Source organism: Orbicella franksi, chromosome 4 (genome assembly GCF_964199315.1).
Source record: "Orbicella franksi chromosome 4, jaOrbFran1.1, whole genome shotgun sequence".
Classification (NCBI taxonomy): domain Eukaryota; kingdom Metazoa; phylum Cnidaria; class Anthozoa; order Scleractinia; family Merulinidae; genus Orbicella; species Orbicella franksi.
In genome coordinates this window covers 20,296,645-20,439,717 of record NC_138148.1, presented here as the reverse complement: position 1 = coordinate 20,439,717, position 143,073 = coordinate 20,296,645, and the positions used below count along the sequence as shown (strand labels likewise).

Below are 143,073 nucleotides of genomic sequence, written 5' to 3'. Positions count from 1 at the left end.
AATAGAGGTGGCTAGTTGGGGTCGTTATATAGCTGGAGTTTAATTGAATCTAATGGGTGTTCTTATTTATGCGTTCTTATCATTGTTTTTTTCTTTCTAAAATCTCGGAAAAACAAAACTAAGGCCTAGGGCAAACGTCGACTTAATTCTAAAGAGTCGACTTAATTCCAGCGTGGTAGCAAACGTCGAACCTGCGTCATCCTACTTCACAAGTTGCACTTCATTAAAACACGGGAATAAGCACGTCTCCCCGTGCTATTCACTCTATGCGCGACTAGTTACTGCTAGGACTTGCTAGCGAAATGCCGATACTCTTCTCTTCAGACAACGGTAGACCCGGCACGGCTCTCTTTAGGTCCCTGTCACAAGCCTCGCAGTATGCAATGTAACGATAAGTCTTACGGCTCGCTGGTCGTGTATTTGCCTGCACTTGGGAATTTGGCAAATATCTAGATTAACAGCTAAAACACTTGACGGGTGAACGGATAAATGGTTTGGCAAATAGTGATCTTCGCTGAGAAACGTTGCGGAGCGGGGAATAACTCCGCTGAGCCACTGGCTTGACAGCCGGCACTCGTTACGTGATGCCAGAGGCACAGGGAACTTGTTTCTATGCTCTACTCCAGCGACGACACAGTAGAAAACCAGGAAACTTCTTTGGAACTCAACAAATCTTTATTCTTGACAGTACTTCACACTACCTCATAGTATAAGCTGATTTTGGTAATCGGTTTACAACAGTTTTCGCGTTACTTATGTACTAACTTAGGTAAATACAGTTGTCTTTCGCTATTGGTTTCTACTACAAAAGATATGTATTGTGCATGAGGACAAAATTAGTTTTTCATGCGAAAGATTGATGTATCTATTATTTCCATTGGTTTAAGTTATAATTAAAAAAATCCAGATTAACTAGATCGATCAATTAGTCTATGTGCTACATCTGGACAGATGTTCCTTTCAAAACTTTCCCCAATGTAAATTCTGTACTGTACCTATCGTACCTTAAAACATCAATAATTAGATTGAATTATATTGATAACCATATTTGGAAGAAAGGTCAAGGTTTCGGAAAGAAAGACCGTTTTCATCTAGCTCTTAGTCCGTACATCCTCATCCTCGTAAAACTACTTCGATGGATTCCTATTGGCTGACTAGATGCAACCCAGAAAGAATATCTGAATTTGTCTATGAATACCCGTTCGATGGTAAGTGAACTAAATATCTTATGGGTCTCAACGAAATCCTTTGTTTGGCGATCGTGTCGGTAACTCTAAGGCCAAATAACCATGTCGATACTAAAATAGTTTTGCGAGTTCCATTATGAATATAGACTTGTATTATCATTTATTGACTTGCAGTTGGGGGAGCGGCCTTTTCTTCTCGTGAGAGTAACGTTTTAGTGGCTGTCTATCCCTCAACGTTCTCGTTTTCTTCGAACACTGAGCATTTATTGCATGTAAGCAATTCGCATCTCAAGCATTTATATTTAGTGTTAATGAAACAGGAGCAACACATTTCCATCACGCTGTGCGATGTCAGCAATGACTTTCGACATTCTCTTCTGGCATTCTCGTCCCCAGAGGCCGCGCTCGTTTTGGTCAGCACCATGCGCATGCTCGTCAGGGGGAGGGGGTGGGAGATAGCGTTTGGCAGATGGAGGAGTATGTATTTTTGTGACGTTTGAATTGAGTTCAGCTCGTGGTTAGAGCGGCGTTTGCTGAAACGCCGAACCACTGTTGCATTATCCGACTTGGCAAGTCGAACCTATGCTAGAGTTAAACCAATTAATTTGAGTCGAATTTAATTGCAGCAAACGTCGCACCATTCATGTGCGTATTTCAAAATTAATATGTTCGAGGAATTAAATTCGACTAAGATTCGACGTCTGCCCAAGGCCTAACGGTTTCTCTCAGGACCAATATTTAAGGCCATAGTATATACCTAGACAGTAAGATAAAATCTCCCCAAAAATTCTCTGACTCTGAAGTCTGCATAAAGTCTTCGACTTAACAGATTGACGTCAGTGTTTTATGCGTCTGTCCTCTTATTGATGATAAATTGCATCATAACATTGTCAAAGTGGCTGTGGAACCACGAGCCCCATTCTCATTGGTTAAAAAGTTGACAGTTTGACAGCTGAAAGTTGAACTCGAAAGCTTGCATAAATTAAAATTTTATCGGTCTGTATTCTTATTGATGATAAAAATGAGCCAATCAGCGCGCGAGAAATTAGACAGTTATTGTAAAAAAGTAAATTTGCGCGTAGGATGTGCATTAGTCCAAGAAAGCCGCGTGATGTATCTGGTGATCAACAAAAGAGCTCAAAGTTTAGTGAAACTCTAAGACGAACTGTGAACTGTTGTGGACAACTTTTTGTGGTAAAAGTTCCCGATAAAAATTTTGAAGGCGTTTGTTGTTATTTGCTGCGATGACATCTCCTAGTCTTCTCGTATTCTAAAACACTCTGTTCGACATTTTATACATTTCATTGTTTTTAATTTTGCTAACCTCAAAACAATAACGTTTGTCAAGGGTTTTTTTTCTTTAGCTCTTAACAAACATTCTTACGGTAGGTTTGTTTCGGCATCCTTATTGACCTTGGCTGAAAACTCCACGAAAGTTAATTAAGTTATGGCTATAGCTAGATTTCGTTCTTCAAAGAATTATCTCTTCCCATCGTTTTCACTGGTTCATCATCATTTATATATCTTCGATCTTCCCGTTGATGCGTTAAGTTTTTTCTAGTGGAGCAAAGACGACTTTTTAGTTCTCACGGTCAGTAAACCCAAATAAATCTCGGCATATTACTATCCCGCCACGAAAAAGATATTGGCTCTACTGTAGAAAAGTTTTATACGTTCATATAGAAATAACCTGTTATAAACAATCTAGAGATACTAAAGCGTACAACGTCAAACAAGCTATATCTCTCAATCCCTATGATCCCTGCCCCTTATTGTGTGGAAAAAGAAACTTATTATTTTTATGGTGTTTTTCTCCCTTTAGTTCAATACCTAGCGTCCTTGTATCAGTACATCAAGGAATGGCGCCAAAATCCGCAATGGTCCTTCACTTGCTGCCTGGCTTTGCTCCTCCCTCTCAATGACTTGCAAGGAGAAATTCGTGATATGGCTAGCAAAAACATACTGAAAACCGAACTGCAAACAGGTGAAATCGAGACGCCCTCCATTGCGTCTTCAGCGAAAGATAGTGGAGCAATCAAAGTTACTCTTAAAAGTGGTGAGGGTAAAACCGGTGATGGTGACACAATGCCGGAGTTAAAGAAACGAAACTGTAAAGCCACTAAGCCCAACAAAACAAAATGTGACCAAGGGACACAGACAGAGCTATCTACGCTTCCAGTCTCTGTGGCCATGACCTCTGTTACCATGGTACGACATGCAGTGAGGGGCACTCGACAGAATTCCCTGTAAGTATAAAGATCACGAGAACGAAACTAAACCAAATGTGGAAACGTGTGCAATGGGCATGTTATCAGCAGACTCAGCACAGGGCGTTCTGTCAGTTCTCAGGCTTTCACGGTCAAATATATGCATTTAAAAGTTTCCATCCAATCCACAACAAATGAGTCTAATTCACCAGAATAAAGACCGTAACTTTACCACTACTTTCTTGAATTATTTATCGTTCGAATAAGTAGATGTATTTAACGAAAGAACAATGAAACTGGATTCAGTGAACGTAGTACGTTAAGGCTGACGGAAGTACACATGAAGTGTATTGATGAGAGTAAAAGTTAAGAGTTATGTTTGAGTAAGAGAATGTTGAAAAGGACAAGCTTCCAAATCAAATGGTGACGAGGGTAGGAAGATTGAAGTCTTTTTTGTGGTGCAACTTCTTGTTTTTACAATATATCATGATATTTTCTTTTTAGAGCCCAGCACTCAGCATGTGAGACGCAATCTCTTAAAACCAAGACTACTGAATCACCAAAGAAGAATTAAGGAACTGCGAATGCCAATACAGACGTGACTATATTCACAATATGTAACCGCATTATAACTACCATTTATTTGATTAGTATTTAATTAAGTAAAACTCAGCGATACAATCTATAGCCAGACAATGTTATCCACATATACCAGTTTACCGATAAACCTTTACACAAAACTTAGTTGCAAAACTGTTAAATTATTCATTTCTTAAGATTAGGAACGCGAGTTAATGATCGATTTCTAAAATACGCTGAGGGCCTTCGTGCCTGTCCACTAGTGTCCTAGATTGTTCAAAGGTGTCTCAAAAACTTCTGAAATAATCCCGAAGCAGTACAGAGTTACTTATGTTTAGGCCAAGATTCATTCATTAATGGATCTTTTGACTTGATACCACATACTATCAACAATTTTTTGTGTTTTTCATATAAACAAAAGCCCATGTCCATAATTATATCAATGTATCATGACAAATGTAGTTAATAAGAATCCATTGTAAACTCATGAAAATGTGGGCCTCCAGACCTGCCAATTTTTACAAAGAAACGTATGGCAGGGGGCGAGCGTTAGACTCCTGGCATACATTTCTTTTAAAAATATGACAAGTTTGGGCTCCCATGTTTCCATGTGTTTGCAACGAATTCTTATGAAATTTTACATATTTACTAAATTCGACCTGATAAATCGAGAAAATGCGTCTGTTTAGGTAAACATTGTGACAAGGGCTGCGAATTCGCGATGTTAATTACACCTCACTTCTCAAAAGATGAATGACAACAATGACAAAATACCTAATTCTAGCCAGTGCCCACAGACTAAACCCTATTGCAGACCAAAATGGTCGAGGTGCATATAACCTCTTTCATACAAAAACGACTCGAAACCCATGCTCTTTGGTGCTGCACACGCTTGTAAGGCTTATCTGAAGTTGTACCCACCCAGGAAAAGAAGGGCATTAGAACCCACACTAAAAACTTACATCTTACATACTCCGTTGCAGTAAAAATACGCCTCAGAAATTTTTCAAAGTATGCGGTTCCGGATTTGAACAAAAATATCGGCGGATCGACGAATCTGACGAAAAAAGTAATGAAAAATGACACGGATGGTTAGATTCACTCCCCTCCCAATTATATCACTTGATTTAAGCAGAACTTTAAGTTATAACGGTACAAGAAATATATCCATGCATCTTGGAGATATCATCATTTTGCAAGCTAAAATTAGGTTACTATTTAGTGCCTTATAATAACTCTTCATTCATTTAATGAAATGATACTAAAACATATCAAACCTTTAAAGACTACAATTTCAGTTAACGGCTCCAGTCGCATCATAGAGATATTTATTGTCTCACATTTAAATAACTGGTATTGTATGCCATTACCAAATTGCTATAGCCTTCTGATTGGCTCATTGAATTGGAATTTCCGCTCGGTTTGGAAGAAAAAATAAACCTATTTATCACTTTAAGCTGAATAGAGCGATTTCAGCTTGAGTATCGAAAAATAAGTTGTTTTACATTACTATGCTAGCGATTGGCTTACAAAACTCGCTCCACTTCGTCATCCATCAGAATTTGATGAAACCAACACCAATCATGATTTGCTCGCAAGCGTTTTCCCGCGCTTCTCGTCAGTAACACGTATTTACCTCGAGTTTTGATTGCTCCATTGGATTGTCTGTATTATTTGTGATTGGCTAGAGTGATTACGTTGGTTTTGGTTTTACGACACTCATTGGAGAACTGCTCTTATTGATCAGTTTATAATAACTCCATGTTATAATAAGATATTTAGCACGTATCGATATACATCATATTTACCGATCACCTAAAGCTTAAACACAAAAAAAGAATGAAATAAGTGTGAAGGTATTTAGCCTTGATCGTCTTCAAGGAAGTATGATAACTATAGCACTCTTTATTATATGACTGAAAAGAAAAACTACCCAGTTCATTGTGAGTGGCGCGTTCGTAATTTTCTCAGTCATGGCGTTGAACTGTTACAGCGATTAGAAGTCGATTATTAGTTAGCTCTTATTTACCGAGTAGGAGGTCTGTATGGGAGAATCTTGACCGAGGTCGTGAGTACAGACCGAACGCAGTGAGGTCTATACACACGATCGAGGTCAAGATTCTCCCATACAGACCGACTAAGCTCAGTTAATAAGATGTTTATTATATGGCAAACAATAACAATTTAATTCGGTTAATGTAACTGGTTTGTACTAGCTGACATTTTGCTTGCGAACGGCGATGAGCCGAACTTAATTCTGCCAAAGTTTGCTCGGCCTCTTTTTTTTTTTCTCATCAGGCAATTTGGCACTTCCATAGATAAATATCGTTAGAAGAAAATAGTCAATATTTTTACATTTTAGTTAGCAACTTTTTCACCCCAAAATGTAACCGGTCCAGATGTCGGTCTAGATGGGAAAATCTAGACCGCTTTCAATATCGATTTCAGCCAATCAAATTCGTGAATTCGGTAGTTCCCAGTCCTTGTGAGACACAGCCATATAATAATTGCCTTTTTTAAACGCTGGGCGTGTCATTTCCGCTAGTTACGGATTTCAAATGTTCCCGCACGCAGCCGTGTTTCATTTTAACAGATTTTAGGAAAGCTTGTTGGGAAATTATGATGTCATTGCGGGGTTGGACGTTTTTAAAATACAGCATTGCGCGAGTCCAGAGATATTAAGGTGTTTCTAACTGTTTATAATTTTTATTCGGAATGAATTTTTTCAGTTCCAAACGAGAAATCTTCCTCTGTAGGCTCCAGACTGAGATATCGGACCGTGCGATGACGTCATAAATTAACATAGAGTAAACATGGCGAAGCTTAGTGTGATTTAAGGTGAAAACCAAACACATCGTGCCTAACAACTTACAGGCTTACTTGACTAATAGTCCTCTTTGCCCATGTGAGGCATAGGGCTTTCAGCATAGCTCTCCACCGGACCCTGTTCTTTGCAGTCTTCTCGGCCTCACTCCATGTCTTCTCTTTGTTATCCTGCTCCTTTGTCACCTTCCGTCTCCACGATTGTATTGGTCTTCCCTATTTCCTTTTACGTTGAGGGTTCCAACAAAAGAGATATCAATTAACTTAAAACCTCAGTTAACGTAAAACTTCGATTAACTTAAAACCTCTGAAGTGGTTTGAATCGTATCTTTCCAACCGTTCGCAACGCGTGTTTTTAGAGGGTCGGTAAAAGGTATTTTTGTGATTCGTGAATGGCCTAATTTTTTTCTCGTGAAATGTGACATGGTTTGTTTTTTTCTCGTGAATCGCGATTTCTTTAGTAGCCATGAACCGTGATTTTCCAAAATAATTCTCGGCGAAGTGGAAAAAAGTATCTAATTCATAGTGAACCGTGATTTTTGTTGTGTCTTCTATTATTTTCGACAGTAATTAACAATATTGCGTGACCGTGACAGGACAATCATCCTTTTGTTGCTTGACCTTTGTGTTCTTGGTCTTCGGTGACCTTTGTTCAGATTTGTTATTTGACCCATCATTTGCGCCCTTTATTGCAACGCACTGTCCGACAAGAAACAACTAAGTGCAAGGCTGGAACTCTTCCTCTCAACATGTATCAGACTGCTCTCCAACAGGTAGAACGGCTAGAGTTTGCACCAGAAAATGAAGATCAAAATGACTTTTCAAGGGGTAAAGGAGAGAAGGTGCGATTTCGTCAAGGGATTCTGGAGGCGATCAGCTTTCTGAATATGATGAAGACTCCTCCGACCACAGGGCGCCCATACAAGCGGCGTGTCTGTACTGTTTGTATGTTCGAAATATAAAGAAATGTAAGGGAACATTGAAGAGTCTTAATATCGTAAACTGATATCGAGTAATATCTATGTCAAAGCTCAAAATAAACGTAAACCTACCACAGTTGTTGTGTATTGTCGTTTCTGCGGCTCAAAATGGCGAATTTGAGCGATTTAGTGGATTTTGCGTTGACTGTTACTACGCGTTGTGAGGAGGAGACCAGCGTAGTTAATAACTGGACATGGCCGAGTGTGAGAAACACTTCTGTCGCTGTAAAGTGTACGAAATGGGCAATGAAATTTTCCTTTAAACTCACCTAAGTTTTCTTCTCGTCGTTTCTTGTGATTTTACAGCGTTAAAATCTTCTTAGCGGCGGATTAAGACCCTTTGTGTGCAGGTTGGTGGAAACCCAGGTAACTCAAGGAGGAAAAAAAGAATAAGAATAAGAAAAAAAAGAACTGCCTATACCAGGATTCGAACCGCTGACCCTTCCATCCGACTTCCAAATCTTATCGCTGCGCCACCGTGTGATAATGAATCGAACATAAGGGAATACAGCTATTACGTCATCACAGCACATTGGAAAGGCAAACGCAGTAAAGAAAAGCAAATAAGTAAAAGAAAAAAAAGAGAAAAATAAGTAAAAAAGAAAATAAAAAGTTCTGGTTTCAATAGGAGTTGAACTCTTAGCCTCCCGCTCACAAGGCAGATATCTTCTCCACTGGGTAAAACTAACAACTATACTATTTCTGGAGAGATATTGAATAAATCGATTTGTACGGAAGCGCTGGGCAGTTTAAAACAGCAGGCTCAAGCACGTTCCTGGCACGAACCTCATTTATTATTGTACTTTTATCTATCTAATACTTGCCTAATCGTAAGACTACAATGCCTCCTGGGGGGAGGGGGGAGTGTTCTGCCAAATATGGGCTATATAGGTATGTGCCGCTGTGAAGGGTATGGTTTTCAAGCAGTTTACTCTAGCATAGAGTATATAAATCAGAGCGTTTGGGTCTAGAAGGGTATCATTTTTCACGAAACTGACCAGTTGGTTGAAGATTTTATCTAAACTAAGAAAACCAGGAATTGCCACTCAAAAATATAAAAAGATGAAATCGGCAAGTTTAAATTTTTGCAACCTAACCTCAACAGCGTCCACAGATGACTATCATAAAACACTACTGGATATTACTAACTGTCAAAAATCGGAATTCAGACGGAAATCGGTGGTTTTAATACTGGTTATTCTAGTATAGGGTAGCAAAATTAAGCTGAACTAGCTCTGGTATAGGCTAAGGGTTCCAGGGTCCCAGCGGCACATCCCCACCCAGAAATTCCTAAAGTACCCCCCTCCCTCGGGGCAGTACCTACAATACTAAAACAAGCCATAGGCGCACAAGTACGCATTGCGGACCTATATGACTGCGTTAGAGCTGGCACTAGTTCTACCGCACGTGGCGCCTGGAGGAAAACGTGTTTAGCAAAATCCAGCAGAATATGTCACAAAGACGGTTATGGATCCAACTGAAATTCTTCATGCTTTAGAAACAGCGGTCCTGGAGAGGAATGAAGGCAAGATCTTTCCTATGATCGATACTTTGCGGCTTACTCATACGGATTTAGGTGAGAGAAATTTATGATCATTTAAAGACGATGGGTGAGAGTTGAGAATGAATCAGGTTGAAATTCTTACGAGACGATGAATGTAATTTTTGCAGACGAGCTGGACGAGCTTAGGGACATTGTAGTTTGTTTATGTAAGGGAGATTACTTGAGAGCATTGCAACAAAAAACTCCACAACATCTATTACATATTGCAGCAGTAACAACAGGTGAGAAAGACATGAACAGCTTTGGGTTTTCCTCGGTGTAAGAACCTGTGAAGATTTTCTTTGTTTTGTAGCTTTTGTTAGGATAAGGGTCTGTTCTGTCGAGTTTTTTGTTTTCTTTGTTTTACGTCACTCATAGTTGTTACGGGTTCTTACACTAAGGATGAGCCACAGCTTCATGCTTTAAGTCTTTAGGGCTTACTATTGCCCTCTTAGTCAGGCAAATAAAGGATAAAATAAGAAAAATAAGTGCGGAAGCCAAGCACTACACTAGTGTTGCTCATATTTTAGTTTTTCTTTTATGTTATCGTCACATACTTGAGAATCTTTCTATATTATTAACTTTTAATAGTTCATCTTTTATATGACAACCACTGGTTTTTCAGTTACTACTGTTCTATGTTAACTACCCTTGATAAATAAAGTTGTTTATTATTATTATTATTATTATTATTATTATTATTATTATTATTATTATTATTATTATTATTATTATTATTATTATTATTATTATTATTATAATTTGCTACCTTGGTGGGAAACTGGTTGGAAATTGAACCCATGATTTGTGAATTAGTTCTTGTTGGTTTCCTGACCTAACATCTTGGTCAATAAAAGTTTTGTTTGCCTGGTGTGATACCAAGTATATTTTCTTGGAACAACACCTAGAGAGAAATTCTTGGGTTATTTATTAGCACTTTATATATTTACTTCAGTGTTAATTTTGTAATTCTCATTTTATCCAGATGACCTAACTATCATAAACTGTCCTCTACACCTTTTGCCTTTGCCAGTAGGCTAATTGTGTTAAACCAGCATTCTTGGGCAAGACTCTTTAAACTCTCTCATTGCCTCTCTTCAGCCCCAGCCTCTCTCTGCTGAGGTTCAGATATTCATTACAGAAATCTGCTGAGCAAGATGAGAGCAGGCACAAAAGTTGAAAGATCCACCTGGTGGCAAGCCTGCTCCAGCTATATCCTCTCATGTTACATTATGCCTGCACTGACATCACTCAGTGGATACTTCCCATATGATAAAAACCACCTTTGAGCCTCTGTGGAAAACGAGAGCCACTGTAGTACAATTTATCTTTTTGCATTATAGATAATGATCAATTGATGAAAGAGATATTGTTGTTACAAGAGAATGAATGCTCACCTGTCAGGTCAGCCGAGGTTTTGAATAATTGAATAATTTCTTTGAAACTTCTTTTTTTAAACCTTTAATGACTTTCACTTTGCTAAAAGAACTTAGGGATGTGCAGTACTTGCATGAAGCTTGCCCAGCTGGCAGTTTGGGAAAATTTTTTGGTGGCCTTTCATGGTGCAGAATGAGCGGCGAAGGTGAGGCTCATTCTGCCCCATGAAACACTACCAAAAAATTAAACCCCATGGATCTAAATCGTCAGCTATGCAGGCAAGGATGTACACTATTTTAAGTTTGCAGCTTTGCTGAAAGTGCGTGCAGTTATTGATACGTCTGTAATTTTTTCTTGCAAATTTGGAAGGTACTGGAAGTTTGCTCAAATATGTTTATTTTAATAAATGTGTAGAAAATTAACAAATATTGACATGACTAGAGTACTGGTTCTCCAACACAGCCTTATCATATGCAACTTACAGAATTTTCATCTCTGGCCAGTTTTCTTAAAGAAACTATGGTACCATACATACAAATGGTAGTAATTGATTTTACCTAAAATTGCGCACGAAAAATTAAAAACAGTACGGCAAGAGGAAGCTTTCGCTTTTTGTTTCTGCGCTTCTCCCTATTTTTTCACTCATTGTTTTTTGCCCTGGGCTCCAAGTGTCTGAACGCTTGGAAGAGGCTAACTCTCCAATATCTCCTATAAACATTTATAATTTATGTTATAATTTTATAATTTTTTATGGGTGTTATGACAAATTATCAACTCTCTTCATTGTTTTAAAGCAAACATCTTTTTCTTGGCAGACATGCGTTGGTGTTTTTCACGGGTGTGGCTTGTCTTGACCTCTTTATTCAGTGTAACTGGACTGGCCCAATACCTTCACTTGCTTCAGTGCTGCCACAGTCTGGGCAAGAATGCTCTAATCAACAGATTATAGCAAGACTCAGTCAAGATGGAGAGGTACAACAATGTAAAATTATTATAAATATGTTTTAAAATGAAATATGACCAGGCTGGATGAGGGTCTTATGGTGCATGTATGCCTCTAAGTTATTATTTCACTTCATGTTAAGCTAAGCAAATGATGTCCAGCAGTTTTATTCTTTTGTTAAGTCTTAGTTATCTTTAAGGTAATCCTTTACATAAGCCTATTGGCTTTCCTGGGCTTCCTTACCTTATACTTTGTTATGTTGTAAATATATTTATAAATGGCAAAAATAACGTATGAACAAGAACAAGGACAGATTGGTGATGAGAATACATGTATATTTAAAATTGTCTACTCAGGGATTTTTTCCTTAAGCCAATCTTTTTTGTCTTGCTTAATTTTTGGTTGCTTCTTTGTCAGAGCTAAAAAAGGAGGCTCATTATTACTCGCCTATGTGTTGTTGTCATATTTAATTTTGAATTAAAGGCATGTAAGTGTGTGAGAGTGGTTTCCTTGCATTTATAGTGCCTTTGGATGCCAGTGGAGAGAAGCCACTGAAAATTCAGAAGTCAACGGGAAAAACGGATAATTTGAATTGGCCTTTGAAAATTTTAGAGTATTTTTGTCCTAAACAGGGTCAGGATTTCCTGACCCTTGGCAACACCTCTATACCCAGATTTGGGTCAAGTACCCTCTTCTCCTTGGGAACATAACTCTTTTATCTTCAAAGCTTGAATACAGCTAAGATTTTCCTCATTACAGGAATATACATGTTCAATATGGTGAGCTATTTATCACTGTAGATATAATCATTGCAAATAGATTGCAACATAGTCAAGTACTTTTTCTTTCAGTCCTTTACCAATCCTTTGATGGATGCCCCCCTGCTTTTCTTGACTGCCAAAGCAATCTTAGTTGAATGTGAAGAATCCTTGACTGTCTGCCAGGTAATGATTAAAATAACCTTATCAAGTTAAACACTTTTTGTCATAAAGTCAATAATAAGATAAAGCAGTTTATTTATTTTTTTATCTCGCGATAACGTTTGTCATTGTTGTCATACCCTTTGTCTACTGCAGATGTTCAACTAAATTTCATCTGCATGTCATCCAGTCATTTCTAATCATGCATTTTTGGCAAATTTTGAGCATCCTTAAAGCCATGTACCGGGTTCCTCCGGTTTTCCTTCCTCCACTTAAACCAACATCTCCAAATTCCAATTTGACCAGGATGGAGGACCTGCATGAAAACCAGCTAAGGCTGATGTGGCTTCCTCTCTAAATATTGTAATTTATTCTATGTTCTGTTGTTTTTAACTTGAAAAAGTGCACTAGGTATTTTGTAAGTCTGGGTAAAGTTTGCCTAAATCAGCTACAATGTTTACATTGCACCTGCCAGAATAACAATGTGCAAATCTGCTACAGTTGAAAGTATTACTAACAGACAGGGTGTGCTTACTTATTGAGTTCTTTGTTGCAGTCTACTTGTATCTGGGCCTTGAGGTGTCTAACAATACAGAGACAACTCTTAGATGAACAAAATGAGCTGATGAAGAATAAAATATTCCATTTAATGGACAAAGGTCTGTTGTGCATTGTGCATTATATATTCTGTTGTTAAGTAAACTGTGCAGAAATGTTTCATTTTGTTACATTAAAAACCTGTGCAGTCATGGTGTAATGGTTAGCTCACTGGGCTTTGGAGTGAGCAGACTGGCTTCAAGGAAGACACTTAAAAATACTCTCACAGTGCAGCTCTCCACCCAACTGTACTGAAATGGGTATCAGGGAATGTACAAGTGATGTAAATGAACGTCTGTGGTTGTTCATTGTGATGAAGTACATGCACAGTAATAATAAAATATCATACTATCATAATAATATTGTTATATATCATCTTACTATACAGCTTTAATCAGTTTATCAAAAGTATTATGCATGTACTGCATGTACTGCATGTACTGCTCAAAAGTAAGTTACCACCTTCTCGCGAGAAGAGATTCTCGTCTCACGAGACAAGAATCTCGTCTCGAGAGATGTGACTTTCATCTCGAGAGACAAGACTTTCGTCTCGCGAGAGCTTTAAAAAACTGTAAGTACGGTTGCCTGAACTTCTTGCAAGATTTTAATAGCCTATTGTGAAGTAAACAATGCAGCAACAACACAGCGAAACTTTGCGCGATCTGACGAAGCTTCGCTTGTGACTGCCGGCGCCGGATTTCCCATGTTTACCACGTTCATAAAAGATGTAACTCCAGAAATTTTCAACCCACGTGGTTTGAGAATGGTATCTGTGAATATATACGCCGCAAATTTTTCAGTTTTCAGTTGAAAACATATCGTTCATGACTTCCACGGTGTCCAGACCTGTACGCTGAAATTGCTTCTTTTGCTGGTCAATCCCAGTGGCTTCTTTCGCCAAACGAACGCCGCGATTTATGAAATCATTAACTTCACTTCAGTAGAAAGGTGCTGTATACATGAAAGAAAGGTTAACAGTGACATGTTTAAAAGCAAACACGGACCATTCAGGACCATTCTTGGCCTTTGAGCGGTACTGTACTCAACTAAGTAAAGTAGGCATGCTTGCTGTTTCCTTTACAACTAAATAACTGAGTTGGGAAAAGAAATATAATTTTGTACAAATTGTCATGTTTAATAAGTCAGTTGTCATGAGTACTGTCTCTCTCACTGGACAGTTAAGTGACTGTAGTGCACTGTATATTTTGTGCTTTTGACTATTTGCTTTTACTTACCCTGCAAGCACATTAATTACTTACAACACAAACGTTATGATATAATTATATTTTTTCCCACAGTTCAAGAGAGGACAACTTTTCTTTCTGTTGAAAGAAACAGGTACAATTTGAATGCATGTTAAAATAAAGTAGTATTGTTCAAAATAGAATTAACTATGGTAGTGTTTCAAATGCATTCATAAAGTTAACAAGCAATCTGTGTACTGAATTCAACTCACCATCGATCTTCAAAAAGTATACTGAATAGTTCACCGGATGCAGTAACTCCCTTACAATCACCTCACTAACACGAAACTGAATTAATTGCCGCTCTTCCCTGTCGCAAAGAAAAGCTCAGGCATCATATTGTATAAAGAACCCCTTTAAAAACAGCCATCATGTTAATGTTATATCCCAAGTGTTGTGCCCTCTTAGTGGTTAGGTTAACACTGTACTGCTGATGCAGTGTACAGTAGAAACATACCAAGTGCGAATTCATGTAGTTTTAATTAACTAAACACCTGACTTTAACTTGTCAGTAAGCAATATTCAAATGGAGGGTTGGTGTATTTGACATCAAAGTAGGCAATAAGCAAGTGAGCATTGAAAAAATGCATATAAATGGTGTAAGCATGGCAACCTCCCACAGGTCACCGCCCATGGCACCTGTCACACTATATGATTATTGACAAATCTCATTGAATAGAGTACTTAAAGTGGTATCTAATGGTGGATAATATAATGAAGGTTTGTATGTATACTAACTGCCACTTGTTGTTTAATGAGCTCATGCTCCCATAGGCTGTAGGCCTGCATGTATAAATTAGCAATTATTGATTAATTGATTGACCTAATAGTGGTTATAGTTATGTGCTTGCCATCACAAGGTTGTATATAGCTTCACCTTATACCTGGGAAAAGGAGGTCCATCTCAGTGAATTGATATTTGGAAAAATTTGGAAAAATAGCCAACAGTATTTATTTTATTTCAATTTTATGAGGTTCATTAATATTTATAATATATGACTGAGAAAATTACCTTAGTATGATTGGCTGAGAGTAGGCAAATGTAAATCCATATCCACGGGAACATTGACTCTGTCATTAATCAATGTAATGAGCAATTCAGGACTTGCACTGGCCATGATATTTGAAAATTCTTTCAAATTACATTCATGCATAACTTTCAAATATCACTTGTAGTGCCAATCCTTTATTGCACTTGCATTCACAGGATAACCTACTGAAACTAATTAATTAACACCATTTTGTAACTGTTTTCATTAGGAGTGTCGCAACCCAGATCCACCTTGAACTGGGATATTTATATCTTTACTGCTATGACACCACAAAAGCCAGGGTAAGTGAGTAGTTAATTACAATGCGCTTGCCATGAAATCCTGGGTGCCCAGCACTTAAGTTTCCATGAAAGAAGTAAGTTTTATTGAGTCGTCCAAAGGCAAACGTTAGTCATGTGTGGCACCTGGGCTTTTGTAGATCACATCCCTGCTATCACATTAAAAACATGTTTAATCTCCAGACAATCTCCTGGTGAAGATTGCTTCTCTTATTACATATTTTTTCAATTCTTTCATTGTTTATTGGTGAGGGTATTTGGGGTAGCAGCAGGTTGCATTGAACTCCCAATAAATCCTACATGCATACTTTCAGGAACATTTCACTGTGGCTCAGTCCAACTTAGGCTTACAAGTTGAAATCACAGGTAAAATATTACTAAAGAAAAAAATGACTTTATTTATTCTTGATAGATAGATAGATAGATAGATAGATAGATAGATAACCTTTATTTTAAAACGATGAGTATTAAAGCTACATGAGCTTGTGGGGTTGTTTGTAATTAACTAATCGCTAAGTAACTAAAAAACTAAAAACTAGGGGTATTTACAGAAAAAAAGTTTGAACCTAAGTCAGCGATATATACAATAAGAGATTGTTAGCATAAGTTTTTAAGTATATACAAAGTCATCTTTTCTAAAGCTACAAGTGGATGCAGACGTTATCTTAAAGCTGAATTCATTAAAATTAACTAGAGATGGTCAGTGTCTATACCACAAAGGCTACTGGGCCAGCAATTATTAATTTATAATAAATTATATATTTAATTGTCAAAAACAAATATTTGGTAATAGACATTAAAATTAACTGTGGCAAGGTTAAAAACCCCAACTGGCAGGAGGCACACTGGTTGGTTATTCACAACCATGGTCGAGTAGTTGAACTTGGATCTGCTGTAAAACAATTCCAGTTAGCCAGTCATCATCAGAGGGGACTTTGAACATGGAACATCCGTGTTTTAATACTGGCACCTTAACTACTTGGTCTTGGTCTCCAATAACTGCACTCTTAAGTTTCCAATATTTGTAATTATTACATGGATTGTGTTTGTAGCTGTTGTAACGTGCACTCTGATTGGCCAGTTGTAAGGCATTATTCTCCCGTAATGCCCATGGGCTGATTACGGGCCTGCAAAACCAAAGCAAAAAGTCATATGATAAACAACTTATTAACCTCGCTATTGTTCAGTCAATACAGTAAGGTCTCAGTTTGAGATTTTCCCATAAAGACCTCACTCTCGGTTAACAAATAGTTAATATCAAAAAAAGATATTTTTGAAGTAACTGCATGACTGTAATGTTTGATAACACACCTTCCTTGAACATTTGTATTGTTCATTTGTCAGGTGCTCTTGGAAAGAGAACAAAATTTCAAGAAAATGATTTTGCTCAGCCAGTATTATTGGTTCAAAGAGAAGGAACCATCAATGGAATTCCAACAGGTAGGGCAGTAACAAATTTGTTTCCATTGATCTGAAAGCAATTTATTGTTCATAGATCAGTGGGTAGCATTGTGCTTGACAGAGAACTTTTAAAAACCTGTTTCTTTGTCAGGTTCCAGATGTTAATATCTGTAGCTGTACTATTATTTCTAGCTTTAGACTTCTTGCTGAAGAGAGAGAGACAGCATAAACTTTTTTCACATTTATACAGACACTAGCTGCTGTTGAACCCAGAGCTTTAATTCAGAGTCATGGATTTTTGGCTCATGTAGATAACTATAGTTAAAAACTTCTACTCATCAGATAATTGACTTTGCCTCTTGCATGAAACTTTTGTATCAGAAGAGGTGGATAGTCCTCAGTATGATGCTGCTACATGCATTTAAACAAATAAAATGAATAAGTATAGTATGACTGTAATAAAGATACATCAAACTTCGGCATGAGCAACGTAATAAGTTTTTTAATAATTAAAAGAACAGTCAGTGATTGTACATACGTACACACTGCACTTTAGTATTAAATTGCTGATGTTTGTAGCTACATGTTTGTGCTTTCTTCTTAAAATTGATAACATTTTGGTTATCCTGCAGATGAATCTACTGAAATGATTAACCGACAGAATTTGCCTAGAGTAAGTTACTTTTTAGTCACTAGTAATGATAATAATAATCATGACTAAATTATGGTAGAAGGCTAGAAACTCACCAGTTAATCACTCACAGTCTGTCAGTCTGTCTGTCTGTCTGTCCACCTGTTTGTCTGTATTTCCATCTGTCAGTCAATTTGTTTATAGCCATGGTTAATGAGTATTGTCTTACACAAAAATAGAGAAGCTAAATGTGAATTATACTCTGATCAAGTACATGTATTACTGATGATATGTGTATACTTTGTAATGCTGTCATGCGTATCCAATGTTTTTATTTTATTTTAAAGGAGCTCAGTCACGTTATTTTGAGTTATTTTGGCCACGTATAAAATAACCTTTAAATGGTAGGAAACCTGAAAATAACAGTTTAATAAGATAGAAAAACACCAAAGAGATAATGATAAACCATAAAAGAACAAAGATGGCTAAGGATAGAGAAGATTGACATGGATTACAAACGACGAATTTGAAAAATTGAGGCTAATCTTTTCAATATGTGCAAACCGTGACTGAGCTCCTTTAAATAAAGTGTGATAAATACCTTTACAATATTTCAATTCTTGTGCATGTAGAAATGTTGTTGAGAACTAAGAATTAATTTTTCTGAAAGTAGTTTAACACAAAAACAAGCTGCCCTAAAATATTATTACATGTAATTTGATGGGTACCATACATGTAGAAGGAATGTGGTGGTTTGTTCTCTCTAGTAGAATAATCACAAAAATGCTTGTCCTGTTTACATTCATCACTTGCTGTTCTTTATTTTTCTTGCTTAGGATGTTGCACTTGATGATGATGTACTTCTGAATAAGATCCAGTTCAAAGATACAAATACTCAGCAAATTAGCCAGACTGTTCTCAGTGCCTTAGATCAGGCTGTCATCCTTGGACTGACGTAAGACTTGTTATTTTAATTAACAGTTGCTTGTGAGCCCAACTTTTCTGTATTTGATTGTAATTTAGTATTTAGAGCAGTTGAAATGGCTGGTGAACTTGTTCAACTAAATTTGTCTTTACCGTAAGAGTCAATCAGTTTAATATAACAAAAAAAAAACAACAAAAAACAAACAAATTATGTCATTCTGGTATTAATTTTACTGCTTGACCCTTATGTGTAGTTTTCCTGAAATGTGTATCCAAAGTTGGAGAATCTTACTGGATGTTTTTTTTTCTTACTTACCCCAGAACAGTTCTGGTTCTTTGATTCAAATTCTGAATTTACCATGGAATAAATATAATAATGCAAATCATTCAAACGTAGTATATTTCTCTAAAATTCAGTTACCGTAACAGTTTAAAATGTTGTTCAGTTGTGGTCTGCTTTTAGACCAAGTCAGCAGTCTCGGGACAGTTCTTTCCTGTGGTAGGCATATTGGGGCAGTCAGTCCCTGTAGTGGACTATACAGAGAGCCTACACCCAAGCCAAGCTATAGAAATAAGGAAAACATAAGGAAAGCTGGCATTTTGTTATTTAAAAGACCCTTTCAAAATACCTTGTTCAAGAGCACCTAATGGAGTCCTGGGCGTAGCTTGCATTTTTTCATGGAGTACACACCAAGAAAAACTTAATGATCAGGAGTAACTTAATATGTTCTTTAAATAATCTGCTGTAGAGCCGGCTAAAATTTAAAGCCGTCTTTGTTGCCAGAATGTTTCGTGATTTATTGCCAAGTGTCCTTAACTTTTTTTAGCGAATAAAAGTGAAAAACTTTCTTTTGCTTCTTAAATTGTGTATTAAAACCTGCTAACGTGCACTTAAGGACGTTCACGTTAATTGTTTCTGTGCATCCTTACTGCACATGCAAATTCACTTACCACGTCATGCATGAGAGTGTGCGCTAAGCAATAAAAATAATGAACAATGATGGGGCAGATGGCCATTGCTATAGCTTCGCCTAGCTTTAATGATCTTGGACGTTCGGTGACCCCTATTTTTCTTTTGATGGATCATTTTCTTTACTGATTTTCTATGTTTAGTGAAAAAATGAAGAAAATGTATCAACTAGAAGCTTGAATTGTTTACAAAATGCACCATCGAATTCTGTTCTTTTTGGATCTTTGTTTATCTGTGTGAATTAATTGGTTTCAAATGCCTCTTGAAGGGTTAAGTTTTGTGAAAATGTTGGTAAAATTTAGAATTATTTATGCAAGAGACCCACTTCTACAAAATAATTATGACTAAGATTGTTTGCCTGCGTTGACTCACCTTCCACTTTTTTAACTATAAACCCCTGTAGACCATGCTGATTTGTCAAAATCAAATTAACAAATTAACCTTACATTTTTTGTAGTTTTGAACACAAGAAGAGTCAGGCAGTTAGCAAACTTAACAAAGAAAAGCTGTTGGCATATTTGGAGGTAAGTTTTGTCATAAAGCCATATCATTTTCCTTAACATTGGCTGAAAAACAAACAGAAAGTGTTGCATTGACTTTTACATGATAGTAAGTGTTTTTCAGCTAACCAAGCATATTAAAAGGCGCATTTAAGAGAATTTCATTCTTATTGTTGATTTTCTTTAGAGATGACTGGAAGCAGAAAATGTGTACAAATATTAGGAAATTAATACCATTCCATTCCAGCATCATTTCTGCATCACTTCAATTCATCAATTGAATTGAGCTAAATGGTAAGAGTTGATTTTTTCTGCAGGTAATCACAAATAGGCCCAAGGCTTGGTGTATTCACATGATGGCACTATTGATGAGAAGCAGATTAGAAAAAGAATCAAGTAGACGAGTGGAGAGGTCAATGATGCAGTTAGAGGTTAATTATTCACATTATATTCTGTATTACTTCAATACGTTCTTGTTATATTGTTATGCACCACACATTTGCATTTCCTGTTGTGGTGAACATTGTGTATTTTTCATGACCTACATTTTTTTTTTCTCCTTTTGTTTTGGTAGGCTCTAGTGGATTCCATTGAACATTCCTCTCCTGAGGTCAGTTGTTTTTCTGCTGTTTGTTGTGAAATCGTCTGGGGTGTACATGAAGTCAATGCTTGTATGTGATAACTATTTGTAGTGTGTACATGTAACTTTGCAAGTTGTTCATAAATTAAAATCATGTTGATCTTAAACTGCTTGTTTGGAAACCTCCAGATATCAAGTTGGTTTATTGTTTTAGGGCATGCATGATATGAATTACTCTGTTGACTGGCTTGTAATGTATTCGTCTTTTTTGAGGGAACATTGAGGGGTTTCTAAACACTGTAATACCGCAAAAAAATCCGCAAATACCACAATATCAAAAAAAAAAAAAAAAAAAAAATGCCATATACCACAACTCTGTATGTCAAGTTTAGAGCAGATAGCATATAACAATTATTAGGAATTTTATAATGGTCGTTAAGTCAGGCAATGTTCAATTTAGACAAAATAAGTTACATCCATTGGCATGTTGGCTAATAATTAACAAAAGGTGACTTACTCTTTTCCGATTGGAAACTAGAAAAGGCTCAGAAAATGTTGGAGGACTTGGAGGATGATACTTATTACTGTCTAAATGCTAAAAAACTACATCCCACAGGTTCGGAGAATGCTGCAATTCTGCAATTCAAAATTAAAATTACCCGAGTTCTGCAAAAAAATTTTCCAATGCTGCAAACTCCAATGTTCCCCTCTTTCTCCCTTGTCACTGCTTTCCATGCAAAGACTACGCTTAGTTTGCACTTCTCTCTTTCTTTTTAAACTCACACTAGTGCAGCATTATTGCAACCAAAACCCCCAGGAGCATCAAAGGTTGCTTTTGAAATAGTGAAGAACAAACAGTACTATTACTGGTGCTAGTCATTAGGTTACATTTGCTAGCATGGTCACATACTGGTATATCTTATTCACGGTTTCATGAGGATTGTACAAAATTACTTTTCACTTAGTCATTTATGAAATAATTCAGGTTGCTGAAAGGCAGATGTTGTTTTACTGTGTACCTCTTCCACCAAAATGGACTTTCCAGGTAAATTCATTGTATCTCAAGGAAGTGATGATCATATTAAACAAATGAAACAATTGAGCAATTTGTTTTATATTTACTTGTCATTTTCTTATCTTTCCTTAGACATTCTAATAGATACATGCATGTCCTGTCTTAAATAACTCCTTACAACATAAATGGCATTAACCTTAGTTGCTATTGACTTTGCCTTTTTTTTGCTTCTGTGCAACATTTGGATATTTAGGAAGAATGAGAAGATGTTTTAATTAAAACCTTCCTTCTCCTAGATTGCTATGTAGAATGGTTCCATCATGTTGCTCCAAACTATATGGAACATCTAGAGACTTGAAAGCTGTACTGTGATTATTGCTATCTTTTTATTTTTGTTTGCTTTAGAGAGATTTAGCACAGTTGCTGCTTGGCTTGGGTGTGGTCAAAAGTGCTGTGGAGATTTTCCAAAAATTGCATTCCTGGGAGGATCTTGCAGTTTGTTACCAGAGCTTGGGGTGGTATGCCAAGGTGAGAGACATGGAAACACTGAAGAAAAATCACAATAGTCATAGCTCATAGTACTGCAGCTGGACTTGATATCAGATCAGCCCTTTTAGATATCAGATCTCTCATTGATAATTAATGAGAGATCTGATATCTAAAAGGGCGTATATAGCATTTTGGGCCGATTTTTATATTTTGCAGGATCGAGCTAATTTTCGGCAGACTGACTTGTTTTGACATGAAAGGCATCGTTGCGTAATTGTGTTTGTTGATTTGCGCTTCGTTTTCGAGTATGCAAAGAAACTCAGTTTTCCGAGCGGCATCTTTTGGAGCGAATCCTTCCAAGGTGGATTTTGACGTGGCGCAAACTTAAACCGTTACTTTTAGCAGCTTCGACAGCACGGTTTTTTTTTTTAAATAGATGTTTTGATTTTTGAGAAATGTGATAGTAGAGAAATAAACCGGACAAAAAAATCGACCGACCCCGTATCGAACCGGTGTCTCGACAAAACAAACTCGTATCCGGCCCGTTCGGCGCCTTATTCGCTTGCGCTAACGAAGCAACAGGAAGAGATTTGTGTAATTATATGAATAGTAAAACTAGCAGCAAATACCACGCTTCGGTGACTTCATCGTTCAGCAAAACAAAGGTTTCTTTTGTTTTTCGCTCAACAAAAGATCTTCCAAAGGTACCCTTGGAAAACTGATTTTTTTGCATACGTTATTTCTCGAAAACGAAGCGCAAATCAACAAAAACAATTACGATGCCTTTCGTGTCAAAACAAGTCAGTCTGCCAAAAATTAGCTCGATCCTGCAAAAAATAAAAATCGCCCCAAAATGCTATGTACGCCCTTTTTGCACGAAAGCCTTCAATTATTAAAATGCACCATCTTGGCAGTGTACCACCAATGATTTACTATTGTGTCCTTCCTCAAAATTCTGTGAGTAACATCGAGGATGAGAACAATAGGTTATTTTTAAATTTATGCATAGCACTGGCTAGAGATATTTAAATTAGTGTTGACGTTGCACTTAGGAACAAGCTGTTGGTTTCTTTGCAGCTGATAGCGTTGTAAACTAAAACTGATCTCGTAGTCTCGGTAGGTGGGTGGGTGGGTGAGAAAGTAAGGACAGTTATGGAAGACAGCAACGTGTAAGAGTTCAATTGGGTCTGGAACAGCGAATAAATGGCTACTCTGAGAAAGTGTCTCTGCTAATTCCCATTTATTAATTTTATTCCTTTATGCCATCAGCAAGCAGTTTGAATGCTAGTATTTTGAGTATTTATTTAATTTCTTTGTAGGCAGAAACACTTATTCGAGACCAACTGAAGATAAAAGAAACTGCCCTTTTATGGTGTCTTTTAGGCGATACATTAAAGGTAACAGTTCAGCATATTTAAATGAAATGTTAACTCCCCGGGGGGTACGCCTTATAATGGCTTATACGGGAAGGCTCCGCTCGAAAGGGTGTAACCCTATCTGTATTTCATTGCACTTGTCGTTTGGTTTACTCAACTTTTAACATGTGGTCAAGGTAGTCTAGTTGTACAAGGTATTTAGTTAATGGTTACATCTGTTCTTTAGGATGCTAGCTGTTACGAGAAGGCCTGGGAACTATCAGGCCATCGGAATTCAAGAGCCCAAAGATCTCTGGGATATTTGTATTTAAGGGCTAAAGAGGTAAGATATGTTTTAAGCACAATACAGAGCGGTTTTGCCCTGACTAGAATGACAGGTTTTTAGTTTCAACTCTACTATTCGGGACCCAGGCATTAATCACCTAATATGTAAAAGTCACTACTACAATTGCGATTAAGAAACTGCTGACCGTGTCCTGGTGCGCATATATCCCGTTTGGAAGTCTCTGCACTGGAAGGATTTAGACTTATATTTATACTCTTGAAATGACGCAACGAAAACTACTGGATTGAAAAGAAAATTATATTATAGTTAGGTTATGCTTAAGAAATATGTTATCCAGTCAGCAACACAAGCTACATGGAAAAACATTTCCGAGTTCAATCATTTATTTTATACGAAAGTGATGCTGCCATCTGAGGTAAGTTTGCTTCATATGAATCTGAGTGGTGGAGCGACCGACTGGTAGCCGAGAACTCGAGAGCTTTCCTTCTCTAGTGCTATGTTAGACCAGTAATCTGGCTGAAAATAAAGGAATGCTGGAATACCCTAGAGTTAAGCAGTGCGATCTCTCCCTTACTACATGTTCACTTATGCTGCAAACGCAGACATCATTTCATGGTTATTTTCCAGTTTTCGTTTACATTATTTCATTTCAAGGGCATCTGTAAATTGGCTTGTCTCCATCTTGGCTTTTGTTATGTGGTATGATTCTAAGCACATCTAGTTTCATATTCTTCAAAAAGGACTGAATTAGTAAAAAAGTGGCTCATGACTTAAACTAACACGTATGTTGTGTTGTCTTTTAGTATGCGAAGTCAATACCATGCTTCCAAAAGTCGCTGGAACTCAACTCATTGCAGGTATGTACCAAGTTAAACAAAGAGAGCTGCAAAAATTACCCCCCTGATACTATAAATAACGTTATACCACAGGTCATTGGTCATTATCTTTAAAACTTACAATTAAAGGACAAGATTACAGCGAAGTCATTAACATTGACTGATGAGGGGTGGGTGTATTGTGGCTTCTTGACTCGTGATTTATTCGGAAAAATGGTGTGTGAAAAAAAAAATGTTTTCCAAAATGTTCTGTCACGAATAGCCACTATGAGCCATGATTTTGATCCTCATTTTTGTACATATATCACAGAACATATTTAACAATTATTCCACGAGTGCGTGTTGGATATAAGATGATAGAGCCAACGAGGCGCAGTTGGCTATAATCATCCTATATCTAACAAGCGCGAGTGGAATAATTGTTTTATTAAAAAGGCCTCCAAAACATAGAAAACTAAAATAAAAATAAAGATTAAAACGCCCCAAAAGTTACGCCTACGCCTACCATATTTGTAGAGTATGGTATAATGGTAAGCAAATGAAAACTCTTGAACTGCATTATCCAATGATCCAGATTTTAATAAAGTATATTGTTATCTTTCTGTAGCATGGAGTGTGGTTTTCCCTTGGTTGTGCAGCAATGGTGACAGGAGATTTCCAACTCTCTTCAAAAGCATTTCATCGCTGTGTTTCACTTGATAGTGAGGTATAATACTAACGTGCCCATCAAAGTTAATCTCTTCTTTCCAGAAATGTCTTGACTGTAATAGATTAACTCCATTTACTGTGCGAGCTGTTTTTAGCTTGCTCTCCGAGAAAAATGCTTTAAGCAATGTTTTGAAATTATGTCAAGAAAGAAAAAAATACTGGTGCTAATACAGTAATTGGCTGGTTACTAGTAGCTGCTGTCAATCATGATAACGTGTGCTGTCGTGAAGTGAGCTCAAAGGTAATTTGAGGCGGGCGTCAGTGGGCGCGTGACTGTTACATCACTCATTTGGTAGTTATGGTAACGGTTGATGACAGTTTTAAAGTCATGTGTTGGTAGACGTTGAACGTCTGCCCTGTCTGTTACCGCTGTAATCTTCTAGATTTACAGCAAGGATTTGTTTTGCCAGTGGCTAATTGTGAGCGATTTATCCTGATGCTGGGCTTGGTTTTGTTTGTGTATTTTGTCTTGTTGTTCCAAGTCAATGTGAACCTTAAGACTGTAGCATTGGGGTATTAACTATCAGCAACTGATTGTTTCCGATTGGATTTGTAACTTTTTGTGAAGTAATCTATTTTGAAACATTTTTAGAGTGTGATTTTATGACGTTCTCTCAACAGAATGGGGAAGCATGGAATAATCTCTCTAATATCTACATAAAGACAGGGCAAAAGTAAGTAGATTTGGTTTATAGGACTGGAACAACACGTTTATCAGTCTTATTATTTTTGCCCGCGTGTACTAAACACTTGCAAAGGAAGATAAAATCAAAAGAGTAGGTAGAAGAAAACGAACGAAACATGCAATATCAAAACCAAAAGCAGAAAAGGAGGTGCAAGACTGGGGAAGATAGATGTACCACCCTGAAGATAGAAGTGGATTACGAACGACTAACTACAAAATGCAGTTTTTTTCAAGATGACCATTCCTGATGTAACTCTGTTTGTCCAGAGACAAAGGGAGTTGAGAAACCCTGCAGACAATCTTACGCGTGATATTCCTGTTTACTGAAAACTGGATCATTGGATAATGCAACTCGAGAGTTTTCATTGGCTTAGCCATCATGGCTTATGAGCCATTATACCATACTCTACAAATACGGTAAGCGTGCGCGTGAGTTTTGGGGCGTTTTAATTTTTATTTTAGTTTAGTTTTCTATATTGTGGTGGCGTTTTTAAGAAAACAGCTAAAATTCACTCGTGCTTGTTGGATATGAGATGACTATAGCCAACTCGCGCTCGTGGAAGAATTGTTAAATATCACGTGCAAGGAAATAGAAAGTAGACACAGCAGCTAGTTTGTTTAGGTTCAGTTCCTTGACTGGCTGATTGTCACTGGCCAATAAGACCCTACAAAAACGCTGTCTAAATTAAATAGATGATTTGTGATAATTTACTGAATGTGTAACTTTAGAGTGCGAGCACACCTTGCTCTCAAGGAAGGTCTGAAAGCCAACTATGGCAGCTGGCACATGTGGGAGAACTTTTTGGTGGTGAGTCTGATTGCATTAAATTTATAAAAATTAAAATTTATGTTTAGAGATCTATTAAAAAAGAATGTAGTTTTGACATTAATCCAGCTTTTTGTGTTAGTAATTAGTGTTATCGTAATTATTCGTGTTATCGTTGGTATGTTGGTATTAATTTAAGTTACTTGTTTGTAAATTATTAGTACTCATTGTAATTACTTACAGTATGTTAGTATTAGTATCAATGGAAGTTATCTGTTTGTAAATTATTCTTGTACAAGTAATAAATATGTCCAAAAAAACTGCGAGTTTGATTGCGTTGGCATATGAGAATATTTTCACATACCAAGGAAAGCAAGAATTACTTCCGTAATTGCTTAGAAAAATATCATGTCTGTTAATATACGGAAAAATAGAATTGCCGTTGTGTGCTGCAGTATGAAGCAATGTCCTAATGTAAGGCGAAGTGCACCAGCATGGTAGGAAGGCTCGCGTGGTAAGCAAGTGATTAAGTCTTCCGTCTTAGCTCTTGCACTTTGTTTCATATTCAAGGAACTTTTGTTAAACTTCTTTGGTTGCAAGCTGAGAATGTAGAGTTTTCATTTACCCACTCCTCTCGGCAGTGATGTTACCGTGTAGCAGCGCATGCTGCTTTTCTCGAGCCCCTTAACTATACCCAATTCTACATAACCAGTGCGTAGTTCTCAATAATTGTGGTAAAGTTAGTTCTGTCGTTCCTTGTTAGGTTAGTGTTGATGTTGGTGCCTTCAGTGATGCTATTTCAGCATATCATCGCTTGATGGACTTACGAGAAAAGTACTGTGATACAGAGGTGAGACAGAAAATTCTATCCTTGTCCTTCCGATTATTTTGGCAGATTTTAATTAAGGTTGGTGTTTATCTTGTTCGTAAGATCGATAGTTCCATGTATCTGTACTTTATTTGTTGTTGTAGGTTTTAGGCATTCTGGTAAAAGCGGTGAACGAAGGAATTTTGGACAACCAGGATCAACCAGGTGGGTCGAATCTTTGGGTAGATTGTGTTTTCATTTCTTATTTGTGATGCTTTCGGGGAATTTTTTCTTGCGGGACACAGCGGGTAGTCCCGAGCGGGAAAGATAGCTCCATCTTGCCCCCCTCAGGTAGCCAATCACAGCGCAGGATTTGGTTAATCTTTCCAACTCACGGAGCTAGCCACATAATAAGAGATGGAGTCCTTTTACTAATCAGTTGGATTTTATTTTTCAGCCTCAATTCTTAAACCAAAGATGCTTAAATTGATGGGAAGGCTTACATCACAGGTACAGTGTTACAGTGCTTGGAGTCAGCTATTTTGAAGCTTTTGTTACAATGAACGTAAGAGAATAACCAGCAGTTGTCTTATCTGTCAAGGTCACCAACAATTTTGAGGTGTGGAAGCTTTACTCAGATTTGTACCGAAATGGCGAGTCTCAAGAAGACAAAGAAAAGGTATGTTATAGTGAAACGAGGGCAAAGTTTGTTCTTGTCTTGTACAGACTTCCAACGAGGGGTAGAGATCAGTACTGGCAAATTCTAACTGTATTTCAATTTTACTGATTTACACAGGCGTTAAACTTCCTGGTCAAGGCCCATCGCACTAGAACCCAGGCTCCAGGCTGGGAAAATGATGTCAGCCAGTTCAAGGCAGTCATAGAGTTGACTGTTCACCTTTGTCAAAGTAAGTAGCACTTTGTTGGTGTAGCGTATCTAAAATTGTTAGATTTGATCAGTTAAGTTGTCAACAATTTACACTAAGTCACTTGGTTTAAGTAACCTTGCAACCCTTCGTTCAAGAATAAGCTACAGATCAAACCCTAAAGTACTAATGATAAGTTAATTTAGATGGTGAATTTTAAGCTCGGTAATGAAATGTGACACCATGTCAACCAAATGTCACACCAGTAAAGTACTAGTTCCGACCAGCATCCCTCTGGCTTACCAAGTTCGATCTTTCTTCAGTTCTTCCCTGGTTCACTGGCAGTGTCCGTTAACAATTTACAACCTACGAATTGAGGATGGAAAAGAGACCTGCTTTTTAAATCACTGTCGCATAAGTCCAGAATCTGCCTCTTATTTCATTATGGCAATGGCATGTAAAGGTAATTCCAGGAATGTCAACAGAGGACGCTGCGAAAGAAAGTTACAAAAATTCGCAGCGATTTCGAATAATGAGAATTATGTTAGACTAAGATCTAGGGACTAAAAAACGTAACAGTGCACTGCTAAGTTGATGTAATAAACTGGTTCTTCTTCCCATTTATCTCATTTCAAACTGATTCTCAGACCATCCCTTGGCTTTATTTTCAAGTAGTGTGTGTTACGTTTTAATTATTTCCCTCATTCATAATTGTAATTACAGTGTACATGGAAGTTAGCCAATGCAAAGACAACAAGGCTGAATCAGTGCAGCTTCTGTCCTCAGCTAAACTCAGTCTCAAACAGTTGATTACAAGAGCTAAGGTCAGTGAATTTATCGCTTGTTTTGCATCGCTGTCAGTCCAGGCTTTATGAAGCTGAGGCGAATATACTGGATGGCCCAAGAACAGCGTTGTTTTCTGATAAGGGAGATCTTCCTTTTCCCTTTGAGACTGGAAGTGCAGTTCTCGTAGCTTGTCTCTTAACTCACAATCGATTTTTTCGTATGACCTTGGAAGTCTCTTCGTTACAGTTTGACTTGGACGTGCCAATGGTTGAACAGATAGGTTTGTTTACCTGTCAAATCGTAGTTAATGTGTTCAAATGAAAATCGCTCTGTTCTGTGAGTGCCACACTACGCCGAAGGAATTTGGAAACGGAGGTTTCACTATGAAAAGCCATCAAATGTTTTTGTCTACACTACGCGGGAGTAATTCATAATGCATCGATCACCGGTCATTCTGGATTCGTGTTTGAGGAAACCTCGGCCAGGAAAATCACATGATTATCGTGACGTCATCGTTGTCGAAAAGCTCCGTTTTCAAAATGTTTTCCGACCACACGAAAACGCAAAGCCGGCGTTTTTAAATTTCCCCGGTTTGAAAAGTGTTTTCGAAAAGCTCCGTTTTCGTGACGGATTAGTGTGGACAGTAAGCCTATTTTCAAATTTCTCCGGCGTGGTGTGGACGTTGCCATAGTCACGGACGGCCTATAAGCCTACATTTTCAAGTTTCCGTCGCAATCTTGATTTGTTGTTACCCTTCAGCTATTTTCTACCCTTGTTTTAGAGTTTTCCTGATTGCCTTATAAATTAAGCATTTCGTTGCATCCCATTAATGATTATGACATAGTTTAACATTCATTTCAACAGAAACACCACACCGATCCACTTACTGGGGAGATTCATGCAGAACTTTCGCAATCCGTCATGGACTTAGAGGACAGTCTACAGAGAACTGTTGAATTGATTTCTAATTTTAAGAGTTAACTGGATCATGTTGTGATTCAAATGGATGAAGCACTTCTGAAAAGCCCACTAATAACGTACCCGCCGAGATGTAACCTGTCTATTTCCTGCGAGGATTCAGTTTGTTGTCAAGCCGCACAATGGAGCCAAAAATCGACTCACAGGACAGTGCAAACCTTCCAAAACCTCGCGCTGAATGTTTAGTAACTACAGTAAACAGAAAGTGGCATTTGTAAAATATCATTTCTCCCACCGCTAATGATAGGTCGCTAATATGGGGATACAGAAAAACACCACCACCATATGTGAACACGTGATTTATTCAGAAAAGAAATCGAAACAAACTGAAGTCCACACGCATCTGAGTGGATTCTATGGGTAAAAAGATTTATAAAATGACTGTCTGAGGAAATGCTAGTTGCAAATAGAGTATTAAATAGTAATGGTGTATCAAATATACCTATAGAGCGTTTTTAGTCACGTGGCCAGTACTCATGCAAATTTATTGGAACAAAAGAAAGTGTTTACATCAGAAAAGAGTTCAACTCCCACAGGACTGGTTTGATACACCATATGGCCGCCGTTTCAGTGTTTTTGGACAACATTATTCTGTTCAGAGCAGCGTCAAAATCAACGTTTGGAGACCAGAATAACATAAGTGCTACATTTTCTTTCTTTGAAACTTATCCCAAGAGAACAAAAAAGGAACGCTTTTAGGAAAAACGGCGGGAATAAGACAAAAGCCAAGATGTTCATAACGAAAACTCACGTCAGTGGCCGTTAACTGTTGTACAAAAAAGAAACAAAACAAAACAAAACAAAAAACAACAACAACAACAACAACAACAACAACAACAAAAAGACCACGAGATGACATAAAAAATTGGCGACAAATTCCTTCCCTCTCCACAAGAATGTCACATCACATGATAACCAAGTTATTTCTCATAGGCGCGAGCTTTGCTATTGTCTGACTTCTCGTTACTTTTTTGGTACTATATTCTAGTTTCTCGTTACTTGCGGCTCTTCTGTATATTGATTCTGGCTTGACGAAAATCCCTGTAATATATCCATACATCGTGGACGAATTGTTAAGCTGTAAAGTAGAACCTGCTGGCAGACGTCACTGGAATTCTAAACACACTGATGTCCGTTAAGGGAAGCCGCTTGCTTAAGATGCGGTGCAGTTCATTCAAAGACAGCATTGGATTGCCGTTAGAATCTTGCTGGATGTGAAATTCCGATGACAAATTAGAACAAAGATGAGGTGCAATGGGCAACAGAGGCTCGTCTCTGGAGTAAATGCCTTTTGAATGCGGATTGTATGATCTGTGGTCCGTGAACTGAATTGACAAGTGAGGTCCAGTAACAACACCCCAGTCTAAACAACACAGATCAGTGAGTCTAAACACAGCTTCAAGGCAGTGACTGTTGACTGCACTATCCTGTGGAATAATTACAAAACAGAACATTACTGAATCGCAGTAAACATGCAGCGAAATACAATGAAGAAAACACCAATCTGAAGATTTGTTTTAGAGTTTGATTCCAAATATCTTGAAATTGAAAGATATCACTGATCAAATGTTTAACATAAAACTGTGTGGAAGCATGCTGTGTTTTCAAGATTGCCACACATTTATAATACATTGACTTATGTCCGCTTAGACTGCGAGCAGTCTCTCTTTTCCTCGAAAATCCGTGGGAAGAACGTAAAACAAGTGAGCATGCGAGCGTGACTGTGAGCGTGACGTGCGAGGCTAAATTGTTTTGCGTTCTTCCCCACGGATTTTCGAGGAAACGAGAGACTGCTCGCAGTGTTAAGTCCGCTAAAAAAAAAAGCGATACACACTTTCTAGCACAGCTACATTTTGTTTGTAGAAACTAGACGAATTGTAAAAAAAGAGCGCAAACACTTCAACATCAGTTAACGGAGATCAGCGACCGAGAGCCCAACTACTACACCTCTTCATAAAACATTGCCTCATTCCTGAAATTTAAGTTGGTTACTGAGGACTTTAAAGGGTTATGATACCTCGACTGGCCACACAGAGAGTGTTCTGAGACTTGGTAGCATCTGAAGTGCATCAGCCAAAGTAGAAGAGATACCAAACATAATAAGATCCAGATGAACAAGTCTAACAAACCACAAATGATGCAACTGTCAGTCGTATTCTGATATACACATGGTACATACATGGCTCACGCTAAGGATATGCCACCCTAAATAAATTTGCATACGTTTTATACACTTTACATAAATTATTTCAATAATTACTGTAAGAATTTTTGATAATTTACCTATGACAGAATTGCATGCAATAAATTAACATGTAACGAAAGGTAAGGTGTATTGGTAGACAACGCAAAAAGTACAAGGGGCATTAATATCTGTTGAGATATGACGGAAGGCAAGTGAAATACAGTCGAACCTGAATATAACAGCCACCCTCGGGACTTGAGGAACTGGCCGCTTAATTGTCAATTTCAATGGCGTATTATACACGAACACTTCATGCAAGGAAACAATAGGACAATGAACACTCTTTCAAGCGATCAATACTTTAAACAAGGTTCAGTGCCAACTTGTAACTTAACGGTATAATGTACGTAACATTGTGTAAAAGTACTGTGCAATAAATTATCCTCTACTCTTCTACGGTATACAGTACTGTATTTCTGTGACTTACAGTTCACAACAAGATATCTCATTCCGTCATATCATAAATGTTGCGTTCAATTTCATAGTTGTTACATTCAATTTCACAGTTGTTACGTTCAGTTTCACAGTTCTTACGTTCAATTTCATAGTTGCTACGTTCAGGGTGGCCGCTTAATACAGATAAAAATAACAAAGAAAGACAAACATAGGACTACTACAGGGTGGCCGCGGCCGCTAAACCCTTTGAATACCAACTACGCATATATATATGCGTAATTAATGGTCGTGCTCTTTGTACCACTGGTGACGTCATTAATTTAAATATGATCAGATATTCTTGATAAGCAGATAGTAGTGCTAGGCTAGGCCTTTCCGCACAATGGTCAGGTATAGATATCGACGACATTCCGACGTCGCAAATCGAAAAACAACGTTATCAGATTTGGTGCAAAAACGGTGGTAAAATGGTCCACTACGCCTATGATTGATCAAGGTCCATTTCTAAGCTTCGCCCGTAATTAACATCCAACTTTTCACGGCAGCCAGAAAGAACATACAATGCAAAAGGTAGCCAGTGTAAAAGGGCCGAGAAAAACTGAAAGGAAAGGGGCAGCAAACAAAATTGAGAAATCAGTGGCAAAAAAAAAAACAAGTCCAAATTTTGGCTTATGCGCATGCCCTGAATTAAAATTTTGCTCAATTTTGTACCTAATCCTCGAAAAATCTCTCCACTTAGTAAAAAAAAAGCTTTCTTAGCAAAACTTAAGCTTATTTAGCGTCATGGCAGCTAAAAAACCTGACCAAACGGTTAAAAACGGTATTTTTGAGCGAAAGTTTGGTATTCAAAGGGTTAATAGACGTGGCTGCCCAATACAGACAAATACAGCGTTTGTATGAGCGCAAAATCGGGAGTTTGAAAACTGGCCGCTTAATAGAGGGTGGCCGCTTAATACAGGGCCGTTATGTACAGGTTTGACTGCACATAAAATGAAATGCTTTTCCAAATTACAACGTAGACAGCTGATGACTACTACCTTCTACAATAATATGAAACCTGACCGATGGGACAAAAATATGTTGAAATTAAGTACAATTGGTAGATCTGTGTACATTAAGCAGCAATGTATACCTGTGCATGTCTTTCAAGGCTCGTCCCAGTCCATCATCACTCCTCCCACACTCTAGTCGTAAACACCGTAACTTTGTAAGGTAACCAAGGTAATCGTAAGTCTGAAAAAGAAGAAACACAGCTGTATTGACAAACCACACACTAACAAGTTCACAGTTAAAATCTGGTGTGAGCAAGAAGGTGGATGAAAGTACTCGAATAACGTCACATAACATTACACATTTTAGCCGTGCAAAGACCATTTGACCATTTTCAAATGAAATCTTAGCCAAAAATACATCATGAATTATCAGTAATACCGCACAAGTGAATAGGTTTTTTCACGCGTTCTGATTGGTGGACTGGGAGGTGATTAGCGAAGTACTATTCATCTCCACTTCGATGAATTGTTACTTAATCATCGCTATACCGGAGAACTGCACATGTGCAGTGTGAAATAGCAAACGTTTTTCCGTGAAATGAAAATTGTAGGATTTCTAAAACAGTTTCAGTGTTCTATCCAATCCATTCCACTTCAAAAGTTTCAAGGAAGTTCTACACCAAGAACTGAAAAAGAAGTTCTCACCTCGTTGTCCCAGTCAGAACAGTCTCCTATTTCAAGTTCCTCTATGTTGGACAAATGTCTGAGAAATCCAAAGTCAGAACCAGGGACATTTTTTAAAGTGGTTAATGACTGTGAAAATCAAAAGAAAAAGACTTTTCAATTGAGGTTATTTTAATATTTTCAATTTCCTCACTGACGTCTTCCAAATTTTCGTTCCCCTGCATGAAGTGAAAATTTCAGCTACTGTTAACCGAAATTCACAAGTCTTGCAAACAATAAACGACTGCAAAGACATTGATTTACACCCGAAAACCTTGCTTGCTTATTTCGCGTAGTTCTAGTGACAACAGAACTAACCTAACTCCCTCCCCTCCCATCCAATACAGCCACGTCTTACTACTCACATATAAGAGCATATCGGGTAAATAGTAAGCGATGAAAGCTACAGGCTGGTTTAAGTATAAACTTCACTGTAAGTAAGTAAACTGCAGAAATTGTGTGCTAAGTGTTACCAGTTTAGTGAGATCTTTGAGATTACTCAGTGCTGCCAATCCTCCACTGAAGGCAAATGAAGGGAGAGTTAAGCCACCACAAGCTGCTCGCAGCTGAAGTCTCCTGAGAGAGGTGAGTTGAGCAAGTTTCCCAAAATCCAAGTGTGATGTGTACGACCTTAAATAATGGGAAAAGAAAGAACACAGTTATACAAGGCACCTGTGCATGGTTGCAGATGGGATGTAGGGCGAAATCATGACTGTAATGAACTCTAGCAATCAAATTTAACAGATTTCTGTTGCTCTAAACTGGCGGAAGGTTCGTGTTAAACACAACACAGGACCAATGATGCGGCATGATAATCGTGAATCTCCTGAAGTATTGAATTGGGTTAGTATGTACATGTAGAAGATGTAGTAGGAGTGGGGATCGTAAAACATACCATCTTTCTGGTTCACTCTCGATATCACTTATCCATTCTGCAGTTAAGACTTCCAAGCTGTCGGATATAAGATATTACATGCGCCAGTCAGTAGCTATTCACAGCCGAATATATGAGGCAAACTGAGTATTGTAAAAAAAGTACCGTAAGAATCACCATTGTACTGATGAAGACCTAACACTCGAAACGAAAGCCTCACAAACTCGTAAAAGCGGTAAATTTACTTTTATTGACGTTGATAAATAGCAAAGAACGAGGAGTCAATTAGTTAGGGAGCAGCACGAAAAGAGGCAAGCCTGGAACAGGTTACTAAGGACACGAAACTTACAATTTACAAAGTATGGCTCGCACTCTATTTTCTTCATCCACACAAAAAGTCTTGAAGACTAAATACTGGAAACTTCTCGATTCTCAATCATCTCTGTTCCTTTCTGAATCAGTTTGTCATGTCAGTCTTGATTGTCTCATATGACCGATACTTATTATATTTTGAAAATTTTGTGTATAGCATATTACATGTCATCTGACTTCATCTTGTGGCCCCTTTAACCCTGTAATATTATACCATCATATTGTTAGCAGTTTCACTGAGTCACTACTTACTCAGGTAAACATTCTGCTACTTGATGAAGAATCCATGTTGGTACAAGCCCAAAGTCTAGCCACCTCAGAGCAGATAGTTGACGAAACACATTTCCAATGGTTGACCATGAATCAGCAAGATTCTTGCTATGTACAAGGCCCCTTAAGTCCTGCATATCAAAGAACAGTTCAGAGTTTATATCTAAGTGATAACGGTATTTTCACTCACTCACTTCACACCAGTCGATATTAATAAATAGTCAACAGATGTATGAAAGAATAATACTAGAGGATAGTCCTTATGTACCAGCATACTCAGAGCAAAATGAGTGTCAGGAGGGTACTTCCACTTGGCCAAAAACTTTGTACGAATATAGTACTGAATAAATGAATAAAATTGCTGTGTACAGTGCAATCAGTCCTACACGTCAGTTCACTCTGCTTTTCTTTGAGACTTTTATTGCGTGTGCAGGGTAATAGGGTGGAATGAAAAAATTCAGGAATATAGTCTTATGACTATAATCAAAATTTTCTAAGCAATAGACACACTTGTAGTAATAGCCCAATCACCTACAAATGCTACATCATTAAATTTAACCTGAAATGGATGTCCAATTATAACATACCATTCTGTGAGTAGCACACTGGACCATCCATCTTGCAGGCATGTTCCAGTTCTTAACTTGCAGTCCATGTAGTGACACTCTTCTCCACTGTGAAAAAGAATTCCCTAATTGAAAACCAAATGTCCAATTTCTCCTTAATGAAATACATCTTATTAGATGTTTTGGTGTGTAGTATCGCTGTATATTTTTACGAGTCAAAATACAAACAACACGTAAAAACATACAGCGATACTACACACCAAAACATCTAATAAGAGATTTATTATCCAACTGCTGTAGTCAATAAATTTATCAACGAAAGAGGGAGAGTGTGACAGTTTTGCGTGCGCACACCGACCTGTACAGCAAACAGGTTTTCTACTGTACAAATAACTGTACAATATCACTGTATATTTGTACTGTTATTTGGACGGTATTCGCTGCAGTTGGATAATAAAGGCCAATAGTATACAAAGTCACGAAGAACTGATAACATAGCAGAATTATTTGTCCTCATTTGTAAGCAAGTTCCAAGCATGTCCAACGCTCACCACTTGCTCTTGTCGTGAAGGTTAAGATTCAAGCAGTTCAAGGGATATGACTTGTGCGAGTGGTAAAATAGGTATTACAATTGTTTCAAGTGGTAAATGTGGTACTTTTCATTGAAATAAATTAAATCGTCATTCCACAGTAAATGGTGAAACTGCATCTCATTAAGTAAGAGACCCTGTCAACTTGAAGGAGTCGTAAAACTGGTGAAGCTGCACACAATATACTAAATAGACAATCTAGAGTTACGCCATGTGCAGGAAAAGTAGCAAATTACTTGGCAGACAATTAAAACAAAACTATGCATGCAAACAAACAAAAAAAGAGCCCATGCAATGTATACCTTGTTCCATAAGTGTGTACAGGCAAGTGGGATGCTTTAAGTGCGAAGCTCATGAAAACAAATTAAACTCAGTATGCATGCATACAACACAAACTGTGCACACAAACAAAACAAGAACAACCCAGGCAATGTATTTTCGTTCTATAAGCGAGGCAAGTGATTTGTTTTGTGTAAGAAGCTCACAGAAACAAATTAAACTATGCACGCATACAACTTACATTCGAGAAAATTAGTTTCCTTATAACAGTAGAAATGCTACTACGACTTCAGAAACTTGAGAAGTTCTTGTTTACCTCTGTCTATTTGTGTGTAATTTTGCTTTTAAAATCACCGGCTTTCTTCACAAGTGTGTTAGCGATCGTGTTCATGATAAAAGTTTGGTATCAATTTCATCCACTCTCAGCTTACTGGTCTTTCAACAGAACTTGTACCACATTTACTGAGGAACATAGTGACATACATGTACGAAGGTAATTTGATGACAGTTACCATTTCAGTTATTTACTTGCAAAGCATGTTAAAATAAATTGCTGTCAGAATGTTTCCTTAGTACGCATCTTCAGATGTTACAATCCATCGAGAATAAACAGGAGTGACGTAGAACACAGACAGCTGGAGTGTTAAGCCAGCCAAAATGAAATTCTTCAGAGGGTATTGCGGGTGTTCATATTATACTCTTGGAAATTCCAGGGGGTGGGTTATTTTTGAGCTCATAAAATGGAAATTCTGGGGAAGTGGGTGCCGCACATGAAATTCCCTCTGTGGTGGGGTATGGATATTTTCTGGAACTACACAATGACACATAGTTCAGTCCTCAAAACGCATTAAAAAATGTTCTCACCAAGATGGGCTGGGATGATACTTGATTCCATGTAGTACAAACACAGCTTGCACTGCAGGGGACAAAAACATTAAGTTATTAACATGTGTATATATTCACTATTGTTGAAGACATTCAATTAGCTTATGTTACATAACTTAGTATAATAGCCAATTTCTGCATGTAGCATAACACAAAGTTGATGACTCCACTTAGAAAAACAATTTGTATAAAAGGCCACGGGACAGGAAGCTTAGTAGGTGCATTGGCTATTTAAACTAATGACTCAAATGTTAGAGCATAATCATAATATAAGATTCACACAATTTGACTCTATAGAAAGAAAATGGTGATCACTCTTCCTTGATTAAGCAGAATAGTAAAACTTGATGAGTGTTCCCTTGATTAAGGGCCCTCCATCACACTCACTCTACCTTAAGAGTCAATCAGTGACAGCTCAAGAGAACGTGGAATTACAGGTTAAAGGAAAAAAATTACACTCCAGGGAACCCCAAACAATCCAGCTTGAACCTGGAGTCCAAAGCACTTTAGGCCACTCAGGTAATTTATTAGGTTTAAGCTTGTAAAATGTCTACATTCATATTTTATGGTATCAAAAATGTTTGATATTTCTTTCCAATATTCTTTCCTGGTTGTGTTTCTTCTTAATTTATCTATTTATGTCGTTGTTATTTTCTATCAATTTTGAGACGCACATTTTGAAAATGTATGTTGAATTTGCACCATGCAAGTCCTTATCATCATTAATTTATTATTAATTCATTATTATTAATAATACTATCGTCACTACCTGCACAGATCAATGAGGGGAAGATAAGACAAGATGTGAAGCAGACAATCAAATGAAAGCTTCAGGATAGGACATAAATCTGTTAATTTGATTTTGACTTTAAGAGCATTTGGGTTTTCAACCAGCGAACAGTGCTGCAAATGAATGTACAAGAAACGACTTTAGTTCAACCCATGATACAAAGAAGCTCAATAGCATGGTGTCAAGTATAGCAAAGTCAATCAATCTAAATAACATACACTGTATTACAACTCAATGATGCCTGATTTGCCTGATTTGATTTACAGGTTGCAATACACAGTTCTTTATTCAGTTTGCACTCATGACCTCAACATCACAAGGTCCAATTGCTGAGAGAAACACAGCAGGATGTGTGACACATACACAAATTCTTGGTGAAAGAAGGTGGAAACAATATTTTATTGTTACTTAATTGTTTCAATAACAAGTGTTGAAGTTAACAAGTCTTTGTGAACCTCTTGAAAGTGAAAACGTCAGTGTTATATTCCACCAATCACTTAAATTAAAAGGGCAACTGCAAGAAGGGAAGCATTGAAGTGCACACGATCAGACGGTTCAAGTGTCCAATTACAGGTATCCAGTACAGGTTTGAACAGCTGTAATTGGCCACCCGCTAGATCACAAACCAATTCTGCGAGAAATAGCTGAATGGAGAACCTGAATCACACTCACGAATTACTCATAAATTAATCTGATAACCCCTAACATTTCCACATAGTATATTTCTGTCATTCTTTCCCACCCTTCTATTTTATTTACTTTTTGTTAATTTTCCTATTGTAATGTATTTATAAATGAGAATGTTTGTTATTAGATTATGATAGACTGACATGTGTAGACTAGCACTGGGGAGTTTAAGAAAACCACGACAGCAATGGCAATGGGAATGTCGCTAAACAAAAGGTTTAATGAGCAGAACAATGGCTGGGCATGTGCGTCATAATTCTTGATACATTTCTTTGCTGTCCTCTGCAAACAACAATGTGAAATGACCAAATTCTGCGTTGTCCAGAGAACGTGAACCACGACTGCTAACTTTTTATCTTTATTTCAAATGTTTCGCCCTGTCCCAGATTCAGTTTCATGATAGTTTTGACATTAAGAAACAAACGAAAATGACTTAAGAGTATCGCGAGATTCGTAGGTAAAATATAAATTAAATAATTTTTTAATTGACGTTGTCCTCAGTGTTGTGTCCTGGTTTCTTAAACTCCCTACTAGCTATCTGAGGGCCAGGCCAATTGTAACATAAAGAATTGGTTCATGCTTAGTATGTGTATGTCGAGTTATGGATGCACATGGGAAGTTTAGAGAGCACCAAAGAAGCATAAGAGTTGCTTGAGACAATAGCCGAGAGCAACCCTAGCTTCTTGAGTGCTCTCCGAACTTCCCAAGTGCATCCATAACTTGACATACATACAGCTAAAAGCATGAACCAATTCTTTTATAACATGGTGACAACATATTGGGCACTAAAACATGTTTTAATTGTGATCAACTACAAAATTCTTGCAATGCATGGTGAAGGAAAACAAAGGCCATTAGGATCCTAACACACCACAATCAGTTGAACGACAATGCTTAACCTGGTTTGTCAATGAAAAATTCGCTTCTTTGATTTAATTATAATGAAAATGTAGGCAAACAAAGTCAAAAATACTCAATGAAAATGTAGACAAACAAAGTGAAAATACTCAAGTTTTAAAGTAAACATCTCTGCTCGGCAAAAGTCAAAGGCTTGAAGTAGGGTTTGGATTGTTCAGAATAATCTTCACATTGCCGAAACTTAAACAAAAGGAACTCGCACTAACCTCGACGGAAATTTTGCAGCTATATTGAAAATGCACACATCATGTTATATACGCATGGCCGTGTGTATATGGAGATTTCGTTCATGATGGCTCAATAGGAATTAGGTTGGACTAGCGTGCACGCTATTTTATAAATCAAGTTGACTTGTAAACCAAAATAAAGATGACTGATCTATATACTGTATACAGTTTTGTTATAAATGCTTCACTTATCCATTTTACTACTCTACAAGTAAATGTACAGCTTAAATGAATTGTAACTCACTGTGCAAATGTAGTTGTCTTTATGTTTCTTGATTTCAGTTGGTGTAGACAGAAACACACATTCTGGGTGAAAGAAGTTCTTGCAGTTGGTGCACTGTAGTGATGGTCTGGCATTATTACGATTTGGACAATATCTTGTACATATCACCAATGTAGACCATCTACATATTAGGGAATAAAATCATTAGTCCTATGCTAAGTGACAAAGAAGAAGAGTGGAAACAAATTTGGACTCTGAATCGAGCAATAGATGCGCAGATTAACTAGGAAAAATAACTTGCCTACTAAAATAGCAATCCTTCATGAATCCAAAACAATGGAGCATTGAATTGTGGCATTGTAGAATCGAGTACAGCTACCACGGCTGGCAATTTAAGCTGCAATCCAGCAATATCCACCCTGATGTCTGCAACCAGCTTTACAAGATTACAGGTAAGGTAACAGACAAATAGGCAAAAGACAAAAAAACGCAGCTTGGATGACAAATCCAGGCAAAGCTGGAACTGCCACCTGTCATCACCATATGCACTGCGTTAAAACCACTGACTGAAGGTGTCAGTCAACTTCACTGGTGCTCTACCTTGTTTCCAAGGTGTCCAGAATGGAAATGCTGTGTTTTATTACTAGCATAGCTCTTCACACTGATTTCAACATTAAGCTTGTTTGGCAAACTAGACCCACAAAAGAATACATATAATTTAGATGTCACATAAGCTCACAGCTTACTTGGATTTTCTCCATGGTTCCTGTGTTGCTATGACTGAAATGGCACGAGAAACCTAAAATTTAAAATGGACATTGAGGTATTTCACACATACTATTAATTTAAAATACATGTTTTCACTGCATGTGAAGTCAAAATATCTGAAGTAAATCATGTGATTTACTGGAAACTTTCCCAGAACTTTCTGTACCATTTGCTCCCATTCTGGAATTTCTTAAAATGTTTGTTGTCAATATGGAAAGTAGGCTGCACTCAATGGAAAAAAAGCACATCATACCTCTCTGTCTCCTCCACCAACTAGAACATGACTGTCAAAAGAAAACCAATCTGGAGACAAATAACAGATCTTCTCTGCTCTTACTGGTGAAACAAAAAATCCATCAGTCAGAAAGAATATTTCTTTCCTATAGTAAATTAAGAAGTACATAGGGGAGGTAACATATTTTCCAGATGGTTGCAAAAGGGAGTATATTAAATAAATAGTTTAATGTCTATTTAACCATTTGATAGTTATTTAAAATTAATAAGCAATTATGTATAAAGTTAATGTAATTTATACTTACAATATTTTTCTACATCAGCTCGGCAATTCTACAAAAGATGATAATTAAAGAGAAAATGTTAAAAGCATTTTTCTGTCACACAATCAACATCTGAGGACTGGAATTACAAAGAAACTAACTTTCTGAAAATCATAAATTAAACTATACCTTACTTACCTCCCCTTCACTTCATCCCTTAAAATCAGCAGTTAAGGCTAACCGTATGACTATAATTATTGAACTTTTATCAACAAACATGTATTAAAATGTACAAGTTCAACAGAAATATTTCTTACCAGTTTCTTTCCACAGGGTGTTATGTAAATGACATCACTATTTCTGCCAGATCCTATATGCCTATAAATAATCTCCCGCTGCCATCCTGATGAAGAAAGAGGATGGTTTTAGAGGTTCAGTTATTCAATAGCTCCTTGTCAAGGTAAAAGTGACAGTCAATATACAGTATTTATTATCTTTTTGAAATAATTCTAAATTCCTTTCTACATCATTGTTTCTATGTTCCATACTTTATTGTTATGTGCACAAGTTGCTAAACAGGTTGTTTTCTGGAAAGGCTGACAGCTTCTTGTAATTTGTTATCAGTTGGCACTGTATAATATGTACATCTAGGTCCCATTTATCAATAAAAGTGCAACTCTCCCTGGAATTTCATTCCACCCAGCCCATCTGCGGCGTTCCCTATAATTTTTCAATGCAGTGTGTCAATAAGGAATTCCAACGGGTCACTTCCCAATGCTCCCAACATAACCTTATCGGGTTTTTGACCTGAGACCCCTCATGTATCTGGAACACTTCCCATCTGACCTGACTTCACCTAACTTGTTCATTGGTGTCATCTTACCATAGTCAAAAGGTTTCTGCATCTGTGGTATACTGAGTAACACAGGACTGTCATCTCCTGCTCAAAACATAAAATAAAATATCATGATTAAGTCCACGTTAATTGGCCTACACTTTCTCAGATTTCAATCCTTATTTTGCTGCCCAGTCGAAAAATGCCAAAATTTAGCAAATCATGGTATGCTTAATCTTATAGTATATATGCCTTGGTTCCTAACAGAAGGAGAAGAAAGAGGATTAAAACAATCTTTGCAGCGCAGCAACATTTAGACCATTTTAGGATTTAGCTTTTACATCTATATTTCATGGAAGTGTTTAATATGATAATTATAATTGTAATTCAACTATTCGCATCTCTAATAATTTTAGGTTATTTGTATTCATAGCACTGTTCATTTTTCATTAGGTTTGTAATTTTATTTTCCAAGGGCCACAAGTTGATTACCCTTTGGCTATTAAGTGTTAACATTCCTTAAATTAAGTCTTATTTTTATTTTTATTTTTATAGGAATGCCTTGTCCTTAGGTGGCAGCCATCTTGAATAATGAAACTTTTACCCAGGAGGGTTCCATCAAGTCCGTCATGACCATCCAATAAATTACATAGATTTAGCCAAGCCTAAAAGTGGAGCTCCTGATTGCAATAGCTAACCATTAAGGAAAAAGAGGATTTGTTTTCCTTGGATCAGAAACTCAAAAAACAATCACTTGTTCAGCATGTGGTTTTGCTATTTTTTCCCATTAAATTTTCACAAACTATACCCAATTAGCATAACCAAGATTGTAGAAAATACGTACGCAATACATCAGAGACCTTCCAAGAGACGATTGTGCAAGGAATATGTCGGAAGAAAAGTAAAAAGCGTGCAACAGACGCACAGTCACTTGACAACCTAAATTTCCAGATCAAGTAAGACATTAAGATAACAATGTTTCAATGTAAGATCATACACAACATTCTTGCAACTAAAACGACTTGTTTTAGAAACAAAATTTTTGACAACAATGTACACATGGTAGTACCTCTAGATAATAAATTGTGTTCTTACGCTGCTCTTCTGTTATAGCCTATTGGAAGACCTTTCAAAACTGGTGGACAAATAAAACGAACCAGCAACTAACATTTATCAAATCTATATAGCGTGATTCTATACAGGGTTTTCAACAAAACAGAACACAGATACATGTACTAGCACAGATACTAACACTTACAAACATTATTGTTTTAGCTATGTAAACTAAATGATGTAAGTAGCGTTAACTATCATGTTGTACTGTAAGTGCTGTTGTAAGTATTGTAACCAACTGTTTTTACTATAATAGTAAGGTTTAGTACTGTGCTGTAATATTACTATTTTTCTCTTTTTATTTTGTTTAATTTCCTATTTATTTGTCAGTTAATAACTAAATAAAAAAAATATACAAACAAATAGCCCCTCATGACCTCACATGGTCCTTGGGATATAACTTCTTTGTTAAATCTGAAGGGTTAAATAAGCTTTATGCATCCACTACTGACAATTTAGGGTATATGATTGAAAAACGTTACTCTGGTTTAAAAAATGTAAAAATGTTAGTAAAAATTTTTGTAAAAGTCCCAACATTTGGGCTAAAACTTCAGCCTTCATCAGGGGAAAGTGACAAGGAATTTGTAAAAAGGCACGGTCTTATACTATGCAAATCAGCAAATCGAAGCTAATCATATGTTAATACATATATTGTTTGTAAGTCATTCATCATTATCATATTTTATAATTTTTGACAATCTCATTCTCAGAGGACATGATTCTCTGGGTAAGTACTAAAAACTTGAGATTTGTGGGAGATATCGGAAGGTGAGCCAGCGTTAGCCAGAGTGGTTACTCTCTATGCATGTTCAGCAACTGCTATTGAACTTAAACATATGTGCACAATCAAATTGAACCAAAATTTTCTGACTGTTTCCAGAGTGTAGTGCTTTTGGTCATTACTGACTATGGGGTTCGATCTGGGGACGAGATTGAAATTTGAAAATTTTCAAAATTATCAAACAGTAACAGAACAGAAATTTCAGTGGAAACTTCAAAACACACCTTCAGAATAGAGATTACCCAGCTAGAATTGTAGAAAAACACTTGTCAGAGATTAACTTTCAATAGAAAAGTGGCACTAGCACTGAAAATACTGCCCTTTGTAATGCAATACCACCTGGAGTTGTCTAACCTTAAGGACACACTCACGGAAAAAAGGCACCTTATTCAGAATCAACCAGGACTGAGAGAAATCTTCAAGGAGTACCCCCCTTCCCCCCACCTGATTTCGTATCAAGGAAATCCATAAAAGATGTCCTAGTAAAGGCTAAGCTGTGAAGGTTGTAATGAACCAATTCATCTGCAAACTGGAGTGGTCATGCAGGCCCGTCAACACAGTTTCTCTTTTGTAGAAATTTACCAATTAACTTACATTATGTTGTTTAGCATAAACAGTGACCTGAGCAACTGCAAAAGCCTGTTGTAATACCTTAGCATGTAAAAGCTCGGTGTCTCATCAGGAAACACATCATCTTGTCATAGTTAAAATACTTTGGAACTCGGCGGGATCGGGATGACATGTCTGAAGTAACTGAGCAGGATGTCAGGATGGAGGAAAAATGGTGCTAGGAAGCAGGATGTGCTAACCCTATTTTGAGCCCCCAACCTTAAAAACAGGCTTGCATCTGCCACTGTATATTAATGTACATGCACATGAACTGGCTCCTGGAGAATTAAACAAGGCACACTAATTTCACTTGTCAGTATTTTCAAAGGGTCTTCAAACTTTTCCGCTGTGGCTACATGTCCGGCAGTTGGACAGGTTTTTTAGAATACTCCGTGTCCGGCAGTAAGACTTAGAAATTTTTTTTTAAGTAAAACACTGTAAATTGAATTGAATTGAATTGAACCCGGGTCGCTGGCATGGCAAGCGATGCTCCTAACCACTGCACCACAGCAACCGGCTGGCAAATTTCGGAATTTTTTAAAATTATTTATAGAGTTACCCTTAGCATTATTGAAAGCTAACCGTACACAAGCTAACCGGAGAGCTATTTAGGCTAACCGCAGTGCTTTTTAGGCTAACCGCAGTGCTTTTTAGGCTAACCGGATTGCTATTCAAACGTTTTGACTGCCGGTCACTTTATAATAGTCTACGTTATAAATCCCAATATACCGGGTGCCAGGCTCACCAAAATTAGTATTCAGCCATATAAACAAGGATTTCACATTGTTAACTAAAATTTTTAAAAAATAATTTTGACTGCCGGACACGGAGTATTTTGAAAAACCTGTCAGGCTGCCGGACATAGAGACACAGCAAAACTTTTCAGCTGAGCATGAAAACTTTGAAAATATATGTGAATAAATCGTCAACATATTTTACTTGCCTCCGTGGGATTAGCTACATAAACTATCCCCCTAATGTCTCTACTGTGCCAAACTTTATTAACCAATGTAAAATGCCACCTGATTATAAACGCCAGCTGCATAGAATCTTTACAAACGATGACGATACACGTAGCAAAAATGCTCTAACAACTGTATTAAGGTGATTCGAAAGCTGAAACCTTCTTTATGTGCTATCATTGATGGTCATAAAATAAAAACGTAATGACATAAACTTATAGATGAATTAGCATAAGAGACATAAGAAGATCAATTTGTTTAATATGTCGCAGAACTGACAAGTCGTATAATCAAGGGCAGTTGCATACTTATGTAGCTTTTCAGCTACAATAATAACCTCTAAGCCTTGCATTATAGAAAATGAATTTTCAACTCTTGATTCAACAGCTCGCATAAGCTTATTTGCTGCTCGTATGCAATTCAATCTTCGCTGAACAGGATGTTGTGATCGCGTGCACAAGAAATCCAATAATACATGTATGCAAACGAAAACATATGTAAAATTTAAAAATAATTTAGCTCAACGTTGTTACCACTTACCAAAATGATCGTGTGGAATGACTTGGCATTGCGAATTCGGTCTCCTTTTGGCCATCTTTGTGTCATAAATTCTTCATTCCAATGGTGCTATGCTTATCGATTCGCCAGCGTGATGTTTGTAATATGAGCTCTTATCCTGTTATTGGCGGGAAAAGGAATTTGCCTGGTTACCTAAAACCAAAATGGCGGATTGCAGCAGGAATTCTGATGAAGAAAACTTCAATGATTTAGAAGATGAAGACGAATGTAACGATTGGACTGAAATATTTATTGCACCAGAAAATGAGTGGAGAGGCTTGAGGAACCATAAAGATAGCAACATTTTATCGGAAGAGCGTTTGAAAATGGAACACAATTCCATCGCCGAGGACTCAAAACTGATCGAAGAAGACGTCGAGAAAAACGATTCCATCTCAACAGATAAAAGTTCAAAAACTCTGACCAGAATGAAGCTAAATGATCATAAAGCTGGAATGGTAGGTCTGGATAAAGAAAAAATCAACCAGATCATATTTGAAGCGAGCAAGGGTTCCAGGTATTACGAGAATGAATTAAAGAAAGAAAAGCAAGTATCTGAGAGGATTGCTAAACAAACCGCCTGCCTTGAAAAACTTACTCTGCAGCAGAGACGAGATGCTTTAGAAACGACAAACTTGATAGTGAAAGAACTGGAGCAGACTCGTGACTTAAGTCGTACGTTTGTTCATATCGACATGGATGCCTTTTATGCTGCAGTTGAAATCTTGGACAATCCTGAATTACGTGACAAACCCATGGCTGTGGGTAGTAACGCAATGCTGTCTACTTCAAACTACCCGGCCAGGCGTTACGGGGTAAGGGCAGCAATGCCAGGCTTTATAGCCAAGAAGTTATGTCCTGAACTGATCATCGTGCCAACGCACTTTGACAAATACAAAGACTATAGCCGACAAGTTCAAGAGATTCTGGCCGAGTACGATCCTAATTTTGCGATGGCAAGCTTAGACGAGGCATATCTGGATCTAACAGAGCACATTCAAGACAGGCAGAAATATAAAGAGAAGAACAAGTTTGTAAGATCAAAACATCAGATTGAAGCGATGTTAGGAAATGAAAATGATCAAGGCAATGAGCAAGCAGTGGAGGAGATAGTAGAATTTGGCCGCGATGCACAAGAGGCTGTTAGGGAGTTACGTTTTCGAATTGAACAGAAGACGCGTTTGACAGCTAGCGCCGGAATCGCTCCTAATGTGAAGCTAGCAAAGATTTGCTCAGATCGTAACAAGCCGAACGGACAGTTCTTCTTAGAGCCAGACCGTGATGTTGTGTTGAAGTTTGTACGCAGTCTCCCCATCAGGAAAATCAGCGGCATTGGACGAGTAAGCGAACAGATGTTAAAAGCTCTCGGAATTGAGACGTGTGAAGATTTGTACACAAAGCGAGACTTGCTCTATCTCCTACACTCGCCAGTTAGCTTCAGGTTCTTATTGGAAGTGTCTCTTGGATTGGGAAACACTGCCATTGCGACAGACTCGAAAAGAAAGAGCATTGGAACAGAGACGACCTTTTCTGAAATCAGTAAACCTGATGAATTACTGGACATGTGTGATAAGCTCTGCCAATCGCTGGCAGAAGATATGAAAGGTCAGAAACTTAAAGGAAAGACCGTCACAATTAAGCTTAAAACTGTGAAGTTTGAAGTAAAATCTCGGTCGTTGTCTCCACTCAGTCCTGTGTCGACTTACGAGGAGATTTTTGTAGCTGCTAAGGAGCTGCTCAAAAATGAAATAAACGCATGTTTTCCTGACCCACTAAGACTGAGGCTCATGGGAGTGCGCTTATCAAATTTTCAAGAGTCCAGCTCAGATTCGTCAAAAGAAGCCAAGCAGAACACGATAACAGGTTTTTTAAAACAAAAGCAGAGCGTGGAAATCCCCAGTTCTTTTGTACCTACCCAACAGTTTAACACAGAGGAAAATTTCTGCATTGTACCGCCTGGCCAGGAGTCTTCAAAAGAAAGTGATGATATTACAGGAGAATTTGCTTCACACATGGCAGACCTAGATTCGTCTACTGCGTCACGTGTATCATCTGAACGTCCAGCTCTGAATTTACTTTCAAGTAAAACATTGCCATTTTCTAGTCCTGGGCCATCTTCCAGTCATGCAAAAATCTGCAGTGACACGTTGCAAGAAAAGACCCCAAAGCCGTCACCCGCTTTGTTTTGTCCTGTATGTGGACAAGAACAAGTTTTAAAGCCTGGTGAGGACGCTATGATTGAACTTAATAAGCACATTGATTTATGCCTGAATAAGGCGACCATCAGGGAGATTGTAACCGAGGGCAATTCACAGCGATCTTCAGCTGGTGAGAATGTTTTGAGCCGTGCTCACAGTCGCACAGGTGTCGAGGCGACGAGTTCTCGAGGAAAGAGAAAGCGACAACAATCGGGAACAGCCACGAAGAAAGCGACACTACATTCGTTTTGGTCAAAGTAATTGCAGCAGGCGGACTAAATCAGCACGTGCGTTTCACAGCTTTGACATGGTTCCCTGATTCTACATGTATAAAGACGTATTTTAGAGCGGGGAAATATAGATTGGTATCAAGTTTGAGTCTGTATCAACTATGACAATCAACTTTGGTTATGTCGTCTTTACACTCACCAGCCCTCGGCCTACAAGCTGACAAGGTACTACGTGTTGTATATCTATGGACAAGATTTTAGAATAAGGGAAATGGTCATTCTGTGTTATTACAAAAGGGCAGACAAGAAACAAAGAACTGAAATTTTATACATTTTTGGTGGGAAATCGTTCGGGCAAATTTCGCATTTCTTCATTAAATTTCCTGGCCTCATGATACCATTGTTGCTATTCTGCGTATCGAACAATAACTACATTTTATATTGGGCGCGAAAAAATTGAGAGCTGGGTAAAAAACAAAATACGAAAAAAACCTCCAAATTCCGTGAACGCTTGCTGCGCAGGTCAGCTTGATGAAGGCCTCAAGCTTGTGAGAGACAGATCGTTGGGCGAAAGTGAATAAAAAGGACCTGATAACCTTTTTTTGAAAGCCACCATAATCTTGTCTTCTCAACAACCTTGGAACTTAGAATAGGCTGGTTATATACTGGAATATGAATTAAGCATTTATATTATATTTAAAGAATTGGAAGTTAGAAAAACCCGCGTTCCAACTCTCTAATAAAAAAGAAAATTATACGTTGTTCAAATTTGTGAGACTAGAGAACCTTCATACCTGGTCCTGATCTGTAATCGTATTTTGGTCGCTATGTTACTGAATCTAAGTCAGCAGTGATTATAAATAAAGCACTGAAACAGATTTAAAGCTGTAATCATTTCAGGTTCTATCTCAATGTACCCAAACGTCTTTTGACTGGGTAGTTGAATGGATACCGCGGTAATTTTAGAAGGAATAGATACTGAATAACGATAAAATGGAGGCGACAGTTAAAGAAAGGTGATGATGTGCGGTGTTTCTTTTACTTTACGCTCCGCGATATAACTAGTATTAAATTATGTAACTACACATGCCTCAATTGAAATGTTATTTTGTGAAAAAAAAATGCGGATATATATATTTTAAGAATTGAAATGTTTTTTTTTTAATTTTTGAATAAATGCAGCTAAATATAGGATTAAAGCGAATATAAATGATAAATGCCATTATATATTGGGAAAAGTTTAATACAATAAAAAAAAAGCACACAAAAAGCCAAAAACATGTATAAATATTCGTACGAGAGTGTTTTCTCTTTATGGACAACATAAGCATTAACTGATACCGTATTTTTCCGCAGTAACGTATCTGTAAAAAAAAACCTATGAGAAGGAGTGGGCTTATTTCAGTCAACTCTGTGATCTCTTGTTCTGATAGCTCGACACTTGGACCAAATGACGTCAGTCATTAGTATGCGTGTGTATTGCGTCAGGTCATTTATATTGGTCTACAATGTTGTCCCTGTTTCAAAAGAGTTATTGAAACACGAGTGCAAATCAAGTAGTCAGATAGGAGAGGCGGAATTACAAGTCAAGTGATCCCAAGCTGACACGATTATTCCCTTTTGTGGACTTATCTATTACCTGAAAGATATCCCTTTAAAACACGTTTTCTTTATTTCTAGCGAGCTATAGAAAGACAGATTTAGCCAATTACAGCACGCACTTTGCTAAATTTGATCTTAATGACAAACCCACTAAGCGCTGGAAAGAGGGCACATCAGAAAATGCCTGTCATGTGAAGGTTAAAACCACAAACTACAGTTTCACAAAATAACTAAAAGTTTTGATTTGAAGATAAACAGTCTCAGAAAGTTGTGAAGCATCATGGAAAGTGTTCAACCCCTGTGTGTTCGTCGAAACTATTCTCGTCAAGACGTTTTCAGCTGCGGTCGAACCATTTTCTTCTTAAAACTGATAATGTATCGTGCGGCCTTGCTCATTAACAATCAGCACAATTACTACGTAATTCTATTTAAATTAAGCACAAGTACAAATTTATACAAAGCCTAGTTCAGCATAAAATATCTTGACAATAACATCTTGTCAGAGTTTTAATCGGGACTAATTTTAAAAGCTCTAGAATCCATCTTAGAAACACAAAGTGAGTCAAAATTTTCTAACATTCCTTATCAAATATTTGATAGAAAGCGATTGGTTTGCTTTTGATGTGTTCACACTCTTGATCTGTGATACTAATATTTGCATGGTTGCGCTAATCGTTTAGTTCCATGCTTGTCCAAACACCGAGTATCTGTCGGTAAAAGTTTTTTGCCGAGTTTCCAGCATGCAGCCTTTTGTTACACACTAGCTTCCAATATCAGCAAGCGTTGAACAAGTTAATATCTTGATTGTCAGTGCAGAGGTCGTTCGTTCGCTCGTTATAAACGATACCTCTGAGTCCATTGTTATGCTGATTTATTAATTGATTAACACATTTGGCATCGTTTAACGACTGAAATATCACCACAGCAATCAATTGAACGCAAGCAAGTGACAACGTTTTATAACTTTGTACTGTCACTGGTAACAACCTAAATTTAGACGTGATCGGATAAAGCCCAGCTTCAGATCGCCCGCATTGCGAGCAATCGACATTGAAGAAATCCAGTTACTTCTTGATCTACAAATTTCGTTCATGGAACGTGCAACTATCCGTCTGATAGCTCTAGTGATTGTATACGTCTTCTACCTATCCGTCGGTGCCGCCATTTTCTCGTCGATCGAGGGACCTTATGAACAGCGCATTCTGTCAGATCTGCGAAAGAAGCGAGACGATTTCCTTGTGAAGCATCCCTGTGTTACTGACAAGGAACTGAAAGCTTTTGTCAAGCATGTCGTGGCGGCTCAAGAAATGGGAATATATCCACTTCGTAATACAAGCGACAAGAGAAGCTGGGGATTCGGTAGTTCGTTTTTCTTCGCGGGTACTGTCGTAACCACAATAGGTAAGATAAAATGGTAAACTGCAGGTGACCGGCAGGTCTATTAGAACCCGTATTTACCAGTTAAGCACGGAATAATAATGCTTATTTCCTACCATATGTCTGCCTTTAAACTGTTAAAACTAATCATGTAAAAGTATTCATTCTCAACCTGTTGATCTCATGGATTTCCATCGACAAATTCTTACTATTTTTCTGTTAATTTAACGTTTTATTCCTGAACTATCAGGGATTGATAGCTTAGCAAATCAAAAATAAGGAAACAGTGGATTCTCGAAGTCTTCCTGCGCTGAAAATGTTTGCTCCTTGAGAAACCATTATGAATAATTAGCAGAAAGACTAACAATTAATTCCTTAGCTAAGAGCAGATAATTAGCACGCTTAGTGTTAGCATTTCTCTCAGTTGAACAGCTGTGCTGCGGTAGAACAAGTCTGAAAATCCTAAATCGCTTTTATCGAAAACGGAGATTGGTTTCCTTTCGAATTTACTAAGCGATTTCGGCACAAGTCTATTGGAACAATATTTACGTTTGGAGCCATGGTTTCGTTTTTTCTTGTGAAGCATCTTGCATCGCATTAAAATTTAGTTGACAACCAATCGCAATAAATTGATTCCCAAAAGGATAGATTTGGAACCGCTTTAAGATTAGTATCCATTTCATACGAGTGTATGATCATGAAAGCTCTGCTTGAAAGTGATTTTGTTTTATCTCACGAAGTTCTGTTGACATTTCGTGCCATGCCGCATCTGTTCACAAATGTAAACACTGCCTGGAGCGGTTGAACCTGAGTGGAAAATCTAAACATATGTGTCTCAGCTGTCCCACAACTCCATCATCTTTGAAAGTTTAAAATTATTCCAGCATCTCTTTAAAAACAAAATTTTTCTGTGGTCACCGTCACTGAGAGATTTTATTTTTTAAGTGAAATCAGTTTTGTAGTTCGGTACTTCTCCAGTTGACGCCCTTTATGTTATGCTGACACACACGATTCAAAAAAGCAGTATTTTTGTGCGAACATGATGATTGCGTACAGTCTATGCCGTTTTAGTGGAACTGTCTGATCTTGCTTTGACCTTTCAGCTGCAATGTTGGTTTGATTGCTTTTAGTTTCTATGATGAAGATATCATCAAGTGACTATCGATGTTTATTCAGTAATTGATTTTTTTCTAGCAATATCAACAAACTGTCAATCACGCAGTTGATGAATATTCTTCTCTTAAAGATACTGACATAGTGTTGATGTACAACTAAGTTCTCAGTATTTATATTTAAGTAACTTGCGGCAGTAAGTTTAGAGAAATGACATTTCAACCTAGATACTGAACGTGTCGATAATGAGATGTACAGCGTTGGAGTCTGTTTGTTTTTTGATTTAACCTCATGGCCAGCTTATCGGCAACTCCTCATTTTTCACCGAGTGTCAGTTTTTAGTATCATTATCTTATTTCTATCTTCTCACTACAACTGAGATCCGCAAGCTCTCGAGGCCCTGGCGTAGATTTTGTTTGCGGAATATATGAGTTCTTTAATTATCGACCTTTATCTGTTATGCCTTTCTGCATTTAAGACATGACGTGCCAATTGGTTAAGTTTCATAAGCGCAAGTTTAGTTAAGAGTATTTTTATTTCATGAGTCCGCTTAAAAACAAGGTATGTTGCTGTTTCAAGCTATGAGTAGACTTTTTAATATGTCCGCTTTCCTTATTTGGCAGTCTAAAAGAAGCATAAAGACGAACAGACAGACAGATATAACGTGGCTCAACTCGGAATGAAAAGACATGAAACTAGAGGAAAATTCATGTCGAAAAAAGAAAAAAAAGGCCTTTAACCGAGCATCAAGCCAACATTTTATCTTTTAAAGCGACTTTCATTCCCATTTACTTTGGTTTGGCATGGCTACGCTAGGTAGCCTGCGAACACAGACGTACAGTTCCGGTCGTCACCTGGTTCCGCAGAAACCATGCAAGTGATAGCCGAAAATACGTCGGTGTTCGCAGACTATACACTACGCGACAGGCTTAAAAGAACTCGCCTCACTTTGCCACTCAGGCATCCAATTAGAAGTAAAATTAGAACCAATAGTGACTCGCTTGCACACGTTTTGCCGTCTAGATGGGTTGTCTGTGTAACTTTTGATTGACCAGAGTGATTAACTTTCAAGACACTCAATTGAAAACTGCTCAGTGTATCCTGACTGTTCAATTAATGCATTCAGCCAGCATGAATCACAAGAGGTAACATAAGCTTGAAGTTAACGAGACCACATTGATGAAAATCTGCCTATTGCTTCTGATCCACAGGTTAAATTACTATGCAAAGGACTGACTATGCCGGAAATTTGAAAACGCAGATTTATTTCTATGATTTACAGGCCTACCGTCCACACAAATCCGGATCGAAAACGGAGCTTTTCGAAAACTCTCATCAAATTGGAGTAATTTGAAAACGCCGGCCTTACGTTTTAGGCGGTGTGGACGGAAAACGTTTTGAAAACGGAGGTTTTCAAATTAAACCGGTTACGTCTTGATAATCTTGTGATTAACCCTAACCCTAAAGGATGCACTCAAGCTTTCTGCCGCCGTTGATTGTTGCGTTTTCAAATTTCTCTGGCGTAGCGTGAACGGAAAACATTTGATGCGTTTTCGGAATGAAAACGCCATTTCAAATTTTCTGGCGTAATGTGGACGGAGCCTCGTTCAGAGTCAATTCTGCTCAGATCATGGTGGTGCGATAGAGACAAGAAAAAGCCGCCTGATTTAATTTAGCTTTTTTCTCCCACGTATAATGAAGGGAGCATTATCACGGGGATTTTGCTGTATTTTTGGTCAAAACTTGTACGGGGCCAAAGTTATTACATAAGCAGCTTTACTTACAAAAAATGCACCAGGAACAAAGGATGAAAATTTGAGTGAATTGTTGAAAGCTGAGCAAATCGAATAAGCTGTTTGTGACTTTTCAAAAACACAAATGTGGAATTTGAAGAAGTCCTCCCGACTAGCTTTTTCACGTCAATTTCAGAACAAAACTTCGTGCAAGCGTAACTCGTGCTAACACTCCAGCTTCAGTGAACAAGGGCTGAAATTTCAACAGCAGTGGACCATTTCCTTTGCATTTCAATTAATGTAGTAGTGATTAAGCTTAACAAACGTTTCACATCAGTTTAATAAACGTCCCCGTTTAGCATAGCTTATAATTACTGTTAACTATAAACAATGTTTTCACAGGCTACGGAAATATCGCTCCCCTGTCCGATGGTGGCAAAGTGTTTTGTATGGTGTTTGCAGTTTTTGGTATTCCCATGACGGCCATCATGTTAACAGCCATTGTGGAGAGACTCCTTCAGTTGACCGACTTACTTGAAACGTTTCTGTGTAGTACTTGCACTGTACGCGGCATCCCTCCTGCTTACCTCCGCTTTCTCCATCTATCGTTAATAATGTGCGGAGTTGTCGTGCTGGTAATGCTAATTCCCGCCGTTTTCTTCATGTTGCTTGAAGACTGGAGCTATTTTGAAGCGCTGTACTTTTGTTTTATATCGCTAACTACCATTGGACTTGGAGATTTTGTGCCTGGGGACGACCCAAAGTGGCGAAGTAGCGAATACCGTTCGCTATATAAAGTATGCTGTGTGTTTTTCTTTATCACTGGACTTACATTCTTGCTTCTGATTCTGGAACTTTGCGCTAAAGTCCCGGATGACCATCCCGGCATGCTTTTCTCGTGTCACAAGCCATTCATCCAAGAGGAAGAAACAGAGTTAACAACAAAACAGCGCCCGCGATACTCAGTGTCCAGGAGAGGGAGCAGCGCATCGTCAACACAGGAAAATGAAAGACCCTCCAGAAACTCTTATGAAAGAATAACCAACAGAGATAATAGATGATGAAGCTAATGAAAACAGATCAATGGGTATAACACTAATATAAGAATGTTTGTAAAGAAAATGAGTAAAACTGGGTTTAACACTTGCCAAATTCTAAGGTTGGAAATAAAAGCTCGTTAATATAACTGGCAAAATTTTTGCCTTTTTAAAATTATCCGCGTGATGCCAAAAGCAAAAGCTTGTCAAAGCAAATGAAAAAATTAAAACGAAATGAGTTTCTGGTAAGAGTGAAGGAGAAACAAGTCAAAATTATAGATATTTTTTCACATACCGTCAAGGAGGTAAAATTATTCTCCTTAGGGAAAATGAGGCTTGCATTTGTATTTCAAAATTGTAATGTTTTCTTGGGAACTTCGTTCCTTATCAAAGAAACATGAAACAAATACTATAATTTTGACCATAGATCTGACCGGGAGCTTATCACCTCAGAGGTGATAAGTTTCTGATCTGACAAAGGAGTTAGAATTTAAATTCCAAATACTTTACCAAAACAACTGTAATTGTAAATCAAGGGTGTAAATGTTAATCGAAACTAGAAAACATTTTCCTCGTGGAAGAGTGTTATATTAAAGTTACGTTTATCACGGCCAAGAAAGCATGAAGAGTAAGAGTGTTAATCCCCAATATAGACCTTATTCCCAAGGTAATCCATCTCAAGTTATTTTTACGTCACTTCCAGTTTCGGAAACCCCAGGGGGGCCTAGAAATGGCGCGGAGTTTTGTTCATGTGGTAGCCCGAGTGATTTTACACGTATGTTTATTCTCTATTTAGACATGGTACACAGTTCTTTGGCGAAAAATGTTAACACGCGTGTTGCGTGGATGTTTTCGTGGAGGATGAGAAATGCGTGTAAAACCGCTTGGGTTGTCCACGCGAGCAAAATCCGCGTCACAGGATTGGCTATTTATAGACCCTCCTGGGATTTTCGAAACAGGTCATTTCCGAGTTACCTTGTGCCTCTGCTTCAAAACGAGTCTTCTTGAAAAACCTTTCATATTGCAACGTGTTTGCTTTGCATCCAATTGAACCTCTTGGCAAAACACGTTTTCAAGCTCGTTTTGACACAGAGGCAAAAGGCAACTGGGAAATGGCCTATTAGATTGGAAATAAGGCTTTTATGGGAGATTACCTCTCTTACCTGGCATTGTCTCTTGGCACAGCGCAAATTGCAAATATGGTGGAAGACGTGCGTGTTTGGTGGCCATAATTTCGATAAAAGTGCACTTCGTATTGCTCGATCAGTAAACTTAACTTCCTAGCAGGATGTTACAGATCAACTTAGTAGAGACGTCAGATATTCAGAAACTACATTTCAAGCTTTATATTTTATACTATTTTTTAAGAAGATCAGGGGCAAGGAAGGGAGCTGTCTGGTTATAGCATCACTTTAAGCCCATGAGGATATTGTTGTACGATAAATTGTAATTTATGTTGTTTTCGGTGACATTTGTTGATTTACCATGGATGGGACGGGATTACTCACCATGGTTGGGAGGGAGGGAGGGGTAATCGAATTTATTTTTGTGGCTCATAAGATTTTCCCACAGTTTGTATGTCAAGTGCACTATCACGGGAACTCTGTTACATTTTTGCTCAATTCCAACGAAGCGAATTCCAACGAAGCGAAATATACTGGACAATCAGACGCTAGTCCAAGTGAGACAAGCCCCCAAAAATAGGGAGCTTGAGAAAACTACGACGACAGCAACGAGAATGTCACCAAACAAAAGGTTAAATGAGCAGAACAATAGCTGTGCACGTGCGTTAAAAATCTTTGTATTTTTCTTTGCCGTCTTCTGCAAAACAAGAACGTGAAATGATCAACTTCTGCGTAGTCTGACAAACGCGAACTACGACGGCTAATTTTTAGTACAAACGCTGTCATTGCATATTTAGCCTGAGCATGTTTTTAGAGCCATTAGCGTACTGAACAGATCTAGACAACTGCGAATTTCGCTGATAAAATATAAATTCACTTTTGACTAGGTGTCCTCCTTGGCATCGCTCAAGCTCCCTATTGACCAATGAACGGTGACCGTATCAATCAATTGTCAATCATAGTCAGTCACGAACATCATTGTTTCCCTATGACGCTACGTTCTCTCAGTTAGAACTAGAGAAAGTGTACGCGCTCAGTAAAATGAATTTGTATGTTAGAAAAACAGGGCAACAAAAGCTACAAAAACCACAGTTTATATATCTCCAAATAAATTTATTAAATCCACAATATAACTTCATTCCATCAGTTTTAATAACTAAATACGATATTAAATAGTGTCATACTAATAAATAGTTAATAGATCTTTCTTTCATAACAAGGATGACTCTCAAATTTATTTTCAAAATAAATAATTTGTTAATTTCTTCCATTCTGGGCCTGTTCTTAACTGACTCTTTCAACCTGGATACCAAGCAGATCCAAAGCATAGCAACTGATTGGAAAGTATTTTTCCTGAGTAGATTTAAAAAGTCAATTGAGTACAGCCCTTAATATTATTTCGTAACCAATTTACACATATATCTTCATCTAGTTTCTTATCTTAATTTTTCATTTTCCTCCTTCACCCATCCGCTCCACTGTCATCTACAGTACAATAACCCTCAATGTCTCAACATGGTATCCCATTTAAAAGATCTCAAAATTTAAACAAAAGATAGACTTTTCAGTCACTGCATGAAAAAATAGAAACCAAAAAAATATTTGCCGCAAGAAAATCTTTCTCTTTTTTCAGCCCAGCCCAGGCTGTCTGCGAGTCGTGTCTAAAAAGATCGTGATAATTTTACATGTGACCATCAACTGTGATGAAACTTCATCTCCTCCCTTGTTAAAGGACCTGTGCCATGGATTAGAGACTTGAAAAACTTAGTTATTTTCTCGTGTGTTTTTTTTCTTGTCATACATCTTAATCTCTGTCAGTTAACTATCCTTATCGCTACTTTGGTGTTTTTCTATCTTACTGCTACCCTGAAGATTCCTTCACTTTCAATTTTCATGATATTTTTCATATCAAAGAAAATGACTGAAAGTATCATGACACAAATCATTTAACATCAAAATGTTTCCTGAAAAAATCAACTGAGACTGAGAGGAATGCCTAGCAATCACAACCAAAGCTATATAGTCACGAAAAAAAAAACAGTAACAAAATAATAAATAAAATGTATGGAAAGACTCTAATGAAATAATCTGGATAAAAAAGCCAAAAATAATACTTCTTTATGACAAAAAAATGGAAGCCAGCATAACTTTGGGCAGCAGTTACTTGGGTGATCATGCCATGCTTGAAGAGGAACATTACATTTGTATGTGACGTCCAAAATACGTGAAGAAGATGACAGTGCCTGTGTATTTTGTGTCCTCTTCAAACATTGACTTTCAGATTACATATCCAGGACATTTTATCTTCTCTTTTCTAAATCTTTTTTTCCTATTAGAAAAAATAAGTTGCATATTCTGGAAATATTCGATTCAATCAGCAAATGGATTTAAATGCTTGGAAGAAAGCTGTTGATGCAAAATTAGATCTCATGTTCAGCAAGCATTTAAGTATGAAAATTTAATATTGAGTATCATGAATTTGTTTGTTGGGAAAAGATCATTTTGCTTTTAAGGCCATTTACCTTCTGAAAAACCAAAAACAAACTGTTTTATCTAAAAAAGAACAACTTGAAAACAACTGAGTCAGCAAGCCCAAATTGAAGTAATATTTTAAATAGCAGAGGTGCTTTTAGGGATAGAACTGATACCACAAACTAATGACCAAGTTCTTTCACATAAATCATGCAATTTTTAGTAATAAGGACTTATCTGTGCAAATAGCACATCAACAAGGCCATGTACCAGGCAAGTGATGACACTATGCTGTGTTGAAACATGTAGCCTTTCTCCTCTTTTTAACTCCATTACAACTATACACATGTATAAAATTATAAATCTTACTGTTGCATTAAGTTGGCTGTGGCTGTGCAAGTAGATTCATCATAGTGTGCAATTTTATCTCTTGCCACGGCTTGGCTTAATTTTAGCTTTCAGAAACTTGCATGGATTCACTTAAATAAACTCTTTCAATATAATGGAAAGGAAATTCAGAACAAAGAAAATTTGTCGTTCAAAAACAGAAAAAACACTACAGTGTGCAAGGAAGTAGTACCTCAAATTTCATTCAGATGGTCATATACATGTATTCTATAATAATTTGGGTACTATGTATGTAGGTTCTCTAATTATGATGTTTTGTCCTCATAATATGTATTATGCATACAAGGCAAAGAAGTCAGATAAATTTAACAAATAAAGAAGCCTAAGCAGTGTATTACACTGTGATAAAACACGATGGGCATTTGAGAACACGAGAGAAATATAGAAAACACAGGTCGCAGGCAAGTGTTTTCTACATTTCTCGAGTGTTCTCAAATATCCAGAGTGTTTTATCACAGTGTAGTACACGGCTTAGGCTTCTTCATTTGCTTTATGATATAGATTTTACACACGCAAAACAATAAAACACGCTTTTTCTATGTTTTATACTCTGATAAAACATGGGTTTTTGACCAATCAGAGTGCACACAGGGTCCTATCTATATCATAAATGTATATAATCTCTTAGAAGTGCAATTTGAGTCGCAAACTAAACTATTGATCATGAGTTTGAATTGCCATCACATCAACAGATCGTTTTCACAAGATGTCATCAAGTTCTTAAATCCAAAACTAAAGAGCCACCAGAGTTTCTATCCTCATCAGGCATAAGAGGTGTGAATGTATATCTGCTGACAACTTTTCAGCTTGAAGGCATCCTTCTTTTGGAAACCAGTGCATTTTGAATTTCGGTGTGTGACATAGAGCTATGATCGCATATCTTGAAAAAGATATACTTATCTAGTGATTTTTAGCCATTTGTGAAGTAAAAGTAGCTGGAAAAGTGTTTATGCAAATGTATGTGTAGTATAGATACTCAGTGGCCTGGATAACCAAAGAAATTAAGTTCCAGATGGTTACACTATACTTGGGCCACCAACTATAGTGTGGTGTACATGTACACCATATATAGTTGGGCCACCAACTATATATGGTGTACATGTACACCAATATATGCGGTTCCCTACTGGGCTCTGTAAATTTGTGTAAAACATTTTGGCAAATATGTGAAGTCTGGGACAATGCACAAACCAAAAACTTTGAGACGTTTCTTCATTTATCTTCTGTAAGATTGCATTTTCTTGACGTCACCCACCAAATGGTTTTTGATTTATTTTTCATTGCATGACGGTGAAAACGATCTATATACAGACATTGCATAGTGGGAACTGGGGCTTAAGGTGATTCCTCAGAAACAAAACTTGCTGAACAAGTTTTTTGAAGCTTTCCCTGAATATTCCCTACCAAGCACTGTTTATACAAAAAAAGATAGGTCATCATGCTCACAAAAGAGATATCATGGGCCAATCTCATCCTATTTATGCCTAATCACATGCGTTATTTAATCGGTTCACGTTACATTTTGTGGTAGTTGAAAGCAAAGTTTGTTCAAGAAGTACTCGGGAAGAAACTTGATACATAGAAAGTCTCCAGCATACGCAACATATGGCAAAATTACATATTAATTTTACACGACATCGACTCATAACACTCCTTGCATCATTTTGAAGGTCATAATTTGCATCCTTGAATAATGGTTTTGTGCATCTTTCAGCTACAGCTGTATATCTTTTTTTTCATTCTAATATTTCTAATTTGAGAGAACAATTTGTACACCAACATTATGCAATTAAAACAGGTCAACATGCTCGTTTAAGAGCTTAGCTTGATGGAAATCTCTTGATGTTGTGTATGAGCTTGTGCATGTGCTAGTGACATGAAAAACCTGTGCAGTAGGTCTGAGCAATGCAATTCTGAGGAATCACCTTAAAACAAATAGTCAATTTTAGAGTAGAGAATCAGGATCTGTTGTGGCTTAATGTCTTAGTAAACCACACTTCAAAGACAAGTATATGATTTAATTTAAACAGCCGCGTCTGAGAAAATATGATTCATTCATATAACTCACAGTTGAGCGTATCTAGACTAATTGAATGGGGTTTCCAAAATAATATGGCACATAGTACAAATAATGTACATGCTTGAATGGTGCATGTAAAAAATAAATGAATATTAGAAGAAAGCTAATTAAGGACAGAGAAAATAATCAACGTGATTTTCAGGTCTATTGATAATTATTATTAGTTGATAATAACTATTTATTTGTAAATGTATAATGGACAAACATTTCATTGTTTTTCCATTATGTGCCATATTACCACATGACATTCACTATTTATTAAACTGCAAAGGTTTCTTACTTTGGCAAGGGGCAAAGAACTAAGTTAACTGTTGAAGTTTATTTAAACGAAGATCATGAGTCTTAATGTTTTAGAATAATCCAGTGGCTGTTCCATTACTGTGCCTTTCAATGACAAATGAACTCTGCTCAATCAATGGCTTTGTCCTTTTCTTTCAAGGTTTGTTGACTGCTGTTGTAATTATGTTAAGACTTCAGAGTTTGTGTTGTGTGTTTGAAACGCACAGTCAACAGAGAGTATCAACAAAACTGATTCACTGATGTTGTTTAATACTTCTTGACAATAAGTGGAAAAAAGATGCATGTTCCAAGGGCTTTATGCCATTTACTAGTGGGTGACGATATAGCCAACCAGAATGCAGTTCAATAGGAGTCAGCCAGTGGATCATGCTGTTAGAGAGAAACAGTGTTTTGGAAAGCTTTCTTTCAGCACCCCCGCATAACTTCTAATTAACATATGTTTTTGAAACAGTAACCAGGCTTAAAGCCGATTGAAAGCCATGAAATATGATGGCTCCAGCTTACTATTCATGTATCATGTGCCACTGATCAATAGGGCAATGTGGATTACATATCACCTGACTCCAGTGATCAAATTCTGGTCCATCACCTGCTGCTGTACTTAGTACTACTTGGCCAATCCGTTCATGGCATCCACTTGAATCCTGAACCAGTACAGTGAACATCAGAGTCATGTGGTCAAGTGCCAGCTTTCCTCCCAAATCAAATGTAAAAGTCTGAGCAAACTTGGGATTGACTGTTTTCTTTTTCACACGGGTTTTCTTCTTTGCAACACGGCGGTTTGCTGAAAATAGTTCTACCTTGACATATGGATCTGGAATTGGAACAACAGCAACACTGAGTCTATAAAAACTGGGTGACGTTTGTTTACACTGAACTCTCAGTCTGTTTACACTGAATTCTCTTTCAATGGACAAATTCTCTAATTGAAATCAGATCCAGGAACTGGTCTCCCGTCATTGTAATGTAAGAAGGGCAAACTATGATGGTGTTAACTTTTTTTAGCCTGAACTGGCACACTATCAAGAAATATCTACGCAAAGCAGTACTTCTCCAAACTCTCCAATTTTAGAGGGGGAAGTCCACATGACTAGATTATGTTTAGCAAAGCAGATCAGGACTTGGACCTGAAAGTCTCTGAAACAATGTCTGAAATCTTTGGATGTGTTGTTTTCAGGGGTAGATCTAGGGGGAGGGTGCAGGGGGTGCGCACCCCACCTGAGATGAAGCCTTCTTCTTGGTATTCACTTTTAAAATTTGTTTACCTCACCAGTTAGTTGCACCATTCCTTCTATAGTGGTGCACCCCCTCCTAAGAAAAATCCTGGATCTGCCCCAGGTTTTGGGTCGCTAATATCACCTTAAAAGGTCCTTCCATATTCTTACATGTAAAACTCAGGCTTTTGACCTAGAAATAGTTGTGCGATACAGAAGTGATGAAAATAGAAACTAGTTGTGAGATACCTCCTATATTTAGGCTGCTAATTTTTGGTAGGTTCCTTGCTTCTAACACAGTTACAGACAGTTTACTGGAAAGAGGTTGATGACAAACAGAGATATGCAGCTCTCCTAGGATCTGAAATAAAAATCAGTCAATCCCTTAGCTTATTTATATCTTCCAGGTGGCTCTCAATCAACCACACACATACATGTACATACATAGACAGACAGACACCAATAGTAAACAGAGTAATACAAGAGATCTTTCAAATGATCTAACTAGTTTTTCTTGATTGTAAGCCCACCACAATGTTGAGCACTGGGTTATACAAAAGAACTATGACTAAGACAAGATTCTCCTTAGATGTTGGCTTTACTATGCAGTTTAGAATCAAATTCATTTCAAAATAAAAATTCACTTAGAATTGTTCAGCACAAATTTTTGCACTGACTGTGCCACCTTTGTATTAATATTGTGAAATCAATATTATTATAAACTTAAATGTGCATGACTGCTAAATTTATTACTTGATATAATTGTTGACTTGATCACTTTTGACATCCTCAAGTTTACACACAGTGAGTGATGAAAGAAAACAAGCTGGTCACATGCTGACATTTATTGTATCAGGTATACGTATCTAATAGTCCTGAAGTTGTTACATTTTGTTTGGTCAGGTTAGCACAAGAGTACTAACCACAAACTGAGTAACTTCACCCGGTAAAGTTGCAGTTCTTTTCTGATTATCTGAGAAGTTTAAAACCGAAAAGAGACAACATTTTTCAAGACTAACCTAGGTAAATGACATTAATGATACAAAAATTACCCACTGACCATGTCTGAATTTTTTCAAATGGCCATTTCATACTACACAGTTCTATTAAGCACTCTTTTCCCAAGGGATTGCAGTCAAATAGGCAAAAACTTCATTTGAAATCAAAACTAACATGCCTTTTCGTTTTGAGGAAAATAGCCCTTTTAGCGATTTGTTCAAGCATGTGAAAAAGCAGACTTTAGAGTTTTTGGGTCCGAGATAGCTATACATGTACCATTCAGGTTTTTTGATTTTTTTCTTGCCTCTGCTCATTTCTGTTTTCTCTCTCTTTCTTCTGTAGTTTTGTTGCCTTTGCTCCCATTAAAAAAGTTTCCATCAAGGAAAGTGGTCCTTTTTAATTGAAAGTGGCTGTGGTAGGAACAGTCAAGTTTTTCTTTGATTTGAGAAACGATATTTGTATCTCAGTCCCAGTCCATCCTATCATGTTTGTTCAATAATTATAAACAAGTATAATTTTTAAGAATTTTGCTCAGGTAATCAGCTGGGTATCAAAAACTTCTTCTGGTGTGAAATGTGATGACATAACAAGTGGTACATGGACCATGCTCCCCCCCAGGCCAGTTTTGGTTGATTCAGGTACCAATGGGTTTATTGCCATTTTGATATTCACGTAAACTCTCCCTTGGCTTACATTCTGAAATTGATGTGGTCTGAGTTCTCTCCAAACATTAACTTCTCCTCCAGTCAAGTCCATTCCACCTAACGTCATCATCACCTCTCCTATTACAACATTGCGTGACACTGGCTGGTGATGTATGATTAGAAAGTGTAATGCTAGTTGTCTAATCTCTGACAAAGTGAGTCCACTAATGATAAACAGCTCATTCCACACTGGATGAAGGTTCTTCTCTACAACTGTTGTCCTGTGGTTGTGTCTCCGTGTTGGGAGTGCATAAACTCTTATGTATGGTGAAGACGTATTGTTACGAAGGTCCTTTGGTGGCAGCTCCCGTGCTTGTAGGATCTAGGCAAAGAAAAGAAAGGACCAGAACACCTCATTCCTCAATTTTAGACTCTCTTCTTAGGAGAACCACATTAAAATCATTTCATTTGATTGCTTGCCATGATCAAAAAAAAAAAAAAAAACTAACAAATAATAAGAATTTCTTGCAAAATTGTGGGGAACATGGGTGGATACTTCAATAACAAAGCTCATGGCCAAGCGAATTCAATGAGGTGATAGTCTACAAGATTATTGTTTTCTTATTCATCACTTTGACAACAAATCTATGTTACCCCAGCAAGAATCAACAATTGAGTCACAACATTATGCCATTTTGCAGTTCTCACCAATTGTCCAAAGTTGAAACTCCATTTCCCTTAATATGATTGAAATGATCATACCCAAACAGAGGAATGCAAGCAAAAAACAAGAGAAAAGAGAAAAGTTGACTGGTTTAAGAAATGGGAACAAATGTGAACAGGTTTGGGTTGGTCAAAAACTCTAATGAAAACATTTTCAAGGTTAAACAAAAATCACCCCATTATTTTCTTCAAAGCACATGTCACAACTCAGAAAAAGTTTGTTTTCTCAGTGGTTACCTTTATAAACAAATCACATGTGGTCTGTTTATACTGCAAGGACACATTCAGTCTGCCTAAACCACTCTGAGAACTCCTTCGTCTTGTATCCTTACGTGGGTGAATGACTTGGGAAGGAATGTTTACAGGAATTTTAGAAAGAGTTGCTTGACTACGTTTACTTTGCTCATCACCTTCAGCACCGATGCTTGGTTTTCTTCTTTCTCCCAAGTTTCTGTCGGTGCTTCCCTTTCTCTCCTTACCTGACCTTGATGGCACAGACACATTATCTAAACTACGCGAAGGTTTTGGTGACCTCCTGATGGGCAGGACTTGTGAATCTGAATGACTTTGCCCATTTGGATCTACATCACCTCCATGCAATTTTGCACTCATATCATCCTTGGATTCTACTCTGGTAATTGTTATGAGTGGTTTAACAGGAATGGGCCTGACAAATTCAAATGACTTGCTGCTACTCTTTGGAAAATTTCTTGGAGACTTGGAGACATCTGAACTCTTTCTCTGTTCATAGATACTTTCAGAGCTGTCTCCACTTGAAGTACTTAGTTGAAGAAGGGAAGATCGCCTAATTGTTGGCACATTAAGAGCCTCAAAACTGCCCAAACTGTGCCTCTTTTCTGGCATCCCAGCATCATCAGGGGCTGTCCGATAAGAGCCAGAATCCTCACTGAAAAATGATTTTTCTTCTATAGGTGAAGTCTGCGCTGAGGTGGCACTACTACTATTACGAGTTCCATGATGAGAATGCTGTACAAATTTCTGTACAATTCTTGGTACAAAAGGTGGGATATATGGGTCACGGGAGGAGTGAACATCCTTGATCCTCCAAAGACGAGGTTCCTGTAGACGATCATCTTGCTGCTTTCGACGACAGCAGCAATAGACCATGTATATTGATACGAGAACAACTACTGGAATTCCTGTTGCTAAGCCAGCCACCAAGGCTACTGAAAAAAGAAAGATAAAACAACAACAATTACAAGTCATCCAAAAGAACATCATTGAATAGCTTTTTAAATAAGATATTTTACAGGTACCCTACATTCATGGAAAAGGGCTGCTGACTGGTACTTAATTGAAGTTGACAGCACATGTTGGGAATTGTATTCAGCAAGTTGTAGGCTCAAACTCCATAGTACTTATATGAACTATTTAATCAACCAACCACGAAATCTGGAACATACAATAAACAGCGAATCACAATGGCTAAAAAGGGTGAAGAAGCTAGACTCAAAACTCAAAAAACAGCAGCAAGGCTAGCCTAAAATCTCAAACACGGCAAGAAAATACAACAAAGATGAAAAATCTGGAAAATTATGACAGTGAAGTTCAAATGTATGTGCGAGCACGTTCCGGGCCATGATTGGCTAATTAAAATCACCTGAAATCACGTGTGTGGACAAAAACTCGTACTAAGGTGAGAGGGGTGAGTTCAGAGTTCGTAAAGTTTAAAATGGTGGCTCAAAACAGTTTCTAGCACTTAGATTGTGATGGGTTGTTTATAACTATTCTTTATCACTTGATGCTACAATCATGATATCAAAAAACTGCCCAATCAATGGTGAACACTTTGTTTTCATTTCATGACACAATAGGTTACCATAGCAACAGTATGACCTTCTAAAAACACCCTTAATTACAGCTGATGATTGCACAGTTTTTTGGTACCATGATTGTTGCATGAAGTGATAAAGAGTGGTTATAACGACCCATCCAAATCTAAATGCTGGAAACTGTTTTGAGCCACCTTAAACACACCTTATGAGAATTAACCAATATTGCAGAACTATTAAAATCACATTTTAATCTTAATCTGAGGAAAAGGTATCTTTAAATAAGCACCACTCTATGTTTCTGAAAAGTGGGAGCTTGTTGATCATGGAGAGGCACTTACTTCAGAGTGATGTTTATCACTATTGTTGCTGTCATGAAGGACACTTATTTCATGGCAGCAATTAATCAAAGGCAGCACTATTTGGGGTACATACAGGTATGTTAGCTGAACAAACAGGACAAAGGTAAGGTAAAGACATGTAACTCACTTCCTCTCCACTTCTGTGAGAAGAGCATATAGGCTACAAATACATGTTAAGTCCACCTGACCACAAACTAAATGACTGCTGGAGTTACTGGAGCTGGTGCTTTACTTTGATTTCTATGGCCACAGAGCATCTTTACTGATTTCTTACTTCTCCTGGATGAGATCTTTTTTTGTCCATTCTTCAAATTCTTTCATTGAGTTTGGGGTGCTAGTTCATCACGTCACACCCTCTCCCTCCAACCTACCACCAAGTTGTCTCAAACATTTGCCTGTACCCATCAAACTACTGACAGTAAGTGTCAGTGCTCAACAACAAAACGCATTTGACTCTATCCTATCCTCATAATATTGAATCACACTTATTTGCCATAAGCACCAATCCTCCTTAAGTAAAAGAATTGCAAAATATTGATATGCTTACCTGAGTTATTCATTATCATTGGTCAAAGGCAACATCAGCAGTTTAGTTCAGTTTGCCAACTGACTATTGAACACCTTTAACACAAAGAACAGAAAATTGTACTACAATATCACACCAGACCAGTTAAAAATACATACACGTAAACTAAGCCAAGTAATTCTACATGCACTTATTTATTTTATTTTCCAGCTTAATTTAAATGATTTTGCCTAGCATTTAATTAAGTTTTAAACACATTAAAGCCAAGGTCACACTTGTGGTCAAGTTTGGCACAGTTGGTAAACTGTGGATTTCATCATTTTGTCACTTGCTGTGACCACAAGTGCAACCACCCTTTTTGGTGGTAAACAACTTGAATGTCCAACAATATCAAAACAACACGACAGCAGTTACTCCAGCTATGATTGATGCACCTTACACTTGCAATCTTTTTTTAACTAATTAAAAGTGGAAACTGTAGTCCTCATTGTTTGGACTGGAACATTAATTTTGACAACAAAGAGAACTTCAAAGGGGCTCAACCCTTAGGCAGGGCAAACCACATTCCAATGAGCCTGATAAATATGCCTTCCTGATTACCTATTGTCCCCATCTCTAGCACTTAATCAAGTTTGCATATTTGTAGCATGCCCCAATACCATTTTGTTTTGTAACTGTGATGATTTTTTTTTTTATCACCTCACACATCACGAAACTGAAACCAGGAAACTCTTCCAACCTAATGCGTCAGACTTGGGGGTTTGAAGAGAAAAAATTGATTTGTTTATTTAGTAGGATGTGAAAAGAGTAAACTTGCAAATTAGGATCTTTCATGTATAATATTTAAAATTTGTTGTTATCCACGAGCCAGAATAAAATTATTGATTGCAAAACAAGGAAATGAATACACAAGCACAATACTAAGGCACTGAAGTTGAAAGGAATGAAGCCTCATTCCTTACATAGATGTTCTCTTTTCTTAACTGAGGAATTCCCCATTTTTCAATATTCAATTTACTTAACAAAATAATGTAAACTAAGTGTTGTTATCTTTTGAAAATTAAATATCCTGCTCAGTTTGGCTACAATGTTTTCAAATTGATCAGCTCATGTTTCACACTTTATCTTTCTTCTAAATAATGATAATCCTACAGTATCTTTAATAATATTACAGTTTGACCCCAAGATTTCGCCCTCCCTCACTTCACGTCTTGTAGCTGTCAATGTATTGGGCTTTACTTTTATTCACTGACTTCATGTAATATGTAACTAGGGTATCTAAAAGATAGTAATGCTGCGGCACATTCTGTTGATAGTGACATATTTAACGCCGTGATTCATTTACCTGCGCGTTCCAAGACTTACATTAACTGTTATTTCTCAAAGTAGTGTCAAATCGTGGTGTCATTTAAAATCTGTCGTTGTATGCATCAACTTCATGCATGATGACGCATCGATGGCGAGGTGTGACAAAGGATCGAGACAAAAAAGCACATTGTGATCTGAAGTATGTTTGGACATAAAACGATACACATCAACCTCTCCTTTACCAGATTGCGAAAATCGAAAGATGTGGAAATTGTAGGAGCAGAAATCTAACTTATAAATTCTGTACTGGCACGCATTAAATATCTCTAGAACTCGACAGAAGAACACACAGACTGTGTCGAGAATGTGTCCACCGCGATGTGTGAAAATGCTCAAGCTTTAGTTTAAATTCATGTTTCGATGAAAAGGAATACATTGCAGCATTTATGAAATCAGCGTGTTCCACGGTTTTCGTTTGTTTTAATTATTCTACAGGCTTTAGTAACGACGATTTCTCTTCATTTAAGAATTCGGCGATGGAGGCGAGACTGCTAAGAAATGACATACTAAGATTAAGATGTCACAATTAATCGTCCAGGTTTACAAACTTTCACATACTGCATAGCAAGAGTTGTGAAAGTCAAGCACGATCTCCTTCACATTGCTTTACAGGTAAATCAGAGCAAACTTTCTCAGTGGAATCCACGCGAAAAAGGACGATGGCTCAACGAGTATGACATCCTCGTGTTGTTTGTGGCGCAATGCACTCCAGTAAAAGTGGCGCAGTGCAGTCTGGTTAACTGCAATGCATTCTGGTAAAAAGTGATGAATTCGAGAATTCGTACCCCCTTCTATATATTCTTCTTAAATCCTGATTATGTTGCTGCTCGCTCGCTACGCTCGCTCCGCAGCAATTATAATAGTAGCATTCTACTAGCAGACTAATGCAAATCGTACGCTATCAGCCATTAGTGTACAGTGGCTGGAACTCATCCACGAAATAGCGTTTCTTCATTGTCCAAAATTTTTGAAAAACATTTCGATAAAAATGGATAAAAATTCCTGAAAAGACTACAGGGAGGGCATACACAGTTTTCTAATCTTACTATAAACACTTGCATTTGGTGAAAATACCGACGAGTGAACGTCCACCACAGAATTAAAATTACAAATGAAAATTCAGCCTGTAGTCTTTCCACTAGAGCACACCATTAAAATTTCGAATGACAAGTCAGCCTGCAGTGTTTACACCAGAGTGCGCCATTGCAGGAATCCCGCGCTGCAATCAGAGATGGCTCCCAGAAAAATGAGAAAAGGGCCAATTTGGCCCTTTCCTTTGACAAGACTTTGAGATTAACACTAGCATAGTATTTTAAAAGCCATCCCAGGGTTCGAAATATGCAACTAACATTTCATCCTTCTGGTTTAGTTGCCATAATGGCGACTACATTTCTCTGTCTCAGTGATCAACAATGGCTATTTTGTCATACATTACGTCCTTCTAGAAAATCATATTGAAAGATCTTTGCTTCTAAAACATTCAAAATAAGAAAAAAAGTCAATCCGTCCTTTTACTTTGCTGCAATATGGATTCTCAGAAAACTTCCAAACCACTGACTGTGTATGAAATCGCCCTATAATGCATTGCAAACCCTTGATCATTGACTACATCATGTATGCCTAAGGATTGTTCTCTTGTGATGCACAGATCTAGTATCTGATTCAAAAGAAACTTTTTTGAGTAGAAACACTTCAAAAAGCACTTATTAAATTTTGTCATGGATCCTAATAAACTGCTTTTATTTCCCTTGGTACCCTGATGTACTTTTTCCTTCTGTAGCTTTCAATTTATTAATTTATTGGCCCCTTTCCTAAAAAATTGCCCCCTAAAAAAGGTCTTCAGGGGCCACTTTGGCCCTCAAGTAAAATTTTCTGGCTGAAACACCGAGCCTGCACAATTTTTCTAAAGCGTGAGGTATAATTTACTACATGTATATAGCGAAAGAAATTGTATTACCAAACAATACAACTGTACGATACAGTACAATACGATACAACACAACACAACACAACACAACACAACACAACACAACACAACACAACACAACACAACACAACACAACACAACACAACACAACACAACACAACACAACACAACACAACACAACACAACACAACACAACACAACACAACACAACACAACACAACACAATACAATATTACATAATAAAATAATTATTACAATAATATATATGATGTACAGACCCTGGAGGAAAGACTCCCATAAGTAGTCAGAATGCCTTTAAAATTATATGAGTGCTAAGAATGTAGGTTTCTCTGAAACTTACAGAGTAAATTTCAGACGCTTATCCCTTTGGACTGCGAATTTGCCCACTTTTAGTCAATAATTGTAGGTTGTTACATTTTCCCTTTTCAGTTCTTACTTTCTTACTTCTATGCTCTTAACTGTGGAACTGCAAAAAAAATCATTCTTACTTGTAAATTTGAACCTGGTCCATTGGTATGACACAGTTTTGGTGAATGCAGTTAATCAGCTGCAAGCCCAAGTTTTCAGCAAGACACTGCTGACAAAACTTTTGCTCACAGTCTACACAACTCAAGCTTGTTGTTGTGGGATTGCAATCCCAAAGCTAAAACTTTATTTTAAATCCAAAATGAAGAATAATTTTTCCTTTCAAAAGCAAAATGCATGTGGTCATGTTCTTTCAATGGACAGACTATAGGACAACAATAATAGATTCACAGTTCACTTGGGAGAATATACCATGTGAACAGAAAAAATTATTTGTGGAGTATCCTGTTTCACACTATATTCAGAACAAACTACTATTTTAAAAAATGCAAATCACAGACAGACAGTAACATGTCATTACCTGATCTTCAAAAACTTTAGTTTCATGTTTTCCAAGCTACACATATAGCTGGCTAACAAACTAGGGTTTATTAATCTACTACAAGCTGTTTGGCTAGATTGTGTAAGTTGGCATTTGTGATTATGGCTTAGAACAAAAATTTAAAAAAAAATTGAGACACCTTGTGGAAAAGTCTCTGTAAATTAAACACAAAATGAGAAATGGAGCACACTGATTATTATCAGTTTGATTTGGCTACACGTAAGTAATAAACCATCTGAAATGAATTAAAGAATTATTCTTCTGAATAGAGATTTAAGTCATTTCTTCACCAACAGCACACCTCCCTGTGATTCATTAAATGAACGCAAAATAAATGAAACATTCATTTGCACATTGGTTACCTTGGGCAGACATCTACTGACAAACGTAACGATCATTGCAGCTTCTAAATCAAACATAATATTATGAGATCGAACATAAAGAAACCCAGAAGACTTCCAGGATTGACTGAGTCAACATGTCACTTTCAACAAGCATTAAAATGGGTTTTCTTTCGAAATTACACTTAAGCGTTGCATTTGTGAAAAGAATAAGTAATTGCCATCAACGAATAAAGTCTTTTTAGTAATTCTTTTCGACACTGATTCAAATCTGCCAAAGATGATAATATGCAGCTGGAAAAAAGAAGAATTTGACTTGTGGTCTAAGAATAACACCTGCTCGAGACGGTGACAACATTTCCAAAGCAAAGAAATCGTTCTATTATTTCTAACTGATAGTAGAAAAACTAAAAGCTTATTAAACATGGTTAGTATGGTTGCTGCATATAAATAATCCGCAATGAACGCCCGCGCTTCTTCAAACTGTACACGACCGACGCGAGGTCAAAAACATGATTTGATCGACGCCGAGATCTTGATCTGGAGTTTCTTATCAATAGATTACATGAAAAACTCATTTCAAGAAGAAAGACGCGCAGTATACGGCATTCTGAAGAATCGCCTTAAGTGAAAAGCACATGCACAATAATATTAAGGCAAAAACACGTCCACATATGTGATACAGTACAAGGTGGAATAAATAATTCATTGTTGACATTTGTCTATGCCTGATGGGTCGTAAAACTAATCCAAAAGTGTGTTAGCGAGTGCAAGAGTATTTTTAAAGACTCTTGCTGTTTTTGTACATTATATACATGTATAAAATTTCTATACGTTATAAGAACACTACATTTCACCTAAAAGTATAAGCTTCAATAAAGCCAAAAATGAAAATGACAATCCTGAAAAACTCTATAAAGGAAACTTCAAACGCTCGACCCTTGTCATATTCACTACTGTTTGCCAATATTTTTCACTTTTTGAACTTCATTTCTTAAAGAAATATCCACTGGCCCCCAACAGTCCAAGATTCAAAAGAAAAACTAAACGAACTTGTAGTGACAAAGACTTTTACTTTCACGCCTTCAACGAGAAAGTGACGAGCCCATTTGATGCACAATCTTAATTCGATTTTTTTTGAACACTTCACGACAACATGGGGCCGAGTGAGTAAAATTAAAAATTTATGTCACATTTTCGAACTTATCCTTTCATTCAAAAATTTCAAGATATTTTTGCCATCAATGAATAGTATCTGCCAAGCTTGTAATAGGCCAAAAACACTCGCTCACAAATGTAAGCCTAGAATCATTGACTAACATAAGCTAAACTCACTCTATTAAACCCACATTCTGAATGATTTGAGTTAAAAACTTACTCGATTTCTCCGTGACAGAGGAAAGTTTAATTTTTTTACGTACAAAACCCAAACAATGTCAACGTACCTCCTACGGAAAGTGGTCCGTTCTGATCGGCGAAGAACGACATCAGGACGGCGGCCATTTTCATCTTCTTCGTACACGGAACGACTCTTGTGTCCCATTATAACCATGAAACAGTGGCACAAAAATACACAAAATTCATACGGCCAACGGACATGTTCATATAGCAACAAGAAGATGTATGAATAGCTGTGAATACTCAAGACTGGGATCACGAGAATCTGATTTTCAGGCGGTAGCTTTACTACAGGCGGTTGAGAAAATTAGTGGCGCGTTGTTGCCAGATCTGCCGAGTGAAGGTTTCCACCTGATTCAAGCGTTCTTCATTATTCAGTTCAAACACCCCGTATCCGCTTTTAGTTCCGGAATAAATATGCTGTACGAATACATAATGAGCTAGGAGAACCAATGAGATGATAGCGCATAATGTCAAATCCTCACAGATCTATTTAAAATTTAAAAGCATCAGCTCCGGTGATTGTGGGAAGAAATAACGTAAAACAAGGGAAACCATTTGACGATTCGCCAACATATCTTGCCCATTCACATGCAAATGAGCTCGTATCTGTGTCCAGCGATAAAACCTGGTGCAGAACAGTTCTTGAAAACTTTTCTTCCACGGAGACGGTGATTTTCGTCTGTTTAACATCTGCTGACCTAATAACCGGGTGACACAAACAACTTCCATCCTGAAAGCGTTGCTGACCTTTCGAAGAGGTTTTCAACCGCCTACACGTGTTGTCGCACAAAACTCCTCTAAAAGGCCACATGTTTACGTCAGTTCTACGAGCCTGTTTTCTTCCCATTCTCCAGACAATCTTGGTGAACAAACAATTAAGACGTCAGGGAAACGATACACTTTTCTTCTGATGTTTCACTACGGAACCTGGAAGCCACTGAGCAAGGCCTGATCTGAGCTTACGTTGTTGAGCCTGACGTCAGCGGTTTTATCATGGCAAGATCAAAGATGGCGGGCAAATTGATCTGATAAACCTCTCTCTTCTTCTGATGAATTCCTTCGTCGACTGATAATCTTTAACTGCTGTCCTCTCCACATGCATCGCAAAAAGCAGCGGGAATGCCCCAACCCACTTTTCTTGAAGTGGTTGGAGGAGTGGCGAGATGAGGCGAAGCAGAAAAACTCCAAGCTGCAGTACACCTACGCCAAGGTGAGAGGCGTAAACCACAAACACACCACGTACACGAGAGCGTGAACGTAATTTGCCTCAATACAAAAGGGAGAATTGAGATGAAGCGAGAACAACGAGTCGCACTATTTTTTATTATAATTCTTATTATGTTATATTTTGGTAAATAATTACAAAGATTCATTTGACTGAAAAGAAGGTGAGTTAAGCTTATGTTTTTATGTAGATTTGTTAGAAAATGTTTAGCCTTGTTTGTAATTTAAGAAATACTGAACAGTAAATTTTTCCCCTATCAACTTGGAAAGAGTTGACAGAAGGCACAGAAGATTTTACTGATGGATGTACATAAAAGTAAAGCTTGACTGAATGCTTTGTTAGCCAGTTAGGGCTGATTTAGGACTGATTTAGGCAGTACAAGTTTGCCAGGTAATATCATGGGTGACAAATAATTAACTAAAAAAAAATTCAGCGTTAATTTTTAATTTCACATGCAAATTGCTAGGACAATATTTGGCACAAAATTTCTCGATGCAATAAACAAGTCAAAGGTTGTGTTTTTGCAAGGACAATGTTGGCGCGATAAATTTGGAAAAGTCCGGAAATGCAGTGAAAATAGTGCATCTTGTGTTAAGTGGGTTAAAAATAAATGCTGCTTTCACCAGAAAAAACGAGTGATTATCTAGCCCGTATGACTGGAAATTCACGCCAAGTTATAGTACTACCTTGCGAGATGGTATAACTTGTCCTGGTAAAGTCACAGCCAATCACAATGTGCATAGTGACAGATACCTGCCAAATATGCTGGTAATATTATTTACCAGATGCTTGTATCACCGTTTAATATAGAACTTTTAAAACTACGGACGAGTTCACAGTCCTCATTTATTTTTATTTGCCATTCCTACCACCCCGTTAGATTCTCCAGTTCCTTGGCCAGGACCTAGTATGTCATACCAAGTGTGTCACAGTGTCACTGTGCGGAACGAGTTCCTGCATTACAACATTTTGTCACGTCTTCCACATTTCTAGGGACATTGACCACATCCCCTGAAAGAAATGCCTTCTCCTTTCCGTAAATATAGTGAAAATCAATGCAAGAGAAGTCATTAAATGCGCTTCCTCTTTCAGCCGTTTTTGAACGTTGCGTGCTTTTGTAATTTGAATCGCCTGGTCAGCGGGTTAAATTCTAGGTTAAATGCCCTAGTGAAAAACAGAAGTCACATTTAACTAGAGAATGTTGGTCTGTAAACAAACACCTAGAGAGAATGTTCAGCTAGTTAATCAGCCTATTGAAAATGCAACCAACAAACCACAATTGTAGCAGTTTTACAGTAATTTGTCACCTATGATTTGGAAAGGTAATCAAGTGTAACTAAAAAAGAGCTCTATAGATTTGGCATCAAAAACGACAGTGAATGCCTATATTGTGGAGAACAAGATTTGATAGATCATACCTTTTCAGACTGTCTTTTTACTAAAGATTTCTTGTCAAAAGTAGTGCAATGGTTCAACAACTGTAATAACTCTTCGTTCAAACCGTCAAATCAAGAATTTTTATTTGGGATTTTTTCCAATCCTGCCAATAAAGAACCACTGAAAAAATTTAACTATACCATGCTTTTTGCTCGCTATTTTATCTATACAAATAAGTTACACAATAATTCTCTTCTCAACACAGATTTTGTCAGCAAAATCTCCTCTAAGTACAGGCTAGAAAATTTAGATTAAAATTTACATGCAATGATGCTCCAGATTTGGTCTACTCTGGTTAAGTCATCATGATTATTATTAAATCTCTCTTTATTTTTATTTACTATAGCTTATAAATGTATTAATTTTGCAACTGTTAAAATTGTAGTTTATTGCATTGTACTGTATATAGGTTTATGTGTATCAATAAAGAATGTATTTTCACAAAAAAAAAAAAGAAAAATACTTAAGAAAGTAAGAAGTAATTTTGCAAGTATAGTCCCTTGCCTAAAGGCTCGAGAAATTATTAAAATTTTGACAAAATGCAAGTGAAATTATTTCTAATTTCACTCATCACCATTTGAGTGCTTCATATATATCAATAAAGATAACTAAAAATAACTGAAAATAATTAAGCAATAGACCACAAGTTTTTATGGTTTATAGGCTGATAAACCATGCGGGATGTTGGGAGAACATGAGAAGAATTCGTAAATCACGAGCTGCAGGCGAGTGATTAATGAATTCTTCGAGTGTCCTTCCAAAATAGCAAGTGGTTTTTCATGCCTCTAAACCATAAAAACATGTGGTCTATTGCTTTGCATTTATATAATAATTTAGAAGACACGCAGAATTTCCATGAGTTTACTGGCACAATAAACCATAGCTGATCGACCAAGCAGAGCATGCGTATTCATGTAATTATTATATAACTGGTGATAGCATATATAGCTAGAAGGAGTTAGAGCAGTTGGGGATGAAATAGTTTACTTGGGTCATAAACTTTTTTTGGTGGTAATTCCACTGACCAGGGTATGTATTTTGCTAGAGGGGTGACATTTGTCTTTGCTTGACCATTGTGAACAAAATGGCTGTCAAAGGGATGAACTGATTTTTCATGTTTGGAGTCCAACAAGTGATAACAACAACAACAACAACAACAACAACCATTCTCCTCAATTCTCTTGATCCCAAATTAAAGACTATTTGGTATACAACAACAGTGGGTGCATAATTTGTAACCATTAACTGCTTTGACAGCGGTTCTTAATTGAAACCTTGCCAAAAGTCATGTGCAAGGGTTTCACGCTTCGGAAGTGTTTTTCTTCTGTGAGTTATTTCAAATTTCCATACCATCTCATTTTCTTATAATTATAATTATTATTACTTTTATGGCTTGAGCATTTAAATGTTGCAATACGTATATAAACGCAAACCATCTGTTGGTAGCTTGGAAGAAAGAAAAAGGTCCCACATCAGGGTTCAAACTGCTTACCTTTGAACTCGCCAACTTCAGATTACCTGGCTGAAACCTTACCACTTTGCCAAGCTGCAACTGATGAATAATGACTATTATTCAAAAAAAAAGGCAGGAAGGTTGAACTTGTGGATTTGCATACTTCACTTGTCATGATGTCTCAATGGCCAATAGCATGGGGAAAGTTGAGCTGATGAGTTCACCTCTCCCTCCTGAGAAAAATATTTATAAGCTCTCAATTAGCCATAAACTGCTGATTGATTGATGACCGCTGTGGGGAAAAATGATTTGCAAACACAGCAAGCCTACAGTGGGCAACTACGGATTCAAATGGCAGCTGTTTCCTGCTTTACTCAGTTTTCTCACCGAATGACCTGTGTTCCTGGCCATGTTATCTATTCATGCATATTTTTATATGCAGGATGGGTTTTTATTATTATCTCTCAGTTAGTACTCACACTGTGATTGGTTAATTTAATGGGCTCTACTCTCCTGTACGGCTGGCTAAAATTTAAAGTTGTTTTTGTTGCCAAACTGTTCAGTGGTTTATTGCCAAGTGTTCTTAACTTTTATAGCAAGTAAAAGTTTAAAACTTTCTTTCACTCTAAATTGTGTATTAAAGTGTGCTAACGACTCAAAAACAATTTCAAATTACCTCTTTTTGCTTTTGACATGCTTCAGAAGTTCGAAGCAGTTCCTGGTGAATAGAAATCGTTCCCGAACCCGCCAGGCCCACAATAGAGATATAAATATCTTACTAACCTCGTCTTCTTGGCCCGTACTTTAAGTTAGGGATCCTCGTTTTTTCCCCTTCGATTTATGGCCAGCACTTTGCGCGCTTGGACCGTGAATCAATGGGAAAAAACTTGGTCTGTAACTTACAGTACAGCCCTTGCACTGGGTTAGTAAGAGGTGTTTCTTTTTCATTGTCCACTGAGGTCAGAAGATTGCTTGGAGCATACTCGTAAAAGTTATCTGACAAAGCAGATGGCTTGCAGTGCTAAAACCTTTAGTGATTCACCCTTTTGGTCAGTTTGGACCTGCTCTTGTTTTGTTATCCAGCTCTTGTCTTGTCTTAATATCCTCTGTTTCAAGGAATTTTTTTAGTGTGATGAAGAAATGAAGATGTTAATTTGGAACAAATCAAGTCCTAACGACAGAAACATTGATATCCGAATAGCCCTTGAATCACTAGGGTAATTCTAAAGGTGGGGAGACGAAAAATAACATGTGGATCTGGTCTCATTTGATAGATATTAGGTTGCTTATCATTAATATGATTTATTTGCTTAAGTTATATACATAGAGGAAAAATATATCAATTAAATATCTTTAAATACTTTAACTAAGTCACTGCAAATGGTAACATAAAATTCTCTGGGTATATTTTGAAAACCAAAATTGCGACAACAGTGCCATTAGTATCCTTGACAGCCCTCCTCAGACTGGAATAGCAATTTTTAATTACATTCTAAATAGCTTGAATGTGTTTTGTACTCAACCAAAACTAATCAAGTGTTGAATAGGGTACCCACATATTTTTTAAAGTTAAATGAGTTGTTGAATACGATGATGAACAATTTTGAGTGAAAGCTTGTAGCATGCAGGGTCCTGTCTTCATGGCTACATGTACATGTAAGGTAAGGTAGGTAAAGTCTGCGTACAAGCCAAGTGGCCCATCAGGCCGGAGCTTATCCCGGTTTCTGTAGCATGAAGCGACTAGGAGTATTTCTACTCCCCCCTGGATGGGATGCTAGTCCATCGCAGGGTTACCCCCAGCATTAAGTTCGCCGGTACCCATTTATACACCTGGGTGGAGAGAGGCACTGTGAGAGTAAAGTGTCTTGCCCAAGAACACAACACAATGTCCCCGGCCAGGGCTCGAACCCGGACCGCTCGATCCAGAGACGAGCGCACTAACCATGAGGCCACCGCACCTCCCTACATGTACATGTAGGTAAATAATACTTTAAAACGTGTGGCAACAAAGGCAGTTTAAATAATTAATAATTATGACTAAACAAGTAGTGGTAAATTAAGAAACATTGTCAGAAGTAGATCAGATAAAACAAGTAGATGGATTAATGAATATAGGAACTATTTTCTTGAAAGTAGTGAGATAGATACACACAACTAAATATACACAAGTAGGTATGCAGGAAAAAAATTTATTAGTGGGAAATGGATTTCAGTTTAAGCTTGCTATGTTTGTGCTATGACCAGATAAATTGTCAAAACAGTTGGCAAACTGAGGGAGACAATTTTGAGATTATGATAATAAAGTGGATTGACTTCTGCTTGAGATGCACCTGAACTAGAGGGTTATATAGGTGCTTTGCTCTGATGAAAGGCTGAAATGCTTGAAGTGTCAGCTTTGCTTACTAGCTATATGTGGGTAGTTAACCTTAATCGACTTCAAGTTGATAAAAAGCTAAGTACAGTGTATGTACATGTACATGTAGCTACTCTATATAAATGTGAGAAAGTGTGAGTGTGTAAAAGTTTAACTTTCACTACTTGTTAAGTGTGGATTATTCATGGTGTAGTGTTTGGTTGTGACCATTAAAATATGACTTTGCTTCCCCAGGCTGCTGCAGCCGTGAAGAAGTACCCATTACCTTTGAGCAGTGGAGAAGAGGCAATGATTCTTGATAACATTGGCAAGTATTTAGAACTACAATGTCTAACATGTAACCCAAAGATGCCAGTGCCATCTAGAACTTACTAGCCATGTTGCCTTTGCTGCCTGCAAACACCCGTTCTTCATTCAGCTCCCATTTTAGAACTACACACACTACAAAACATTCATTGCAGTGGTACATTAAATTTGATTCTTGATTCTTAACCTAACCACCAGATTTTTGTGAGGTACCTGGCCCTTAACAAAATGCTGCATTATGATCTTTTCAGATCCTCAAAGAACTTGTAGAATCTTGCAAAGATCTTTGAGGTCCACGTCAAGTCCCTGCAAAGATCCTTGTGAATTAATGTTTTACACCAACCTGAAGAATGTTTGCAGGATCTTGAAGAATTTGCAGGTTCCTGTAGGATATAGCATTTCCAAAAGGATCCTTTGGCATTTTACAGAATCTTATATATGTTCTTTCTTGTATTACTTACATTCATGTAAGACTCTAGTAAGGCCCCATGTTTTTAGGATCCTGCATTGTGTATTTATAAGAGGCCCATGTACGTAATATAAACAGAGGTAGGATTTCAACCAGGCTAGGAGAACTTAAATAATCTTATGTTCATTTGGCTGTAAGTAATTTTTTTTGGTATTCAATATTGTTATCGTAGGTGGAATGATTGCTCGAAGGCTAGATGAAGCCATGGCAAAGCATGATGCCAGAAACCAACAAGGTATGAAGCAAGATTTTGTTATTGAGATTGGTAGAAATATGACAGAAATATTAATTGATCAATGATATTTTATCCTTGTTGAAATGCAAGGTAATGTCTAAGATCTCCTGTCAGGTTTTTGAACACCTGATGCTTGAACATTGTTAGTAGTGAAAGTGGCAAAAGTTCAATTGAGGCCTTACACTACTGTACAATGATTTGAAAATCGTTTAAAAAATCCAAGCTTTCGCCAATCTACAGCATCATCAGGGATGATTGTTGGTAGTGTTGATGTTAATACGATTGCTATACACACAGTCCCAGTACATGTATCTCAGTAAGTCAACAAAGAATTCAAAGTTCCTGGTACACTGTACTTACACTCTGCAGTGTTCAGGTGATAGGTATGATAGTGTTCTTGAAATAATTTTTTTTTTTTATGGAAGAAGGATTAGTAATAGAGCTCCAGTGGCCCAAAGGGCTGCCAAGCAGAGCATCACACTCATTCGTGAAAGAAAAGGAAACCCATGAATACATTTTCTCGTGGTTATCATGATTAGCGGTATTGCTTGTGGGCGTGTACGCGTCACAATGACGAAGACGAAGTCGTGCAACATGGCAGCCATACTCCAGCTAATGTGTTGACCAAGACATGCAGCCTTGGTTTACAGCGTACATCTTTGATATTGGACATCTATGTTATGGTTAATAGACACCTGTCAAAAAAAAGGTATAAGCTATCACTGAAGAGAACTTAAATTAAGTTCTTTTTTTTAATAGATTTTATGTGTGATAACAATTACTTGTAGCTTTCTATTATTTATATTAAGGTGAAATAAATTTATGACTTTCAGAGGATGTCAAGTGTGATCAAATACATGTAGAGGAGTATTCTAGAGATATGAATCCCATCATGGACTCACTAAGTGTGCCACCTCCACCACTGGACAATGAAAACATTGAACAGGCACCTCCAAAGGTATGTGTAATGTAGAAAAAACATAATACATAGATTTAGCCAAGCCTAAAAGCGGAACTCCTGATTGCAATAACTGACCACAAAGGAAAACGAGAATGATTTTTTTCTTGGATCAGAAAATCAAAAAATGATCAATTGTGGGCGTGTAATAATTATTGTTCAGTGTGTGGTTTTGCTATTTTTTCCAGCTAAATTTTTAACAAACTATACCCAATAAGTCTCACCAAGGTTGTAGAAATTATGTACGCAAGATATCAGGGATGATTGTGCAAGGAATATGTCAGAAGAAAAGTCAACAACGTGCCAGGGGTTAATTTGCGTTGAAATTTTGCCCTTGCGAGTACTCTCTTCTTCTCCCCCAGAGAAATAACCTCACTTGAGCCCTCGATCCAATCGGAAAACCAGTAACTGGTCAGCGGTCGACTTAAAAAAAAAAAACATCCAACCTCGATGAGCTCTAAACCCGAGCCCGCGATATGGTAATGTGATACTGGTCAGGAGATAACTTGTTGTGACAGCTGTCAATTAACAATGGTGTGAATACCCAAAATCATAGGATGCTGGTGTAGCTATGGTAATGGTGTTACTCTCTTAGTTTTCAAGGTATTGGTGTACAGATGTACGGACGTACAGACAGTCACGTGACAACCAAAATTTTTTAGATCGATGGATTACCAAATTTTCTAAGGTATGGGGCTCTGCTTGTGCACCTTTGGCACGCAGGAGCTCCGCTAATAAACCACTAATTAAAAGAATCGTGTTTGACATTTAGAAAATCAGCTTCTATGGACAAGTAACTGGTTCTTATTCTCTAGTGGTGGTTTTACGTCAAAATTGTTGCTTAACTCCCCATGAAATATAACACACACCTTCCAATATTGGTCATACTGTAAATGACCTAATTGTCACGGGCATCTGTTAAATAGATGCTTCAATGCAATTTGGGGGCATTTTTTTAGATAGAGATGTTATTAACTTTTAAAACATTGAACTGAAACTGTAACAAAAATATGGAAATGTGATAACAGGAATTAAAGTGCTCCATTAAGGCTGGTTTTCGCTAGGGTACATGTATAAGCCTAAGCAGATGCAATGGTAAGATCTTGGTGATTACTGTACATGTAGTGCCTTTTGTCAGGCAAATTTCCTAACTAAAGACTGTCTGCGTATGTCACTTATGCTAATTGCCTATAATCTGCTGAATGAAAACCAGCATAACCTAGAACAGAGCACTGTGTATGCAACTGCTCCAATCCTACAGGCCTAACAAGGTTTGCCTTGCCTAAAACACTGCCCTCGGGAGGCAATTGAATGTAGTTCAAATGTAGTGGTACATTACTGGTTACTAGTAAGACAAATGACACTTAGGTGTTGGCCTGGTACATGCCCTTTCCACTGTAGAGCTGTCAAGAGCAATAGCTGGTTTCTTGCTGCTTTGGAGATGAATTCCCTCTCAGTTTAAGTAGTACAGAGATAAAGCACACCACAGAGCACTCTGACATATAATGGAGCAGGAAGTGATTTGCAAACCTTTTTACGTGTTATTTTATGTGATTAAGGGGCTTCTCCTTAACTACCAATTGCTCAATGACATGAATTTGTTGCTAAGGAAGGTTTGTAACTTTCATGTTTTGAATTAAACCAGACCTCCTAAGGATAAGCTTTTTGCACAGTTTTGTTTCAAATCACAGCCATATTTGACCAGTCATGTGACCAGAATAGAAAAAACCCTAAAACTTAAAGGGCATCTAATCCGAAAATTTAAATCAGTACCAATAGATTAAGAAAGTCCATGTGCTTAATGATACATATGTGTTTTATGAATCTCGCATTTTTGTAAAAGTTATGAGGTAATAAACCCCCATATTATTTTTATTATTATTATAAGTAATATTACTTATACTATCAGAAAATGTACTCCAAGCGTTGTAACATAGACGAGTTTGTTATAAAGGTAGAACAAAAGCTGATCATTGAAAGTCATCTGAAGAGAAAGATTTTTGCATGAGATGCCTCTGACTTTAATGCATTCTATACATATCTTATGTTATATGGTGACTATGTAAGTAAGATAGTGCTTGACTTGTAATTTTATTTTAAGTATGTTCATAGTAATTTTATGTTGTTGTAACTAATAAAAATATCTTTTTGTTTCTGCAAAAAAAAAAAAACACCCGTATTAACAGACTTTCTATAGTAGCTTTCTTCTTTTAAGTGTAAACAGTAATTCCATTTGACTTGTATGATTATAAAGAAGGCCAAGTCATTTCTGATTCATAACAAAAAATTGGAACTCTCCCTCTTTTCTTCCAAGTTTAAGAGATTTAAACTTCCAATGTGCAGTTTGAGACTTGCACTATTTATGCACTCTTTTTTTCAGAGCAAATGTCCCCTCATACAGAATTCACCACTTAGCACTGCAAAACACTCCAAAATAGCTTAATTTCCTCTAAGTATTGCACTCAGCAATCCCTTAGCAACTGCTATAAATCTGTAGTTACAGTAAGAAGGACCCCCTTTAAGTTAATAGTACATGTTTATCTTGAAATAGCTGTTTGACTACCAAATTTGTATATCTTATTCAGATGCTCATTACATTGCTGATCATTTAAAACTCAATGAAAGAATTTATTGTAATTTAATTGTTAGTTACCGGTAATTGAATTTCTTTCAATGGTGGTCTATTTCAGAGAAAGCAACCCAGGAAAAAAGTTGCCCATGAATATGTCCCAGCTTACAGATCAGGGCCATATGCACTGATGTTGACACTGTACCAGCAAAGTCAGGTTAGAATCAGTGGAATTTCTAGGGTAGCAGAACTGCCCTTTTTATTAGTACATGAAATAATTAAATGTAACTTTCTGCAGTTTGTTGCACTGGGGATTGGATGTATTTACCACTTGATTGGTAGGTAGGTCAAGTCTGCAAACAAGCCAAGTGGCTCATCAGGCCAGAGCTTATCCCAGTTTCTGTAGCATGAAGCGACTAGGAGTTTTTGTACTCTCGCCTGAATGGGATGCTAGTCCATCGCAGGGCTACCCCTCAACATTGAATTTGCCGGTACCCATTTTCACACCTGGCCGGAGAGAGGTACTGTGAGAGATAAGTGTCGTGGCCAAGAACAGAACATAATGTCCCTGACCAGGGCTTGAACCCAGACCGCTTGATGCGGAGATGACCGCACTAACCACGAGACCACCACACCTCCCATACTACTTGACTGAGTCAGATTTATCTATCTTGTAGGTCTGGTGGGATTCCAACTTCACTCAAAGACATTTGGGATGTTCATCAGTGTTTGCATGGGTTATGTCACATACAAGTCATTCAAAAATAAACAATTAAAACAGTAAATCGTACCTTCGTGAACATTGTAAGGAACATAGTCTGTTCACTGGGTATCTGCCAACAGTGTGCACATTCTAAGTTTGCTCCTGATTCAATGTTTTTTCTTTGTAGAGGATCAACTATCGAGGATACATGACAAGAGCTGAGCTGCAAAAGGAAGCACAGCCACTTTGTGATGTATCATTCACAATGGTAATGACTGATTCTAAGGTTATTTGTAGCTTTTATCAAATTGAAATACAGTGTAAAGAGAGCAGAATCAAACAAGTTGTTTTATTCTCATGGAAGTATGCACTGGCAGAAGAGACCAGAAATGACATGCATTCTTAACAGAATGGAGTGCTCAAAAATTGGCATCTGAAATACATGTAGTCTGGGGGTGTGTGGGGAAAAGACTGGCTGAACATCTGCTTGATAACTTATCTATGTTCAAGAAAAGGATATAAAAGATCATTAGTTCAAAAGGAGGAGTACCTGCATTATAGATCTTTAAGGCTGTTTTGTTTTGTATTATTTCTTTCTTTTGTAGCGTCTATTTACACTACATTCCTTCTATTCTATAGGAATACCAAATGTTCTAGTACACAACTTATTTAGTGTGTGTTGTGTTGTATGTGTGTGTATGTGGCTACCTACTTAAACTTGTATTAACGCATCTGTAGACCTGGCTGCCTGCCCTTTTTTAACTCTCTTGTTATTTCAAGAAGCCAGACCCCTAACTCTATTAATATATAACTTTGTAAAATATTTTTATTGTTGTTGTTCTGTTGCAAAACAGAGATATCTACAGAGCTTGTTCAGGGGACTGTCTTGGGGTTAGGTGTGTGTTGCTCTTCTGAAATATCCCAGCAGACATTCAATCAAAAAATAAGTGGCTAGTCATCACCCTCAACATCCCATGAATGTACTTGTACTTTATTGTGAATATAATCGTTGGATGTTGTCCTTCAGTAGTATTTTAAATAAAACTGACAAAAGTTCAATTGAGGCCTTAAACTACTGTAAAATTGATGTGAAAATCTTTTTAAAAAATCTTTTAAAAATCCAAGCTTTCACGGATCCACGGATCCACAGCATCATCAATTGAACTTTTGTCAGTTTTACTTTATTGTGCTGTTTGTTTTGAAGTTTAAGCTTAACCAGTCACATTAAGAATGTACTTACTCTAAGTTGTATCACATTGATCAAACTGGATTTTCCATCTCTTGAGTTGCCAGTGATTGCAATGTTCACTTTGATGTCTCCATCTTTCCAATTTCATCTGAGAAAATTCCTCAATACCAATTTGTAAAAGACAGTTCTGATCCACACTTTTTTTATATAGCACAGACATTAAAAAGCAAAAGAAAAAATAATGTTAAAATTAAAGTTCTCTATTTACCTGTCCACACTAAAACAATAAAGCTTCATATTACAACCTCTCTTTAGGGGTGGTTTTTAAAAGATTTCAATTTGATGGAATCAATATGTTTTCCATTCAGAGTTTCCAAAATCAATGCTTTTTGAAATGTGGATGGACCATAGTTTTTTGACAAACGGTTTGAAAGCCCTGTATACTGTGTTTTTTTGGAGAGAGGAGGGGACTGAAAACAGATCACTTGTGACTTGTATAATGAGTGCAAGGAGATGAAAGGTTACTAAGTTGAAACACAAAGGCAATCAATATTTTCATAGCTTGCATTGGTGATGCCTTGTCTCTTTCAGAGTGTGAGATAATGCTTTCACTTACCAATGTCTCCTTGGAAAAAAATTTGTACAATTATTTCTCCTTTCATGATTCTAATTTTGAAACAAGCCACAATGACTTCTATTTCATCTGGCTATGACATTGTGAAACATATCCATGGAACAAAAGTGTTTGAACCCGTCAAGAGAACTTACTTGTATCTGTAACACTCAATGCGGGCGAATGTACCACAGATCAAGCTTTTGTGTTGCGTTGACAGTCGCGGGGAAGATTTATTTCTGTGCTTGGCGGGGAGTGGTGAGTCACGCAAGAGGCTTCTTGTGTGAGTCACACAAGACAGCAGAATAAAAATATAGGAAGTTGAAGGGAGTTAAATCTCATTGGTCCTTTCAAAGGCTCTCGTAGTTTTCTTGTCGTCTACAGAGATTGCTGCCCATTTGCTGGATAGGGGGTAAAACACGGGGTAGGCCATGACTTAGGCTATGGGGTAGACCTTGGCCAACTGGTGTCAAAGGACAAAAATGAAATAAGTAAAACAGGCGAATATGGATCCAGAAGATCCATACGCAGAACGGATACTTTGAAATCTACGGGGTTTGATTTCGAAATTCGAATAAAAATGTATCTCACAAGCGATGTTTGAGGCAAAATTGTTTGTAAGGAAATGTATACACCTCGCGTATGACTGGAATTATTTTGAATGTTATTCAATGTAGAAGTAGATAGGTCTAGATAGCTACAAGCTGATTCCGGATGAGTAGGGCTAATCTGGAGAACTGCAGACCACGGAACCGAAGAACCGTGGAACCTATATTTCCAATATAACAGGCCACAATATTATTAGAAATTTACTTTGCATCTCTAAGTTTCTAACAAGCCGTAACAATCACTAATGGGACGCCACTATCTAGAAACAATACGTAACAATAATGACTTAACATACTTGTTTGTTGTTGTCCTCAGAGAACTGCTATCTTTGAGATTTCCTTTACTCATATATGTTATTGAACTAGCGTGAGTTAATATCCGTCGAGCTAATTTTTGTGCAGATTAATGGACCGATCTGCAGGCGAGGTTTATAAACTTCCAAAAAATGAACGAGGCCGAACAAGCTAGTTTAACAAAGAATTTATTATAATTGCTCTTTTACAATAATTGTTCTGCTCATAAATTACGGCATCAATTCTCGGTGTGCGCGCGCCAAAGTTAAGCATATATTTGCATTTTTCAGGCCGCTTTCGAGAAAGTTTAACTGAAATCATCCTCCAGGCATAAAGGAAAAATACATTTCTACTTAAGGAGAAACTGTTTTCTTTTGTGCAATGTTTTGGGAAAGTAACTCGCCGAAACTATTTCTGAGTGGACCATCTTTACTGGCGGGTACGTATTGCAAAACTCGGACCGCTCAGGGAACCACTTAAAATTGTCCTTTTCATCATGGACCAATTTGCCATAAAATAACAAAGTAATATTAATTTGTATATCACACAAAATGACATAATATATTATAACAGTACCTTGATCAATGTTCAGTACGTTTAACTCGATATATACTTCTCTCAGTTCTCTGGCAAGTGTGGAGAAAACTGTATCTTGCTTGGAATTATGTATAGAGACTTTCATGTTAACTGTCTTATTTTAATTTGAAGCCTGACCCAGGAAGTCATTACACAGCTTGGTCGTCTATGTCAACTCTGACCAGGAAAGGCTTTATTATCAAGACAAACAATCCAGCCAGGTAAATCTTAGTAGCTAGGGCATTTTCACTGACGTGTTTTGTTAATACTAGACCGTTTGATATTTACTCTTATGGTCTGTCAACGTATGTAGGTGCTTGGACTTAAACTACTTTATAACTGATGAGAAAAAGAGTTTTTGTTAAACGGAACTATACATATAATTTCAGAATATTTTGTATCTTAATGTTTCTAATACCTTAGTAATGATGGAAAGCTACTGTTATCATTGCATTTTATAACAACTGGTCAGGTTATGAGCAAATTATCAACTACACGTTCAGATATCATCTTGATGTATCTCTCAATTCTCAAAACCAACTTTTTAAAAGTGAGGAGAATGAGTATTTTGAAGTGAGGGACTGAAAAAGTAAATCTAACCGACAAAAAGACAAGGTTGGGCTGCAGAAAGAGACTTCAACATATTCAGCTTCTGTGCATTAAAGAGAGATAACAGGATACATAGAAAATAGATGTTTCTGGTTTTGGAATTATTAATGTAATGCCAGTCTGAAGGACTTTTTATTGGTCTTGCATCTTCAGCCAACTAAAAAACTCCATTGTAGTTACTTCTAAGGACTGCTGAACACGCCTTTCTTTACGTGCTGGCTATGTCTCTGAAGCTGTGAAGGCATAGAATGAGGTCAATTGAAGATTTCCTCTTTGCTGTTTGTAGATATTCCATAACAGATGAGGGCCGTAAATTAGCTGAGAAGCTGGAGACTGTAACAGGAGACAGTTTGTCACCAGGCTCAACAGGCACTGCTGCACCCATCCCCAGTGGCTCAGTTAAATCTCCATCACATGCCTCAATTGATTTAACATCTGATAGGAACTTGGATAGTAATTATTTATCTGCTGCAGATGTATCCAGGGATTTTAAACGTTGTATCGAAAAAGTCTCAAGTAACCATGACAAATTTACAAGGATAACAGAAAGAGAAGAGGAATTTAAACCTGCAAGGTGTGGACTTGGGAGAACCTATTTTGAAAGTGGAATCAATTACTTGCCTTTGCCGTGCAATTGTTGCAAAGTTTGCTAGGAAATTGCATTTTATTGCCTCATCGCAAGTTTTTATTAAGAAATAGAAAACATGTACCCTGTTTCTATCAAATTTTAGTTGAAATCTGCCAGCATTCTATCACGAATGGCGTTCTGTGATTGGCTACGCTACTCACCATCTATTCTGTTATTGATAGTGAGTAGCGTAGCATTGTGCGGTTGTTAGCAAACTGGCGGTTGCTTCTTTGCGTTTTCGAAGTGTCTGTAAGAGGATTTAGATAAAGTTTTGAACGACTAGTATATTTATACTAAAACAATTAGATTATTCGTTCTCAATTTCTATCGCGCGATAGAAATCTCGAGCTCATAATTCGCGCTGTCCCAAACTTTGATATAAATCAATATTAAGTGGTCTGTTTTGTTTTTTAGAATTCTAGAAGATGATTTGAGCTTCACTCCTGATTTTGTCCTTAGACCAGGTTTGTCTATATTAGGAGACGATAATGGGTATAATTGACTGATTGACACTGGAAGGTCCACTGCAAGGTTTTTAACCAATAAAAATCGTACGATTTTTCAATTTTTTCCTGCAGCTTTACAATAGACTTTTGGTGCTTTTTTTTGGACCCACCTTTGATGCTTTGTATGAAACCATCCCTTTTTGAACACCTGCTCTCGAGGACGTCAAATGTTTCTACAATCTTAGCACAAAAACACTAAAACACCTGTGGAAACCATCAAAATTGAAAAATGCAGTCAGACCTCTGGGTACAGATACCTCTGATACGGATACCTGCCCACTAACAATTTCTAAACTCCAGCCGGTTTTGCTATCACTTTTAATGACCTGATTGCATTGATTGTAAATTGTTATGTCATGTTTGACAGATGACTTAAAGGGAATCCTGAAAGTACTTCTTAACAAAAGCAAAAAAGTATCTATTCCAGAAATTGTCAAATTTAAGATAAACCCATCTGTAGAATTGTTCATAATGAATTCTATACAATGAAATGACTGAAAGCTAGGGTGTCGCTACTAATACATAATAAGGAAGAAATTTGACAAAAGACTTAAGTATGTTCTGTCTTCTCTCAGGAACGTTCGATATTGTTTTGTGTGTTGATGTAAACGAGACAACAACAGGGCAGGCCAAGTCAAGAAAAGATGCTCTTATACCAGAACTGAAGAATAATGGTGTGTGATTAATCACCATAACTTATTGTCAAATGTTGACATTGAATTGCCGATTTAATCAAAGCTGGAACAAAATTCGCGAATCTGATTGGCTATCAATAGGCCCGATTTTAGCCCAAGTAGAACAGTGTACGTGTCATGCTTGTAACTCGACAGTGTAATTGGACGGTGTGTGTTGCTTGTAACTGGACAGTACGCGTCATTTTACGCACGCTCTTTCTTGGACAGATATACTTGAATAGATTCCTTTTCCTGTGCAGATTGGTCAAAACACACTCAGCTGTTAACATTTTTAATTTTTATCAAGACGACCGATGAATATGGTCCTCAAATTGTTTTACAGGTTGGTTAATTAATTGGTAGCAGGACGTCGTGATCAACAAATCGGACACCCGCTTCGCGGTGGTTCGCTTTTGTGAATCACTCGCATGATTACAGACAGAATTGGACCCCAGTCAGTCCCATTACCATTATAAAGCAGTTTGTCGAAGGTTTACCTCGGAGCCAATCATCCATTCTACAAATTATTTTCTGCATGTTAAGTATAGGGACGAATTGATAGCAACAGTTTTCTTATTACTTTTATTATTTTAGATTCAACTGCCAACTGCTCCTGTGAGAACAAGGCAGATTTGATTTGGCACTTTTGATTTTTTTTCGTAGGAGTGCAATTTGATGTACGCAAACTTCAGCTGGGGGACTTTTTGTGGGTGGCACGTGAAAGAACTGTTCCAACACCAGGTACCATGCAATTTTCTTAGAAGTGGCCACTCAGTGACGCATTGTTGCATTTTGAATCACTGTACTGTAGTTGTCTTTGCGTTTAAGAATCTTCTTTCTTTGTACATATTTAGGTTGTTTGTCGGTACCTGTGGCTCGTGAAGTAGTTCTGGATTATATTATTGAACGCAAGAGGATGGACGATCTCTGTGGCAGTATCATTGATGGTCGTTTCCGTGAACAAAAGGTATTGTGAAGTTTCGACTGTTTTATTGCTTCATTTCATGAAGTTGTGAAATTGCAATTTTTGCGAGAATGAAAGATCAACTGTCATCTGCTGTTGTTGTTCCAACGTAAAATTAGCCTTGGACATATTTGCTGTGATTCTTTCCCTTTTCAAATCGTTTATGCTTTCATTGTTTGTTTGCCATAGTTTCGGCTGCGCCATTGTGGCCTCAGACATCCAATCTACCTGGTGGAGGATTTTGGCTCAATTCAGCACATGAGTCTTCCAGAGAACACATTACTGCAAGCTATTGTTAACACTCAGGTTGGTCAGCAGTTGACTTCATGTTCACCATGCTTGGTTTCTGACCAAGTCATCGCGCTGTCGTTCCTTACCATTATTATTTATCACTAGCGTCCCATCCGCCTTCTTCGTCTATGCAACCATACCAAATCTTGTTTCATGTAACATGTTGTCTTTGATCACCTTTAGGTAGTGGACGGCTTTTTTGTGAAGCGGACATGTGACCTGAAAGAGAGCGTTGCTTACTTAACAGTCATGACTCGATACCTGCAGAGACTTTACTCGGTAAGTCTTCAGTCAAGCCCTTTACTGTGTACCCAAATCTCAAACACACCTCCCGGGATCACCAGATAGAACTTGTCAGTTATGATAATTATATGACTACGAAATCCCCAGAAACAGGCAGTCTACGTAGCAACCGTTATCCGAGTCTTTGCGCAGATAGCTTTTGCAAAGACGGTTTCTGATGGGCAGGTAAGTGAAGATAACGTGGTTTGAATTTTGTCAGGTGTGGAAATGTTCGTTATTTCCATGATTTATATTTTCCTTACTGGCCCATTTCTTCATAGAATAAGACTCTATTTAGCTGTCATCAAGGAGATTTGGAGCAAGCGCCATCCATTGATAGCAGTGGAAACGACAAAGTGTATCTTATGAATTTTGCAGACTTTAACGACGCGACAGTCAAAAACAAGGTAAGGCCAACTAAAAGATTTAGTGAATAGTTTATCTTGGCCTATATGTAACTGCAGTCTAGACAGGACTTTCGAGATATTGTCACCTAACAGTCAGTTTGCTTGCCGGTTGTCTTTACAAAATGAGGAACAAAGAGGAATCCTTTGTTAAACCTTCTTACCCACCCCTCCCCCCCGCTTCGTCCGCCATTATAAAAAGAATCTTATGTGTTGCAACTAAAACTGATAACAAAAGGTAAACAATGAAAATTATCCTTGGCCAGGTGTATCTTGTCCCAGTCGATACTTATTCCTTATTGATACACACTTTAGCCATAATAGACATCGGAATTTGTGTGTCGGATTAATCTAGACCCCAGATCTTGGCGCTTTTCGGAGGGAATCTGGGTCCAATACATGGTCCTTTTTCCTAGCCTATGATCTTTCTAACGCCACGTGCACACTACGCCGGAGAAATTTGAAAACGGCGTTTTCACTCTGAAAGCGTATCAAATGTTTTCCGTCCACAGTCCACACTGCCGGAGAAATTTGAAAACGCAACAATCACCGGTCATTTTGGATTTGTGTTTGAGGAAAACTGGGTCAGGAAAATCACATGATTATCGTGACTTTATCGTTTTCGAAAACCTCCGTTTTCAAAATGTTTTCCCTCTTCACCAAAACGCAAAGCCGACGTATTTAAATTCCTTCGGTTTGAAGAGCGTTTTCGAAAAGCTCCGTTTTCGTGACGGATTAAAGCTGCGTTTTCAAATTTATCCGGCGATTTATTTACAGGGCCTTTAAAGGGCAATAATGTTTTTCCTTTTCTTGCTATTTGATTGTGTGCAGGTGATGACAGTGAGTGAGATATTTGCCAAACAACTTATGCAGCTCAATGGTGTATCTCCTGACAAAGCTGTTGCTATCTTGGAGAAATATTCCACTCCTAAAAGGTGCAGGAAGAATTCCTTTTTCGACAAACATTAAATTTTGTGTTGATCTTGCTGTGTAAAGTTACAGTGAAAACCCACGTGTAAGAACCTTGTGGTTTAAGAACCTGCTGGCAGGAATTTGCCGTTTTAAAACCCAAAAAGATAAGAACCTGTTTAACCAAGCAAGATAGCTCAAGACCAAGCAGGTTCTTAGATGTAATCAGTTGTGTTTATTTATTTTTCTGGTAATCAACAACTATATCTCCTTCGTAGAAATTAAGAACCTAATTAAGAACCTTCTTAGCCTAAATTGCCAATAAGTTCTCCAAAATATACGAACCCATTTTGCCAGACTTAAAAAAGAGTAGGTTCTTACACGCGGGTTGTTACTGTACCTGCTTTTTGAGTGAGGAATTCTGTCCAGAAAACTCCTTCTATATTTTGAGTGGAGATTTTTGTGAATATCCTACAGCTTTAAGATGCCACCCTAACTTGAACTGGAGAAACGTAATTGAATGTGGAGGTTTTTCTGGCATTGTTGAAATGGCCTCTCTGGAATGAAATTCGCAGATATGTAGCTAATGAGAATTAAGGATATATCATGTCTCTGACACATGTTTTGTTATACTTTCATGGCTAGGTTGATAGATGCGTATAAGGCGCAGGAGAGTGTGAAAGACAGGGAATTACTCCTGTCTGCTCTGAAATGTGGCAAGAACCAAAGGTACTTGGCATTCACTTTTTTATGGCAGCGACTTGAATTGTTTGGTAGAAATTGGAGAATCGAGGAAGCAAGAAATCCTAGGATTTATTTCAAAATCCTACTGGATTCCTTAGCAATTGATGAACGTATAACGATAAAAAAGGCAATCACTGTAATATGAGCTTGCCGCTGTAATGATTAGATCCCTTGCATGCAAACTGGTAAGCTCAGGATTACAAGAAAATCGCAAGCGTTCTGATCACACCTGAGCGAATCCCGAGTTATAATAGCACACCGATGATGTTTGTACATGAGATATTGGTCTGCTGCGTTAGGTTTCATTTGCTATCTAGACTCGTTCATTGTTTGTAAAACAACATTCTTTGATCAAATGCATTTCAAATCCTGCAGGACTCTGGGACCCTCTCTCAGTAGACTAATTTATCAATTGTTCTGCTCACCTACGCTGTGCTGAGTTGCTTTGGAGCCGGTAATTAACATTGTGATGATGAAGAATAAACGACTTGTTCATTGTACGCTTCACGATGGACAACTTAGGCGAACAAAAGACAAGAACTAAACAGCCTCAGATGGAAGATGGAAATTCGGCACTCAGTTTTGCTGTGGAAAAAACCTCGATAACTCTCAATGTTGGCATTCGTAGTCGGCTATTTGGTGGATACAAAGGAAGGAAGCTGTACATCACTACAACGTAATAATGTGGGTTACAGTTCCACGTGTAACGAGAATTTTGACGTGAAGTGATATGAATTGATTGAATGTTCATAGTTCTATTGTAATAAATTTGTTAATTTTCCCGGGAAATGTTGTGTCCGTTCAAGAAATAGTGATTTGTTGAGTTTACAACAAATTGCATCGGAATATCTCCGACATATGTTACAACGTTGCAAGCAGTGACCTTATACACCAGCCCCCAGTTGTTGAAAGGCTGGATAACGCTATCTACCGGATAAATCGCTATCCACTGGATAAGTTTTAACAAAACAAACCACGCTATCCACTGGATAGTGATTTATCCGGTGGATGACGTTATCTACCTTTCGAACAACCAGGGCCAGGTTTTAACTCTGCGATGTTGCAGCGTAGTGCTCCAGCCAGAGCTGATTGTCAGTTTGATCAAGGCACCTTGAAACTTTGAAATCAAATTTGCCCGAGCAAGTTGTCCAATTGCGTCTTAGTTTTAACATGTTCGGGTTTCCATTTTTCTAATATGAAACGAAATAATACCACTTCGATGTCAAAATTACAAGCTATGATCGACGGCTGTAAGATTATTTGAAGGCATAAAGTTATTCGAAGTAAACTCCTAGCTTTTGCGTCCTTGTGCGTCAGTCCCTCATCGTCCGTCACTATCGTAAAACTTAGGATCGTTTGCAACTGGCAACTCACAACTCCACAACTATTAAAATACCCGGTTCCGCTGAGAAATGAAACATTTTTTCTAACGTATCAAACTTACTGATAAATCACCGAAAATGTAACTGAAAACTCAGATTTCGGCACCCCCATTCATACCCTCTAACAAGCGGCGGAAACCGAAATAACGTGCCTGTTTTGTTTCACAATCGTTCAGTAACTTGGTATGTTGTTATGGCGTTCGCCAAAGATTATACGGAAGAAATAACCATGGGCTACTATTGTTTCAATTTGGCCTTTGCAATGGCCTTTTTCATATTTGGAACCATCTATTTGAGGCACAGAGACAAAAGGGACCAGCAAAGGAGGGAATGGCGCCAATTTGCGGAAAGAATTTACGGCGAGTACAGCAAACTGAAAGATAAAGATATCCCTCGGAGGATTTCAAAGGTGAAGGACACTTTCGACAAGATTCAGATGAACTCAGCAACTACTGGCCTGGATGTGTTAAGGTACATGCTTGCAGAAGGTAACTACGAGCGCTCCAAGACCACCCAGTTGGAATGTCTTCGCGAAGACCTACAGTCCATATTTCCGTTGTTCAATGTTTGCTCTTCGTTGCTTCTCTTGGGAAAAGTTCCAAAAAATATCAAAGAAGAGCTGACAGATGTGATCAGTGACCTAGGCAAGATGGCAGTGCATTTCTTTAAAGGAAAGCAGCGCAAAATCATTTTGAAATGTCTTGAACATTTTTCGAATGATAGACCGCAGCACGAAACTGAAAGGAGAATAAGGGAGCTGGACGACAACCTTGAAGCAACTGTTCCATATGCGAAAAGCTGCCTAATATTTGGCACCTCGGAAGGCAGCTTACCAGGGCAGCTGTATGTTTTACCTGGGTCGTTCGATTTGGCTGGGTTCCACCACAGCGGAAGAACAACAATGGAACTCGAGAACAGACGTGATTATAGCAAGAGCAGTAATTTTTCACTGTACATAAAAGAAAACAACCCACAAAGAAGTGGTTTAATATCCTTGCAGGACCTTCACAAGGACCTGGAAGATCCAAGGTATCTAGCAGATTTTGCCAGAGAATTACGAAAGAAACAGCCTGTACCACGTCTAAACTTGATTGAAGAGATCACCCATCTTGACACAGATAAACGTGTTGTTGAGAAAGTGTTGCACGAGGTACGTGTTTACATCCACCTGTTACTAAATGGAAGTCAACAACAAGAACAAATTAGAGTTAACGTGACAAGGCTGTGCGAGGTACAGGAAGAAATAACAAAGGTTAGGCCCACTGAGGCTGTAGTTAAAGGAATTTGTGAACGATTTATAGAAGATCTTGAAAGAATTCAGGCAAGCCAATATCACTGTAACAGTGAAGAGTTCTGTGGGAAATTAAACCAATTATGGTGTAAGATGCGGGAAATTCAAATTATACCGGTAAGTGGAAATAAGGGTACCAGTCTTCCTTCCACATCTCAGATGGCAAATCAGCGGCATGAAACCAGTCTGTAGTTTCTTGTGCCAGCATTGCTTGCAAGTGATATCAACTGATGCAAAAACGTATTTTATTTGAGATTAATCTTCAAGTGATGCATCAACAAATGTTAAAAAACAAACTTAAGAAAAATCGAAAGAGTTTCAAGTCCACCACATAATTTTAGTTGGAAGTGTCTGTAATAAATGGCGCAGTGTTCATTTGTCAATGCTCTCATGGAAGCAAGTTATAGAACTTGTCAGAAGAATGTTGCCGCATGAAATGGTCAGAAGATTACAACGTGAGATTTACCAGTTTCTATGAGCATTGAACCATGTTAAACAACAACATTAAATTGGTTGTTAGTGAAACGCGTGACAACGTAACAGGTAATGGTGTAACTGGCGTAACTGCAAGATGAGAAACCTCATGACAGGATTTGTTTTTCTTTTTCTATTTTTTTTTTCTGATGCTGTGGTAATTTTTGTTAAGCAAGAATTGTTATTTTTATCATTCCCAAAAAGAAAAAAAGATCTAACAATACAAAAAGGGTGTATAAAAATGTGGCGGGGCCTGTTTTTGTATTGAGAGAAAATGTATATCAAGTATTAATTAGGGTAAAAGTTTCTTTTAACCACAGGGAGTAGAGGAGCCAAAGTTAACCTTAGCAATTATTATTTTTTAAATGTTATCTTTGTCGCCTCTGCAGTAGTTTCTTGGGATGTCTCATGTCACACAATGCTTCCACAAAAAAATTGCCGAAAAGGAGACTAATCTAACGAAGCCCAGGGTACTAGCAAAGTAAACTTGCATCCCAAGAACAAGGGAAATACATAAAGCTAAAATGCCTATACACAGTTAAAATTACAGTAGGGAATAAACAGCCACTTTTTCGCATCTCATATTGGATTGTGTATGTTAATCCAGTGTTCACTCTATACTATATGGTGCTTAACATCTATCAAGTTACACTGTTTTTTTTTTGAAAATTTAATCAAATCAGTAAAGACTATGGAATTTATTCACAAGTAAATAATTTACCTGTGAATGGTATTTGTAAACAATTCCAATCACAAAGGTAATATTTTGTTTGTTTTTTTTTTGTCTTGATGAAATGAGCACACTGTTACCAATCTGACAACTCCTAGTTATTATGTTACGTACATACATGTACAGATTCTTCCTACTGCTCCTTGTATATCTCTTATAATACTAGTTGGGAGATTTCGTCTACATTTTGAGACCATTTCTCTTTGGTGATCTTTTTCTGAATACTCATAACCTTTTGCTCATTATCATATAAGAAATAGTAAACATGTACCATGGTTATTACCAAGTTATAGATATACGAGTGGACGCTTGGGAGAATGAGAAATGCTTTGGGAACACGAGCCAATAGGCAAGTGTTTCCACAGCTTTTTTGAGTTCTCCTAAACTTCCACAAGTGTTTCTGTAGCTCGATAAACATGGAGAGCACTTTTTCTATTTCTTCTAGAGAATACCTCGACGAAAAAAAGAAAACAACTTTTTTACTTTGATCATAAAAATGTAAATTCTCTTTGCTTGCGCCATCGTTACGTCAACAGATCGTGCTAGGTCTGTGTTTCTATCAAGTTTTAGTATAAATCTACCAGCGTTCTATCATGAATGCAGTTCTCTGATTGGCTACGCTACCCACTATCTATTCTGTGATAGATAGTGAGTAGCGTGGTAGTGTGCCCTTGTTAACAAAATGAAGACCGCTTCTTGGTGTTCTCGAAGTGTTTGTGAAGAGGATTTAGACAAAGTTTTGAATGACTAGTAGATTTATACTAAAACAATTAGATTATTCGCTCTCAACTTCTATGCATAATAGTCGATAAGGGCGCAGCCTGAGTTGACTATCACACGATAGAAATCTCGAACTCATAATCTAATATTTTAATAGACACGATTGTTAATCAATCTGTGCGCATATTTTTGGCTCAGAAGATTGTGCAAACACTTCCAACGTTTTTGTCTTTAAATAAATTAATACTTATTATTACCTAAATGTTGATATTATGATGATGCACATCACGCTAAGCTGGCGCCTTGATAAGTTGGTTACATTTTTCACTAACAGTGGACCCAGTCAAGAGACCATCTTTCATGTCCTTAATTAAACTTGATTTCCATTCCTCTGGGAGTGCATCCTAATCTGCATATCAACAAACAAGGAAGCACGCGCACGTCATGAGGCTGGAGATCAAGACCAGTCCCAAGTAAGCTAATTTTGATATATCAAAATAATGGTCAGTGTAAAACGCAGACTGCAGATCGGGAGTAAAATTCAGTCTGAGGGTAAAATGCAGACTGCAGACTGCAGACTACAGACTTTTTGAGTATATATTGTGTTACTTCCATTATTGAGTGTTAACCGTAAACAGGGTTATCCAGGCTAATCATGACGTAGTGAAAGTTTGCACTCCGGTTAGCCTGAATATCACTCAGGTTAGCCTGAATAACGTTGTGATTAGCCTGTTTACGGTTAGCTCTCAATTATGGAAATGGTAACACGATTCAGTTAAAAAGACTACAGTCTGCAGTCCACATCTTACCCCTGGTCTGCAGTCTGTAGTGTGCTTTGCGTAGTCTGCATTTTACAACGACCGATCAAAATAATTCCAACTTGGCTCTCAGGCATTGGAAAATAAAGCAAAGAAATCAATTCTCATCACTTGACCTCTATGTGATTTCTCATTTTATTCTCCTAATCCTCTAAATTGGCCGACATATTGGACAACACAAACCTTCATTGGTATTACAGCTGACATGCATTATTATCCCGTCTTGGGAAATCATTGCAGGGAATAAACTCCCCTGACTTCCGAAGTGGGCAATCCTGGGAATATTTCACATTGAATGAAGGCAAAACCCCTATTTTCCAAATGTCCAAGGGAAATGAAAATTGGTTGAAACAATCCTCCCTAGGAAAAAAGACGGCAGCTGTACATTTTACCACAATACCATACGAGCCTAATACAGTCCGTAAAGTACACAAAAGCTATATTTTGCAGTATATGTCCATGTGTTATCGATGTTGTGTACGCTGGGTTTGAAGGTTTTAGAACGTTCCTTTACGTTTTTATGAGCGTTGTTTAAGTTTCCGTGCGCTAAGTATTATGGGTAAATGTACCAATCGCCATCTTTTTTCCTACGGTGGATTGGGATTGCACTGCATTGGACGGGAAATACTTCTTTTACACTCACTAACTGGAGAGAAAGGAAGTACAAAAGTTTTTTTTATTAATTTATTGATAATGTACATGCTAAACAGAATTGAATTTATAATCTTTACAACACTAACCATATGTTTCCTTTTTGTGAAAATGTCTCTAAGTTCCACTTATAATTGGAAATAAATCGTATAAAACTAAATGTATAGATTTGACAAGAGCAACCATAGCAAAGGAAAAACTGTCATCTTGTATAAGCTCAAAACTGTGATTGTTAAAGGACACCTTTCTATACAGTAACGAATAAAATCTCTTGTGTTGGCTTAATCTACAACATCAATTTCTAACTCTTTTCAACCTTTAAGGAGATGGATAGTTCAAGGTTAAAAATGCTATTGACAGATTTTAGGTCTTTAGACCCTCTGACACTTATTTCTTTAGCACTGTTCATTATTGCGTGTCCTGTGACATACAGTGTGGATTCTTATTTGAGCTTGTGGTTGAAAACGGATGACAGTGTTTCTTGAGGTACTTGCCGTGAAGGAAACATATTTAAAGCCTTCCTTGAAGATTTAGAAAGGTTGCAATTGTACAACCACAGGCAGAGAAAACGATAACAAGTTCATAGTCGATATTTTACAGCTTTGGTGAAAAGTTGTCGTTAAATAATGTTGTTTATCTTTGGCTAAGTGTTCCCTAACTATTGTTTAGTAAAATTGTACTTTTAATAGCAATTAATTGCTTAAGAATTAATAATATAATGAGCATAAAATGTCGTTTTTGAACACAACCGGTGAAATTCTTTTGTTGCACTTGTGATTTTCAAACAAATCTTAAAATATATACAAAATTAAAATGGTCAGCTGAGCCACGTCTTCCGGACAAGTCATTAGTTCGGGCGATTTTCTTCTCAGAGAGACCACACCCAACCAACGTGTTTGTCTCCCCTTTACTACTATAATCACTAGGGGACTTGTGGTCACATATAAAGCTGTTTCCCGTGAAGTCTTTCTTAGTTTGCTCAACAAGGAGATCCGAGGGTAGTTTTGTTTTTGATTATTTGTTAACCCTAACACATTCAAATTTGCGAGGACTTTATATTTCTATTTTCGTTATTCACAAGTGAAAATCTGTCCTCAAAACACACCACTTGGGCGTGGCCCAGTAATGAGTTTTGATCTTTTAAAAATATATACAAAATGATTTAAACAAGTAAAGCGTTGGTAATAGTTGAGATTCTGTTAATTTGAAGAGCATATAATGGTTTTGTGATAACAACAAAAAACAATCGCAAAAATATTTGCCACAGGTACAATTAAGCAACTAGAGAAGCCAATCAGAGGAAAGAAAATTTTTGTGCTGCATTTATATCATTGATACCGCTTGTTATAAAATTTGCCTTCTTTCATTAAAGTGATCGTAAAAATTGAAGACATAAAATTTTTTAAAACACTATTTTCCCTTGGACCACGATAAAACATTTATTGTTGCTAAGTTTAGTCATGCATAATGCATCTAATACTTGTTGCTCATAAAATTAGTGAAACGTAAAATTTATCAAAAGCTTTCTGTAGACTGTATTTGCAATGAGCTTGGTCAACGCTTAAATTTGTCCAGCCTTTGCAAAGTAGCTGATAACTAGCTAATTAATTACTTAGTTAACCTAATATTATCTCGTTAACCAAAGCGTAAACATGTTTAAACAATATTTAATTGACCTACGTGTAAAAATTGTTCATTAGTTTCCATCATGAAAACACAAGTGAGAGGTTGTTTTACGTCCGACTTTTGGAACTGATTTCCATTTTTGTCGTTTAAACGAACCTGTTTACGTGGTGGGTACGGGGCAACGATAGGTTGCCCATAAAACCTACATATATGATGATGTATATCGGTGATTGTTGTAGTTCTTCGTGAACCCACTGAAAACGTCTTCCAGTGTCTTAACTCCTAACCTTACGAGGAGTTTCGTTATGCTAGTACCTGTACTTGTTCCTGTTATCTGCGCAATTCTTGGCATCTTTCTCAGTTCACTTATCCCAGAACGAACGTAAATTTTGTACGGATTGACCACTGCCAGATGTTCCCCTTGGCGATTCTTCTTTTGTTGTCCCAGTTTGGGTCCTGGGAGACTGGGTTTTGCCGTCTTTGACAGAGAACACATTCTCATTCGTTCTCACTCGTGGAACTGCTTCTAATTCTCGTAACAAAGGTCTCCGTTCTGTAGTCACACGGTACACCGTTGGTTCTGTACGAGTTCGGCTCTCGATGGAATATCTTGTTCTTTCGCGCTCTTTTTCGGTTGAAGTCTTAACACCTTTGACATGGGGAACTTTAGACAGGCTTAAGCTGCGACTTTGAGCGAGTGGTGCTTCACTTGCTGGAGATTTTGTAGACACGACCTGGTATGAAGTGGCTCGTTGCAATCCTTTGGAATAATGTCTCATCCAGGGATCTTCATCATCATCGACATCAACAGGAACTGAAATTTGTTTTCTCCAGTGGGAGGTAGTGTGCTCTTTCACAACAGGCGTTTTGTCGCCAACATTTACCTGGAAATTAACGGGTTCAAATTTGGAAACTGTTGGTGTGACTTCCGAAACACTGCGTTCCACTTTCGTTATCGACGTGGTCACCTCTTTCGAAGGTTCGTTATCATCAAGGAGAATTTTGTAAGTCACTACGCTCGACGCATGTTGGGTTACTGGATGAACTGTTTCAGTCTGTTGGTTTAACAGAGGCACACTGTTTTCCACAGTGGATACCGACTCTGTTATCTCTAGCTTGGGTTCTTCCTTCTGTACACTCTTTTCAGGTTCAAGTTCAGTATTTGCTCCACCGTCGTTCACGATAGGTTGTTCGATTAAATATCCTTGCATCAAGTCCCAGAGACGTGAGCTGGAGCCTCGCCGCACTATGTCCTTGGGGCTTTTCTCACGAGGTGATATCTCCTCGTCGTCTGCTTTATCTCTTGAATCGCTGCTTTGCTGAGCCTCCTCGTTGAGATGATCAAATCCAGCAAGCAGAGTTGAAATGTCAGGTGTTTCCTTTTCTACTGTGTGTTTCGTGATCCATTCTTCATCTGTCAAGGTAACATCCGGTTCATCAGTTGTCAAAACCTTGCCATTTTTCGGATACTCGATTTCAAAGTTATTACTAGGCTCACTAAACTGAACCTCCGTGGAGCTAGTGGAAAATTGAGGTTCCTCTTCCAGGTTGTCGTATTCACTTGTTATAACAGGAGATGTCCTTTTAACAGACCGCGTTACAACAGTGGGTGCCAGCTCTTGTATTTCCAGGCCGTTTTCATCCGTGGAGGTCCTTTCTGGAATAGTCGCTTGGTAGACAGTCTCAAACGTGTGCGCATGTATGTTCCAAGTAAAGTGGCTGTTTTGGTCAACTGTTCCGTCTTCATCTGGTGATTCTAGTTGGGCCGAGACGTCAGACATGTCATGGTCTGCCGATGGCGATTTAAATACAGGGACAATTCCTTCTTCTTGTATGTGTGCACTCTTGTCTTCATCGACCTCAGGATGATTGAAAGGGTATTCAAGATGGTAAGTCAAGTCGGTCGCTGGTTCGCTAAACTGGACATCAGTGGAACTTAAGAAGAATTGTGGGTCATCTTGGTTTTCTCTAGTGGTACTCCAGATGTCCGGAGAAGGTCTTTTAAAGGAGCGAGACACAACCACAAACGAATGTTCTTGCACGTCGGAGGACTTCATTTCTTGCTCCGTGGGTGGGTAATCGGGAGCTATCACGTGATGGACCGTTTCATACCTGTAAACTGTAAGGTCTAATGAGTGGGAGGAGTCGTCTATTTCTTCTGAAGGTGAACCCGTTGAGCTCTTTCTTTCTGGAGGTAATTGTTTTTCTGTTTTTTCTGGACAATCGGTTTTCTTAATATTGTAGGTTACAGAATACTTTTGAGGAAGTGAAGTGTCGACCATTGCCTTTGGGTCTCGGACATTAGTTGTTTGAGGGTCCTTGCTATCAATGGGGGGCTCTGAATCCGAGGAAGACGAGGAACTTGCTGAACTTTTGCGTTCCTTTAGATTTGTTTGAGAGCCTGGCATAAAAATGAAATCTGGATATGTGGGGTTGACTGAATGCGACTTCACGTCCGGAGAGTCTTCTTGAATCTCTTCTACACTTGGGACTTGCTGATCACTTTCACCTTCAGGCTCTGTGGGGTATTGTTGCTGATATGTTCTGTATTCAACTTTGTAAACCACGGGTGATCTAGATTCTCCATCTGATGGAGAAGTCATCGAACCTTTCCATTCTTTTGGTTTTATCTCATAGTCTGGTTTTTCTACTGACAGAGACAAATCTTGATCTGCAGGCTTTACTGAATCCGAGGACGACGAGGAACTTGTGGAACCTGTGTGCCCGTTTGGTTTGGTTTGTGCATCTAGTGTAAAAATGAACTCGGGATCTTCAGGTTCAGCAGAATCCAACACATCTTCCGGAGCGCCTTCTTGTATGTCTGCAACACTAAGCACTGGCTTTTCGTGTCCGCTTTCAGGCTCTAAAATAGACTGTTGCTGAAGCATTCTGTCTTGCACTTCATAAGACACGGGTGATTTTGATTCTTCATCTGACGAAGAGCTTGACGAACTTTTCCGTTCTTTCCATTTTATCTCATCGTCTGGTTTCTCAACTAAGAAAGGCAAATCTGGGCTTATAGGTTTTACTGAATTCGAATCTGCCATAGGGACGTCTTCAGCATTCGAGGACGATGACGAACTTGACGAAGTTTTTCGCTCCTTTGGTTTCGTTTCCATGTCTGTCATAACAAAGAAATCGGGATCTGCGGGCTTAACTGAATTCAACACCACTTCCGGGGCGTCCTCTTGCATATCTGAAATACTTAGTACTGGTTTATCGGGTTCACTCTCAGGTTCTACAACATACTGCTGCTGATACATACTGTACTCCACTTTGTAAACCATGGATGATTTTGATTCTTCATCTGACGAAGAGCTTGTTGAACTTTTTCGCTCTCTTGGCTTTATGTCACCGTCTGGTTTGTCTACTACGAAATGCAAATCTGATACAGGCTTCACAGAACGAGAAACTACCGAAGGCGTGTCTTGTTGAACATTCGTAATGCTTGTTACTGGTTTCTCCAGCTCTTTCTTTTCAAATGTTGTTTGTGCTAACAACAATTGTTTCTCCTCATTGTGGTTTTCTTTATCAGAAGAAGATGAACTCTTTGAACTCTTTCGCTTTGGTAAGCCTTTCCCATGAAGGAAGGATGGTGCTTCATCTGACGACGAGGATGTCGAAGTTGTTCTTGTTTTTTTCTCTTCTGTGGTCTTTACTAGATGGACATCAGCTTTTGATGAACGTTTCTTTCTTCCCACGTCTTCGTCATCCGATGAAGAAGAACTCGTCGATTGTTTTGATTCTCGATTGTTTTGCTTTATTGGAGCGTGGCCTTCCCTGGAAGATGGAGTGACATCACTTTTTACTGGACTTTTCTTTCTTTCCCCCTCCTCATCATCCGACGACGAAGAACTTGCGGACGGTTTTGGTTCTTTTTCTTTTTGCGTTAATGATGTGCGGCCTTCCTTGGAAGACTCCGAGCTACTGGAACTCTTTCGGAATGCCTTAAATAGTCCAGACTTCTTTTTTCGCTTTGACTTCTCTTCTTTTTGGCCATCAGAATCAGATGAAGAAGATGAAGATGAACTAGATGAACGTTTTTGTTTCTCTTCTTCCGGAAATACAACTTCAATTTTCTGCCTAATTTCACGGTCCAGTGTCAGTGTCCTGTTTCTTGGGGAATGCGATTCATTTTCTTCAATTGATGCTGAGCAAACGGTGACATTTTCTTCCACCTTTACAAGCTTCATAGAACCCGGTTTCCAACTGTTCTTTGCCTTGTCGTCGCTAGTATCTGGAATGTCAAATTCGAAGCTTTGATCAGATTTGTCCATTTCTGTCGGTGGTAAAAGCCTTAGTTCCATTTCAGGTCGTATCTCATCATAACGCTGAAGACTATGTGGCTCATCGAAAGCCGCCGATTGAACCGGCTGTGGAGTGCTATGGAGGTCCAAGATGTCAGAAGTGTTCACCACTGATATGTCATCTTCCACTGGACTAGACTCTAAGTTTATTTCACCACGAGGGAGTCCTACGAGTTGCTCGGTGGCCTCAGGCGCCTTAGGTGTTGAAGTATTCATACCCCAGTTGAACTTAGCATCGAAGTCTTTTCCTCTGTCTTCTTTAATTTCCAGAGGTTCACATGGCTCTTTTTTGTCACCTATTGGTGGAAAGCTGTAATCCGAATCAGGGGTGTCTAATCCCGCCATGTCCACTCCGTATCTTTGTTTTGATGTAACGTCTAAATCGGGACGATTAAAATCAAAATTAACATCACTTGTGTGGTCTACGCCTAATCCATTCGTGTCCAGTCCAATATTTGGTTTGCACGCAGAAGTATCAGCATGAAGGGTGGACACACTTGGTTCAACAACTTCCAAGTTATTTTCAACTCCGGGGATAACTGTGTCGAGTCCGTTTGTATCAAGTCCGAATCCGTTTTTGTTGTTAGAAACCTCTATATCAGGCAAGCTAGCCTCGAGGTCTAAATCTTCGTGAGAGACTGAGATGAAAGTAATATCACCATTTTTTGATGGTACAGAGATATCTGGTTTAGAAAGATCGAAGTCTCCTGGACCCTGTGGTGTGTCAATGTCTATATCTAGTCTTGGAGTATCGTTTTCTTGACCTCTTTGGCCGATCGAGGGTCCAGATATGTTCGGCTTTTCATAGGAAAAGTCTGCTCCATTTAGGTCTATTTGTCTTGCGCCTTTGGTATTTGGGACGTCCAACCCAGGTGGATTGAATCCAATCTTCGGCTTGTTGGATGTTTCAATATCTGGAATGTTTGTGCCTAAATCTGGCTTCCGGATGTCCCCATATTCTTCTGTTTTGTCAAGAGAGGGTCCCGATACCTTAGGTTTCGCAAATGAGAGGTCTGGACCAGCTATGTCTATTTCTCCTGAACCTCCGCCTTTTGGAGCGTCAACTCCAGAAGATATCAAACCGATCTCTGCTTTTTTGGATGATATATCAACATCTGGGGTACTTATGTCAAACTTCTGACCGGTAGCTCCTCCATCGATGTCAACTTTAGGCTCGCCTATGCCTTTCATTTCTACAGATCTATCGAGGTCTGGCCCGTCAAAATCGAACTGGGTGTTTCCCGTTGCTCGTCTGTATGGTTCGTCTTTATCGGCGCCACCTGTGCACGACAGACAGTTGCCACGAAGTTTCCCCTTGGATGTAGGAGGCAAGTCAACTGATGGACCTTGGAGATTTGCGTCTGGGCCCCTGAAATTTCCGCTTGGGACGTCCACATTAGGTCTAGAGATTTCTGTTTGTAGTTTGCCTTTTGTCTTGTTGAAGTCTGGGGCATTAACGTTTGGTCTGGCATCTATTCCTCCTGAAGCTCTGAGTTTTGGAACACCAAATTCCGGCGACTTGACTCCAGTATCTGGAGTACTGACTGACGTGTCAATATCTGGAGTATTTATGCCACGATTTGACGATGGGATGTCAAAGCCTTCGTTTGTTTTGCCAAGAGATGGCTCGGAAATGTTTGGTTTGTCGTAAGAAAAGGCTGGTCCATCAACATCTATTGCACTCGCACCTCTAGCTTTCGAGACGTCAAATTCAGGCGATTTTAATCCAGGCCTTGGTTGTTGTGCTGATACATCAATATCTGGAGTATGTATATCAAAATCGGGACCAGTAGCTCTTCCATCGATGTCAACCGTAGGTTCGCCTATGCCTGACTTTTTCATCTCTACAGATTCATCAAGGTTTTGCCCGCCAACATCGAACTGGGTGTTTCCTTTTGCTCTTCTGTATGGTTCGTCTTTATCGACTCCACCTGTGCACGATAGACAGTTGCCACGAAGTTTCCTCTTGGATATAGGAGGTAAGTCAACTGATGAACCTTGGAGATTTGCCTCTGGCCCCCTGAAATTTCCGCTTTGTACGTCCACATTAGGTTTAGAGATTTCTGTTTGTAGTTTGTCTTTTGCCTTGTTGAAGTCTGAGGCATTAACGTTTGGTCTGGCATCTATTTCTCCTGAAGCTCCGAGTTTTGGAACACCAAATTCCGGCGACTTGACTCCAATATCTGGAGTATTGACTGATGCGTCAAGATCTGGACTGTTTATGCCACGATTTGACGATGGGATGTCAAAGCCTTCGTTTGTTTTGCCAAGAGATGGCTCGGAAATGTTTGGTTTGTCGTAAGAAAAGGCTGGTCCATCAACATCTATTGCACTCGCACCTCTAGCTTTCGAGACGTCAAATTCAGGCGATTTTAATCCAGGCCTTGGTTGTTGTGCTGATACATCAATATCTGGAGTATGTATATCAAAATCGGGACCAGTAGCTCTTCCATCGATGTCAACCGTAGGTTCGCCTATGCCTGACTTTTTCATCTCTACAGATTCATCAAGGTTTTGCCCGCCAACATCGAACTGGGTGTTTCCTTTTGCTCTTCTGTATGGTTCGTCTTTATCGACTCCACCTGTGCACGATAGACAGTTGCCACGAAGTTTCCTCTTGGATATAGGAGGTAAGTCAACTGATGAACCTTGGAGATTTGCCTCTGGCCCCCTGAAATTTCCGCTTTGTACGTCCACATTAGGTTTAGAGATTTCTGTTTGTAGTTTGTCTTTTGCCTTGTTGAAGTCTGAGGCATTAACGTTTGGTCTGGCATCTATTTCTCCTGAAGCTCCGAGTTTTGGAACACCAAATTCCGGCGACTTGACTCCAATATCTGGAGTATTGACTGATGCGTCAAGATCTGGACTATTTATGCCACGATTTGACGATGGGATGTCAAAGCCTTCGTTTGTTTTGCCAAGAGATGGCTCGGAAATGTTTGGTTTGTCGTAAGAAAAGGCTGGTCCATCAACATCTATTGTTCTCTCACCTCTAGCTTTTGGGACGTCAAATTCAGGCGACTTTAATCCAGGCCTTGGTTGTTGTGCTGATACATCAGTATCTGGAGTATGTATATCAAAATCGGGACCAGTAGCTCTTCCATCACTGGCAGCATCAAGCTTGCTTATGGCAGGTTTTTCCAGTTCCAAATTGAATTCTGGTGCATTGGCGTCGAATCCCACGCTTGGCTTCTCAGTGTCAATATTTAGGCCAGATCGGTCTGTGGAACTCTGGACCTCCGGTACGTTCAAACCAAACTGAGCATCTCCCTTTGTCTTTCCATACGGCTCATCTTTGTCAGCACCACCTGTGCACGACAAACAGTTTCCACGCTTTTTCTTTGAGGAAGAAAAATTTAAATCGGCAGACGGAACGTCCGGCCTTTCCTTTGAATCTCTCATTTTCCTCGTTGAAACATCAACTTCAGGTCCTGATATTCGTGTGCTTAGTTTAGCTTTTGGTCTAACATCTGGTCCACTGACATCAAAATCCACGTCTTCGTTAGAGACATCTGGGGCATTGATTTCCGGACCTCTTGTATTCACTGCGATGCCTGACGTTCCTGGTGAGATTGTTCTATTTTCCCCGCTCAGTTCAAAGTCTGGTCCAGCGGCACGGAGTCCAAACTCCTTGTGCATTCCACTTTCCTCAAAATAAGGACCGGATCGACTTAAGTCGAACTTGTCAACTTTCTTCATTTCCAGTGATCCGTCGGGTCCACTTAAATCATATCCAACATTTCCCTTAGTTTTCCTGTAAGAATCATCTTTGTCACCATCGCCTGCGCACGTAAAGCAACTGCTACGCTTTTTCTTTGTAGAAGGAACATCTAACTCGGCAGATGGGACGTCAAATTGTGCTCGTCGGTCTTGAAGTTTACCAGCAGGAACGTCGACATCAAGTCCTGAAATCTCGGGCTTCATTTTCTCTCCTCTTGTGTCGATATGTGGGGCATTGACACTTTGATCTCCATTCAACGATCGCTCAGGAACTTTCGAAGACACATGTGAGGATGGCAAAGAGACGTTTGGACCAGAGATCTCAATATTTCCCTGTTGATCACTCTTTGGAATATCTACGTCAGGTGCAGATGCGTGAAGTCCTAGTTCCTTTGGTTGAAAATTTGCCGTGTCTCCTCCAAGATTATTGTGAGTGCCATTTACATCGAAGCTATCACCAGTTCTCATTTCCACTGATCCATCAACATCAGGTCTATTAAAATCAATAGCAACGTTCCCTTTTCTTTTTTTGTACGGTTCTTCTTTGTCGGTGCCAACAGCACAAGAAAAGCAGTTTCTTCGCTTTTTCTTTTTGATTGGCAAATCTAACTCTGAAGATGGAATACCGGCTTTTCTCTCTGGACCTTCCACTTGAAAAGCAGAAACATCAACATCAGGCCTGGACATTGGCGTTCTGAAGTTGCCTTCTGGTGTTGTGATGCCTGGGCTATCTGAGTGTAGCTGTACCTTTGGATTTATTTCGAAGTCCTCTTCTTCAACCGATGGTCCAGACAAATTTCCACTCGCATTCGTAGACGGAACGGAAAAGTTAGGTCCCATTGCATGAAGTCCTAATCCTTTTCCATCAGGATCTGACCCCGCGCCAATTTTCCCGTCTGCTTTAATATCAATAGACCCATCCAAATTTGGCTTGTCCAAATCTAATCCAGCATTCGCCTTTCCTTTGCGGTAAGGCTCGTCTTTGTCGTCACTGGACACGCAAGAGAAACATTTGCCACGTTTTGTTTTAGGTGAAGGCAGATTCAAGTCAGAAGACGGATCATTAAGATCAATGTTTGAATACACATTTGGTCCAGGTACTTGCGTTTTTAGGTTTACTTCAGGCTTATCCACTTGCGGTCCACTCACGTCGAATCCTGGTTTCTCTGCAGAAACGTCTACTTCTTCTAGATCAGGAGCATCACCTTGCAGTCCCTCAATTTCGACAGATGGAACCCCTGCTTGTAACGTCGGCTCCATGTCAATTTTGCAGGATTCCTCTACAGGTCCTTTAGGTAGATCCAAGGATGCATCTGCCAAGGAGCGAAATCGTTTAAAAACCCAAACAAATACAGAATAAAGAAAAGATGTTAAAAGGTAAAAATGATTTGGGCTCGTAATCCAGCGGTCTCGGGTTCGAGTCCCGCTCTGACCACTACCTCGATTTGTTTCACGGTAGCCCAGTGTTCAAAAATCCTCCATCCCGCTCGTAAATAGCCAATTGGTTTGCCTCCGGCCAGTTGGGATTCTTAACAATGTTATGTTCAATTTGAATTATTTGTTGCAGTTGTTTGTTCGGCCCCACTAGCCTTTGCGCTATTAACACTGCTAAGGGTAAATAAAGGTTACGTTTTTATATTTATATAAACTGCGTCACTAGTATTAAATAATAGTTAATTGAAATTGTTAAATGTACAATGCAATATACAAAGGACCTATAGCAGCCATGAAACAAGTCAATTTGGCTTTGAATTAAAATGTAATATACAAGCTAGGATGCAATAGACAAGAATGGTAACTCAAAACCATGATGGTGCAAAATAAGTTGTCATTTACCAAAACTTTAGATTATCTTTACTTTCTTTACAACACATACATACCCTTTCCTTTGTATAAGGCATTTTTCAACAGCGTGAGTTGTAGCTTTGGTTTCTCATCATCTCGAAGGAGGCTCATAGCTCTATCATAGGGCATGCCTTCAATAGGGACACCATTAATTCCGATGATCTTGTCTCCTAAAAAGAGAGAGATTTTTCTTCATTAATGAGACGTTGGCATTTCAACTGTCGTCACTAACCATCTAGAGGCAATTATCCAAAGGTATTTATCAACCATTGTTTTTTAGTCCTTAATGATTGCTAATTTTTCCATTCAATCAATGAGTTTTTCATTCTGGACAGATTCATACAGACTAGAAATAACCCGGTAAAACAAAGTAAATTGTAAATACAAGGTGTTCAGTTTATTAACCCGGTTCCAGATTTCATCTGATAAGGTTAGATGAATGATAGTTTCGTAGCCTAAAGCTCATTAGATTAAACTCTCTCACCTTTGTCCATGAGACCTGTTTTAGCTGCAATACCACCTGGCGTGACTTCATTAACAAACAAGGCAGGAGATGGCAAATTCTTATCCCTCGCTATCAACAGACCGAAACCTCCATGCTCAGGGCGGTCAAGATCGACATCAATGGTTTCCTGCGGGAAAGGAAACATCGTTATTACGAAAGAGACACGGGAAGGAGGCTGCATGTATATGGAACGCATTCTTCTCGTATTGTGTTTTTGGGGCTCAAATTCGAATCGGGTGGTCCGGCTTACTCTCCCAATGTCTATTTTCAACCAGAAGTATCAATCTATTACGGCGAGGTGAAATAATGCCAGAGGTATCTTGTAATAAAGAAGTATCATTCAAGGGGAGTTGCAATTCCCTGGGGTTACTTTGTGCTACGCCGGGACTGAAGTTAATTATTGATCGAAAGCATTCACCCTAATTTTATAAAACCTGCAATATCTCCCGTTTGTTCCTCGTATGTCCATTATCTTTCGTTATAATATAACGGTGAGAAATGTAGCATCTCTACTGAACAGTTTCTTCGAAGATCCTCAGACGGCTAAATTCCGCACTGTAGAACACTTTTAGATCAACGTATCATGTAGTCCGACCTTAAGTTTGATAGCCAGCTTGAACTTGTAACAAAGCATATTCCCGATTATAACATTTGCTTACCAAATTCTTCGGTCCATCCACGTTAAACGTAGGCTTGGCTGGACTCTTGATGACGACATTAGCATCTGCACCTGGAAGGCTTCCACCTGACAAACCACTTGCTGATAGTTCATTTTCCGGGAGATCAACGCCTGGATGCGTTCCTTCAGGAAGGTTCAGGTCCGGGCGATTCCCACCTGTGAGATTCTTGTCAAGGGAAGGATCCCAATCCATGTCAATCTTTACATCCCCCTTACGAGAGGGAGGTTTTATGCCTGGATGCCCACTCATATCGACTTTGACGTCTCCCTTATGACTTAGGGGCTTTATAGATGGACTGCCATCCATGTCAATTTTGAATTCTCCTTCGTGGTGAGGTGGCATGTCAATGAGAACCTCGTGACTTCCACCAAATGCTGGGTTGACAACTCCTCTCGTGTTGTAGGCTGCAAAAATAACATTTTTGAAGCGTTTATATCAAGTAGCATACTGTTCGGAAACAGTGTTTACTTGTTGCTTGTACAAAAATCTACGCTTTTAGGTAGGCAATCGATAATGTTGCTCTGTAAGGATAGTTTCTTGCCTCAAGAGGCAATTAAGAGATTTCTTCATTTTTATTTCTACACCTGTGAAAACGAATAAAGAATAGTTCGCTGGACAAAACTGTTCTGGATCGACGTTTTGCGACAAAAACATATCAAGCAAAGCGACGCAAATAATTTTGTAATTGTCTTAAACCTCATTAAATTCCACACACGGAAAGTTATTTTCATGTAGATCATGAAATCAGATGAGTAGCATAACCATGTGTTAAATTAAGTCGTTGGCAGTGCACATATATCATTGCTATTTGAATTCTGCCTTTTTTCTGAACAGTTGTAAAGACAAATAAAAGCAGTTATAATGGGACTCCTTGTAAGGCAAATTAAATCATAATTGCGCGTTTAACACGACTATAAGCAGGTCAAAGCTCAATATCAGTTATTACATAAACAATGCATCACCAGGCCTCCTTCAGGTTACATTATGCTTTGCGGCTTTATGACGATTTTGTATTCTTTAATTTTGTTATTTCACAATAGAGAATGGTTCTAGATTATGTCAGCTGTTGCAAGGTAGCATGAACGAGTTTCTCATTCACTAACATTTTATCAATCAGACTAAGCTCCCAACTAAGAGCTATAAGTTTCTGTTTTAATTTCACACAATGAACCATACATGCCATACTAATCAAGCAAGGCTTTTTGACTAAAGAAAGCCGTCTTGAAATACACTGTAAACCAATGATCTCGATGAAACTTTTCAATCATTAAGAGCTGTTGCAAGTCTCGACTTTAACTGTTTGAGTCATCTTTAAATGTGGTGAAAGGTAGAGCCGGTTGAACTGCACTTCAATTAATACCTTGGCAATTTGAAGGCTACGAAAAACAGGTGCTTTGCAGTTGCCTTCGTCACAACTGTACAAAGGTAGCCTTGCAAACATTTTGCCGCCAAAAAATTGGTGTTTGAGGAATTTAAATGACAGCAGCATACAATAGTTGTTTATTAATGTTGCTATCCTAAATTCACATCTCTCACTACAATTGTCTGCTGGTTTTCTGACCGTAGTGTTTGTACATGTATCGGATATAATTCTTCTTACTCGAATGAAATAACAAAAAACAAGCAAACGTCTGCCACAAAAATAGAAAATCAAGGAGATTTAATGAAGCAAAGTGGGATGAGTTTCTATCGAGACATGCTGAGAAAATGCAAAATTAATTTTCATGTGTCTTGTGGTGGCGGCAATGAGCGACTTGGTGACAACGTGCTGGGCATCAGACCAACAAAAACAAAAACAAAAAAACTCAAACACAGTCTATGATGACTGTAGCTTGAATTACCACACATGTTCATGTGTTTAACTTAGTTCTTCTAACTTAAGTCATTGTGTGACATTTATGTATGGCAGTTCAGATTTACGACCTTTGAACCCAATGCAGCTTTCAGACTGCTGAAGTGATCGACTAATGTTTCATAATTTGTTTCCTTGTATTGAAATTTTATCGGCGTTCAAGACGAGAGTTAAAAAGGCAACATTCAGTGTGGAGACAAAAGACCTTATCCACCCCCTCTTACCCCCCGAAAAAAATATATAACGCGAAAAACATTCATCATTGACTGCTAAATGTTAATTTCCTTCAATTATCAGGTAGTTGTACGAAGCGCATGCTCCGAAATTCAAACAATCAACCATGCAATGTCAACATATCAATTCTCCTTTGTTTTCTTATAGGGTTAGCTGGGAGAATCTGTTTACGTATATAGAGTACAATATCACAGGAAAAGAAAGGATTTGAAAATCACTTTTAAGACCAGAACTGATGATCTAAATCAAGACTGTTTCATAAAAAGATACTTTGTCATTTTATGTAAAATAAAACGCACCGCAGAGAACAGCGTGTTTGAGGGGAAATTAAAAAAAATTCTTGACTTATTGAGCTCTGTATAGACAAAACAGCAATAAACAATAGAAGAACTCTTGCATTGAAACAGCTAACAGCTTGAAATGTGTGTAAGCTTTGTTGTTAAGTTTTTGTATTGTTCAGAGTATTTCAACCAAGACTTCGGCATAAACTGTGTGTCCTCAGCGAGATTTGTGGCACTACGTGTGGAAATCTAGAATCCACGAGAAATAGATTTGAATCAGCACTTTTTGTTGTCATTTGGGCTTCCGGAGATTTCAAATTAGGTTCGTCACTTCATCGAGTTTAAATGACTTTTCCACAGAATTCGCAAGGTCAAAGTGCTTTTTATTTACATGTGACACAATGTGTAAAGAATGACTAAAATGCAGCACGCGGGACGGAGATGAATCTAAAAACTTCTGTTGCCTTCTCTCGTGGTCACGGCAACCGAGATAAAATAAATATCCGGCACTTGTAAATGGTATGAATTTCCCTCTCGACATTTTGCGGTGTTTTTGCTCTTTCATTTACTATTATTTATTTTTTTACATTCCTGTAGACGAGTACGGTAACTCACTCCTTTCAAAACGTGTTCAACCTTGCTTTGAATTATTTCCAGAGAGTTTCACGTATTACATGCCTTCTGTAATCAACTAAATAAAGAGACCGTCGCCTTCTTGATTCTTCTAATTTTCTGTGCTTGAGTGAACCAAAGCTATTTATGCAAATCACTTCGTCGGTAATCACGGCTCAAACGTGAAATTGCGTCGCAGAAACACGGACAGCATATTATCACACCAGATATGGAGTGGTTTTTTACTTCTCGCATCAGTGTTTTGACATCGCCGCTGAAGTAAAAATCTCTTAAACTGGCCAAACGATCTGAGGCTGGGACGAATGAAATCTCTGCCTCCGTCACGGGTCATTAAAACAACAAAAATATCCTAAAAAACGCAGCAATATTCCCATAGAGAAACTTTCCATGTGATTATACATCATTTGTTTTGTGAACGTCTCACCAGTACGAACTTCAACAATAAATGACTGGGAAAGTGGTTTACGAAGTGGCTGATAATCGTTTGCAGCTCTTCAGCAATAAATTTACTTAAGTTTATCATTGTGTAAATTCATAAATATGGAAGTAGTCCAATTCAAGGATTCCCAAAGCCTATGTACGTGACAAAACAAATAATAACTTACTTTTTCCTAAAGGAAAACATTCATACAGACATTTCAGTGTGTCACAACTAGTGGAGAAAGTTTTGGATACTAAACTTGCTTCAGGAAAATTCCTGTTTCAATGGGTATTTAAAACTGTTAATGGCATGCAGTATATTTTTCTATAGTGCAGAATTCTAAACATTACTTTTATTTCACTCACCAGCCGATGGGGCTTCTTCGCTGTAGCGATGTGAAAAAGTAACTGGCGTTCCATGGCCGTTCAAACCAATATCTCCACCTTTGGTCTTTGTACCGAGAGAAATGTCCGGCTCGCTACCAGTGTCGACAGAGGACCCTGACGACAACGTCCCTACAAAACACGAATAGTGCAGAACAATCAGTCGAAGGAATGAAAAAGTGTACGCCAACAGCTTGAAACTGAAAGCTTCGTGAATGAAATGTCCTTACCTGACTTTTTACGGCAGCAGTACCACACTAATGCGGCAATCGCAGCGATAACGAGTATCGTGCCAATCGTGCCAAACACTGAAGCCAGTATAGCACCAGTGCATTCTGAAGCGGCTGTAACACAGCTGATTTGGCAGAAAAAAATAAAGCACACCAGAAGGGTGATCTTACAAGCCATGCTTTTCAGTTTCCAAAGCTTAGCCAAGTTGCGCCATGAAATTTGCGAAGACGTTCACAAGCCTTGTCCACCTTCAAAGTGTATGCCAAAATAATTATCTGGAGTCCCCAGAGAAATATACTTATTTATGGCCTGAAAAAGCCCATTCAAATTAGCTGGATTGAATATGTCAATTACTGAGCGATACCGCGCGCTCATTGGTCTTTTGGTGTTACTGCTTCGTTGACTTTTGTCTTGCAATAAAATGATTGTGGAATATTTGGAATGTTTCCCGATGTTGAGCGCTTACGAAACAAATCGTAAGCGCAAGAGACAGTCTTTTCATGCGAAAACTCAGGGCAACTGAATTCAAAGTTGCACGTTGTGTGAAGTGAATATTTCGAGGAAAAAGGGAAAGAAGCATGTACGTTCATTGTAGAAACATAATTGTGAATTAAGCAAAACAATAATTTGGAAAACACCTGTAGGGTTTTTAAGCTCAACTCAACTCAAGAATAGAAAAACTCAATTTTGCGATAGAGTTAGTATCAGCCATGTTTTCTACCAACAACAACTTTTTTTGTTGGTCTCTTTTCTGTGGATTGCATAACATCTAAATCCGAGGTGAATATTGGAAAGGCGCTTTGTATTGTTTAAATTCTGCAAAGGTTGTATTCACATCATAAGCAATTCACTGTAATAGAAAGAACAGTCAATTTATCCGGCACTGACACAATGTCAAAGCCATGAACAACTCAACATTTGTGTAGAAGTGTAGTTTTCTGTAATGGCGATATTTATTTCAGTGTCTGTGGCTTTTGAAACACTTTCCTGCTGGTAAAGTGATTCCCCTGCGGACATCTTGAAATTCCCAAGCGGATATTTATCAGATGCTACATATATATGGCTTACTATGCAATGAACCATTACAATCAGCCACTGCCGCTAAAAATTAAAAAGAACACCAATGGGATAATATAAGATACCGTTTCAGAATTTATTTTCGTTGATCTTAGGAATCCATAATCTAGAAGAACCCACGCGGCTCTTTCAAATCTTGGAAACTACTCCAGATTGAAACATCCTCGGGTTTTCTGGCATGTTTATTATAACATAAATAACAAAACACATTTTGAAAAGTAACTTGAGAACCCAGTAGCCTTCTTAGCATCCAGTCCTAGTAACTTCATAAACGTTATAATCCAGTCTGGTTCCACAGACTGTTCAGCGTTTGCCACAAGACGTTCCCAGACGTTTCCAGTTCACAGTTCTACAAACATTAAAATTCCTTGCATATTTTAAGAGAAATATTGGACCATATTGATAGTGCAAGCCAGGGCATGTAAACACTTAAATCAGAATTCTGTAAGCTGAAGCCATAATCTGCGGCATATTCGTGCAAGTAGGGTTGCAATCTTCATTTAAAGCTTTCTTTTCCTGTTTCGGTGTCCGATGAGAGAGATCATGTTTGGAAACAATTGTTTCGTTGTTTTGAACAATGAGGCTCTGCAATAAAACAACTTCATTGTGTCTATTTTAAGCACCGATTTCTAAACAAATATTAGCAAAGTGGAACTTATCTCCAGTAATTTAAAGAACGAAGATGTTGACTGCAAAAGTAAACTAATTTAGGGTAACAGAACAATACCAGCTACTATTTAAAATGTGTCTGTATCAGTTCTTTATGGCAGGTATACATCGCGAGAGCTCTCAAGAATCTGCGTCAATCTCGCTCCTTTGTTAATATATATCTTGCTCATTAATCTTGACCGCCGTGAAGTTTTACTAAGGTGGAATTTAGCTCGTATATTGTCTGAGATCATTTTCGACTGCACAATACAGGATTTTTTCTCTCATCTTTGAAGTTTTTAAACCTCATTTAAAGAGATGACAGATGTATTGAAAAGAAAGAGGCGTCACTAATTATACCATTCTAGAGTAAACAGAACTGCAAAAGAATTTCAAGTATTGTCTTAACAGACCGCGGGCTGTAACCTCATCTTGAACCAATTAAAACTTAAAACCGCCAATAAGTTGAACTGCAAGATAGAGATGAAAAAATGAGTTCTGACTTTGTTGAATTTTTTCCCCAACATTTAAAGGGAATCAAGAATTGTTATTAGTGGTGGTTAGTGATCGCGCGTCCGTGAAATTAACGTCGTGCGCGTGTCGCGTTATATGCTCGCTAAACCACGAACGGTCGCGACACTCGCCTAACTCGTCATTTGATTGGTATATTTAAACTTTAAAAACTATTGTTAAATTAATTTTAAATAGAGCGTGTGCTCCAGTGGAGACCTAAAAGAGCGATTCAGACACGAGCTACAAACAATGAATGATTTTACAACTGGACCGCACAAGCGTGATCAGACATGAACTATAGCCACGAGGTACATATAGTGTTTGCAACGCTGCTTTATTTGTAAATACCTAAAAGGCATCATGTTTTTCTCGCTACAATTTATAAATGGAAACCTTTGCCTTTAGCTCGATACTCCTACAACAACACTAGATTGTAGAGAAGATGAGTGCTACTTGAAGTTATCTGCCTCAAGGCTGTTTCCTACTTATTTTAATTTGTTTTTCAAACGTTTGTTGTATTTCAAATTCATTAATTATAGAGCGGTTAAAGGCGCGGCTTAACGCTTTAACGGATATCGTCTGTGTTGACTGTTTAAAAAAACGAGTCCGCGCACAAAAATAGCACAAAACATAGCACAAACGAGTGCAGTAATTCTTTATTTAGCATTCGTTTAAATTGCCTCTTGGTTAATATTGATACGTCGTATTGAATCGCAGAGTTTTGTAGCGTCACACAGTAACATTAGAAAACGTAGTGAAATTATTTCAATCTTACTGTGATCTAAAGCCATTTTTTTATGTACATATTACTCTTTCAACACTGTTAGAATAACTTAAGGTGTTTCGAGCAGCTTTTGCAGAGTAATCCATTTTCTCAATTTTCTTTGGAATATAAATTTCAGTTTGTTTATCGTAAGTATCAGGTAACAGTTGAAACGCCAGTGTTCCACGTGCCTCTCAGTCCTCAACTGAAGACGAAATTCAGATACATCTCTTTACGAGAACTGAGGCGCTGTTGAACTGAGAAAGAAAAGACGTAGCATTTAAGAAACTAAAACTCATAGCGCGGTATTGTACCAGCGCTCGCCTCTCTCTTATGGACTTTTCCGCCATTTTATTTGAAAGTTCTTGTACTCTGTGGCAGTGCTCTCCTTGATTACAACTGCAGACGAGAACAGAATCAATTTCAACACGGCGATCTGGCTCTTTCCATTAGGTCATTGTACGGTACATTTCTAGAGCCTCTCACTGCTTTTATATCCTACTCCTCCAGTGTAAACAAACGATGTAATGTGAGGAAAAAAAAACAGACCTCTTTACTAGATATTGCGGTATTGCAACCGTTTATCCGCAAGAAGCACAGTTAGTTATCAGTGTGGCAGCACTTCGCAAGTAGAAATAATTCTTGCTAATGAAATCAATAGCAAACTTTTCTCTTTGAGTTTAACAGACATTAATTAAGGTTTACTTTACAGACATTAGGTGACAATAGTTACCTTGTATAGGACTTTCTGGCAACACGACGCTACCCAATACAAAATGTTGATGTTGCTTTTGACCAAAATGTCGTTACCATATTTAAGTACGTGCCATCTCAATAGCTACCACATTTTACATACAGGACATATCAGACTACTGCGTCTATCGATCAACACTGCTGGGTATTATCCAAATCAGTTTTGCCACGAGGATCAGTTAAACTTGCGTTGGTTGTCGTTGAACTGCACTCGCCTGCGTGAAAAACAGGTGGAATTCATGACACATACTTTCTTCTGTAAATCGGCGTGGATTTACAAAATCTGCCAACTGAAGTCGTGCAGTCAACAGCTTGAAGGAGTACAATTTTGTTCAGTCCGCTGTGAAGAGTTCCATTTTCGCTAAGATTTCTCATGTAGCGTGTTCTGGGGAAAACTAAATAAGAAAGGCGTAGACCACGACTGATAACTGTCGACGTTGAAAGTATTCACTCCATTTACTTTAGTTTATTTATTTTAGTTCATATTGAATTAGCTTCCTATTGTGGAAGGGGTTACCCTAATGTGCTAAAGCAAGTACTTTGTTGACGAGATATAGGCAAATAATTCATCCAGACTCATTACTACATTAGTAATATAATCACTGAATAGTGACATAGTATTTTGTCAGGGACCTGGCGTTTTAGATTCAAATGCCGGTCTCATTTATAACATTTACACCATAACGTGATTACACACTGGAGTTTTATGCTACGGAAATCGATTCAGGCTCGATTGAAAATTTTCCGCGAGAACGGCCCTTTGGTAACTTACACTGCCTGGCGTGAATATGTTGAATACTGTGGAATATCGAACCCTTGATTTCTCGAACCTCCCGATTAATTTACTCGAACCAAAAATCGTTTCCCTCCAGGACAAACTCCACTCGAACACTGTATTTTACTCTCGGTTTCTCGAACCAATTCTTGTTTCCCCTTTAGGTTCGAGAAATTGGAATTCCACTGTAAATCTAAGTATACTGTATTCACTGGAGAATGTGTTGTGTCTCGATTGTGTCAAGTACTTCACTCAGCCATTGACGCAAGTCTGTCTTTGTTCTCATATGCCCGTTATTTATTCTCAACAACCCACTATTTCCTGAAGCGAATGTTTGCTCCTTTTTAACTTGTACAAAGGCTATGGGCGGCTTGCATTACATAAGAAATTATTTTTAACTAGTTAAACTAGCTAGTTTAATAGAATTTTGTTGTATATACACTGTAGTTTAATGTGTCAAGGAAAAATGTTTGTGGATTGCGAAGCGCCGATCATTTGGTTCCCGTTTAGTTGCTTCATGTGCCTTTCATTCAACTTGGTGAAGTAAGAACAGCTTCAATTCCTCCAGTACTAGTACAAGCTACGAGCTAAAACTAATTTTAAAACAGAGTTCAACCGCTACAATCATCAAGTACTGAATTTTTTTTTTTCGCATTGGTTGACTTTACGTGAGATGCGATAAATATCGGAAACTTTGGGAGACCGCTTGCCCTTTAAATTCGAGTACTATTAGAGCGGAAAATTTCATGAATTCTTAACTATCTCTACAAAATAAGGTTCACATTAGATAATAATAGGACATGCCGGAGACTTTGATTTTCAGTTCAGTGTTCTTGACTTGCAATTGACGTTTATTCCTGAATGTTTTAAGGTTATTCTCCAGTATTGCATCGCGCATTCCTACTGCGCATAATTTCACGCGTGATTAGCGCGCTCGCATTAAAAAAAGGCGGCTTTTTCTTTACAGGTGGACCTCGCCATAGAGGTAAATTGTCATTTTCTCGCAAACGAGTATGGTGACCTATCATTTTTTTCTGTTGTTTTGTATTGAGTTTTATTTCATTGGAATGACCTTCAAAAGAAGGACGTCCTTCCTTTAAAGCAGGAAGGAAATACGAACTATCACGGACCTTACTTCAATTATTACTTAATGACATATTTCATAATACCAGACATCTCTCTTAAGCGGACGCTTAGTAATGGCCCTAGCCACATATAAACACTGCATTTTTAACCTCCTATATTAGAGGACACCTCTCTTCAGCGGACCTCTTTTTCTGGTCTCTGGGCTGTCCGCTAACGGGACATCCACGCGCTTACTCTGCGTTAACTGTAATAGTTACTATCCTCATTTCAATCCGTTAGGATGGCGTCTGCAGCTTGATCTCATAGTGCGACCCCGCCGATCATGGCGCCCTACATTATTACGCGTGATGGTTAATACAGTTTGTTACATTTGTGGCTGGTCCATTTATTAAATTAAGAGTGAATTGTTGTGACATATATGGATGTAGGTACCTTTGATTTATAGAATCCCTGTTTTGTTAAAGTTATTCGGAAAAATAAAATAACTAATAAAATGCTCAGATGTCAGAAGAAAACGTTTTCTAAGAGAGACTTCATGTTCCGCGTGCACTAGATGGGACAATCATATTAAACGTTGAACCGGTGTTACTAGTAGCTAAATATAACATAATCTACTGTAAGTATCACGCATTAATTTATGGTATCCTAAGAAACAAAGCGAAAATCCACCGTTCAAAGACAATATCTTTTAGAAGTTACAAGAGCTTTGACGCAGAGGTATTCAAAGAACATTTGTCTGTAGCTCCATGGCATGTTGGTGAGATATTTAGTGAAGTAGATGATAAAGCCTATTATTGGCAGCTGCTAATGAAAGGAATTGTTGATGAACATACTCCGATGAAAAGAATGCGTGTTCGAGAAAGAGACATCCCATATATGACGACTGAATAGAAAAATGCCATCCGTGCGAAACGCAAAGCGACAGCAAAATACTTGAAGAATAACACACAAGAAAACTGGGACAATAAGCAAAGATGTCGAAATGAAGCCACACGCCAAAGAAGAAAAGCTATTAAGAATTACTGGAAAAGAAAAGCTCACGCCCTTCAGGATGATCCGAGAAAATTTTTTAACACCTTTAGACCCTTCTTAACGGACAAAGGACATGCAGGAGAAACAGAAATCCATCTGGACGATGGTGGGTCAATTGTGAAGGAGCAAAACAGAGTTGCTGAGCTACTCGTAGACCATTTTTCCACAATTGCTGACGGTATTGGAGGCAACAAAATAAAACTGTCAACCATGAATGAGTTTGCTGCACACCCTAGTGTAAAAAAAATCAGGAACTCTATGAGATCAACTTGGAAGTTTGACTTTAAACAGATAAACAAACAGCAAGTATGCGAGGTCCTAGAAAAACTTGATGCGAACAAAGCGACCGGATATGACGCTATCCCCATAAAAATGATGAAGATTGGTGCCTCAGAACTAGCTCGTCCACTCTCCGTAATATTCAACGCCTGCATCGAAGAAGGAAAATGGCCAAATGAATGGAAAAAAGGAGAATGGACACCTGTCTTCAAAAGGGGTGATCGCTGCATGAAGGAAAATTATCGACCCGTCACAGTCCTTTCTTGCGTAGATAAAGTATTTGAAAAATTGTTGGCCAAGCAAATCACGATAAATTTCGAAGAATGTTTGGCAGATGGCCTCACCGCTTACAGGAAGAATAACAGCTGTGAAACCACCCTTGTGAGCTTAGTAGAATCGTGGAGACTGGCAATGGATAATCGCCAGTGCACCAGTATCTTATCCACAGATATGTCGAAGGCTTTCGACTGTCTCCACCCTCCGCTAATGCTAAGTAAATTGAAAGCTTACGGATTCGAAGATAATGCGATAAACCTACTGCGTAGCTACTTATGTGATCGATACAATCGGGTGAGAATGGATTCCCTTACAAACGCGTATAGGTGTACAAGTCGAGGATGCCCGCAAGGATCCGCACTGGGGCCCCTCCTTTGGAATATTTTCCAAAATGATATGACGTATAATATAACCTCACCCCTATCGATGTATGCTGACGACCACCAGATCTACGAAACAGGGACAGACTTACATTCTGTCACCACAAAACTAAAGGAAAGCGCTGCTCTCGCTACCGAGTGGTACGACTCCAATTTGTTGGAAGGAAATCTTAAAAAGTATCAGACTATGAACATCTGTAGCAGTGGTGCCAACCAGTAACACACAGATGTGATTAATATAAAGAACACTGAAATCAGTCCATCGAATAGTCTGACTGTTTTGGGAGTAACAATAGATGATAAACTAAGCTTCAGAGACCACATCACTACTATATGTAAAAAGGCCAGCCAGAGAATAGGAGTCATCATGAGACTAAAAAATCTTATCCCAACAAAAGCCAAGGAAATTACGCGTAGTCAGAAAATTTTGCAGTTAACAGGAGAAAATAAATTTGCATGTCTTCAAGCTACCGTGTAGGTTTCTTCATTATATAGACACTAGTGTTAAAAGTGTAAAAAGCCGTGAAATACGGGAAATAATCTTGTCAATGTCCTTACCAGTGAGGATGTGGAAAATGCGCCAGTAGTTTCATATGAATTTTAAGAGTGTTGTATTTTCCAGTAAAACACTCTTGTCTAAATAATAAAGCCCTATTTCATACTGGAGTACATGATAAGTCTACCTCCGGTCATTTCCCACAGTCCTGGAGAGCTGATAGTCAGGCTGACACCCCTCGACAGTATGAAATAAAAACCAGAAAGAAGAAGAAGAAAAAAGAAACTTTTGAGGTAAGACACCGTGAAACTGCGAAGATTGAAGAACATTTTATCTTACAATAATCACAGACAAGTTATTTCTAATTGGGCCAGTAAAATAACTATTGAAAGATATGCAATTTGTTTTCATTCGTTATTATCAAGACGACCTCAACGGGCAGCAATTCAAATAAATGACAAATTTTTAGTTATTGCTATACAAAACTAAGTGAACTGCGACGGTAAATTATTCAGTCCAACCCACTCACATGGCACCTGCTAACTTTAAGTTCCCACCCACGAAAATATTGAGGCTACTATTTTTTAGCGATTTCCTTCAAGATTATTTTAGCGACATCTTAGAATTTGAAATCTCTTAGCTCTGGTTAAATCGAATCGCTAGTGGAGGCCGGTTTTCACGTTATATCGACTAGAATTACGATGATGTGCGTTTGCATTGGTTGAGATCAACTTGTCATGTTTTCCACTAAATTTCTAAAGTAAGACGGCCAGCAAAGTAGTAGCCACACATGGAAATATTATTTTAGACTCTGAGGTTTACAATAGTTCCTCTGTGGTAATGTATGATCAACACAGGCAAGATGAGCTAAGCAAGACTAGCTACTATGCATTGTCTACTGAACTTGGGGTGGGGTGCACGCTGAAGATAACCTGGGTGCTTTAAACAAGGTACAGTTGACTCCCGATAACTCGAACCCTCGCTAACTCAAACCCCCCGCTAACTCGAAGTAATTTTCATTTCTCTTCAGGCCATTTTCTATATGACTTTACCCTCGATAACTCGAACTCCCGATAACTCGAACCTTTTACCATTTCCCCAGAAGGTTCGAATTATTGGGAGTCGACTGTATACGCCGAAATAAAAAGCATTATTCTATTAAAATAACTGATGCTTAAAATCTTTTCTTGCAACATCCTTAATTTTTCCTATAGTATTAAGCGTTTGTTATAGATTCTCTGGAAACTCTAAATCTATTAGATGACGTAAGTCTTTGATAAGGACAATACTGAGTGAACGTCATATAGAAAAATCAACTTGAATCAAAAGAGTACGTTCAATTCTCTTAGCGGTTTATTCTTAAACCGGTCAAGGATCAGTTTTCTTCATAAAAGCTCTACCTTTTTGGGTGAAGATGTAAATCAGGTGGACAATTTTGACCCATGTCCGGATTTCCAGTAACGCATTACACAATCAAATACACTTAATACACCTGCAAGAAGATTAGCCCCCCTCCCCTCAAAATGTACACAGCCTCCAAGAAGATAACAAAAAAGAGGATCAAAACAAATCTTGAAGTTGCCAATTCCCCACCGAAGTCGGCATCTAACAAATCGCTCATATTTGTGCAATATTCAGCTTAAATTTAGATTTCGTCTTCTATTATTTTATCTAACATTTCAATCGACCGGTGACTTGTTTTGCCAGGGGCAAACTTAACGGCGGCTGAAGTCACTCTATCGAGGCAAAGATAACCCTCAAAACCAAACCTGGGTTCAGTTTTGTTACATGTTTAATTTAAAGCAATTTAAATAGAATGGATACGACAGTTTGGTAGCGGTAAAATCAAATCTTATCGTTTAGGTTCCATCTATGGGCAAAAAGCACTATGACCAGGTTATGTAAGACTATGGACGTGGACTAACAATGATTCAAGGACTTCTGGCGAAGCAACGCATTCAGACCAAGGTAAAACAACTTCCAATCAATTTGTGTATAAAAACACGTAAAATTAAATACTAAACCTTTGTCTTAAAAAAGTAACTAAAACGTACACGGTGTGTAATGTCTCTGTATTCACAGAGTGCATCTTCCCTCCAGCCAGGATAACGGCGTATGTTACTATGGCAACAAGCAAAAGTACCCTCAATCCAGCTCGCTTCCTTCAATGGCTAGTGAAAGCAAAACAACGTGAAGGTATGTGTACACGGTTGTGCTGAAAGCTAGAAACTTCTGGGACCGTGACGACTCATCATTTAACACTTTCATTTAACGTTTTCTGGCATGTGTACGTTGTATATTATGTGGAAAATAGACAGAAGTGCACGCATTAAACGGAGAATCTAACTTGCTTAAGATTTTAAATTTTCGCAGAGCTTTTATGCTATGGTAAATCTAATGATTTCAGGCAATTTCATGTAAATCAGGCGATATTTTCTTGACAGAAGACTTTCTGAAGTCTCCTCCGCCAGAAGAAATAAAATTAATAGAACTGAAAAAGGAGAGGTCGTCTCACCTGGCCCTTCAATGAAAAAAACTCTTGGCTTTACGCGAAGTCCGTCATCGTATTAAGTTTCAATTTTTTGTCCTAGCTTTGAAGGTTCACATTAAAGGTGAAATGGCGACCCCAGCTTTGTCTGGAGATATTGTTTAAAAATTCAGTCTAGAATTTATGTGAGTTAAAATTACCTTGAACGGATTTGACTGCCACTTAGAGACAAAAATATTACTAACGCTCCAATTTATTGTCATAATAATAGAAACACCCCGGGGAGAAACACCATGAATAACATGGTTCAAGATGTAACAATATAAAAGAAACTTGAACGAAAAACCAGTCACCACAACTTTGTCCGTGGAAAACTATTATATTGCTAAAGACTTTGACTTCTTTTAAACTGTGTAAAGACATAAAATCAGTTTCCTATGTGCGAAGAATGAATCTTCAATTACAACCTCTCGAAAATCGTTCCAAAGCATTTTTATCCTCGATGTCTCTGACGGGGCCAACTGCTCCACAGCGATAACAAAATGAACTTCGTCTATACAGTAGGTGACATTCACATGATTTTTCTAAACCCCTACTAACCCGAAAGTATAGATCAGCTTTAACTGTTCAAAAGTAGTCTCTTAATGTGCCAGCCCTAATGTCCCTAAATATTATGTTTTCTCCAAGTTTAAAAAGCTGCCGGTATAATAATAACAATGATCTTTTCTTCGATTTATGAGGCATTAATTAATAAGATTTTCTTTTAATTCTTCCAGAGAAATGTGATAACCCGCACCAAAGTGTTTATGAATCTTAGAGAAAAGCTTCAAACTATTCTTTTGGAGTTCACATTTTTGCAGAGATAGCTAGCTCTTGTGGCTGTCTTGAAATGTAGCGTGGGTGATTGTGCGGGAAGAGCACATGCTTGGTAAAGTGGGCGTATGATGATATATGCAATGCCGGGAAAACCTTTATTCCTTCACAGAAAATGTTATTCTTAAGACGGACTGCAAAAGAGAAATCTAGCGAAAACTAGTTGGAAGTGTTCGTTTTTGACTGAATAGAGAAATTTGGGTATAAAACATGTTTTTAAGTAGCAATGACACACAATTTATCCTTGGTAATCATTAGTAGGCGGAAAATGGCTTTGAGACAAACTTGAACAATCAAGTTACAGAGCATCAGTTTAAAGGCATTCTGTTTATGAATTACTAAACCATTCTGCTTGCTTCATAACAGATAACATTTTTCAGCTTCTTTACCTATAAATTACTAAAAATACATTCTTTCTTCGATTCTTAAAAGCTGTGTGGCGTGTAATTTCATAAATTTTGAAACACATTTCTTTCATCAAAAATGGCACCTGATTGGCTAATAACTACAGGAAACGAGTTACAGTTAGTCAAGCAGAAAATGGCTCTGAAAAGATTTTTGACCAATCACCTTCTCCACCGCTATAAATGGGACAGCAAGACCGCAGTAACCTCACATTGCTCCAAGTGTTTACCAAGGAGCACAAATTCTAGGGACACTATCAGGAGGATTAAGGTAAGATTGTCAATACTTTTATCAAACTACAAGATATTCATTTCTCTGATTGGCAACTTTCCGAAATTGTTAAACGATGATTTTTGAACAAAATGTTTTTTCTTTGCCATCCAGGATAATGATGCGTTTGTGGCATTGTGTGGTCCTAATTTTGCTGTTCTCCGGAGCCACTCAGGCAGCTAGGACAGGTTATTTACTTTAAAATCTACAACAGACGGCTTCATTAGTATATTTTTGCTTGAAATGTTTTATGTTTAAAAGTTTCTTATTTTGTTTTCCAATCACAGTCTATACATTCGAGAGTGCCTCTCATCTGAGTGCCTTTACCGCGTCATCGACATCAACTTTAGAGCGGACGAATACTCGTTATAAAGACGCAACACATTCTATGAAGTGGACCTGGGCGAGTGGAGACACAATCACACATTCATTCACAAGCGATGTCAGTAAATTTTTTACATAAAATGTCCATTGTTCAATATTTTAGAATTCCAACAAACTAGTTTCATCACATTGTGAAAGGGATTCGTTATGTTTACCCATTTACCACGGTTGGTGTAAGCAAGTAGGGAAACGAGACCTAGTTTTGGTAAATCTTCGTCTACCGCAAACACCGGAAGAGCTTGGGTTCTTCCTATGTAATCACTTCACAACTCGAGCACTGGCGAGTAACCAAAACTTGGTCACGGCGACATGGCTCTAAAACTTAACGTTTTTGACTAAAACCAGGCCCTCAGTTAACTCCACTGGAAGATATTTTGATCAATTATACCACAGTGAACTTTTTACAAGAGAGATTGAGGAGCAATATATTAGAAAGAGTGTAGCTGTAACTTTAGCTGCTATTTCATTGTTAATGGTTTTATTTATGATGCTCCTATCAGAAAATTAAAGGAAACGAGCTTAGAAGAGGAGGAATTAAACTGTGGCTTTACAATACTGACAAACGCGTGGGACAAAATGAAAAATTGACCGTCTCTTTCCTTGATACACTGACCACGCCTGGCAATCCGACTACTGTATCGCAGTTCAAGATCAATCTGAATTTCAAGGTAATGTTTTGAACAAATCGTTTCCTTAGTAAACATACTGTGACAAGAGACCATGTGACCATAGCTTAAAAAGTCGTTAATGATTTTGTAAGTTTCGATTGAGTTACCACGCAGTCTACGTTCCAGTAAATGTTTTAAAGAACCAACCAACCAATTTAGTCGCTTCAAACTAATAAATGGAATATTAAAATTTTGTTTCTCTCTATTTCAGGGCTGGCGTGGAGTATGGGTCTCTTACCAAGAATCCAAATTGGTTTCCGGCCGGGATATCGACACTTTGAAAATAACAGCTCCGACAACTACCCAAACCACCCACCCCTTGTTTATCGACCTCTTGCGATTGGTGAGCAGCTTAAGCAAACAGACACGTGACGAGATAGTTCCAACTATTGGCCAGGGAATTTACACTCCGAATAACTTCTGGCAGCAAACTTATCGCTGGAGTCTGGTACGTTCTTGTAGAACCTTATGGAGCGTGTGTGACGATAAACAGCCCTTAGCCACTGGTTTTTTCTTGTTAAAGAGTAAATTTCTTATAAGTAACATTCACGATCAATATCATGAGTGGTTTGGGGAATAACTGTTTCCAGCGTATTCTTAACTGCAATAACTGAAAATATCTTGTAATCTTGGGGTTCTCAAGAATCTTTGCGGATTTTCACCTTCTATCAATTAGGATTGACATTCGAAAAACTTCCAAAGTGTTCAGATAATCTACAGTGTCCCCAACTAGCACAGTAGTGCTAAATACATTCGACACTTAAATAAAGTTATTATTATTTTTATTATTTTATTATTAATTGAAAATCTTTGGAAAGTCTCGAGTGACCCTCGGACCCTATTAGCGATCAACTGCCGATTTCGTCTTAAGCCAATTATAAAAAAGAGTAACGCTTTCAAGTTTATCAACAAGGACAATAGTAGTTCTAGAACTGTCGATCGCTGGTGACTCAGTTTCGAAAACCTGAGTGGAACTCATCTTCAGACTCCAGTGAAAAGGTTTTGATAGCTTTTGTAACAGTAAATGTTTAAAGAAATGTATTGTTAAATTTCGATTGTTTTTAAAAGTAGACACTTAAGCCTGGTTCACACTTGTGAGATAAGCATAACACCAGTGAAATAAGCATAAGCGCAAGCTCAAGAGCAAGAAACATGTTCCTTTTTCTTGTGCTTACGCTTGTGCTTATTTCACTTGTGTTATGCTTATTTCACAAGCGTAAACCAGGCTTTAGATTGCAGTTACTTTTTAATGGGATCTCTGTTTAGATTGGACTATCCAGTTCAGCCATGCTCTCTTTCTTCCATAATCGCAACTATTTTAACACAACAGGCCACTCCGACAAATATCACCGAATCTACTCCTAGTCAGGACAAATTGGATGACTTGGCCCTCATCGAAAAGCGTTTGGAGAATTGGTTTGTTAAACAGTCACAGAGTTCAGTCCAGTTTACAGGCAATGTGAGGAAGAGATTTGAGTCCCTACCGGTGGCTAGTTCACACGTGGAGTTCGGTCAACTACAAATTGCGAAAAGCGCAGAGGGTATTATCACAGGTATGGGATATTAAGCAAGAACAAACAGAGAGGCTTTTTGAATTGAAAGTGCACTTCAAGTGACAGAATGAAGGAAGTCCTAAATAACCCCCCCCCCCCCCCAAATCTCTTCAACAATAGTTGGGCAATGTACTTTAAATTTTCACTTCGAACCTAACGACGAAGCCTAGTGAAAACAGTCCTCAAATATCAACATGTAAATATAGTTGTGAAGTACGCGAAAAACTCGCGTCGCAATATACAAACCACCATAGGGCACTGTGCACGCCTTTTTATCCAAAGACCCAAACGAAACAGTTCCAGTTACACACTTTCATAGAACTTTCTTTTCATCTCATCAGGTACTCCTCTGTTCGCTAAACAATCTGAGTATAACCACAGAGAGTTTGGTTACGTCATACCAAAAGTGCTGCTTCCAATGGCGCTAGATTACCACATAAGATCTCGTCAAAACGATATTAACGACACAGCCGCAGAAGAACTGTCCAATCTGAATGGAGAAGCTGAAAGTAAGAATGCAGCAATAAGGGTACGTTTTACGTTCTGTGTAGCTCGCCTGTCTCTTCATTCGTTTTCTTTGTTTCATTTATTTCTCAAGACATTTAGGATAGTTTGTATTTTTCATTTATAATTGTTCCTGACAGAGAATAGCGGGTGCCGACCAAACCATGCAACAGACATTCACAAACGCTCTGGGTTCAACTCCGTACACTTTAGAGAAGGTCAAGGAGGCCATTGCCACACTCAACAACAAGCGCAAGGAACGCTTGCTACTTGTCTTATACTATATCGAGGATCAAGGTGAATATTTTGTCAAAGAAATTCTGAAATCTGTTTAGCTATCGAAACTATAGATTACATCTCGCCTTCTCTCCTTCTTTTAGTTGTGACAAGTTGTGCAAAAAATAACAGTCACTTTTTGCGTATGTTTTCGAAAGAATTGCTCCAGTTGCTACATACGAGACTTATTTCTCAACTAAGCCTTGCATACAGCAGTTGCACCTGGCAGTTGCAGTACGACCAGGCCTCTGCTAACACTTGACTCGAGAATACGGGGCTTTGTTAACGAACAACAACTAAGATGTGAAGGTGAATTAATCAACATGACACGAGCGTGGGTCAAAGAAAATTCTGAGTCCCCGACAGGAATCGAACCCATGACCTCCCGAACACCGGGCGGGTGCTCTATCCACAGAGCTACGAGAACTCATGGAGAGCAAGGTCATTTAACTGATTTCATATATCAAGGTCTCATGGAGAGCAAGGCCATTTAACTGAGTCCTAGCAGTATGCAGGACACCTGTCATATATGAAATCAGTTAAATGACCTTGCTCTCCGTGAGTTCTCGTAGCTCAGTGGATAGAGCGCCCGCCCGGTGTTCGGAAGGTCATGGGTTCGATTCCTGTCAGGGACTCAGAATTTTTCTTTGTCTCACGCTCGTGTCATGTTGATTGATTCACCTTCACATTTCATTACCGAGCCTAAAATTCACCATCATTATTAACTTATCACAACAACTAAGATATTTTTGCTCAAAACAACGCAGTTGCTTTACTACCTGGTGACACCTGGCGGCCACATTTTGGCGCCAAATTTAAGCTTGGAGACACAAGAAGTTTTATATTGTTAATTTTTTTTATAATCTGTTATGATTCCTAGAATTTTAAATCTCTTTTCGTGAATATCAATGCAGCCTCCACAGCGAGAAAGAGATCCGCTTAAATAGCCTGTTAACATGCATGTGACGACAGGACAGCACAGTTTCTCTCGGGTGATGATGAACACTGATTAGTTTATTAAAATTTTAGACGCAATGGCCGTGTGCAAGGAGAATTTTAGTTTCCCTTTGTGATGGCTCCATATAGTTTCTTTGGACGCCTAGTTGGAGTCGCTTATTTGACATCTCACGCGTTTGAACCCTTATCCATCGTATCTCTCAATCTAAGGTTTCACTGACGGCAGCGGGCTTGGTACCTTGGACCATGAAATGAACAACGCGGGGGCAGGGTTTATGACTGCAGCCTTTCTCCTAAGGAAAGAATTACAAGCCGCGGGAAAGTTATCTGACTATGTTGCCACCATGAAATGGTACAACGACTTCGGCGAGATTTACCAAGCTCCATTTGAATACGTTGGTACAACCGCTGATCGAATGAGAACTATTTCATTGTGGAGGTAACTTATTTTTTTTTTAATACCAATTTTGTACAGAGATTTTGCTGCTTTAAGAAATACAACGAAATTCCAGTTCTTGCTATCAGTTATCCTCGGTATAATAAATTCAGGCTGCAGAGACACGGCGTGTTTTTTACATGACGGGAGTTGATGTACATGCATAACAGGGGTCATAAGGCTATTCTTCTTTCATTCGGTTGAGTTTGTCTACTTGCATTTTTTACAAGTTTTCAATTTTCCTAATTTTTCTCAAGTTTTAAGTACGTTAGGAGGCGCGGTGGCCTTGTGGTTAGTGCGCTCGTCTCTGGATCGAGCGGTCCGGGTTCGAGACCTAGCCGGGGACGTTGTGTTGTGTTCTTGGGCAAGACACTTTACTCTCAGAGTGCCTCTCTCCACCCAGGTGTATAATTGGGTGCTGACGAACTTACTGCTGGGGATAGCCCTGCGATGGACTAGCATCCCATAGACCCAGGGGGGAGTAGAACTACTCATTGTCGCTTCACACTACAGAAACTGGGGTAAGCTGCGGCCTGGCTCGTATGCAGACTACCTAAGATTTTGTTCTTATGGCAGATTATTTGCTGTCCTTATGATGCCTACCTCCACAACAAAAGAAAAACAGGAGAAAATTCGTGACATGAAAGCACTTGGCCGATGGTACGCCAACGCCTTATTTCCAAATGAAGGTTTTGCAGGAACACTTAAGCCTGACTACGTTGGTTACCATCACAACAGTTACTATGCTTCTGCTTACACACCCCATGCTTTACACAAGGCTGCACTCATTCAGTACCTGCTTAGCGGGACAGAATTTGCATTAGGTGAGAATTATTTATCTTCTGAAGGGACAAAAACACTCCTTGTCCCTGCATCACCTTAGATTAGATTATACAGTGGAATCCCGATTTCTCAAACCCTCATTTTTTCGAACCTCCCGATAATTCGTTTCTTTTTTCTTAGTCGAACACTGTTATTTTACCGCCGATTTCTCGAACTCTCCGATTTTTCAAACCAATTTTCGTTTCCCGTGGAGGTTCGAAAAACCGGGATTCCACTGTGGATTAAATCAGTGCCAAATAACTTGTGGTTTTGTTGCTGATGAATTTCGTTTTTCCTTCTTTATTCTGCTCGAACATCACAAGAAAGTTTTTGTGATCTCGTAACTTGTAGTTGAAAAGTTAATTGTCATTTATCTTCTCCTGTAAAAGGCGCTGAGACGGAGGGAAACATTAAAAAAGGACTTGAAGTAATGAGGATTGTCTCTGTTAAATATTCTTCACCAAACAGCGTCTCAGGTCGCTTTCCAGGATTCAGTCGCGTAATTCTGGCAAAGTCCTTCCCTGCTTATGCTTATGCTGCTGCCACTGCTCCAGTTTTGAACGATGACGGCTCTTTTGGTGAAATTTCTACTTTCAACAATGAAACCCTCCAGATGTTTTTGCGGCTGTACGACACAACGGAAAAAGCGGTTAACGATTACCTGGGAGATGGAGCGATTTTTACTAATATTTATTATCTGAATTCCATTGGCTCGGTTAACATCATGGAGGAAATTCACAAAAAGGCCAATGCAATGAGCATCCAAGCAGAGAGCTCTCCCCAAGGATGTTGGACCAAGAATTATGCAGCATTTATCATCCAAAGACGAGAAGACTGGGCGGTCACTGTTAAAGGATTCAACAAATATATTTGGGACTTTGAAGCTTCAGGAAAACAGAATGTCTTTGGGCTTTATCAGAGTCATGGCGCGTTACTTGTAGCAAACAGCGAGGAGGCTCTTTTAACGCACGATATCGACAATGGCTGGGACTGGACACGACATCCGGGTACTACAACTATCAAAATGGATCTCGATCAGCTGATAAGCGATAACCGCAGGTTTGAATAGAATAATTCAATTCATTCAGTTCTTTTATTTACACTACGTAGATATCTATCTTTCTTTTATTTACACAGCAGAAAACATCAAACAACACAGTACATTGCAATTGACTGATTATAATGACGCCAAGTCTAACATTAAAAACAACCCCTAAAAACCTACATGTGGTGTGCATGTCAAACATGAATTTGCAGACTGCGTTTGTCCCTTTCTATAATGTCATACGTCTTCGTTATGCTTATGTTAGCAGAGTGCTTGTTATTTTGCTTCTTTTGTAAAATAGATAGTCATTGATAAAAATCCACACTCACGGCTTATTTACAACTACAAACTGCTCCCTTAAAACTACCACTCGATCAGCTATCGTTTTTACAGTAGTTATCCGCTATAACTGTTCAAAAATTGCTTCAAAGATACATCACAACTACGCATGCCATATTACAAACATTTCCACAGATATTTTCAACCAAAGCGATTGGCTGGAGGATTAACATTGGTCGGCGGTGGGGACTATGCATCTGGGATTTTTGGAATGGAGTTTTCCCAGCCTCCCTATCGCTTTCCATCTGGATCCTTTCAATTGGACATCAACTTCAGCTTTAAAAAGAGCGTGTTCTTTGCTGATTACGTCATCATTTGCTTAGGCACTGGTATCACCTCTTCTAACAGCTCTCCGAACATCACGCAGGTACCATATGAACCTCCTTCCATTTACTTGGTAGAGGTTCACAGCTTATCTTGTGGACGTACATGCAGACTCACACTTCAACGACCTTACTGAGGGGTAGAGGGGGAGGGGAGGTTGATGCTGTCCACTTGGGTTTTCATTGTTATTACATTTTGATAAGTGCCCTACAGGTCGCTCTGTATGATACAAACCTTAGTTGTTGGTTGTCTCATTATATGACATAGTCAAATCTGCCAGTTTGGATTTTACTATTTTTGCATAACTTATAGAAGTAACTTCTCGACGAGAAGTCCATCTAACTAAAAAAAAGTAACATAGACCGTCGTTGTTGGCTTCGGCTTCTTCACTGTCGGGCCTCTTTGATACTGAAAGCAAAGGATAGAGCTGAGTGTCCGCCTGACTATGGAGGTTTCTGTATAAAGAGATCAACTTTGCAAATAAAACTCTCCTTTGACCCGGACAACAAGGCTACTGTACATCCAAATCAAGTCACTTGCAAAGTTATACAACACTGCTAAAAATAGTAATCTTTTACTTTTATCTCTTTCAGACTTCATTGTTCCAGAACAAGCTGCTAGATTCCGATAATCCGTCATCTATTCTCATAAACACTACCACCCACTCACTCAGTACTGATTTAACTAGAGAGCCTTCCTTTTTTGGAGACGGGGACAATGCGGCTACGCTAAGAGATGTTAACGGTAACCTCTTAAACTTGCAAACAATATACTTCGTAACGCAGTGACGGTGGTATTAAGTAGTGCTTTTGTATGTGACCTAAGTCAACAGGTAGCCAATCAGAAGCCTTGTCTACTGTAATGATTTCCTTTGATATCAAGTTACTGACCTGAAGTGGCCGGAGTCTTTGGTTGAGATTTGGTCGTGCAAATGCCTTGTAATCTTACCTAATCGTACGTTTCTGGTACGCTTCTCCGCATATCAGGTGATAGCTATGGTTCGTATATTGGCAGACATAGTTGAGTGAAAATACTTTTGACAAGACCATGACAGCTGATTTGTCATCGAGACGCAGGAAAAATGTACAGTTAGGAATAATGGATATTTTGGGCGGATGAAATTACTTAGTAAAAGTATTTTAAAACTTTAAGCTACAAAGCCGTAAAACTAAACGCTTTAGATATTCAGTTTTTCTTGCTTTTTTTTCCTGTATAAGGGAATGGTTACTACATTCCTAATCCTAACAGCCAAGGACTGAACATGAAGATCAGCCTGCAAACATCCAGGGACCAAAGAGGAAGAGCAAGAGAGACATCAGCTCGGTATGCTACAGCTTGGCTTAACCATGGCGTCAATCCATCGGACACGAATTATGAATACACTATAGTTGTGAACAAACCTGCAAACGTTGTCCAGGTAAAATGTAACTACGGTATTGTCTTTATTTGTTGTACTGTGACGGTGATACAGACCACTTAACAAGTCAGTCTTTTTCAAGACTAATCAGCACGAAATAATATGTTTGAAAACGGCTTTCCTTCAGTTGTTATGGCTTATTCAGATCTATTTGTTGAGAGATAATGGTCTCGTCGTTGCTTTCTCGTTCTAATTGCACCAAGTAAGTACGGAAGAAACTGAAGATACAATATGTCCAAAACGTCAACAATCAACAAATAGTTTCAGTTTTTAGCAATGATACGAGTGCGTTCGTTAGTTTACCATTCTAAGCGGGATGCTTGACTACTCATGTAATCGAAAAAACGTAAACTGAAATGAGACTTTTGTGATATGGAAGGTACTGGCCACAAGGCAAGCAAGTGACAACAAAGTATATGAAGTGCTCCACAAAGACAACAAAGCCCACGTGGTAAAGATCAATGATTGTCCCAGGGCTGGTGAAACTCAGTACGGATATGTTTTCTTCGACAAATCTGTCCGCACCCCTGGTCCAGTTAGGCGCGTGGACAAGGTAAATATCTGCACTGCACCAGAAAATAATTCTTATAGTAGAAGAATTTTATGAGATAGAACCAAATTAGTAATTAGAGGAATGCACCCTTGCAAGTTTTAACTTGCAAGGGTATATTCTTAAAGGACGTCTTCACGTCTTAATAGACGTGATGCACTGCGGCCGACACGCTACAATGCAATACTATTGAAGAAAGCTCAACAAACAGTTAAAATCGAAAAACCAAACAATAATGTATCACGTATTACACAGATAATTGCTGATTTACTCGTTGTAAGGGTTGCAGCAGAAAACCAAATATTGGAAAAACTTCTTTAATTAGTTTAACGGTCGCAAACTCACCTCACTAGCAATTCCTCCAAATTCCTCCAAATTCCTCCAAATGTTAAATGAGCCAAGTATAGCAGTCTTCAATTCTACATTTCTTCGTGTTAAATGTAAAACTCGCTACCGTTTCCTAATGTGAATTGCTCTGGAGAAAGAGTGACACATAATAATGTCTTCATAAATTTTCCGCAAGGTTCTAAACTCGCGTTTTCTTGAAATAAGTTTGTCGGCGCTAACAACGTAAATAGCTCTAAAATCAATAGGATTTTGACCAAAAAAACAAAACACATTAATCTAGAATTGATGAAGAAAATATGTAGTACCGCCTTGGAACGACAATCTGAATGTACAATTGCGTCTTTGCTTTCATGATAAGCTACATACTTGTTCATGCGTTTGTTTCTTCAAAATTGGATAACTGTAATTCTCTACTCTATGGCTTACCAAACTGTCTTTTAAAAAAGTTACAGCACGTCCAGAATGCCGCTGCTCGTCTCATCACCCTCTCTAGAAAACACGAACACATCACACCTATTTTGTTTAATCTCCACTGGCTTCCTGTTAACTATCGTATCATCTTTAAAATTCTACTCATCACGTACAAGGCCCTAAACGACCTGGCACCTTCATACGTTCGTGATCTTCTCACTCCTTACACTCCGTCTCGTCAGCTACGTTCATCTTCTAAAGAACTTCTTTCCATTCCGCACTTCAATTTGAAAACATATGGCGCAAGATCTTTCTCTGTAGCAGCTCCTACACTTTGGAACACTCTTCCGTCTGACATCAAGAACAGCTCCTCAGCGTCCCTTTTTAAACATAAACTAAAAACGTTCCTTTTTAAGAAAGCATTTTTATAACTTTTTAGCGACATTTTTTTATTTTTACTTTATTTGTCTTAAGTGTTTTTAATATTTCTAACTGTAAAGCGCTTTTGAACTTTTAGGATATTGGCGCTATATAAATATTTTATTATTATTATTATTATTATTATTATTATTATTACATCGACGCTTCAGTTAGAAACATCTCTACTACACAAGTTCAAGCCTCATATGCGAGTATTTAACCAAATTAATTTTCTGTGCCAATTTAGATTTTTTACTGTTATGAAAATACATTCTGAGCTCTTGCAAATTTCACTCAAAACAGAGAGCTGCATTAGCTTGCTGTGAATTACCAAATCCTACACTACAGCGCTTTGCTATTGGAATATTTTACAGGTGCCTTGTATTGTGATGGTGGAAGAGGTGGATAACAACAACTTATACATCGCTGTCTCTTCTCCTGATCTTAATTTCAACATTACCAGAGACCTGGAAGTTGGTAGCCAGGTTAACGGCGATGAACGGTTTTACTCTATCAGTATGCCAGTAGAAATACAGGTGATGCAAACATCTCTAACTTAAAACCCTAAATATTTCTTATCCCCCCCAAAATTTCATTCATGCAGTAAGCCCGTTATCCATTTGAGGGTTAATTTTACGACTTACGTGTCGTTTACGGTAACATTTTAATATTTCACCTTCAATTCCTTTAGAGACGATATTTGGACTGCCTCTCATCGAAGATATGTTTGAAGATATGTTTGATTTGTTTACAATAAAAAAAAAAAACAGCAACCACAACAAACAACAAACAACAGCAACAACAGCAACAACAAAAACAAAAAAATGCAGGACACAAAACAGGACACCACTAGCTGAAGGTGGCTCCCTAGAGTATTTACGAACAACCCCCCCTATAGGGCGCGACTTAGCAAAGGAAACAGTTTTCCCTGTAGAGATTTACCAGTACGGTTACTGTTAAAATAAGGCTTATTTTTTGCTTGTCAATTTTTGGATTAAGGCCGTTACCATGGCAACATCTCATCTAATGACAGGCAGATATATTCTTCATTTTGACCTAAACTCCTTAATATTTATACTTTCCTTCGGTGAAATTTTTTCATACTTTGCCCATCATGTAAATGATATTGCCTGGCATTTTGAATTGGTAAAAAGTCAAGGTTGTTCAGACGGTTTTTCCAATATTCTGTCATTAACCTAAATATATTAGATTAGCTCCGACAGATTTTAACAAAAATGGGGTATTTTATAGGAATTGTATGTGGTTACAACTGAGCCAAATTAAAAAAAAAATTCACCGAAGGAAA

At 38.2% G+C, this 143,073-nt stretch overlaps 10 protein-coding genes across 13 annotated transcripts in view; 7 read left to right on the top strand and 3 right to left on the bottom strand.

Moving 5' to 3' along the window:
• The window catches only part of LOC145485609 (uncharacterized), a 9,613-nt gene extending 5,484 nt beyond the window's left edge, over window positions 1-4,129 (top strand). Inside the window, exon 4 of the mRNA XM_081464249.1 lies at window positions 3,010-4,129. Coding sequence (XP_081320375.1) covers window positions 3,010-3,437 — 428 coding nt within the window. The 3' untranslated portion in view covers window positions 3,438-4,129. The remainder of the gene's footprint in view (window positions 1-3,009) is intronic.
• Window positions 4,130-8,648: 4,519 nt separating this feature from the next.
• Window positions 8,649-30,754, top strand: LOC145483679 (tetratricopeptide repeat protein 27-like). The gene is made up of 30 exons (XM_081462218.1): window positions 8,649-9,352; window positions 9,448-9,561; window positions 10,663-10,723; window positions 11,512-11,668; window positions 12,491-12,583; window positions 13,116-13,218; window positions 14,455-14,494; window positions 15,661-15,733; window positions 16,045-16,096; window positions 17,075-17,170; window positions 17,764-17,804; window positions 18,599-18,717; window positions 20,114-20,180; window positions 20,474-20,587; window positions 20,731-20,766; window positions 21,722-21,781; window positions 22,157-22,279; window positions 23,560-23,637; window positions 23,843-23,938; window positions 24,706-24,759; window positions 25,346-25,444; window positions 26,068-26,120; window positions 26,861-26,939; window positions 27,661-27,747; window positions 27,870-27,930; window positions 28,163-28,215; window positions 28,307-28,384; window positions 28,502-28,613; window positions 29,295-29,395; window positions 30,222-30,754. Exons 1-30 carry the CDS (start codon window positions 9,244-9,246, stop codon window positions 30,336-30,338), a joined length of 2,526 nt encoding a protein of 841 aa, XP_081318344.1. The 5' UTR covers window positions 8,649-9,243; the 3' UTR covers window positions 30,339-30,754.
• LOC145483681 (uncharacterized) lies at window positions 30,620-47,590 on the bottom strand. 3 transcript variants are annotated; one of them, XM_081462222.1, is made up of 17 exons: window positions 47,478-47,590; window positions 43,521-43,577; window positions 42,955-43,040; window positions 42,680-42,707; window positions 42,394-42,476; window positions 42,119-42,171; window positions 41,394-41,553; window positions 39,297-39,430; window positions 38,507-38,558; window positions 36,795-36,881; window positions 36,190-36,338; window positions 35,587-35,643; window positions 35,165-35,321; window positions 34,674-34,781; window positions 34,109-34,209; window positions 32,353-32,455; window positions 30,620-31,762 (listed from the first exon to the last, which is right to left on the bottom strand). In XM_081462222.1, the coding sequence occupies exons 1-17, from the start codon at window positions 47,530-47,532 to the stop codon at window positions 31,409-31,411; spliced, it is 1,824 nt and encodes a 607-aa protein (XP_081318348.1). In that variant the 5' UTR covers window positions 47,533-47,590; the 3' UTR covers window positions 30,620-31,408. The 3 variants fall into 3 exon arrangements, 2 of the variants coding, with proteins under 2 accessions (XP_081318348.1, XP_081318347.1); XM_081462221.1 differs by lacking the exon at window positions 47,478-47,590 and adding an exon at window positions 44,317-47,450; XR_014048947.1 differs by lacking the exon at window positions 47,478-47,590 and adding an exon at window positions 44,317-47,450 and having other exon boundaries at window positions 31,684-31,980; window positions 32,120-32,455.
• Window positions 47,591-47,602: 12 nt separating this feature from the next.
• On the top strand, window positions 47,603-51,045 carry LOC145483680 (DNA polymerase kappa-like). The gene has a single exon (XM_081462220.1). The coding sequence runs from the start codon at window positions 47,660-47,662 to the stop codon at window positions 49,952-49,954; it is 2,295 nt and encodes a 764-aa protein (XP_081318346.1). The 5' UTR covers window positions 47,603-47,659; the 3' UTR covers window positions 49,955-51,045.
• Window positions 51,046-52,117: 1,072 nt separating this feature from the next.
• LOC145483682 (potassium channel subfamily K member 6-like) lies at window positions 52,118-58,401 on the top strand. Its single transcript, XM_081462223.1, has 2 exons — window positions 52,118-52,926; window positions 56,151-58,401. Exons 1-2 carry the CDS (start codon window positions 52,617-52,619, stop codon window positions 56,807-56,809), a joined length of 969 nt encoding a protein of 322 aa, XP_081318349.1. The 5' UTR covers window positions 52,118-52,616; the 3' UTR covers window positions 56,810-58,401.
• A 1,570-nt stretch (window positions 58,402-59,971) lies between these two features.
• Window positions 59,972-76,333, bottom strand: LOC145483660 (synaptotagmin-5-like). Its single transcript, XM_081462200.1, has 6 exons — window positions 75,440-76,333; window positions 69,452-69,525; window positions 66,987-67,936; window positions 66,076-66,408; window positions 64,633-64,744; window positions 59,972-63,983 (listed from the first exon to the last, which is right to left on the bottom strand). The coding sequence occupies exons 2-6, from the start codon at window positions 69,468-69,470 to the stop codon at window positions 63,673-63,675; spliced, it is 1,725 nt and encodes a 574-aa protein (XP_081318326.1). The 5' UTR covers window positions 69,471-69,525; window positions 75,440-76,333; the 3' UTR covers window positions 59,972-63,672.
• A 42-nt stretch (window positions 76,334-76,375) lies between these two features.
• Window positions 76,376-97,197, top strand: LOC145483659 (structure-specific endonuclease subunit MUS81-like). 2 transcript variants are annotated; one of them, XM_081462199.1, is made up of 18 exons: window positions 76,376-76,605; window positions 82,119-82,191; window positions 82,832-82,894; window positions 83,728-83,852; window positions 86,543-86,638; window positions 87,312-87,392; window positions 90,537-90,625; window positions 91,300-91,587; window positions 92,056-92,105; window positions 92,723-92,821; window positions 93,485-93,562; window positions 93,676-93,788; window positions 93,975-94,091; window positions 94,260-94,355; window positions 94,640-94,765; window positions 95,594-95,697; window positions 96,317-96,400; window positions 96,791-97,197. In XM_081462199.1, the coding sequence occupies exons 1-18, from the start codon at window positions 76,492-76,494 to the stop codon at window positions 96,852-96,854; spliced, it is 1,860 nt and encodes a 619-aa protein (XP_081318325.1). In that variant the 5' UTR covers window positions 76,376-76,491; the 3' UTR covers window positions 96,855-97,197. The 2 variants fall into 2 exon arrangements, with proteins under 2 accessions (XP_081318325.1, XP_081318324.1); XM_081462198.1 differs by having other exon boundaries at window positions 87,312-87,410.
• A 713-nt stretch (window positions 97,198-97,910) lies between these two features.
• Window positions 97,911-102,406, top strand: LOC145483661 (uncharacterized). Its single transcript, XM_081462201.1, has 2 exons — window positions 97,911-99,205; window positions 101,347-102,406. Exons 1-2 carry the CDS (start codon window positions 97,991-97,993, stop codon window positions 101,380-101,382), a joined length of 1,251 nt encoding a protein of 416 aa, XP_081318327.1. The 5' UTR covers window positions 97,911-97,990; the 3' UTR covers window positions 101,383-102,406.
• Window positions 102,407-102,487: 81 nt separating this feature from the next.
• On the bottom strand, window positions 102,488-119,488 carry LOC145483650 (uncharacterized). The gene is made up of 6 exons (XM_081462185.1): window positions 119,199-119,488; window positions 118,951-119,100; window positions 115,144-115,568; window positions 114,464-114,611; window positions 114,015-114,149; window positions 102,488-113,447 (listed from the first exon to the last, which is right to left on the bottom strand). Exons 1-6 carry the CDS (start codon window positions 119,374-119,376, stop codon window positions 104,470-104,472), a joined length of 10,014 nt encoding a protein of 3,337 aa, XP_081318311.1. The 5' UTR covers window positions 119,377-119,488; the 3' UTR covers window positions 102,488-104,469.
• An 11,885-nt stretch (window positions 119,489-131,373) lies between these two features.
• On the top strand, window positions 131,374-142,860 carry LOC145483648 (chondroitin sulfate ABC exolyase-like). Its single transcript, XM_081462184.1, has 15 exons — window positions 131,374-131,501; window positions 131,601-131,755; window positions 132,198-132,365; window positions 132,577-132,813; window positions 133,696-133,918; window positions 134,260-134,447; window positions 134,563-134,719; window positions 135,866-136,094; window positions 136,668-136,915; window positions 137,303-137,972; window positions 138,433-138,664; window positions 139,215-139,365; window positions 139,839-140,038; window positions 140,418-140,591; window positions 142,142-142,860. The coding sequence occupies exons 1-15, from the start codon at window positions 131,390-131,392 to the stop codon at window positions 142,325-142,327; spliced, it is 3,330 nt and encodes a 1,109-aa protein (XP_081318310.1). The 5' UTR covers window positions 131,374-131,389; the 3' UTR covers window positions 142,328-142,860.
• The last annotated feature ends 213 nt before the right edge of the window (window positions 142,861-143,073 follow it).

What these genes read in the sequence shown, in the direction of transcription:
- LOC145483679 (XM_081462218.1), top strand. Translation starts at nt 9,244, where the DNA reads ATGGATCCAACTGAAATTCTTCATGCTTTAGAAACAGCGGTCCTGGAG. An exon ending in CACCAAAATGGACTTTCCAG is followed by an intron (nt 21,782 to 22,156) that starts GTAAATTCATTG and finishes TGTTTGCTTTAG; the next exon opens with AGAGATTTAGCACAGTTGCT. An exon ending in AGTTGATTACAAGAGCTAAG is followed by an intron (nt 29,396 to 30,221) that starts GTCAGTGAATTT and finishes TCATTTCAACAG; the next exon opens with AAACACCACACCGATCCACT.
- LOC145483659 (XM_081462198.1), top strand. Translation starts at nt 76,492, where the DNA reads ATGCATCGCAAAAAGCAGCGGGAATGCCCCAACCCACTTTTCTTGAAG. An exon ending in TGATGCCAGAAACCAACAAG is followed by an intron (nt 82,895 to 83,727) that starts GTATGAAGCAAG and finishes TATGACTTTCAG; the next exon opens with AGGATGTCAAGTGTGATCAA. An exon ending in ACCAGAACTGAAGAATAATG is followed by an intron (nt 92,822 to 93,484) that starts GTGTGTGATTAA and finishes TTTTTTTCGTAG; the next exon opens with GAGTGCAATTTGATGTACGC.
- LOC145483660 (XM_081462200.1), bottom strand. An exon ending in CATGTGATTTGTTTATAAAG is followed by an intron (nt 66,409 to 66,986) that starts GTAACCACTGAG and finishes TTCTTTGCCTAG; the next exon opens with ATCCTACAAGCACGGGAGCT. An exon ending in TAGCAGCCTAAATATAGGAG is followed by an intron (nt 63,984 to 64,632) that starts GTATCTCACAAC and finishes TTCCAATTCCAG; the next exon opens with ATCCATATGTCAAGGTAGAA.
- LOC145483648 (XM_081462184.1), top strand. Translation starts at nt 131,390, where the DNA reads ATGATTTTTGAACAAAATGTTTTTTCTTTGCCATCCAGGATAATGATG. An exon ending in AGATCAATCTGAATTTCAAG is followed by an intron (nt 132,366 to 132,576) that starts GTAATGTTTTGA and finishes TCTCTATTTCAG; the next exon opens with GGCTGGCGTGGAGTATGGGT. An exon ending in CGCAGAGGGTATTATCACAG is followed by an intron (nt 133,919 to 134,259) that starts GTATGGGATATT and finishes TCATCTCATCAG; the next exon opens with GTACTCCTCTGTTCGCTAAA.
- LOC145483682 (XM_081462223.1), top strand. Translation starts at nt 52,617, where the DNA reads ATGGAACGTGCAACTATCCGTCTGATAGCTCTAGTGATTGTATACGTC. An exon ending in TACTGTCGTAACCACAATAG is followed by an intron (nt 52,927 to 56,150) that starts GTAAGATAAAAT and finishes ATGTTTTCACAG; the next exon opens with GCTACGGAAATATCGCTCCC.
- LOC145483680 (XM_081462220.1), top strand. Translation starts at nt 47,660, where the DNA reads ATGGCGGATTGCAGCAGGAATTCTGATGAAGAAAACTTCAATGATTTA.
- LOC145483661 (XM_081462201.1), top strand. Translation starts at nt 97,991, where the DNA reads ATGGCGTTCGCCAAAGATTATACGGAAGAAATAACCATGGGCTACTAT. An exon ending in GGGAAATTCAAATTATACCG is followed by an intron (nt 99,206 to 101,346) that starts GTAAGTGGAAAT and finishes TTTCACTAACAG; the next exon opens with TGGACCCAGTCAAGAGACCA.
- LOC145483650 (XM_081462185.1), bottom strand. Translation starts at nt 119,376, where the DNA reads ATGGCTTGTAAGATCACCCTTCTGGTGTGCTTTATTTTTTTCTGCCAA. An exon ending in TGGATGGACCGAAGAATTTG is followed by an intron (nt 114,612 to 115,143) that starts GTAAGCAAATGT and finishes CCTTTCCCGCAG; the next exon opens with GAAACCATTGATGTCGATCT. An exon ending in AACAGGTCTCATGGACAAAG is followed by an intron (nt 114,150 to 114,463) that starts GTGAGAGAGTTT and finishes CTCTCTTTTTAG; the next exon opens with GAGACAAGATCATCGGAATT.
- LOC145483681 (XM_081462221.1), bottom strand. Translation starts at nt 44,437, where the DNA reads ATGTCTTACTTGATCTGGAAATTTAGGTTGTCAAGTGACTGTGCGTCT. An exon ending in AAGACAACTACATTTGCACA is followed by an intron (nt 39,431 to 41,393) that starts GTGAGTTACAAT and finishes ATTCATTTGCAG; the next exon opens with CACTGTTCGCTGGTTGAAAA. An exon ending in GTAGCAGAATGTTTACCTGA is followed by an intron (nt 35,644 to 36,189) that starts GTAAGTAGTGAC and finishes TATATCCGACAG; the next exon opens with CTTGGAAGTCTTAACTGCAG.